Source organism: Pleurodeles waltl, chromosome 6, assembly GCF_031143425.1.
Source record: "Pleurodeles waltl isolate 20211129_DDA chromosome 6, aPleWal1.hap1.20221129, whole genome shotgun sequence".
Taxonomy (NCBI): Eukaryota; Metazoa; Chordata; class Amphibia; order Caudata; family Salamandridae; genus Pleurodeles; species Pleurodeles waltl.
Window position 1 is genome coordinate 604,640,929 of NC_090445.1, and position 104,319 is coordinate 604,745,247.

At 43.1% G+C, this 104,319-nt stretch overlaps 1 protein-coding gene across 1 annotated transcript; it reads left to right on the forward strand.

Annotated features, from left to right (window-relative positions):
• Nucleotides 1-9,006: 9,006 nt before the first annotated feature.
• Nucleotides 9,007-84,619, forward strand: SARS1 (seryl-tRNA synthetase 1). Its single transcript, XM_069238876.1, has 11 exons — nucleotides 9,007-9,358; nucleotides 15,637-15,707; nucleotides 30,310-30,390; nucleotides 32,310-32,468; nucleotides 40,527-40,670; nucleotides 41,148-41,303; nucleotides 49,676-49,897; nucleotides 55,237-55,366; nucleotides 59,802-59,959; nucleotides 77,170-77,299; nucleotides 83,859-84,619. The coding sequence occupies exons 1-11, from the start codon at nucleotides 9,094-9,096 to the stop codon at nucleotides 84,008-84,010; spliced, it is 1,668 nt and encodes a 555-aa protein (XP_069094977.1). The 5' UTR covers nucleotides 9,007-9,093; the 3' UTR covers nucleotides 84,011-84,619.
• The last annotated feature ends 19,700 nt before the right edge of the window (nucleotides 84,620-104,319 follow it).

The window sequence follows — 104,319 nt, forward strand, 5'->3', positions numbered from 1 at the left end:
ATGCCCTGCCCTTTATCTGATCCATATGCCCCTGCTGCTGTATTATGCCCCGCGCTTGTACTCTGGATTACCTGATGTAACCAGAGAAATTTGAAATGCAAATAGCAGCCTGTGGGAGACAAGGCAGAACAAGTAGTCCTTTTATCGAGGGGCAGTAATGCCTGCGCCTACTCTGTTCCTACCTGTTTTCAGATTGGTTTGAGTCAGGTGTGGTTCTGAACTCGTAATGTAAGCACAATTTTTAGGTGCTTTTTTATATGTAGACAATGGCATTAGAAGCACTTACATAAAAAGTGATTAGAAGGTTAACATCTGTTGACATGACCATTTCATCTGCAGCTGGAAATCGGTCAGCACTTCTTCCAGGATTGTGGCTCCTTTATGCATACCAAAATTGAGTTTGTACTGCAACAAGTGTATGTTTTCATTGTCATACATGTTTACTGTAACATGTTGTGTTCGCCAGATAAGCTTTACTTTTGGAGGTTTTTAATTGATTGATTTTATGAGGCATGTGAGCACTGAAATTAACGCTTATAATTATCTCATATATTTTTTATTTTGATTTAACATATAAAATGTATTAATATGGAAATTAACGTATGATTCACAATGTGCCTACTTGACTGGCCACCATAATTTACAGAGTTATTCACAAATAATGTATTATTATGTATTGAGAGTTTTATACGTTTAAAGTGCATTGCTCTATTATACTTTTGGCTGAATAATATGAACTTTATTTGTGCTAACTAAAAGGCCTCAAGTTAAGGCTAAAGCTGAATGTCTGCCAAGTACTGAAAGATGCAACATTAGAAAATGATCTCATATCTGCTGCATAACAAATTCCTTTGTTTGAGTCGCATACTTGTCTAAAACTTATATTAATGAATTGCATTTCTTTTGAGGAAATAGACATATCCTGAAAGTTTCTACATCTCTGTAACTGTTGTCTCGAAGCGTACTGGGAATGTGAGGAACAAAGAGCCTACTGATTATTAACAAAAGAATCTTCGATTTGATTCTTATTGTATCGACTGAATGTACGCAAATGGAGAAGAACCAATCATTAACATGTGAATGTCTATTCTAATATATCTCTGATATGTAGTAAAATTGTAATTGGATCATTTTTCCTCGCCGAATGCTTCTGACCAATGACAAGCGTGGGACAACTTCAACTTAACCTAATTGTTCTTAGAGTTCTCAGTCACTATTCCGGAGCCATTGCCATTGCTATTATTCCAAGATTCATTCATCTGTCACTTTGATACCTGCCAACTGTCTACTGACATGCTGATACTTTATTATTTTTAGTTTACTTTCCTAGTCCGTGCAGTGATGCTGGTGCTTACTTTCGCCCTCATTCCTTAGAACCTATAGCGCTTTAGTGCCTGCCTTAGATAATTAATTTGATGGTTTGGAGAACTTAGAGTCCCAATTCTGAACCATCCCCTTTTCCCAAATGTCTCTCTGTCCTGATGCTGATGTCCTCCTGATGATGTTATCATTGCTTGCTGATCCCTAAGGTATTATGTGTAGATTGTGCATTGTTGATTTGTCTTTTGTTTTCCAGGTACCAACTGCTGCTTTGATAGAGCCATAGCTAGATGTTTTCTAAATTCGTGTTATTAAAACTTTTGCATGAAGCCCAACATGCTAATGCTAATCTGAAGTTAGTGAGGCGTTTTCTCTATTCATTTGTCTTTGTCAATTAACTGACAACATTTAATTGCTGATCAAATGTACGTTATTACCATTGCTCAATTATTGTTACTATTAATTAGTCATATAGCTATTGGGGGCCTTTTTGTTACAGCCTTGGTAAAACTAAGATTCTTTAGGCGTTTCAGTCAACCTGTGTTGTTTCTATATCTGTATCATCAGGTTTTGAGACAAACTTAAGTGATCTTAGCATTGTTAATATAGGGAAATAAACATTTTAACTGATACTAAAAGGTGCAGTTATTCGTGGCCAAATGGGTCATGGTGTGTACAGTTACTGATTCTAATAAAATGATACCATTTAATTTGGTGATATTTGTGTGATGTTATGATCATCTTAAACGAGTCAAAAGGTCCATCGGCCTAAGGGCACAACTCCTTATTAGTTGCCATAACTAATAAGATAAGGCCAGATGCGCTCACCATCATAAACTTGTCAACCTATTGGCTTGTGAAGACTGATAAAGACCGATATTTAAGAAGGTGATCCTAAGTACCTGCCAAGTTTCCAGATTGCTGATATCCCACTTTTGTATGATTTAATTTGGCATGTGAGTGACATTCTACTGTCAAATGTGTGACACTTTGTGTTACTCAATCCTTTACCCACAGCAGTTCATCTCTTGTTGCATGACATTCTACAACACCAGATATCTGGATTAATCCATATTTAAACAATATTGTAATTACTTATGTCACTTGTGTATGCCATTCTTCAAGAATTCAAAACATTAAGAACGTTTGATGTAAGTGCATGCTTTCAATTTAAATTGTATTAATATACTGCTTACTATCACTATCTAGGTGTTGAAGGGATAGTTTTATAAAAGAAAAATGCTTTATGTACATTCTGGGTATTACCAAAATCTATATTTTGGAAGCACCATTTTATCTTATAGCTTTTTGTGCATTTTGTAGTAGTCTATATTATACTATATGTAATACAGGTTTTAAATAATAATAGTAACAGGCTCTGATCTCGTAGCACTACAAATACACAAGTCACTATTCTCCACTGCACCAGCGAAGATTTAATTCTGTTATGTAAGCCAAGCATGTATTCCTGAATCAGACTGCATGACCCAATGTGTAGAAATTGTATAGCTCTTCAATCCCTGATGGCTCAGCGCCCAGCGTAATATGCTACATGGCTACACACTTATAATGTCCCAAAAGCGAGACCTATTGACTACGCTTATGCTTTTTCTTTGGTGCCTTTAATAACTTGTAATAGTTAGTAGCAGAAGGGTGCATGACATCAACACAGGTAGTGTGTACTGGGACACTGACCACGTTTCGCTGTGGCTTTGCAGGTCGAAAATTGGTCAGAAACGTAAGGGTATTAAAGTTGTTATGAGGCAGACTGATGTGGTGATATATCCGGTTCAGAGATTGCTTGCCCTTTTGACGCACTGGAGGAGTGAGTTGTAAGTGGGTATTCTGTCATGCAGATAGTTCTCAGCTAACAGCCTCTCAGCTTTTAGTTATCATGAGGAAGGTGTTTGTGAGACATGGCATAAATGGTCAGCGATATGGTACACACTATTTTAGAATAGAACTGTTAACGCGTCCCTTTATGATATTTTATTACACAGCAGGACTCGTTTTAGGCCAATGAATCTTTTGACCCAGTTGAGAGACACCGTAGGACGAGATAGCTAATCAATATATAAATCAATACATCAATAATGTCATCAATATTTATCACGACAATGCATTTCACTTTAGTCAAAGTCATTAATCAATTCAAAAGACGCTACCATGACCTTGCAGCCATAAATAACCACACCTTGTTTTAGTAGAATTTTATGAGTTTTATTCCCTATTAGTTACAATCTAAGAGCAAATGCGTTAAACTCTACACCAAGAAACATAGCATAGTCACGATATGGCAACTTTGATAAGATTTCATTAAAGCGAGTATCAAAAACATCAGAACATAACACGGCGTGAACATAGATCAAGTTTAGCAGAGTGTCAGTATCACGTCAGTTCAACATAGCATAATGTCAGTTGTTTGTCTATTTGCGTCAGTTTTAGTGAACACCTGCCCTAACCACTAATTATCATTAGCATGTTGGGCTTCATGCAAAACAATTTAGAACACCAGTTTGGAAAACATCTAACTGTGGTCTCTGTCAAAAGCAAGCAGTTGGTACCTAGAAAGGAAAAGCAAACAGACAAATTACAAATGCATTGTCATAATTACCCTCCAAGGATTAGGTCAGCGCACAGGTTCAGTCTTCGTCTTCAGGACATCAGTCAAATCGCCATCAGTCAGAACTCAGCGCGGGGATAAAAAGGGCACTTCCCTCATAAGGAGGAAAAGTGTAAATGGACAAACAAAGGGCAAGGATGGGTTTTAATAAAACCTCAAGTCACCGAACAGAGTGACAGAGTTTCTGGATAAAATCAATAGCATTCCCTACCTAATTCTAAATGACTTCCCGTGACATGGGTTTTTATCCCTTTTCCGTAGTACATTCCCCCAAAATTCTATTGGGCATTTGTTATACCCCACTATCTTTAACCTATCAAATTAGCATTAGGTAATCCTAATCTTCACCCCATATTATTTTACAAGTCTTTGATTGGTCTTCGTAATTGACGTCTTCAGAGGTGGCACGTCCGGTGTGACTTCATCCCTTGCTAATTCTTTGCACATCTTTTGGTCAGCAGTTCCATTGTCTTCACCAGTTTGAATGACCTTGTACATTACATTAATCTACACTGTTTCATTTTATTTTAACATTTAGTCCATGGACAAAGAAAATATGCTTGAGAACGGATCTAACATGGTTACATTCATCTTCCAAGTTTGAAGAAAAAGAACAAACAGGGTCACAGCCCCTTGTGAGTCAGCACACTGAAAAATAGAAAAATGCATTTAATATGAGAGCCGGGCAGCTAAGCTTCGGCTCATGCTAACTTAAAGCCTATGAGGTTTTCAATACAGATTTAATAACGCAAATGTTAGTATACGTTCATTTGAACTTAACATAAACATTTTGGTCATCATTATTAGCGCGCGTATACATTGGTGGCCACTCATCGTGGTCACAATTCAAGTGCACGTTTAAGCAAAATTGCTATTATTATAGTTTCTATGCGGCATCATCACACCTTAATTCAGAAACATTTAATGTTAATATAGATTATATAAGCTACGCTCTCGCAGGAGCAGCAACTGAGGCATCTACGTTGGGGTTCACTTTGACAGAGATAATGCATTTGGGTAGATGGTTCGCTGATTGTTGTTTATGATATATAAGACAGGTTGAGCATTCTCAAAAGTAGTATTTAAACTTTTTCTTTTTGTCTATGTAGGTTGTGTCACGGGTCCTCATTTCGCAGTTTTGTCCATTTGGATCGTTGGCCACTCCTTCCTAATATGGGCAGTCAAGCAGGCTGCGAAGACACCCTTTGGAAAGAATTTGGTTTTTAGCTCTACTGAATTTTCCATTGAATGGTGTGGAAAACGGAGGGTGAGGTGGGGGATTGTTGCCATGTTTATCTGAGCTGGTGCATAATAGGCATTGTCCTGATGTTTGGGTAATTCACCTGGGGAAAAATGACTTAGTGCAGTTATCAGGATTAGGAAGTATCAAAATTATGAAACAAGATTTGTTAACTATTGCAAGTTCTGGTCTAATACATTACTTTTTTGGACCAAGTTAGTTCCTAGATGAGTTTGGAGAGGCGTAGTTAAGCATAGGGCAGTGGAGAAAGCTAGGAGGAAAGTTAATAATGGAAATGAGGCACTTTTGGCCAGGCAAAGGTTTTGGTGTGATACAACATGAAATAACAGAGGAAGAGTTTCATCTTTTTAGACATGATGGGGTACATTTGTCTTTAATGGGCAATGAGTATAACCTTTTTGAGTTGAGGGAGTCATTGGCTGATAAGTTAACGGTTCACTTATGGTGTTGACCATTTTTTTTCATGGCTGTTTGTTTGACAAGTCCTCTTAACTGTTTTACAGTGTTTTATGCACTGGGGCATGGTTCTTCAGCATTGTGGCTGCTGTTATGGCGACATGCAGCAAAAGGTTCTAGTACATAGAGGGACAGAAAAACACCTTGGTAGGGTTTTCATGGATGGCAGATAGTTACAGGGCTCAGGCACTGATCCCGAAGGGTGGGGTTTCTGCTTGGGGGGTCGGTCTTTGCACAGGGTGAGCATGGAAGCAAACTAGGGGTCAGGTTGGAAGGATGGAGAGTGTAAAGAAAGGGGTCATGCAAAAGGTTGAATTGTTTGCGTTGGGGAGATTCTTGGCAGGTTGGGGGGGTTTAAGGTTGGTGAGGGATAGTTTGTTCCATGTATTAGTGAAGTGGGGATTTCATGTTGGTAATGTTAAAGAAGTTCAACTGCTTACCTGTGCCAATAATGCATCCTTTTATTCTACTTGATGGTCCTGTTATTGTCCCTATTGGCCGATGTTGGCACATATGAGAGGCAGAGGTATAGGTATGCAGAGCGATAGAGAGGTTTAGATAGATAAATAGAATAGTCAAATGGAAAGTTCACTTTTCCAGGGGAGCCCTTAGATAGTGCAAGGCCTGGGCAATAGCCCACTTTGCCCATGCCTTAAAATGCGCTGTTTTAGCCTATAAAAATTACGAGAATTAATGTGCCCCAATGGAGACCCGTTTCAAAGTTATTTGTCAGCTAAGGCTGGGTAAAGCCTGCTCCACTTAAAGACACAAGTTTAATGTTCAATCTTTTTAACACGTTCATCTCTTCATATTCGTGACCTTCTGAAAATGTTTTGTAAACCACTTGCATGCATAATGGAACGTTGTAATCCATTGGATGCACAAGACCTATTGGCTTTGCCAATGTTTTTAGCCAGGTTGCAAATGGCTGAAAGTAAAGATCAAAAGCTTTATGACACAGCCAGTGTTTGCTGCATTGTAGCGTTTTTTTTTTTACTTGCAGCTATGCTGTACTGAAGCGAACACAGCTGTATAGTCCATATTATAACGTCCCTGTAGATCTATAGTCTGGGAGCTGCAAGCGGACTCCTGACCTTTGCATGAGGGCCTGTGTTCAAAACAGGCAAGCATTTATTTACACGTTAATTGACGTGAAAGAAAGCAAGTAACTAGGGTGTCCCGCACAGTTAACTTTTGGACCACCTTCATTTTTAAAGACATTCGGCAACAAATGTGTAAAATATGAAAAGGTCTCTTCAAACATTCCAAAAAGATATTTTATTTACATGCAGAACTGTTTCATCTCAGTAGTAGCACATCAGACTATTTCAGCGCAAGTATTTTTTAAGGAATAGTTTTAAACATGAATTTTTTAACTTTCATGCTTCCACCCACCCTGACAATGCCAATAGTGAACTAAGAGGCAAGTCATGGGATGGCCTGGGTTGCTATTCTACATAGCCAACATTTTACTAAAATCAAACGTTGGAGACGTCCTTATACAGTGCACATACTGAAGGTATGTATTTCAAGATTGTATTATATCTAATAATAAAGAAAAAGCATTGGCAAAGCCATAGGTTTTGCCTATGTGAACTCTATTGTCTATGTCAATATTGCAGATTACTATAATAAAGAAAGATGTTAAGTAACGGAAAGAGCTGCCGACTTGGGGAATCGGGTTCAAGTCTTTACGCCAGCTTAACATCCTGTGATCCTGGCCAAATCATGTAATCTTCCCAGTGCCATATAAAAATGTGCCTTTGTGCAATATAACTACTGCTCTTCTAGAGCGCTGAAATACATTATAGAACCTTTAATTGTCTTTTATAGAAGATGCCCGTACTGTGAAAAAAGGTGATCGGTTCACCTTTAGGGTGTGCCAGTGGCCTAGGTGAGGAGAAGAGGAAGCCGGCAAGGAAGGAAGTACATGAGTGGAGAGAGGAAGGATGAGGAAGCGCAGTGGTGGAGGAGGTGGCGCTCGCACTGCACCACAGAGAGGACTGTGACAGCAGATCATCACTAGGGAGCAGGAAGATATTGTCCATAGCTGGTTCCGAGTTAGAGGTAGTAGTAAAATATAGCAATAATCGGTGTTCAGTGGGCTTCCTAGAGCCTTTGGCCACTGTGCCACTGCACCTGTTGCAGCACTCAGATCATGGCCCTAGTGCCTGCAATGTAACTGCACTTCTGACTGCTTGTTTAGTAGTAAAATATAGCAATAATTGGTGTTCAGTGGGTTTCCTAGAGCTTTTGGACCCTGTGTCACTGCACCTGCTGCACCATTCAAATCATGGCCCTAGTGCCTGCAATGTAACTGAACTTGTGACTGCTAGTTTAGTAGTAAAATATCCACACAGTTGCAGATAGAATACACAATTATTGTGTAGTTAAACATGAACCCAAAATATTTCATAAAATGTGCCTTTAAACGTAACCAACCTTTCAAAAAGAGCTGTCACAGAGGCCATAAATAAATCATATGCTTTAAACATCAAAGTGAAAACCAAGCAGTGTTGAATTGTGTTACAATGTGGCTGACTTTTCCCTGTGAAGAGATCTTAGCCTATGCTTTGCACTGAATGGGCCATAAATGCCAATAGTGAACTTCAGGTCCTACAAATAAAAAGCAAATGTTTTGTGCAGTTGAAGGAGGAGATACCTTCTGAGATGGCTATATCTAAAATAAAATTTTAAAAAAGGTTCAAGCAGGCTCCATGGAGAAAGTACACTGTATTCCTTTTTCCTGTAAACACTCACTCTGAAGTCACCCAAAAGCAAAATAAATATCAGGCTCCCTGGAAGACACAGCTTGACATTTGGCCTTGGTCTTTCAATGTCCAGTAAATGAGATGAGATAAGATTTAAAGGCCTATTTATTACAGTAAAACAGTTTGTGGAAGTATACTGTATATGTGACATTAGCATGGGCAGGCAGGAACTCGGGCTGGGGTGAGTTAAGCAAATAAAACCAGCAAATAGAAACCCAGAAAACGTGAGTTACAAACCGCAAAGCACCTGGCAAGCAAGACTGCATCCCCAGGTCAACTTTCTGAAACTCTCCAAGATGCCTTTCACAAACCAGATGCGCTGCGTTGCAGCTGCGCTGTCCGGTAGGCTGTAACCTAAAACTGCAACAAAAAGATAAATCAAACAAAATGATTTGTAGGCTTTGTAATTGCTTGAGCTTTGTTGATGCGAGAAAGACAGAAAGAGATGCCTGTTACCTAAATAAATATGACAGCTCTAAAATATAACCTATATATAAATAGTGTGACATAGGAGTCACCGATAAGTATATGCAGATCTGTTACATCAAAAATCACCGTCGCGATTGTTTGCGCATGCTCATTACACCGCCCACGCAGCCTTCGCTGAAACCACTAAGGCCGCGCCCGGATGCCGGGTGTGTCTCTGCGCACGCGTCGCATTGATGCGGCGTGCTTGGTGGTGCGCATGCGTGTTACTTCCCTTCTCCCTGGTCACTTACTGCGGTGCCGGTAGGATTTTGACAAGGACTGAGCAGCGGCGTGAGATCGAGTCCCTGAGGAGTCGCGACAAGATGGTGCTGGACTTAGACCTCTTCCGTGCCGACAAAGGCGGAGACCCAGAGGCAGTGCGGGAAACCCAGCGCAAGCGATTCAAGGATCCGGGGCTCGTGGACCGACTGCTGCAGGCTGACGGGGCCTGGAGGCGGAGTGAGTACACGAGGGGGGCATGCAGGAGGCTGGAGGAGAGGGGCCAGATGGGGATGGAAATAGAGGTAGGCTGTGGAGGAGGGTAAGTGGGGAAACTGGAATAGGAAGGTGCATTGAGGGTGTGTACAAAGGTACGCGGGCTAAGGAGAAGTGGTCCCATGTACAGGAGGCGTATGATAGAGGTTTGTGTATGGGGGGGGGAGGGGTACAGTCATTTGGTGTGCAGGTAGGACGTGGGCGTGTTGAAAGGCAGGTATAATAAGGGATCTGTTCAAAAGAGACTTACAGCAAGGTAAAGAATTCTGAAGTAAATAAATGAGACCATGGCAAGAAGATGCCCCAATCCAGGTGGTCCTGGCAGGATTTCCTAACGGTATGTTTCCTGGGATGAAAGTGAAAGTATTAAGGCAAAGAAGGAACCATGTCTTCAAGAGACTGAATGTAAAGAAGTCAGCGTTTGTGTGAAATTCGTTTAGATAAGCTTGACAATAGTGGATCTGGAGTCAGGAGATGGAGTTCGAAAAGATGTATGTATTTAAATTAGAGGGGCAAGGGGCAATTGAAGATGGGGACTCTAGTTAAAGGGACTAGGGAGGAAGGAGCTTTGGCCAAAGGGGTATAAAGTGACCTGTCACTGGAGAAGATGAGGCAAGGGGTGGAGAAGATACCTGGAAGGCAGAGAGGCTGAGAAAGATAAAAGCTTGGCACAGGGAGTGTGGAGCTGTCCAGATATTGTGGTGGTGGCTGCCAGTGTTTAGTGTGAGTGAACGAGAATAGAGAACAGGTCCTTGTGGAGACTCTTGTTTGAAGTGGCTAGAGACCATTGGGTGTGGTGAAGTGTCCCAGGTTGCACTATCGGTTTCTGTGTCATATCAGTATGATCATGTCATGTCAGTGTGGCTCTCTCTGTATCAGGGGAATGCCTCTTCCTGTGTAGATGGGTGTGAGACCAATCTGGAACCTGCGCTCCGCGTCTCTCATTTGTGCCGGTGTACGTTCTAATTTTAATAAAAGTAGGGCCTCCGACTCCTGTTTCTGTGATATGGGCGTCAGCTCGCTTTTAGTGTTATAATTTTGACAATAGTCCGATTATAGCGCTGTGGCATCAAACCCTAATAGTTGCCCCTATTCTTTATTTGTGCTATAATCTGGCACACCCGTGTAGCAGTAACTGCGTGATCTCAGTCTGTGATATAGTGATGTCACAATGTCACTTGGAGTCTATCTGTTACAATCCACCGAGTCGTTTCCAACAATCCTTTCTCGTCCAACTGAAATAATTGTCTACTAGTTATCCAGAATAATTTGTAAAGGGACGTCCAGACTATTTTTCTTGGCTTCCACGAACTAGCACAGATCCTGCCGAAGTAGCAGGTCTGCCACAAGGACACACACATTTGCAAAAATAGTTTCAAAATAGCACTACTATTTCGTAATAACTGTTGTAGGCTTTATATCAATCATCTTATATTTAGGATTCTTTGCAACTCTCCTTGAAACGTGCCCAAAGCTTTCTTATAGATGCAGCCCTTAAGTACTCGGTTAACTATTTTTAACTTGGGGATTCACGAAAATGGGTATGCAAGTTTGTATGATTCAAATGAGAACTTTAATTTTGTTTAACTCCTTCCCGACGGTTACTGGGTCAGCGTTCCAGCATATATGCGGCTTCTTGTGCTGACGCGTGCTGTTGCGTCCTCAGACCGGGCAGTCTGATGCAATATTGCTGCAACCAGCAGAGGCTCATTCATACTGCCGAGCGCGGAGGCCGCGCCGTTCCTGTCCAACGAGTTTATCCCATAGCTTTCTTTTACCTGCAGTGAAATTATCTTTTTTTCCTGTAGGACGGCATTTAGACTTTACTTAGTGCCATATCCCATAATACTACTCGTCCCCCTCAACGTTCACACGCCCGAGTAGACTAAGCTGAAACAAGCATTGGCAAAGCCAGTGTGCCTGGTTTACATTTTTTGTCACGACACACCATTTAATAAAGCATTTGGTTGCGTAAAGCAAAACAAAAACTTTCTTTCTGTTTACGATACGTCTTTGTATCTACGCGCTGCTCTCCTGCACTACGGAAGGGCATGTATTATTACTTTAACCAGGATTACATTTTCACCTGGTTCCGCTTCTCGGAGGTTCCTGTATACTTTCAGATTCTCGAGTGACTGTCTATCTGAATTAATTCCGTTCTAACGCTACTTGGTAGTTGCATACATCCGCTTTGAAAAAGCCCCCTAAGTCAGAACGTGTCAGCTGTCTGCTTTTGTTGGAAATACAGTTAATCTTTATTGATGTTGGAAACGCAATTCGTCAATTGGATCGGTGATGTTTCATTAATAGATTGTACCTGCTTTGGGAAGCAGACCATCAACGAACTTCGTGGTGCTCCTGGGTGCATTTATACATTATAGTTTTGAGATCAATGTTAAAGTGTCACATATGACAGTGTAAGCGCTTCATAGGAGGTACAGTGATGCATCAGCCTGAAAGTGATACTCCTGGGACTGTAGTCAAAGCCCATTCTGTGCATATTTCAAGAATTGTTAAAGTGTATTTTGCAGACAGCTGTGCTGTCAATCCAGACCTAAACTTTTAAGCCTCCTTTTTGGCCGACTAGGAAATTGAAATTATATGAGCAAATAATCAAACATTTTTGTCAAATTTAATGAATCTACTGTAAATAATTCCTATTATGGAAAAATACTGCAGTCATGCTGTTTCATAAAAAGTGAAACTCAAATTTGTACTTTATTAGGAGCATTTCAAAGATACCCATCTGATGTTTATAATTTTACTGGCCCCATTAAAACCCATTTGACCTAGCTTTTAAATTTTTCCTCACCATTTGATTTTAAACGAAATTATATGGAAGGATTGAGGGACCATAGCATACACCACAGATGCAAAAGATGGCAAAGTTCTTCCCCATGTGCATGCACAGTTGGAAATCCATGAGGTTAATATTATCATAGGGCTTTTGTAGGTTTGTGAATCCCACGTCATGTGGGTGGGATCTATGATGCACAAGCACCGAAGATGATAGGGTTTGGTAACTTGTGGGTGTAGTCAGGTAATGACTGGTGGCTTTCCATGTCCTTCATTGAAATGTCAGGGATGTATGTGTGCCTATCGAAGAGGTTTGCTGTCTCCTTTGAAAATCTCTCAATACAGAGGTGATGATGCTTCCTGTGATCCCTACATCGTTATATTATTATTTCTGTGGTATATAAAGACTGAGCTTATGCACCAAAAGCTTTCCATTTGCAGCACACCTTGTACAGAAGACTCAAATAAAATATGTCTGTTCTAGATGATGTTTAATTTGATATGTTCTTATTCGTTCTGTTCATCACTATTAACTACAAACTCCAGGGAAAATGGTACATATTATTGTATTTTATTAGTATGATATCAAGCCACTTAGGCCATACAAACCCCACAACTCATAAAACAGCAATAAAAGATACAATACGCTTAAAATTAATTCAGATATCAGTAAAACAATTAATAATCATATACAGATCCATTCCTCTCAACCATGACAACACCGGGCTTAAAATAACACATTATGCAAAAAGCACAAAATGAGCAAATCCATTTGGAGATTCACCTTCCTAACTTTGCGTTGACCACCTAATACAATACTACCTGCCCACAGTCGACACTTTTTGTGCAAAAAGCAAATAACATTATACAATAAACCCATGCACAATTGTGCCATAAACATGAAATTCATTCAAATTTACGTATACTTCAAAAAGTGATTACTAGACCTACCCCATTCCTGGTCTCAGCCACGTGTAAAAGTCATCCCACCCAGAGCCCCAGTGTTAGCATTTATATATTATAGAAGCAAATTTGACACTTGTAAACATTAGACTTATAGAGGCAGATTGTGCGAGGAGCTTGAAATATGCAAATCCAAGGGAAAGGGAAAATGCTCCTTAATCTTCCCACCTAGATCCTCATAGGTAGCAATTATTTATTATAACAGCACATTTGACCATTATAAACATTATACTTATCGAAGCTGATTGTGCAAAGAGCATAAGATGTGCAAATCCGGTTAAAAAATCCTCCATAACATTAAAAGCTGGCGACCTAGTATAATGCTTGTATTCCCACGTTCAGCGATATTGTGCAAAAACAGCATTATCTTATTAAATCAGGTCATAATAGCTACCTTTTCAGATACCACAGATAAAAATGTTGTCATGGCCCGGCATATCAACTTGTTATACTGCAGAATTATCGTCTCCGATTCTCTAACACAGCGTACTTGTTATCTTCTGAAAACCGGTGATAGCATGCTTCTTCTTATGTTTATAAAGGAGTGACAAAAATATGGACCAATGACCGTGTTCACAGCTTACCCCTTATAAAGGAGGGGACTTGGCCCTGCCTGACCTTTAAGGCCCACCGCTTAACAGGTCTGCTCTTAATATCCTTCAAGTAGGGCTGTAACAGGCTCCTGTAAATTACTTCCCATAAATGCTGCTAGTTAATTCTTTTGCGAACATCAGCAACATTGCTATTACGCAAACACTCTTATTAATCCTTTTAGTGCTTGTTTCTGGTGAAGCACCAACATATTTAAGGGGGAAAACCTCAATGGCCTGTATGTTATTTGCCCATTGACCTAGGTCTTTTTCTTGTAGACGCAATTTTATTAAAAGCCTCAATGTCTCTTCTTTGGCTTTTAAGAGCCCTGTTTAATAGTTAAGCACTCAGTGTCTGTATTTGAATATTATGTCCGTAAGACCCAGCTCTAACTTCTAGATACTACTCACAGAACCCATGGGTAGTCCTTGCCATCTTTTTCACATGGTTGTTTCTATAATTTGGATGCACTTCACTTGCTTTTCTAGCAAAACCTCACAACCAGAGAGCAACAGAGAAACTATTTTTGCATTATGTGCCTCTTTCAGCCCTTCAACAGACTTTTGGTCCAAAAGCAGCATCTATTCTCTGCAGTGCACCTGCATTCAACTTGACACTAGATTCTTGCAATGAACCTTGAGCCCCAAAATCCAGGTTGTGTCCGAACAACAGGACTAAATATCTGTATTCCTTGACAACCTCCTGAACCCTGGAGGCTCCTTCTTGCCTTTAGACAGAACCATAATCTGCTATGTAGATCGAAAACAACAGCGGAGCCAAAATGCACCCGTGCCTCAACCCATTTGGGGGGAGGTGGGATACTGATCATTTGGGACAAAGCCCCATTGTCCCCTAGCTCTAGTCATGAACCCTCATGGAGCTAGACTATCAATTTCAAAAGACCCCCTTGGATATTTTTATTTGACCATCTTTTTCCATAAGAGGCATGCATTCCCTGTGTGGGACTGTAAATATTAATGTAAACGAAGAGTGAATGAAATAGCACTGACTTACAGCACACACCAGAGAGTAAACCCCCGTTCATTAATTGGAGGTAGAGGCACTTTTCAGCCTGGTGACCTGTTTTTTTGGTCTAAAACGTTGTCTGGTGATTGCCTTGCCATTCTTCTTCCTGGCAGTGGATGCTTCTTGCCAAACAGTTTTTTTTCCCACTGGCAAACTAATTGGAGACGTTGGCATTGGACACTGTGTTGCCCACTAATGAAATCACCCCGGTTGCTGCCTTGCAGCACCGTCTTGGGTCTTAGAGCCTCGGTGTCCAGGGAGTGTCTCATATAAGAGAATGAAAACTGGCACAAGGGACCTGCTTTTTCCATAACAATAACATAAATTTTCCTAAGCAGAGATCTTGATGTCTCATGCCTTAAGTCACATTTCAGGTGCAGCAAACTACAAATGTAAGAGGCATTTTTTCAGAGAGGTTTAAACACCGGATTCTTTTTTCCTGTAATAGAGCTTTCTTCTGAAAAGTTGCCTGTATTTTGAAAATATGTTTTTGCACAAGGATTCAGAAACGTTCATGTTAATCTAATATCCAGGGGAGACTTTTTTGTTAGTATGGTTTCTTTAACTGCCACTTTATTTTCGTATGGGACCTTGTAATTTGTGGAATCTCGTGTGCATCTGATCCTCATAAACACATTCTTCCATTTCTAATTGGCTTCTAGAACAAAAACTTAAAAGAAACTATGTCTTGACACAAAAAGTCTTCACCCCAAGGCTTTGTGGTCTATCTTACCCTGTAGCTCACAGTGGTGGAAATCACTTTTCCGTAGTAAAAACGTATACTCACTGTATGTTCATTAGTGCTTAGAGAGTGATTTCTGCTTTGTGGTTAAAACTCATTCTTTCACTTACTGTATTCCATGTAGGCAGATTCCAGGCAGACAATCTGAACAAACTGAAGAATCTGTGCAGCAAGACGATAGGGGAAAAAATGAAGGTAAATACATTTAAAGTTCTTAAACGTATCCTATAAAATTCAGTTTTTTAATGGTGCTGCAGTGTTCTGTTTCTTAGTTCTTCAAATAACGTGCACTGAAATGAGCCTTCAAAATACTAAATGTCTGAATCTGAGTGTGATCTTTTGGTTACATAATCTGCTCTGCAAATGAAGATATCTAACTGGCCTGCACAAAGATATGCAAGTGAATATGAAACTTTCGTAACTAGCTTGATCTGTGCAGGCAGTCTTTGAACCATGTTCCCCAGTGAGCGCCCCCAACTCTCAAGTGCCCATTTACCGCTCCATTAGCAGAAAGATTTTGGCAACCGTCTATGCAAGGCAGTGACTATGCTTATGTACCTTGTATACCTCATTACCTCAAGGAGAAACATACATTTTCACATCGAGTCAGAGAAAGGTAGCTTGCTAAATGATTTCTTTATTTAAAAATGAGCAATCTTTTAAATGTCTGTTATGTGCCTATACGATCTACATATAGAAGTGATGCTATAACAAATTCTGGTTTTGCCATCTCGATTGCTCTGAATATTCCAGTTTTCAGACTAATAAACATAGGTATCCGATATGGAAGCTGTAACTTTACCCACCGTTTGAATGTCATTACCCAATTATGTGAGAGCCCCCAATAGTGAAGGTGGCTGTGTGTTATGAAATAGTGTGGAAACCTTTTCCAAAACCAATGCCTTTTTAATGTTCCTCTTCCTTTGACCTCAAGGACCTTCCACCTTCTGGATTCCAAAGAGTATGCTCTTTCTCCTGTTGACATAGCTCTGAATTATTTATTTAAGTCTTCTCCTCTCATTTACTAGAGGCCAGGTCTGCCTCCTAAAGGTCCGAAACAGTTCCCCCTACTCCTATTCGCTCACATAAGTTTCACTACCGCCATCTCAGTTCAGTCACCAGGATCTTACCACACTGTTATCTCCCTGTTAGTATTTCAAATAAGTGTACAAAGTCTGCAGTGAACCATGACTGTCAGCTGTGAGTTCATTTCTGCTTTTCTACCATATCTTTTGCAAGCACAAGACTTTATGAAACTGCTTTCGCGCTCCTAGATCAGTTTGAATTAAGCAAGAAATGTTTTGTATGTTTTAAACAGACTTATCGCTACACCAAGCAAGTGCTCTGAGGTGATTGGGCTGCACGCTTCCAGAGTCTGTACATGAGCTTATCCTTATTATTAAATAGGAAAATATTCCAGAATTTTATATTTAAGGTAGCTTGGTCAGAGTCCATAAATAAGTTGTTGCTTAGCATTCAGATGCATTGTCTGGATGTCTCGTTTACTAATACCAGTGCTACTGTTATTGGAGCAGGATGCAATAGTACAAAGCAGTCTATAGATGCCGCTACCCCCTCACCAATAAGCCTGCAGGTACTGAACATGACCTGTTAGTGTAAGCTCTGTGCCAAGTATAAAAATAAGAGTGTCTTCCACCTGCAGGTGTAGTTCCCTCCAGGCATCCTACAGTTCCCGTTCCCTAGATCCTCTTTGCAGTATGTTTGTATTAGTTTCTTTGGATAGCCTGAGCTTCAGTTAAAAAAAAAAAAAAAAAAAAAAAAAAAAGTCTTCAGATCCGTACCACAAGAAAGGACCATTGTTCGATGATGTTTCTCTTCATAGTTTCAGCAACATCTAATCTGTAACTACTGGACTACACTGAGCAGGGGTGTGGAATTTATTAAAATATCTACTTGTCCAGGGGACAGGTTGCTTCTCAAATCTACTTGTCCTGTAAAAAGATCTACTTGTCCCTTTGGTGCCATGTAGTGTGGCGACAAATTATGGCAGCAATCTCATTATGTAAGAGCTCTGATAATAGCCTCTCTGATTATGCCAAGGCTACTACCGTAGTAGGGCTTGAATACTTGCAGTTTCAATCCCAACTGTAGCAGTTTCCTTATTTTGCCACCTTTCTGCAGATCTGCATACTGGGGCTGGAGGAAGCAGTAAGCAATAGTTCCAGGGCTAGAATGCCTTTGAGTCTGCAAACCTACTAACCTGCATGTTTTAAAGATTTTCACCAGCTTCTCTCTAATATTTTCCCATAATAAGAAAGGTTGGTCATTTACTCCTGACAATTGCAGAATTAGAACTTCTTCCAGGGTTGGGAAGAAAGTGGCCGGAGGGAAAATGAACTTGCAAATGCTCAATAGATTTTCACATGAGCAGATCTACACATGCATATTTTACCCATGCTAAAATACAGTTCACAAATATTTTATAGGGGTACGACATATACCATGGGTGCACTTTTGTGACTTTAAGAATTTGAGGCCACATGTAGGTAGGTTCAGATTTGCGACCCGCAAATTGCGAGTCAGAGTGACTCGCAATTTGCGAGTCGCAAATCGGAATGTAGGATGGTGTCCCTGACACCATCTGTGATTCGCAAGCGCTTCGCAAATGCCCACCTAGTGAATAATCATGAGGTGGGTCGCAATTTGCGACCCCCTTGCGAATAGCGGCCCTCACAGGGATGGTGGCCTGCTGGAGACAGCAGACCACCATGTCTGTGGCTGCTTCCTTAAAGGAAAACGAGATGCATTACAAAAACGAAAAATGAAACGTTTTTGTTTAATTTTTTCAGAGCAGGCAGTGGTCCTGCTCTGAATTTTTTTTTACAGTGACATTCACAATGGGGAAGGGGTCCCATGGGGACCCCTTCCCTTTTGCGAAAGTGTTAGCACCCATTTGAAATGGGTGCAAACTGCGATTGGTTTGCGCCCGCGGTCACAAAACAATCCTACATTGCACTGCGAGTCGCAATTAAGAAGGGAACACCCCTTCCTAATTGCGAGTCGCAAACCCGTTTTGCAATTCGGTAACCAGGGTACTGAATCGCAAAACTGGGTTTGTGCATCGCAATGTGCTTTTTGCACGTCGCAAGCAGCGACATGCAAAAAGCTACCTACATGTGGGTCTTGGTCCCTAATTAGGTCTGGTGTTAACAAAGACATTTTGTTTTTATTAAACTTCTATTTCTCTCTCTTTCGGCTGGCTTTACTGTGAGTGATCGCATTCTGCTCTTCCACAAGGAGCATATTGGCACACAAAGTAGTTTTGTTTAGTGTCAGGAACTACAGTGGCAATCATTGACCTAACGAAACTGGAGGGTGCCCCTTTGCAAAGAACATGGAGGAGCCCCCTCTCCAGACTCACTCAGGGCAGGTGCTGTGCTGAAGGGGCCCCCTGGAGGATGGCTGCGGGGCCTTTGTTATGCCACTGGTGGCAACGTGTGCTTTTAGAGTTCAAAAACTTTTTTTTTTTTTTTTGCCAGTGTTTGTTACAATGTTGAGGGCCTGGTAGCTCCCACAACAATAAAGTGTTACAAAAGCCATGTCAAAACAAGACACTCATTGATGAAACTAAAAAATATGTCAGACCAGTTGGCTTTGTCAGTGTTTGTTTATTTTCATGCTTCCCATATTCGTGTTGAAAATGGTTACACTGATTTTCCATTAGAAATATTTTTGGGAAATACTAGCATGCATCAACACATTTTTACTAAATGACACTTCATTTGCATCTAATCAGAGAGCATTCTGGGAGCATTATACTTAGCCTCATAGCCTAAACTTTTCAAACATGTGTATACACGTTTTTTTTTTTTTGTACTGGAACCAACGTCAGTAGTGAAGTGTGACCTTAAAACATTTATTTACAGCACTCACCCTAATAATGAAGGCTTTCAAATAATGAACCATAAATACAAGTTCGAACAGCTTTATCTTTTGGAAACACATTACCTCAACTGCAGAGAGTTCCACTCTCTGTAAACAGGCAGCCAAAGGGTTTGTGCTGCAGAGGGTTGGGCCTACTTGTCCCAAGGACAAAGTAAACATAAAAACTTGTTGCCCTTGACCCCAAACAAGATGTCCCGGGCGTCGGGCGTCGGGCGATAGGAATTCCACATCCCTGGACACTGGTCCAATCATTTTATGATTTTCTTCACCAGCTCAGCTACTTAGTGCTTCTGCTAGACCAGAAAGAACACCAATTGGGTAACAACTCAAAAATGGTTCTGAAACTACAAGAATTTGAACTCCGAACAAATCCACAAGGTTACTGTACTGTCTCCAGCTTAAAAAGGACAAATGGCACAGCAAATCAACAGTGATACACTTTTCCTAAAAGATCCTAACATTCTTTGACCAGGTCTTGCCACTTTAAAAGCCAGCTAAAAAACAGAAACATTTGAAAAAACAAATAATGTGACAATTAACTAAAACAACCAAGGAAACAATGGGTCTAAGAAACATAATGACTAAATAGGGACACCGTGACTTCTGTATAATCCACACAAAAGGCTAAAGAGAAAGAATTGACAGTTAACAGAGCCTCTTTTTTATTTGGTAAAAATAGTGCAGACATTAAAACCACAGAACTGAATTTTCAAAAGACAATTGGCCTGAGCCCCCATATTTGATGGACTCATCCATTGAATTATGTAGTGAAATTCAAATGTATTCAATTCCGAATGGTAGGCCCTTGAAAACACCATCATAAGTGCTTAAAATGAAAAAGCACTACTCATCCAAGATATTGATGAAGTAGACTCGCTGTCCATGAAACAACTAGTGTGAAGGAAGTCCTCAACATCACTTAAGTAGGACTGTTATTGCTGATCTTTGTCCTGCTTCCTGAACAAAGGCCTCAGCACACACAGTACCACCATATATAATGCCTGTCGCATAGTAAGACCTAGCCCAATTTTTCAAAATAAAAATACATCTCTGTTAAAGAAATCAAAAGCTCACCTTGGTTTATACGGGCTCCTAAAACGTCTTCTTTGTGCCTAAAAGTTTAGGAACATTTGTCACCAAATTCTTACAAGCCTATCTTTATGCAAACATTCTATTCAGTAACTAGCAAAATGCCCCCCTTGCATGTGCCAGAGCATGGCTATAGTGCACTTACTTACCAGCAGCAACCTTTTAATGGAGAGAGATAAACATTTACCAACCTACTTTAGTTTTCAAGACTTGAGTGCTGATTTTATTGTCTGTCACAGCATCTTTAAACAGAGGGGTAAAAAAACGGGGGTTTAAAAAACAAGTCTCTAGAATGGTTAAATATTCTTCCTCAGACTCATAAGTACAAATTGACCACTGTAAATCCATCACTTCAATGATTAACAAGGATTTCCGTATTCACTTTTGATACAACCCATTCATAACACTGGCTATATCTGCCTGTTAGCAGAAGCTAATAAATCTTAATGGCTTTTGTTCCACCTTTACTTAAACATCATACAAACCTTTTGGCACACTCAAAAATTAGATCTTACTGCAGGGAAAACAAGATCTAAAATCAGTGTAACAATACACTTAAGATCGGGAACTGGTAACCTCACCCGTGTTAGGAAAATGAAGGTTTCGAGGGAAAACACTCAACATTTGAAAATCATTACCACTTGGCAGGAGATTAACCGTGGCCTTAAAAAAATGTTTATGCTCCAATACATGTTTGGACTGGGGCAGCTGAAAATTCAGGCTGGGCTTTGCCATTTTGCAACAGCTCGTGAGGGTTCACTTTAAGTGAGCCTGGCTTACTCCAGAGAGGATAAATCACATATGATTAGCAAACTCGTACCCTTAAAAACATGAGCTGCCCCACTCAGGAAATATCTCTCCATGATATCAATTTACTTGGTAGATACGAAGACCCTTGTCAATAATTTGCGGCATGTTTCATTCATTGGGTCCTATCGCATCACGGTCATATTTCTATAGTCAGGATGGACTCCACCAACCCTGGGTGCTCTTTGTATAATCCAAAGGGATGCATGATATAGATGGAAGTAAGAATATAAAAAGATATATAAGGGTACCCTCAACAACAAAACAGATTTATTGGGATCTTAATTATCCGCCATATCCTTTAATCAACATGTTTGAGCCAGTCCTCTAATTTACTTTGAGTCAGTGGCTTTATCATGATTAACAGATCCCTTGCTATGTTGCCTAAAAGACGCTCTCTCTCACACACTTACACTGTCTTGTTCCGGTGATACATTATAGATGTTTCATGATGGATAGATCACACAGAAGAATGGAACAAACAGATTTAACATCCTCCTTAAGAGACATGTTTTTGATTGAAATATGCAAAAAGACATTGGGCATGCAGTAATACATCATGGTGTTCCACTGCAATCTGTGCTGAAAACCATTGCACTTGGTATGTTGACAGTACAATCCAAAGTCAGTAGACAGAACATACAGAGCACACTTTAGACAAAAGAGCCCAGGAGTGTTCCATGGTTTTTTACCAGTTCTTATCGCTGTATGAAATGTTATCCTAACTCTCCATATTGTCAGCCAAACTTAAGGGGATTTAAACATGGATTCACTTTCACCTCTTATTCACATAATTTGAAAAGACCCGAATCAGACTCATTCAGGTAACAGCACTCTTTAGAACCCTCACCACAAAAGCTCTGTCTCTCAGATTTTCTACCTCACGTTGTGTGAAGAGTCTCCCTGAACTCTGCTCAGTTTTTCTTCATTTCAACTTAGAAAAAAGCAGCAAAATGTCTGATATTTTAAAGAAAGGACTATTTAGATCCTGCAAATCTTGTGGGGAAAAGAGATTAAATGTGGACCACCCACATAAGGACTGCCTTTATTGCCTTTATTCTCATCACAAAGTCAATGATTGCAAAGTATGTAACACTTTTTCATCAAAGACACTGAAAGAAAGAGAAAGAAGACCTCTTTTCTTTTGTGGCTCCAAAAGGTCAAGTCACAAAAAGATACATCTTCAGGTGAGGAGAGCGACACTTCGCAAGAGGGAAAGGTCCCACGACCGGGGGACCTTTGAGGAAAGCAGGAAGGGCCAGAAGACCTCCCATCATTGGTCTCTGAAGGACATTCAAAAGAAGGAGAAAGCGCAAAAATTCTCCTAAAAAAAACTTCTTGCTCTGAGCCTGCTACACCAACCTCTTGTCCTTCAGACTGTCCAAAGACCTCTTCAGAACCGTCGTCAAGCTCTTGCATATCGACTGCGCTGTCGTTGATGACTACTACCATGACGGTTACCACTGTCGTCAACAAGACCATCAGCAGCTACTTCAGCCTTCGATGCTCCAGTTCCATTTACTAAGATTTCCTCGTCGGAGAAGACTATGACAACAGTGCCAATGTCGACGATGACACTACCGTCGACAAAACCATAGTCCTCTGCACCACCATCAACAAGAGCGTAGTCAATGGCACCACCATCAACGAGACCTTCATAGTCCATAACGCCGCCATTGATGATCATGACATCAACACATACCCATATTCCCTCGTCGACGTGGGTGGCGATGATAAAGGTTACAAAGACCTTCTTAAGGCCTCAAGATACCTCCACCAGTAAGGTTTCACCGTATCCTCCTAGCCACTTACTTGATCTGGAGGATTCAGAGGATGACGGTCTGTTTGGCCCCACACACATCCTATCTAAATTACAGGTGAAATATCAAGATGAGGAAGTGGAAGAATCCTAATATGGGCATTATTACAATGCACAAGCCAAACACTGGTATCTATACTATAAAGATTATCCAGAACGCCCTCTTACCCAACCAGAAGTGCAAGTATCAATGGTACATTGCTATGCTGCAGGACTACCGTAGAATGTTTCCAGAACCTTCGGAGGATCAACCACCATCACCTCCACCACCAACTGTCCCAGCATCACCATGGCCTAGTCCCCCACCACTGATGCCAAGAATGACGCCAGCTTCCACTATCTCAGCACTGCCAAGGTATGAGCCATCCTCATCGGAAGATGACAGGGAAGAGGGTGAGATTCACCATCATGTCCTCCCCATGATGAGTGGGATGACTATTTAATCACCACTCCACCGCGACTGGCACCACACCCCTAATATTCCCTCCCCCCTATTCTATCTATTCATTCTATCCCAATAATAGATCCCATTTGGGAAGAAGGTGTCAAACTGATGCAGACTCCAGTGACTGTATCAGCAGTGGCTCCACACATTGACTAAAAGCACAAGGCCCCCTGAGGATTCTCCCTTTTGCCTTACAGGACACCCCAAGGCAGATTCTGTAGTCTCACGCAGCACAATGATGCTCCAAGAATCCTTCTACTCTGATCTCTGCTCCACCTGATAGAGAAAGTAGGTGCCTAAATAACATCGGGAAGTGCTTCTCCACTATGTCTGCTATTACAGTTCATGCGGCCAATTCATTAGGCCGTTATGATAAGCAGATGTGGTAAGACATCGGAGCTCTGATGAATCTAGCGCCTGAAGACAGGAAGTACATAAAATATTACAAGAAGGGGAAGGCATATCTTCTGAAATAATCAACTGTGTGATGGATATTGCTTCCACTGGCTTCAGACAGCTGGCAGAAGTAGATGTTTACGGAGGCAAGTCTGGCTAAGATCTACATCGTTCAGGCCAGAAGTGCAATTGAAAATGCTCAACATGGCATACGATGGAGAGACACTATTTGGGAAACACATGGATGATGCCTTACTGGCCATCAAAACTGATACAGACACTGCAAAATCATTGGGCACTCTACAGTTCTGTAAATTTCCCTTTCGAGGAGCACACAGTAGAGTTTTCTCTACTTACAGAGGGGTTTACCAAAGTTTCCATCAATACCAACCCTTTTAATCACAGTATAGGCCACCTACCAACAGCAGTACCATCTACCACCATCAGCGGCCTACTGAAAGCGGCATGCACGACATGAGCAGCCCAACCAGTCCTCGGATGCTCCCCGTAAACAGTGACCTCGACCAGGTGCCACCTGCCATTGCATTATCTCAACCCCTGGGTGCAAACATCCTGAACTATCTTCACCAATGTCAGCAAATAACTACAGACAAGTGGGTACTAGACCGTGTCACCTGTAGTCATACCCTGGAATTTATACAATGACTGCCAAACATGCCACCAAAAGGTGTGCACCCCCCTCATCTTCTCTTACTGCGGAAAGAAGCTCTTGTCATGCTTGCCACGGAGACTATCGAACAAAAACCTTTTAACCAGAAGGTCACAGGTTTCTACTCTCATTTTTTTCCTTGTCAGAAAGAAATCAGAGTGGAGACCCATTCTGGACCTCAGAAAGCTTACACATTTTTGAGGAAGCAGTCTTCGGCATGGTCATTCTAACAGACATCCTGCTTCTTCTGAACCATGGGGATTAAATGATGACTCCCAATATGCAGGATGCATATTTCCACATTCCTATACACCTCACATCGCAAATACCTTCACTTCACCGTAGGTGGCACCCATTACCAGTTCAAAGTCCTTCCTTTCGTCATCAAATCAGCTCCCCACATTTTCACTAAATGCGTGGCCCCAGTTACAGCCATCCCCAGAGAGCGGAGACACCAGGTATTCCCCTACCTGAGCGACTAGCTGGTGAAAGCGCAAACACCTACGCAAACACCTACGCAAACATCCAGGGCAACACAGGATTGCATTGTACTGTTTCACAAATTGGCACTTACATGAAACTTTCAGAAGTCCTCTAGTGTTTCACAGCAAAACATAATGTTTCTATGTGCCACTCTAGATACCGAGAAGGACAATTAGTTTCTTTTCCGAGAAAGACAGCAAAAATGGACTCAACTGGCCCTCAATATCTCGCCCCCTCAATATCTCGCCAGAGAAAAGTCAGGTTCAGTACGTCTGTACAAGTTCTTGTTAGGGATGATGTCATCTGCAATAAATCTTGTTCTCTTAGCACGGCTGAAGACCTTTGCAAGAGGAGCTACAATTCCAGTGGAAACAGACAACAGGCTCTGAGATGGTGGTCTCACACTCCTCGCGTCTCCAGGGGTCTCACGTTTCTGCCCTTAGTACCAACTTCACCTTTTCAACAGACGCCTCTCTGGAAGGTTGGGGAAAACATCGCCAGGACCTACAGATTAAGGGAAAATTATCTACCTTTCAGAGGCCCATGCATGTAAACCGCCTGGAGCTCAAGGTGATATGTCTCACTCGGCTTTTTTACCTTGCATACAAGGATCTTCAGTGCTGGTGCATAAAGACTCAACTAGCATGCACTATATAAACAAACACGAAGGTAAAAGATCGCTGACTCTCCCTGAAAGCGCAGGACTTATGGCACCGGCTGACAACACACAACATCACTCTGAAGGCAGAGCATTTAGCAGGGGCAAACAATCCGTTGGTGGACAATCTCAGCAGATCCTTTCAGAGCTGCCACGAATGGCAACTGAACCAGAAGGAATTAAACAACATCTTTGGGGCAAACCAGAAATAGACTTTTTCGCTACAAACGAGAACAGCAAATGCCTGCTCTACACCAGTCAGCACCCACTCCCAGGATCATGGAGGAACACTTTTTTGATAAGGTCCGGGATATATAGGTACGCTTCTCTGCCCCTGACCACCCCACCCCCCTCTTTTTCCCCATAAAACCTAGAGTTCTCAACAAAATGAAAGCGGGGAGGTACCTCCTGGTCCTGATTGTTCACAGGTGGCCCAGACAGTTCTGGTTTTCAGAGCTCCTCCTGCTGTCGGAGTCCACACCTTTTTATTCCCAGACCAAGTAATGGCATCTTAACGTTGTTCTCTCCCAACTCGTCAAACCATCATTTGAACAGATTCACAAGGCAGATCTGAAATTCCTTACCTGGAAAGTAGCAAGGCTATTGGTGCAAGAAGAGTGAGTGAGATTCGGGCATTTCCGACCCAGGTTCCTTTTTTTTCCAGTTCAGGGACAATGGAGTTATTCTAAGGACTAATCCAAAATGTATTTCCATCACGCAATTTCACCTTAATGAGCCTATCATTTTACAAATGTTTTTCCCAAAACCGTCCGCTCCAGTAGAACAATCTCTACCTGCACTAGACATTAAGAGATATCTTGAGTTTTCCCTACACCGTACCAGACAGTTTCATAAAACTGATCAACTTTTGATTGCGTATGGACAGTCGAGACAAGCAATCATTGCACAAAGGATCTCTGCCACTATACAGTTTTCAGAGAAGATCTGTTGTGTTGGAAAATCTGAGAGACTGGAGCTTCTCTGGTAAGGGTTTCAAAGGGTGCTGTCACCTGATTGGCTGGACTTTGAGTCTTTTCAAATAATGTGAATAAGCTGTGAAAGTGAATGCATTTTAACATTGGTTGATACATAAAATGTATCTCTACTGCTATTTTATATTACTGTGGGAGTCCCGCTTCGATTGTGGGGAATGATTTAAGCATGAAAATCTAGGAAAGATACCGAAACTGGACAACTGTATTTACAGGTAAGTAACTCATTTTGTTGCACACATAATCTTAGTAAAATCATAAGTTCTTGCTAATGCCAGACCTGAAAAGGCCTGTTCCGTTTACTACTGTCATTTGCTACCACCACCTCCATTCCTCTCCACTAAATGAGGCATACACTTGGCCTATACCTATAGACCATAGAGCAACTACTCAGGGTTTCATAAAATATGTAAATGAGCACATTCTTTGCCGTGTGCTGAGGTGAAAATTTGAAAACTACAGACATGCTGCTAAGGCAGTCTGGAGCAAGTGTGCTTATTCGCCAGAGCCATGCAGAGGCCCATTGCAGTCCCAAAAGACAGTATTACTGTTATGTCAAATTTAATTAGCCAACAGAAAATTTACAAAGCTGTTCTTGTGATACTAATGGCTTTGACCCAAAACCTGGGACATCCACCACTTTACTGGGGATGCCCCACTCAGCCAAACTCTTAAGTAAGACCGCAAAAGACAGACATATGGAAGGATTTTGTAGTTTCAACTTTTCAAAATCACTGAGGTTGTGTCCGCAAAATGCCTTTTTCAAATGGAAGAACCTTTAACTTGTAAAATGCATTTGTACAACTCATAAATTCGTTTTTGTGACTCAAATGGTATCACAATTTGGAACGTACATAAAGGGGGAGTTCCTTCCAAATGTTTGCTATTTGGTATGCAATGTATCAACGGATAGCTACCTCAATTCCAGTTGCAAACCACTGATCAGTTATTTTAAAAGCGGTGGTAACTGATTCATTCATATCGGAGAAGAGGTCCCATGGGTCTATTCAAAATGTCACAGTCTGAGGGGAAGTAGCCAGTGGTCCAGGGTCCCACTGCCTGTCAACCCACCCAGCCCCCGCACCGGTGTCCCTAAATAGATTTTCTTTTCTTTTTTTTAAGTGACACAGGTTCCTTTTATTGAGCCTGGGCTCCTTCAGGAAAAATAAATACATTTTGGAATGCAAGTAAAGGAATGGTGGTCTGCTGTTTCCTTGCAGGCCACCATCCCCGTTGTTGTAGCCAATCACAGGTAGTTGCAGATCTCAACCTGTCTAATTAACATTCATTAGGCAAGTTGTTCTGTGCCCCCCCGCCCTCACCTGACAAATGGTGACTTTGCGACACACTTTATTAGTACATAGAATGGCAAAAGGACAGTGCAACCAGATTTTGAAAATGTACTCCTAGGACATCTGGTCCCAAGTTTTGCAAAACTGTGCCTCCAGGGAAGAGACTGTTTCTATTAATGAAACTTTTTCTTATTTTAGGCAATTTTATCAGTGGCTTTGTCTGCATGAAATGAAGACTTACTGGCTTATTCTCACAATACTTCCAAAATATCTTAGGTCTAGGTTTAAACGGTAGACTTCTCTCAGACGTGGATCTTTTCAATTTAGTAGAACAAATCTGGCAATTCTAAAGTTCCTTAGAATTCAGTCAGTAGGAAAGTTTTTGTCTTCCATAGATGAGATTTATGCAATTCTTTTTCATCTATAACGTTCTCATTCATTCGTTCTCATTCATTCGTTCTCATTGAAAAAGTGTCTCTTCCAATCTGTCTCACTTTTTCTTCATTTTGATGCTTTAGCATTCAAAAGTTCATGAGTCTGTAGCGCTGACGATCTTGTTTTTTCATTCCTTCAGAATTTCATGGTTTTTCTCATTTCTGTGCTTTATCTTCTGCCCTCCTTTCTGTCCTCTCTTCTATCCTACACCTCCTCATCCCGCCCCCATGTGCGGTGGGGGGTGAACACCAGGCGGAGCCCTGCGCCCTTGCATGGGCCTAAACACCACTCGTTTTGGACCTACGAAATTGGCAGTCTGTGAGGTGGCCTTGCTGGCAGAGGCAGCTTCAGTGTACATACACATTTGTTTGGGGAGCTCTGACAGCTCGAGAAGAGTAGCAGGGAGACCATATCTCCTTACATGGGTTTGCTTTGTTTACTGCAGGCAGACAGGCCACTCTCCAGGCCTGACTGTGTGTATGTGTGACATGGCCAGCACTGGCCATGTCATAGCATTTTTTATTTTTTATTTGTGGGGGTGAGTTTGGTAGAACAGAGGGAGAACACATGAGGGGGTGTATGGGGCAACAGGGAAGGAGGGTGTGGCAGAAAGAAAGTGGTATGGCGCAGCAATCGCTAGCCGTTTTTTTGTGCTTTTTTCTGTTTCGTTTATTGCATAATGAGGGTGTAACACACTGAGAGAGAGTAGTTGGAGGGTGGAAGGAGAAAACCAACATGACCAGGGGCTGGATGGAAAACAACAGCATGGACAGTGGGTCAGGTGGGAGAATGCAAAAGGGAGATTGCTAACATGGGTGACAAGCACACAAGAGAAACTGCTGGAAAAGCCATGCACACTAGGTGAGTGCCGGGACAGAAAGTAAAAAGTGGAGCCCAATAAGGAAGCAGTGGAAGGACACAAGTGCTGGGGTCATGCTCCAGGTGAGGGACAAAGATAGTAGAAATTAATGCAGGAAGCGCCAACTAATGAAAAGAAAGCAAATGAGAGACAATGAAACAAACCAATAGTAAGCAATAGACGGCTTTTATGTCCCCTCTCTGTAAGTAAGCAAACTGCCTCTTAGGTGACAGCATATGCACAGTTTTGGGGAAGAGCTAAAAAAACAAAGATCAACTAACATCTGTCTAACAGGCACTCAAGATACGCAACTGGCAATCTCACCCACATTAAACAGGGGCGCATTTGGAGTGCCAACTCCATTAGGGTGCCAACTATTAAATTGTTTACCACTTGACATATGACTAATATTGGGCTTAGAAAATAAAAGTAGGCCTTTAAACGTATACACGGTTACGAATTTCCTCCTCATGTAAGCTTGGCTCATTTTAAAAATAACATATCACATAGGTTTAGTGAACCCAGGCTCTGAAGAGCATGAACCACACCACCAATTGAACCCAGGCTCTGAAGAGCATGAACCACACCACCAATTAAATGTTTCTCTATGATATATATGCCTTTACTTGGATGACCCACACCAAGAATTTTGACATGTATCATCAATGGGAATTTTTTCAACACTAGCATCGTTTTATTGTCAGGATGAGTCACTGAGTGAAATATTTACAGTGCTACAAAATAAGACCATGGAAGTGAGCCCTGTCAAAACGCATAGTATTGTGTGGACGTTTTTATATTGGAGAATTCATGTGCTCATTTTTTTATTTTTTTATTTTGTCAAAATTGTTTAACATTGGCTACACCGCTTAACCTTTTTTTTTCCTAGGTAGATTCCACCTCATCTTTTTTTGGTATAATACTTATTTTGTATGTTATGATTTAGAAAAAAGAACCCGCTGGGGATGACGAGACCATCCCAGAAAATGCACAAAACCTTGATGACCTTACTGCAGAGATCCTTGCTGTAAGTCTTACTTGAATGCACCGTGACTGTTCACTGTTTGGCTTGCTTTACTTGCCATTTTTATAATTTGTTGTGCATTGTTTCTGTCACTTGCACCTAAAATTTGCAACCCGCTTTCTGGTGTAAGCTTGAAAGAATTAATAAATAAATAAGTTGAATTGACTATTAAAGTTGGATTTTGTGACTGCACCATCAGCATTTGACTTTAATTTGGATAGCAACGACTCTTGGAAATATCAGTTTAAAGAGTTGCCTGTTTTCTCCTATCCCATTCTTTAAGCTAACCAGATTTAATACTTTATGAATATATTGGAAGAAGTTTGTGGCAAAATAAGGAACATTCAAAGAGAAAGGCAGGGAAATGCATTCACCATGTTGGGTGGTGATCCTCCATCATATAATTAATGCACAAATGATTCGAGATTCCTGTAAATTTTGCATTTTGTTATATACACTTCTTAAAATCTTTTTTTTTTTTTTTTTTTTTGTTTTTTTTTTTTTTACGTTTTACCTTGGCTCACATTTGTATTTCCATAGAAGCACAATTTAACCAAAGACTTAGGACTGAAAAGTTTGATCCAACTTTGGATGTCTGTAAAAAACGTTTGTGTATTTAGAGTTCATCCCACCTGCTTTTTCATGGACACATTATGTGAAATCTAGTCAAATTCAGCAGTGGAACATTTTCAATGTTCATCTTTTCAATTTAGTTAGCGTAAATGACACATAGAAGAGATGAAACCAAGATTATTGCTTGCAAATCTGTTTATAACAGCACTATGGTTTTTTGTTTAGGTATAGTTGCTAGATGAGTCTTTGTAATTGCCCACTGTTGTCGCTCACACTCAAGAAACTATTCAGATTTGTGAAAGATATGTGCAGGCTATTTAATTGGTGAATAATTAGTGGATGTGTCCATCAGAATCATTACACAGTGTCCTGTGTGCATGTAGTACTACCTAGTTCCAAAGAATATATGCTCTCTCATTTCTGCTCTGTCCAGGTACTTTCTACATAATTCATTAGTAAGACTCTGGTTTAAGTATAACCATCTTTTTTCGTTTTCTCACGCAATTCCTGATCAGGGTCATGCATCCAGCTTTCCTGAAGCAGATAGTTTCTTTCAGTTTCTTTTCCTCACTCCTGTCGCTTTTAGTCTGTGTATTGTAGGAAGCCATCCTTCTTCCCGTTCCCACTTGCCTATTAGAAATGAAAATCTCTCTCTCCTTGCCAGTAGACTAACAATGGAGAATAGCTCACATAGGATTTATGGAGAGGAATCTCTTCATCTCTGTTTCCATGCGGTAGTTTTGGGGCAGAACTTATGCTGACCCCTCCCTTTTTCCTACCCCCTTGTATAAGGCATTTTCCTCTCAGCCACTTATAAATTATGGCCCTGTTCTTCTTCCTTCTGGGAAGCAGGACATTTTGACTATAAGGTGGGAATTTGAGCACCAAGAAAGAAGACCTTGTTTTTGGTGGCCGTCCTAGATCATCAGTCTCTATGACTTTGGCTGAATGTGCAGTGCATACTTGTGGTATGCGCAATACCCTGTTTGCAATCAAAATTGGGTTTCCCCCAGCTAACAGGCACCCAGACAAGTAAAACGAAATTGCCATTTAAAGCCCTCTTAGAAAGCATTGGCCTCTATTGTGCATGTGACAGTCAAACGTTCCAGATAACCTGGCTTTTTACCTCGTGCCTGGCAGAGGATTTTGAAAGGATAGAGGCAGTTGGAGGTTATCAACAGATCTTGGGTGTATGCCTTTGTTGATAATGTGCTTACATGGGGACTTAATTGTAATCTCTGATCCAGGCCTCTTGTGCATGTGTTCTGTGCAAGTCCTCTGATCAGCAGAGTTCTTGTCCTCCTTTAAACTAATTCTGGTGTAAAAGTTAATTATTTGATTTGTTGCAGGGTCTTACAGTAACGCAAATTAAGAGGCTGCGTGTTCTCATAGATGAGGCCATTGAGAAGGGTAATGCAGAGAGGATAAAATTGGAAGCTGATAGATTTGAAAATCTGCGCGAGATTGGAAACCTTCTCCATCCCTCCGTGCCCATTAGCAATGATGAGGTGAGTAGCTGAATTGCACTTTCTCAAATGTGTTCAAAGTTGGATGTGTTTTCTTAGGTGAGAGAAATGTCATTCCTCCTCGCCCTCTTACACTTTCTTCCCACTTTTTAATGTTCCAGTGAGTACTAGCTAAGTTTAACCTTTTGTCCCTGAAAGAATTGACATGGTTTTCAACGCCAGGCTGACTTTCACCTGTGTTTATGAACTTTCCTTCCAGATTCCTAATTAAGGAGACCAGGAGTATGACATATTTCTTACTGTGCTTCTGTTCGTAGGACATAAGCAGTAAGGAGGCGATTAGGAGGTCTGTGGGCTTAAAGCATACCGGACAGATAGAAATACAACAGAGTGAGGGGTGGAACAGACAGTGAGAAGGAAACAACAGATCAAGGAATACCACACATACTTTGGCGCTGCTGCAGTTATACTTTGTAAAAAATCAATTAGCATAGTTGTCCACTTAAAAGGCAAGCCTCACTTTTTCTTACTAAAAGTATTACAACTTTTGTAACCACATTTGATCGTAAATAAATAATGAGCCTGGTAGCAGCAAGTTCAAACTCTTGGTTAAGATACAGAGACTACTCATCAATTCTAATTTCTAAGCACACTAATTATGTGGAATAATTATATGCATTTAAAATAGGCTGACCAAGACCTATATATGTAAATCGGGCTTAACCATGATACATTTTCCCTAAGGAATCTTCTTTAGAGAATCGACCAGTTTGAGATACCTATCGAAATGTAGTTACTTTGATAAGGCTGAGATAAACAAGGATAGGCAGCGATATAAAATCTTGTTAAATATAAGAAACAAGGATTATGTCAAATTAATTGGTCCAGGACGTTGGACATAATTTGAGAGGGGAGAACAACCAATTATTTGTAAAGTAGTGGGCAGAGGGATGGGCCAAAATACTGTTAAACGTCCATGTTAATGTATACCCAAATCAACATAGAACATGCACATTGGATCCCTGCTTCACCCCACTATAATTAGCGAGGTCTAAAGACGACCTTCAGAGCTCCTCCCATTATATGTAAAATCTAATGTCGTTGTACAATCATTTTGGGGCTGAATTTTGCAGATGAAGAATTTGAAAGCAATAAGACGTTATATACACCAAAACAGACAACATAATACTAATGCATAGAACGCTTGTAGGTTTACAGCACAACCTCGGCCACTTGGAAGCTTGTTCAGTGACCTGTAGACTTAAGATTAATCCAGATAAGACCAAGATACGAACGTCACACAACTAGGTACCAGCAGAGACTGGTGAAGGAAGTTTCTATCAATATTTGGGCCTGTCATTTAAATGGAAGCAGAAAACTGTCTCTGTATGTCTGTAATTTGCCCCCACCCCAAATCGGAAGAAAATCTTTTTCTTTTAGTGACGGTATTGTAATTCGATCAAGTTTTTTTCTATCTAACGTCGATCTGAATTTCTGCGTTGGGACTTGACTAATCGCTCTTCGAGGTGTCTGCACCCATCTCGGGCCTACTCCTCCACGTAGTGTCAGGACATGCAGTGCTGATGGAACAAACTCCATTTCTTTTTTGTCCTTGATGTCATTCAAAATTCCCACAAATCGACCAACACCTGATGTTTAACTTGTGCCTCTCCGTGGACCAGAAAGAAGAAAACTGCGACGCCTGTCGGTCTTTCCGATCCAAAAAGACCCTCTGGGTCAGTTGGAGATGGCTTCGAAGACACCAGACGACACTCCTGGTATTTTTGGGGAAGAGGACGCCCAGGAAGAGATTGAACAGGGGGAGACCTTCTCCATAGAAGATTTGGAGTCAGATGTCCGAACCGACATAGAAAGCCAGCCTCTCGCCTCAGCATAACCTGTGAGTACATCAGCCCCACCCCCCATACAAAGACTTCAAAGAAGACTCACAAGCGGGTCGTTGGACCACCACTGCTTTCAGGCCATAGTACGATCCAAAAGACACCTTTCGATGCCCCGCCTTCCGACTCGGCACTGAAAATTGCCAAGACTAAGTCATTTTTGGCATCAACCTCCAGCTTGCCAGCATCCCACACGCCTCGAGTCGACCCTTCGATTCAAGCATTTCGGTGCCAACCAAGAAGCCTTCCACTTCGGCTGCAGAGCTGACAACTTCGGTTCGACACAAGGTTTCTACTCTGAAAACTTCAGAACTGAAGATTTAGCCTTCCAAAGTCTCCAGTCACTCATTGGAAGCAGCCTCACCAGTGAATCCCATTCTAGACTTAATGAACACTTGTCAGCGCCAGCTCCATAGCCAAAAAGGAACAGGAAGAATAATTGTTCCACCCCATTCCCCGATTCAATCAAGAGAAAATGTACTTTTCAAGAGGCCTTGGACACTGTTCCTCCACCTAAAAAGGTCTCCAAGGACAAGGCTCCAATTCAACACCAGCCTTCTCCTCCACACTCTCCTGTGCTTTGTTCTACCCCTCCACCACCTCCTCAATCCTCTTCACCTATTTCTGAACCACAATTTTCTCCAGAAGGTTCACCTCCACCTCAAGGAGATTATTTGGGGGACATGCCACAGGATATTGACCCATGGGATTCATACAATCCAGATCCCATTTTACAAAATGACCCTGATCTATATCCTGTACGCCCATCACCTCCTTAGGACTCAACTTCATATCAGCGGGTCAGATCACGGGCAGCTGCATATCACTAAGTACAAATGCACACTGACCCTATTGAAGAGGATTCCCTCTTTCATACACTCACTAACTCCATAAAAAAAAAACTACCAGGCATGCTTAGACATGCTGCCGACATTTTTAAAGAACCTGTTAGGTCAAGAGTTATCACCCCAGGGGTAGATAAAAAATATAAGGCAGCACCCACAGACCCTATATTTATTTGTTCACAAGTCTCTCCTGACTCAGTAGTCGTCAGCACAGAATGGAAACGTGCTAACAGCCGGAAATGCACCTTCCCCTTATAAGCAGAACAAAAAAACTGGATGCTGCAGGGGAAAATGTGGCTGCAAAAGCTGCCATTCATTGGCGTATTGCCAATTCCCAGGCACTTTGGCACGATACGACAGGGCCCACTTGGACGAAATGGAGGATCTTCAGTATCTCCCAGAGGAACATCATAAAAGGGAACAGGAGGTAGTTTCTGAGGGTCAAACCATTTCCAACAACTCCATCAGGTGTGCAGCTGATGCCACAGATAGGTCAGCACAAGGTATTAATACCAGCATTATTATCAGAAGACATGCTTGGCTGAGATGCTCAGCCTTCAAGCTAGAAATTCAGCAGGCAGTTCTTAACATGCTTTTCAACAGGGAACACATGTTTGATCATGAGGTCGACAACACCATGAAGAAAATCAAGAAGGCCTCGGACGTCAAAGGCTATGAGGCCCTACTCGCCATACCACAAAGGGATAATTTTCGTCACCCACAATTCAAGGCAGGATTCAAACCATCCTCTACTGAATCTTCCACCTCTCAAAGCAAGCAAGGCACCCATTTCTATAATAGAGGTTCCTACAGAGGTGCAAACAATAAAGGTAGGGTAAAGGCATCCATCTCTAGAATATTTATCTCCAGAATATCTACCTCCACCACATGCCAGTGACTACTTACAGCTTCCACTGATTCCCACTTCTCCAGTAGAGGGAAGACTAGTTAATTTCCACCCACAACGGTTCAATATCACCACAGCTCACTTTCATTCCACCAAACATTCCCCCTCGATTTCACAAACTCTCACAAGTCTATCTTACTCTTTTATAAGAAAAGGTACAATCCCTTCTTCTCAAAGGGGCCATAAAGCCAGTTCCCTTCTCACAGCAATGGTTAGGAGTATGTTCCTTATACCTCCACATACCAAAGAAGGATGTGTCATTAAGACCTATACTAGAACTCAGGCCGCTCAACCTGTATATTCTCTCAGAGCATTTCCATATGGTCACTCTTCAAGATGTCATTCCAACAAGGCGACTTCACGAAAGCTTTAGATCTGAAGGACGCATACTTTCACATTGCCATCCATCTAGCACACCGCAAATACCTCTGATTTGTCATTGCAGGAAAACCTTATCAGTTCAAGGTCTTACCATTCGGGGTCACAACCGCCCCCAAAGTCTTCACAAAATGTCTAGCAGTAGTCATAGCATACCTCAGACGACAACACATCCATGTCTTTCCCTACTTGGATGACTGGCTCATCAAAGCCGGGACCATCCAACAATGCCAGCGTGTTCATGCATGTTGATATTTATAATAAAAATATTCCTAATGGAAAATCACTGTAACCGTTTTCAACAAGATTATGGGAAGCATGAAAATAAACAAGCACTGGAAAAGCCAACCGATGTGAGATTTTTGGTTTTGTCAATGCATGTCTTGTTTTGACATGGCTTTTGTAACACTTTATTGTTGTAGGAGCTGCCAAGCCTTCACCATTGTAACAAACATTGGCAGAAAGGAAGAAAAAAAAGTTTTTTTATCTCAAAGCGCACATTGCCACCAGTGGCATAACAAAGGCCCTGCAGCCACCCCTCAAAACAGCACCTGCCCTGAGTGAGTCTGGGGGGGGTAAAGGGAGGGAACTCCAGTTTTGTTACACCACTGATTGCCACAGTAGTTCCTGGCACTGAACACAACTACTTTGTGTGCCAATATGCTCCTTATGGGAGAGCAGAATGTGATCACTCACAGTAAAGCCAGCCGATAGTGAGAAAAATAGAAGTTTAATAAAAACAAAATATCTTTGTTAACCCCAGACCTAATTAGGGACCCAATTGTTAAAGAAAGTCACAAAAGTGCACCCATGGTATACGTCTTTGAATTAGTGGCTTTCATGAATTCATAAGTGCGTACAGAAGTAGACCAGGAAATCGTACTCCTAGAAAATATTTGTGAACTGTATTTTAGCCCAAGAAAATATACATGTGCAGATTTGCTCGTTGGAAAATCTATTGAGTGTTTGAAAGCTCTCTTTCCCTCCAACCACTTTTGCCCCAACCGTGGAAGGACATCTACTTCTTCCATTTCCAGGAGTAAATTTCCAACCTTTCTCATTATGGGAAGAGATTAGAGAAGAACTGGTGAAAATCCTTAAAACATGCAGGTTAGTAGGTTTGCAGACTCACAGGCATTCCAACCCTAGAATTATTGCTTACTGCTTCCTCCAGCCCCAGGATGTAGATCTGCGGAAAGGTGGCAAAATTAGGGAATTTCTGTAGTGGGGATTGAAATTGCAAGTATTCAAGCCCTACTATAGTAGTAGCCCTGGCATAAACAGAGGGCCATTATTACAGCTCTTACATAATGCGATTGCTGCCATAATTTGTCACCGCTCTACATGGCACCAAAGGGCCAAGTAGATTTCTTTTACAGGACAAGTAGATTTAAGACGCAGCCTGTCCCATGGCCAAGTAGATATTTTATTAAATTCCACACCCCTGGTCACAGTGAGATTAATGATGCAGCTACTAGGGAATGATGGCATCCTGCATTGCCATTGTTCCCCATGCCAGACTACACATGCGTCCCTTACAGCAGTCTCTGTATTGCCAGTGGTCTCAGTCACAAGATCATCTCCAAGATCTAGTGTTTTTGGACCGCCAGATTTCGCTCTTCCCTCTGCAATGGTGGAATCCCACCGACCTCTCCAAGGGATGGCTCTTTCAGGTCCCTGTGCCACAAACCACTCTCACTACAGATGCATCACAGACAGTATGTGGAGCTCACCTCAATAACTTCACAATACAAGGTATATGTGATTCTCATTCAGCACGCTTCTCACATCAACTTCCTGGAGTTACAGGCAGTCTTCCTAGCAGTCAAAGCCTTTCTACCACAACTCTCCCACAAAGTGGTTCTAGTCCGTACAGACAACATGACAGCCATGTATTACCTGCAGAAACAGGGAGGGACACGTTCATCTGAATTGTCCCTTCTTGCTCAGACAATCTGGAAATGGGCAATTCACCATTGCTTTCACTTAGTGGCAGAGTTTCTACCAGGCATGGACAACCAGCTTTCAGACCACCTCAGCAGGATGAAGCAACAAGTCCGAGAATGGAAATCCACCTATAAGTAAGTCCTTCACCAGTACTTTCAAAGGTGGGGAACACCACAAATAAAGCTCTTCGTGACCACAAAAAATTCAAAATGCTAAAGCATCGCGTCACGATACCCACACCCTCAGCCCAAGGGCAATGCTCTTTGGATGGATTGGTCAGGGATATTTGCTTATGCTTTTCCACCCTCTCCCACTCATTCCGTCTGTAGTTCGCAAACTGAGACAAACCTCACTCACAATGATCCTTGTACTTCCAACATGGGCTCGTCAACCTTGGTTTACAACACTCTTGGATCTGTCTCTAGTTCGTCATGAGAAACTCATCATCAGGCCAAACCTTCTCACTCAAAGTCAAGGTCAGATCAGACATACAGACCCCAAAATAATCTTGCGATATGGTTCCTAGTCATAGAGTTTGGTTATTTGAATCTTCCCTCAGAATGTATGGAAATTCTTAGGGGGGCATGTAAACCTACAACTAGACAGTGTTTTGCAGCAAAATGGTAATGTTTTGTATGCTACTGACAACCTAAACGCATTGACCCACTCAAAGCCTCAATTCAAGACATTGTTATCTGCTGCATTTGCAAAAGGCAAACTTAGCATACTCATCTATTCGTCTCCATTTGGCAGCTATAGCTGCTTACCTCCAAAACAGACAACATATATCTTTGCTAATATCCCAGTTATCAAAACCTTCATGAAAGGCCTCGAGTCATTTCATCCAGGGTGTCCCGCAGTGCCTTAATGTTGCTTTTACTAGGCTCATGGGTCCACCCTTTGAGCCATGTGCATACCTGTCCTTTCTCTCATGGAAGGTGGCTTTTCTAATAGCTATCACTTCCCTAAGACGTGTAAGTGAACTCCAGGTTCTAACTTTAGAAGAACTATTGTTCTAGTTACAGAGAGATAGGGTAGTTCTTCGAACAAACCCAAAGTTCCTTCTAAAAGTAGTTTTACCATTCCAGTTAGTCAATCAATTGAGTTACCTGTCTTTTTCCCACAGCCAGACTCAGTTGCAGAGGGAGCTCTTCACACACTAAATGTTAAAAGGGCTCTTATGTATTACATTGACAGAACCAAACAGTTTAGGAAATCCAAACAACTTTTTGCAGCATTTTCAATGCCTCATAGAGGTAACCCAATATCAAAAAATGGCATAGCCAGAAGGATAGTCAAATGTGTTAAAACTTGCTATGTCAAAGCCAAAACACAGTTACCTATTACTCCCAGAGGACATGTGTAAAGCTGCTACTTTGTCTACACCACATACATATACTAAACAGTATCGAGAAGATGTTCTAGCATGTCAATAAGCTAATGCTGGCCAAGCAGTGCTCAGGGCACCTTTTCAAGCAACGCCAACTCCTACAGGCTATCCACTGCTTACTGGTGGGGGTGGGGGTGGGGGTGGGGGTGGGGGTGGGGGAGGCTTTATTATTTTGATTTTCTGCCATGATCTGTTGATTGTTCATGGACTCACTTGGTCATTTTTATGTTCCCTGTCTTAAACCGTAACATTATACCTCAGTACATCTTACTGTTGACAGCCAGAGGCATTCCGCTGTCCATACATTGCTTGAGCTTTAGTGTGATTTTCCACATTTGTCACCACCATCCTTGTGTTCTAAACAATATTTTTCCCTCTTTGTATGCTATGATCAGGAAGAGTAATGTGTGTTTTATTGTTCAGAAACTTTAGATAACATTATTTTGCAAAGATGCCTCACTGGCTAGAGTGTTTTCACTGGGAAGCATATTAGAGTACGTTTTTGCACTTAATATGCTCATAGTCCTTAAAATGATCTGATATTAGATGACTGCATTGCTCGATTGTTGAAAAGCTGTTGTGCAACTGATACGAATATCATAATATATAGTGCTGGAAATGCATCTGATTATATTTTAATTTTATGGTTTCCAGTAAGCGTGAAGATACAAGGGCAGAACTCTTTATGCCATATTCCTGTCTTTTTCATTCCATTTTGTCTTCTGCGTATAGGATAACGATAACAGGGTGGAGAGGACCTGGGGTGATTGCAGCGTGCGTAAGAAGTACTCTCATGTTGACCTTGTGGTAATGGTTGATGGTTATGAAGGAGAAAAAGGAGCTATTGTGGCCGGGAGTCGAGGCTACTTCCTGAAGGTGAGTGGGTTTCCCTAGGCCCAAGACAAATGCTGTCCCAGCCTTCTCCCAGTATCTCGCCTTTGATCCTTTAATGAATTCAGCAGTGTGAAGCAAACAGCAGCATATCTTTTAACTGACTTGTGGATGTGGCATCACATGGAAACCATGAAGGCTTTTGTTTTGAGTCACAAGAACACCCCACAAAGTTTGATGCTTTCGCTTCACCATTGACTATTAATAATAAGCAGTATGTATTTCCCGGCATACACTAGTTTGAAAAAATGTATTGCCATTTACTTAAGTCCTGTCGTATTCAGCGGGCATGCTCCTAAATGTTTTAACTGTTATGAAAATATCATTGGATTTTTTTGCCCTGCCCCCAAGCTACAATTTAGAACAGTTTACTGTTGAGAGAATGCAGTTTATTCTAAGAGATCATTTTGCTGTTTGCTGGTAATGTTTTAGTCTGATAGTTCCTCTTTTCTTGTCTTGCAGGGTGTCCTGGTTTTCTTGGAGCAGGCCTTAATAAATTATGCTCTGCAGACTCTGGGCAGCAAGGGTTATACCCCGATCTACACTCCTTTCTTCATGAGAAAGGAAGTGATGCAGGAGGTCGCGCAGCTCAGCCAGTTTGATGAGGAACTGTATAAGGTATGAAAAGGGAAAACAGGACCTTCTATGGAAAGGCAAATGTGTTGGTAAAAACAAAATGACAATGATTTATTCAGACCACTCGGCTTCCAAAACTTTCTTTCATTTGCCAGGGGCAGAATATTTACTATGCACCCGCCTATGAATCACCTACCAATGCTGCAGATAAAATCCTACCACTGAGCTAATTCTCTATGTTGTTTTAACACTGCCTTAGGGGTCCTGTAGGGAGGAGGATAGGTGCATACCCAGTTCTGATCTTGGTAACATGCTGAAAGAATTTGCATCGGTTGATCTGTTTGTCAGTTTTTGTTGCTTTCATTTTATTTACTACGGACCGTCTTCCAGGCTGGGGTGTTACTCTTCTAGGCAAATCATTCTGTGGACAAACTTTTATAGGGTTATAAATGTATGCTTCCACCAATAAAGGAACCACTGTTGGAGTGCATTCCTGTTGACAGGCTTAGCATTTAGGCAATTTTTGAAAGATTACTGCTTTAATAGCTAGCATGTATTACTTTTAGCATTACAGTCCCATTAACTTTTGTTCAGGTAGGCCAGTGTATCATGAAACACTTTCCTTCGTTCTTAAATAGTCTTATTCACGTTTAAAAACATTTCTTTCTTAATATGTTTTCCTAGTCGTTCTATCTTTCGGACTAAAGAAAAGGTTTAATGTAACCTCACCTGAAGTTATATCACGACTATGTCTTGGGGGGGTGGGGGGGGTTGTACCAGTGGGAGAAGCTACTAAATATCCCAGAGAGGGAGGGATCTGTGTTCTTCAGGGTGTACATAAACATGAAATACTGTTCTTTGCATGATACACGTCCTTTGCAACAGGCATATTAACCATCTGTGATACGCCTGAGTCAAAACTGCCACTACACAAAACTCCCATCTCTCTCCAGCAAGTACATTAATCACTAGAGTTATCTTAATGCTTTTATTTTTGCCTGAAAGCCGCTGGATGTACAAGGAAGGTTGCAGTGCTTTTAGAACTGCTGGAAAGGAAGTAAGACGTATATAAAATCCATGTGTTTGTCAGAGGCCCCAGTTGGAGAAGTGCCTTCCTGTTGGCCCGGGCCTGTGGACCCCTGGTAATATGTCACAGACCCCTGGGCGTCTGCGGACCACAGGTTGAGAACCACTATTCTAGAATATTTCAGTAATAGAAGCACCTATTTAGTATTCTGCTGTTAAAACCATTTCTGTTGGCCGCTTGCACCCCATGTTTCCCATACATATAATACAAGTATGTTGAACTGTTCCAAATATCCTTCTCATAAGTGAGGAACACTCTGGTGGGGGGAAAACTTAAATTGTTGTTGAGGTCGGCCCATACTGTTTTTGCTAGCTAAAGTGTATGCATGTTTTGATGTCTTCCAGTAGGTGGAGCCATGTCCCTATTATTAGTAAGCAGTAATTTTGAATGGCAGAAAATGCTGCCCTCTGGGCAAAAAACTAGGAATACCCTATTATTAGCATTTGCGTTGGTAACATGTATGTCTAGATCTTCAGTGGAAAGCATTGGCAAATCAAATGGGTTTCACTTTCATTTGCTAACACATGCAGATACAAGCAGGGTCAAATGAGCTCGTACTACTTGTGCAGTGTCTCTGTGTAGCTCGCCACTTTCTCTGCCTCCGAATGCCATTGCCCTATATTTTATTATAAAAGCAGCAGCAGCAATTCAAACTTATTTACCAAAAAAACAGCAGCACTACCAGCTTCAAGCTCGCCCATGAAAAAACAGGGCTCAGACACAATCAAAAAAATAGATATGTTGCTCAGTGATGGGCACAAATGGCCTTTTCTCATTTCTCCGTGCCTTTGTTTGCATGCATTATAGCACGTTAAAGCCAGACATGTTGACTTTGCCAGTGCTTGTTGTCAGTATGTTCAATGTGTCTAGGTTTTACCATTTCTGTCATCGGTTTAGCATGCAGAGGGTGGATTTAGTTAAGGATTTTGAAAGAAAAGAAAATGTGACCTGATCAATACAAATTTAGAGGGCTAGAAATTTGTGTATGGCATGAATATTAATGTGGGTAGGAAAGATAGTTTTTAGTAGGTTTCAGTTCTATTGTAAGGGTAAGGAGGGATCTGTTGGTGTCTACCTCTTTTTCTCAGTTGAGTTTGAAATTTCTCAGGAAAATGTGATCAGAGGCAGAGATGTATCGATGCAGTGGAGAATAGTGACGTGTATTTTTAGTGCCACAAGGTCACAGCCTGTGACAGAAAGCACTGTGAATATTGAAGGCATTATTTTATACTTGCATTACACACAGTATAAGATAGGCAACTACAAAAACGGTTTCAGGTAAAACGGTGCTTCCATATGTAAGTAAAAGCAGAGCATATGCAATAAAAACATTTTAAATAGCTGTCTCTTCAACAGCTCTAGGTGAAGTAATCACTATGTAAATACAATTACAATTAAAAACACACTTCACAGCGCAGTTGTTAACTCTTTGCAACACCACTCAAAAAGAATAAATGTTTATCATCACAAAGGTTCACATGGTTAGGTCAAGTAAAGCCAGTACCGGCACCAAAGCTTCCTTCACATGTGCAGATTAACTCGTAGCGCACATTTAATTCAGGAAGCAGGCCCCCTGGCACAAAGGTGTCTCTAGCTGTCTGTGCGGGCTTCGTTTCACAGGAGGCTCAGTGAACCAAAGTTCAGCTGAAGCATTTTAACAATGGGACGAAATGAGGCTGGGGCAATGTGCGCCCCATGCCCAGGACTCCACTGCCCCCTCGGGGGGTCGCACCCCACAGATTGAAGACCTCTGCTCTAGACAGTCACACAAAGGGAACTGAGGTGTGCCCTGCATATCTTGATGGCTCTTCCTGGGCTAGAGTGGTGAGAGGAGCTGACACGTGCACCTGAATAGGGCTGTGCCTGTCCTTTCACAACAGTCTCCAGCCCTCTGGAGTGTGTCTGAGACCAGGGCAGGAAAGGCATGGTCTTGTGCACTACAAAGACTTTACTTTGGAGTTTGCCTACTTCAAAGGTAGGAATGGGTATAAGTACTGGACCTCTGACCCCACAAAGTGAGAATCCTTTCGGACTGAGCACCTTCTGCCAGGAAGAAGAGCTGGATGCTGTAGGAGGGACTGCAACTCTGCCTGTTACTTTGTTGTGCTGGCATGCTGCTTTTGTCCTAGAAGTGAAAGGACTGGACTTTGCTTTCTACATCCTGCTTCCACAAGTTATCCAAGGACTTGGACTGAGCTTGCCTCCTGTTAAGAAGTCTCAGGGGCATCAAAGACCTCATCTGCCAGCACCTGGGCTGTCTTGCTGAGAGTCCTGACTTACTAAGCAATGCCAAATCCAGTCCCTGGGCCCTTGGAAGTAAGCTTTGGTGCAACCACGAACAAACTAAGCACAGTTACTTTGTTACCAGCGCCACTGCCTGCACCGGATTTATGGTCCCAGTTGAGTGCAACAACCGAGACCTGCAGCACCTCTGAAGTTCCCCCACATCGTGGGTCCCGAGTGCGGTGTCACCGACATCCATGACACCGATTCTGATTCTGCCGCAGCACCTGTGGGCCTGTGGTGTGATCGCGCCACCGCAAAGTCGATGCTTCACATCTTGCCCTGCTGGATTCATCAACCCTACCTTGTCTTAAGGAACAGACGCCTTGCCACCAACTCCACATCTCCTCCCCTGCAAACATTAGGAACCAACGCCTCACCTCTCCTGCCTACCAGTCAGGAACCAACGCCTCACCTCCCCGACTCGGCAACGTCTTTGTTTCCTCATCTTTTTCCAAGGTACTACACCTGGGGTCCGTGGGACTCAGTGACTGGCCCGCACTCCTTTGTGAGTGGCATTGGATTGTTGGGAATTACTCTGAGGTGCTGTGATAGCCCCCGTTGGAGCTAATTTGTTTCTAAGCACTATACTAGATTTAATCTGTCAAAATTTGGATCTTTACTTGTTTATGTTGCATTTTTGTCGTTTTGGTCTTGTTTTGCTAAGATAAATATTGGATATTTTCTAAACTAGTGTGTAGTGCTTTCACCATGTTACTGTGGGTGTATGTGTACAAATACTTTACAGATTGCCTCTGAGATAAGCCTTGCTACTCGTGCCAAGCTGCCACTGGGGTGAGCAGGGGTTTTCTGAGCTGTGTGACTCCCTTGCCCTGACTAGAGTGAGGGTCCCTACTTGGACAGGGTGAAAAGCACTGCCAACTAGAGATCATCTTTCTAACAGTATGTGTGTATCTGATAACAAACTCTGGAGATTGTGGTAGTAACATGTGCAGTGATGTCTGCTGTCAAAGAATTCAGGTGTGTGGGGACATTAGAGGTAATATTCTTTAATTAAATGGCACTCCTACACCTCACTCTGAAACATGAAATGAAAGGGCCTTGGCTCACTGCGTGACTAGTGCTTTTCTAATATCTGGAATCTCACATGCAGCAAAGCTGTTGAGAGAATGGCAGTGTGCATGTGGCCCGCACTAAGGAGCGAAGGTGTCACCCACTGTGGCTGCACTCTAACTCCAACGCGGATTCTCTCTATTTGTGAGACACAGCCTGTTATAATGAGGTCACCTGAAGAGAAGTTAGAGTTGAGCTTAGCCAGGGTGTTTAGGGTTTGAATGATCCTGCCATCACTCTGCTGTTTGCTGTTTTTTTTTTTTCATTTTGCGGTGTCCTGCATAACTACAGCAGACATCTTGGGATCATTCTCCTTTCGTTCAGTTCACTGTATAAAATTAAAGCCTTGTTTACTGCCCTTGGATAAACATGTTCCTTCCTCATCCTATATAAGGCAGTTTATGTTTTTTTGGGATCTGGTGATTACTGGGCTAACCAAATTATCTCTTTTGCTATTATACAGTTTTGCGTAGCATTCACTTGGACATATATATGTACTCAGCAAACTGGTATTATGAATATTGATCACCTCATAGATTGAAATTGTTATAAGGAAATTAAGAGCAACTGCCATAGACAAAAGGAAAAAAGACTGAAATCAAAATTCCCTTTAACTACTATTCAAGCTTTAAATTTGAACACTGCCAGTTAGTATGCTTAAAACAAACTTATCCACCTACACAGAGCTTTCCCCAATAGAGACTTCTGAGAACCAGGTGCCTCTTGATGCTAATACAAGTAATATCACTTGAGTGAGTTAAAACTGAAAGAGCTGGTTTTATGCTTTTAATATGTGAGTAAGTACAGCAGTCTAGAATTTCCTTGTCCTTGAATTCGATCATTATAGAAGATTACATTTTATCTGAAAATAAAGAAAAGTTTTCAACACACAGATGTCCCTTCTTAATATGGGAAAAAGGTGTTTCTTAATAGCACTCAACTTCATTTGGAGCATATCATGAATTTGGATACTGACCCATCGGCATCCCCATTGTGATGGGGAGAGCAAAATAATATCTGTATGAGAGAACAGGAGTCATTTTCCATGGCAGTGCACATTTTATATACCGTACTGTGCTTTATTCTTATAGTGATGGAGAAATCCATTAGAGGTTGTGACTGCATATCTGACTCATTGACAGGTATATTGCAAACACTTGTTGCTTCTAAGTCACCTATAATGCAACCTTTATAGTCATCTGCTGATGGAAATAGGTCTGATGCCTAGTCCCAAACTGCATTACCTCGTATATCAAAGGTGGTTTTAGGCGCTCGAGTGGAGAGGATGCAGCTGTGTTAGCATCACAGGTACTCATTACACTTTGCCGACTTCTAGGTGTGATTTGGTGCTACATGCAGATATATATCAATTCTAAGAGGATGGGCAGATCCTTTTTGTTGAAGTTGTTTCATTCCATTTCAAAACTTCCTTTGTTGTCCATTGGGGGACATGCTCTAGTTCATCAGTTAAAATAATCATATGACCATGGCCTTATTATGGCCACATGAGTTGTATATTGAATTTGTATTGCAACTGAGCTCATACTTCACAGTTCAAAAGGAATTTCAGTTACATGGTCGTAATCTAAGCTACAATCCCAACAGAGTGGTACATCAACTCTTTGTACCCTCTCCCCAGTCTAGGAGATCTTGAATATGTACCTTTCCCTCAGACTTTTGTAGGCATGGGCATTAATTAGGCATGGGTGGAGATCCCTTCTATTTACCCCGCTAGTTAGATGAACATCTAAGTTCAACATTAACTGGGTCATTTATGAAAAGGCTTAAGTACTAGTACCAGATTCCATTTTGAATGTTCAGTGCTTTTTCCGTTTGCAGGCTAAGCTCTATTTTACTTACTTGATTGTTATGGCAGATCTAGTTGAACAGCGGGCAAGGCTCACGTCCCCACTATTCACAGCTGCAACTTCTCTCATCACGAGCCTCAGCAGCTACCTCTTTTTGAAACAGTGAAGCAGGTCCTGTGTGGCAGCACTGCTTGGTTGGCAGTTGCTTCATCTTCAGCAGCAATGCAGATCTTCTCTAACATCAGCAGCACTATTTCTCAGACCCATTACAGGTTGCCAAATTACATTGTAGTGCTTGTCTTTGCAAAGTCTTGATGTAGTTCACGCAGAAATAGCACAGAGCCAGGTGACCCTCTCACAGCATGGGTCTTCCCTGGTCTTCCCTGGTTTTGCTCTCTGGGACAGTCATCTTTCTCTGGCTGTTTCTCCCGCCGGATACCCCTGGGCATCTGTTTCCGTACAGCCTCTCTCCTTCTTCAATACTAGCAGACTCCTTCATTCTCTCAACAGGCAGGATTCTAGTCACTCGACAGTCTCAGCTCCTGAAACAGAAAGTGCAGACCTCAGGTGATGCCCCCTTGTGTCCGGGAGACTGGCTGTCAGGCAGACACCAGCAGCACTCACACAGCAGTTCCACCAGGGGCACTCCCTTCCTTGGACATCAAGGACTTGGAACTGGAGGAGCATGAGTTGGTTTTGGGTCCTGCTTTTTTCACACATTTTATGACGAGGTTTGGAACCACTGTCTCATACTGCAGAACCGTTTTGGAACAGTTCTTCTTTCAGGCATCTTTCTTAGAGTGATGCTTCCCACAGCTGGTAGCACAGGGGCTGGCTCCAAACTGAATCACCCACAACACAGGCACATCAACATGTTTGGATTATGTACCTTACTGTCATTAGCCTCTCTGATACAGTAATCAGAAAGACAAATGGGCCGGCCTGACCTGAACTTTTCCTCACCAGGCACAACAGAAACTGGAATTTGGCCCCTCACCTCAACAATCTACCAAATAGTAGTGATTGGAACTAATCAGCAGCCCCTTGCTAACAAGACCTTGTGGAATTTCTAACAGTAGCTCTGTCTCCATCCCCCTCTCTTCAGTGTCTGGATCCCAGCCATCCAGCCACAGCAGTGAAGGCAATTCCTTCTTGTGCTGTGCCAAAGTGCATCTAAAATGGACCTTCTGGCTTTATTACTTTAACTAGCTCATGCACAGAGTTCTACGGCTGTACCTGTGCTCCATGCAACCAGCATACGCACCTGACTTACAGGCAGAATGTCAGCACAAGGTTCTGCACATTCACATAACAGTAGATCCTTACAGACGAGAGGTATGTAAGTTGCACTCTTAGTGACACATAAAAATGGTGTGGGCAAACTATCAATTTCAAAAACATGGTATACTCCCACCCCCCTCTTCCTATGCTATTCCCTGGACAGAGACAGTAGTACTCATTCCACTTCAAGGGTACCCTTGCTGCGCCCCTCCAACTGACAGGTTAGGCCAAGACCTCACATAGTACGGGACAGGCCTAGGACTCTGTGCTTATGCTTAGATGAGCATGACAGTATGATATGTTCTCTGGGGAATCCCTCATCCCCTGCGCCAATCGCAGGGGTCGGATATTTAACCTCCAGGCACAAGAACTAATCAGTGTGCCAATTCAAATTATAAATCCAACTGGACTGTAATCCATACACAACCCACTGAGAAATACTGTGTAGGAAGTGCACTTGTGGAATGCAAATGGTCCACTTTACCTGATGTGTGCCCCATTGATTACAAGGGCCAGTCTCCTAACTTTTAAGCTGATTTTGCAGCTGCTTTGGATCTCTTAGATGATTTGTGTATCTCCATGAATATGTGATAGGGAATCTTCACTGATTAGGCTACTGTTACTGCGAGCCTAGGTTTACTGAATGTTATTTCTTAGCTCCTGGACACCTGCTGGTAATTGTGTTATTTACAAATACTTTAAATATAATAAATACAGTGATAATGTGGTCTAAATCCGAGGTGCTCTTTATTTTACGGTCTGCTTTAAAAAATAGTCTTGCATTTTGATTTCTGATTTACTTTAGCTTGTCCAAAGATTTTATTCAAGTAACTTTAGTTGCATCTTGTCCTGAACCAGTTCCTTTTCCCTGTGTCTTACAGGTGATTGGAAAAGGTAGTGAGAAATCAGAGGACAGTTCAGTTGATGAAAAATACCTGATTGCAACTTCAGAGCAGCCAATTGCAGCCCTGCACCGAGACGAGTGGCTGAAACCAGAGGACCTGCCCATTCGCTATGCTGGTATTTCAACTTGTTTCCGCCAGGAGGTCGGTTCTCATGGCCGAGACACCAGAGGCATCTTCCGGGTGCATCAGTTTGAAAAGGTAAGGGGAGCCAATTCGATCTAGTATCTCGGGATGCTTCTGGTATGTGGAAAAGCAGAATGTTCTTTATGATAAAGTCACTTATGTTATATTTGTAAATTTAAAGTACCTTATGTCATCTCAAAGAAGTACAACAGGGCAGGGGAGAGAAAATGAGGAAACAAGAATGAGGCAGGAGCTTTGCAAATTGAATGATCTTCCCCAAAATGTTTATATCCGACTAGACAGAAAAGTGTTGTGTTCTGTGAGTAGCCTCTCTTTTGCATCTGTCCAAATGGAGGAAGCAGGATGACGGAGTAGGGGGTACTTTAAGGGAAGGATGTTGAAATCAAGAGTACCCAAGTGAGGAACCTTGTATGCTTTATATTTTTATGCTGTGATAGTGTAGTATAGTGAATAGTTCATTTTAACTCTTTGTGTGGCCGAATAACACTTTGAAAACCAAAAAACCAACAATAGCATTTCCTCTGCATTATTTGCTAAGTGTGTTCATTTAACTGAGTCCTGCATTTGAATTGATCAGAATAAAGTGTGGGTATGGTCGTAGAGAATGCTTTTTGAATACAATTAGTTTCCTCCATTGTTTACTTGCCAGGCCTTTAAAGTAGTTTGGAAGCAGCCTAATGACTTCAAGTATTTTGGAAATGGGGATGGTACTGCAGCAGAGATCTAGCAATCTGCACCTTTCTGTTTCATACCAATCTGCATTTCAGTAATTGAGTCAGTGCAAATACCCTCCCACCTGTAGTCACAAGATATGTTTCTCAATTCATTCACTTTGCCATTATCCTTAGTTGACTGCTCTTTCAGTATTTTCAACAGCTTGTAGTGTTTGAGCTGTTCTGTATTTCAGGAGTTAGTGGATTAAATATACACTGTGTACAATGATTGCTGTACTTGCTTTGATCAATCCAAGCTGTCATTGAGCTTTGGATAACAACAATATCTGTTTTAAACATTAGGAATGTATACTGGGTATTTTTCAAAATCCTACACGTCCTCTTTTTGTCTGGATGTTGACTGCAAATCTGTGCAGTTACTTGTGTTGAATTTATTTATAGAGCCCTACAAACCAGGAAACTGTTTGAAGGCACCATTTGGTTACAATGTGTGGCTTGACATGCAAATGCTCCTTGGTACAAAGCTGCACGCTAGTTAAGTCATTGACCTCATTAGCTGGCATTAAGCGTTGTCTACGAGTTAGCATCTACAACAGAGCTTCCCTAATAAGAACCACAACCCACTTTTTAGAACAACAAACTTTTGTGACCCACCTAACTTGAATGGACAGGAGGTGGGCAGTTATTTTAATGTAGCTAAAGCATTGTGTGACAGCACACTTTAATTTACAGACTGCACTTTTTCTGCTGAAATGACTACTAAATTTGCAGAGGCATTGTTTTACTGATAAAACTATATCACGCACCAGTAGTGTGTGGAAATTGGTTTTCAATGAATCGTTATCCTTTGGGCATCACCAAGTAAAGTGTCTTGATTTGTTTTGATCCAATTAAAGTCTTTGCTTCCATCACACTTCAGAATTACAAATAAATGTGCTTTATTTTTGCTTTCCCAACTGCTGAATGTGTACAGTCCATTTGCAGGTGTTACAGATGTGGTCTCCAGTTGGCAGTGCATTGCACCCTGTCCAAGTAGATGCCCTCATTCTAGTCAGGGAGCCACACAGCTAAGATAACCCTTGCTCGCCCCCTTGGTAGCTTGGCACGAGCAGTCAGACTTAGCTCAGAGGCAGTATTTGTGTGTGTGTGTGTGTGTGTGTGTGTGTATACACACACACACACACACACACACACCCATAAATGTACTAGTTTAGAAAAATAGCCATTATTTATCTGAGTAAAACAAGACCGAAATGACAAAAATCCAACATACACAAGCAAAGATATGAATTTTTAAAGATTAAATGCAGTATGGTGCTTAGAAACACATTAGCTCCAACTGGGGCTATCACAACATCTTGACGGAGTCGTTTCCAGTAGTCTGAGGCTATTCGCCAGGGAGTGCAGGCCAGTCATGGAGTCACACGGACCTCAGGTACAGTACCTTGGGAAAAGAGGAAGCAAAGATGTTGCATGGAGTTGGGCAGGTGCGGTGTCCGTTCCTTACTGCTACCGGGGCGGTGAGGCATTGGTTCCTTACTGCTAGGCAGGGGAGGTGAGGAGTCTGTTCCTTACGGTTTCAGGGGAGGTGATGCGGTGTCGGTGGAGAGTTATCATTTCCTTGTGACAAGGTGGGGTTGATGAATCCAGCAGGTCAAGATGCGAGGCATCGACTTCAGTGGTGTCACGATCACACCACAGGGCCACGGGTGCTGCGCAGAGTCAGAACTGGGTGCCATGGATGTCAGTGACACCACACTCTGAACTCACGCTGTGGCGGGACTTCAGAGGTGCTGCGGTGGAGTCTGGCCTGCGGCGTCAGTAGCGGTGTTGCACTTAGTGGGGACTATGGCTCCAGTGCATGCAGCGGCACGGAGTCGGACAGCGGCACCAGTTCCAAAGCCACTTGAAGTTGATGTGCTTGGTTTCTTCTTGGTTGCACCAGAACTCACTCCCAAGGACCTAGGTACTGGATTTAGCACCACCTGGCAAGTCAGGACTCTGCAAGAGAGCCCAGGTACTGGCAGGTGAAGTCTTTGATGTCCCTGAGACTTCTTAACAAGAGACAAGCTCAGTCCAAGCTCTTGGAGAACTTTCAAAAGCAGGATGTAGAAAAAAAGTCCAGTCCTTTCACTCCCAGGACAGAAGCAGCAAGCCAGCACAATAAGGCAACAGACAGAGTGGCATTCCCTCCTACAGCATCCAACTCTTCTTCGTGGCAGAATATCCCCAGTCAAAAACGATTCTAACTATGTTGTGTCAGAGGTCCAGTACTTATTCCCATTTCGGTCTTTGAAGTAGGCATACTTCTATGAGGAATTTTTGTAGTGCACAAGACCCTGCCTTTCCCTGCCCTGGCAAAAGGCAAACTCCAGAGGGTTGGAGACTGCTTTATGGCAGGACAGGCACAGCCCTAGTCAGGTGCAAGTGTCAGCTCCTCCCACCGCTCTAGCTCAGGAAGACCCATCAGGAAATGCAGGGCACACCTGAACTCCACTTTGTGTGACCGTCTAGTGTGAGTTCAAAAAACAGCCCAACTGTCATCCTGGCCCAGACGTGTATTCCACAGACAGTCAGAGGCACAGAATAGTTAAGCAAGAAAATGATAAATAATAAAAATGGCATGTTCAAACTCACAGTTCAAAAACCAACTTCACCAAAAGATGTATTTTAAATTGTGAGTTTAGAGATCCAAAACTCCTTATCTCTCAATGGGAACTTATACTCAAAAGATATTTTAAGGCAATCCCCATGTTACCGTAAGGGAGAGATAGGCCTTGGAACAGATAAAACCGAAATTAGTAGTATTTCACTATCAGGACATGTAACACGCACCAGTACATTTTCTACCTTTTAAATACACTGCACTGTGCCCATGGGGCTGCTTTGGGCCTACCTTACGGGTGACTTACAGGTAATAAAAATGAAGGTTTGGGCCTGGCAAATGGGTGCACTTGCCAGGTCGAAATGGCAGTTCAAAACTGCACACAGACAATGCAAAGGCAGGCCTGAGACATGTTTGCAGGGAGTGGCACAATTAATGCTGCAGACACACTAGTAGCATTTGATTTACAGGCTCTGGGCACACCTGGTGCATTATACTAGGGACTTACTAGTAAATCAAATATGCCAATCTAGGAGAAAACAATCATTAATACAATTTAGACAGAGAGCATATGCACTTTAGTGGTAAAGTGGCCTGAGTCCAGCAAAAATGAAATGCAGCATCCAGTCAAAAACAGGAGATCAGAAGCAAAACGTTTGGGGATGACTCTGCAAAAAGGTCAATTTCCCACTACAGGTATTTTCGAATTTTTGTGTGTTTCAAAAAATGACATCTTACAGCCTTTCCTTTCATACTCTCTGTACCTCAGAAAGACTGTCACATAATTCACTTTACTTTTCTTTCACTGACTGCAAAATGAGAGACGTTTGTAATGACCAATCGCCATGTTAAAAAAAACATAAGCAGCAATTTGTCAGAAGACATAGCCTGAAATTTGACCTCCGTCTTTAAATCTCAGCAAATGGCACAAGATAAATACAGAATTTAAAGACCTCTTTATTGCATTGACTTTAACGACCCTCAAAAAAAAAGGCTTGCAACAGACATTTTGAGAAACCTCGACCTAGGATGTAATTGTTCATGTCCTTTTCAGCATTTCAGTTTTAAGGTATTGGATAAACACATAGTGCAGAAAAGTGTGGTGTCCTGTAGAGATCCCTAATCTACATTGGTGATAGAAAACAACACATTGGAGCATTACATATATATAAGGTCCTGGAGAAACGCCCCTTGACAGGTTGGTTGGGATGTTAAAATGGCACAAAGCATGTAGACCAGACAATAGGGCAAACAAATAACTAATGTTCAAGTGGTCCACACCTGTTTCTACCCTTGCTATAGATCACCAATACAGACTAAAAGGATCATGTCATGTTCATGTCTAGGCTATTTTAATAACACCCATCACAACCACTACCCGCTATCATTACTGACTGATTCACTACCAGTCACTAGGGGCAGGAAAAAGATCTTCGCTAATGAGCCTCTGCCACTGATTTGTGAGCTACAACTCTGAACAAATAACTTAGATTGTTTAATAATGTTTTTATTTCAAGGCAGAACTATGAAAATTATTGTTTACGATTAATCCGAAGACTGACTTTTTACTTGTTCCTTTTGGGTTTCTTTTGCATTGCTGATCTAGTGCAAGCTACTTGTTTTCCAGACTAGCATTTCCCAAGGTCCTCTTCACAATAAGAGTAGGTGAAGCATTGTGGATCTATGAGAAAGTCTTTCTTTAACTTTTTGCATTCATGGAATGTCCTCAGGACAAACTTAATAACTTAGCCTCCTTTTGCAAGACCTTTAAACACTGGGTTTAAGTGAAACAAATGTTGCATACGCTTCAATCTAAAACAACGTAAACATCTAGGAATCATTTTGGATGTTGTAAAGATTCAGACTATTTAAATTTCTGTAAGGCTGAAATCATTGCATTCTTAAAGGGCCAAATGTGCTAAAAAATATGTTTTAAAACACTGTGTAGTACGGTGGTTTTTGGCTACTAATTACTTGCTCGAGAGTAAGCCTTTATTGCAGCCACAGTAATGGTTTATCACAGTAATATGTTCATCCTATTAGTGTTGTCTCTTGTGATCTGTGACCAGTCTTCAGAAAATAGTGATATGAATAATGTTCTTCTGTCTCCTCAGATAGAACAGTTTATCTATGCATCACCCCACGATAACAAGTCTTGGGAACTTTTCGATGAGATGATTGGCACAGCAGAGGAGTTCTACCAGTCCCTTGGCATCCCTTACCGTATTGTTAATATTGTCTCAGGTATGTAACATAAAGGATACCTCTTGCTTCTTTTCATAAAGTGGAACCTACCTCAAGCTTCCATGTAGCACAGTGGTTCTTAACTTTTTAACTTCAGTGAACCCCCACATAATCATTACTGGAAACCCCAATGAATCATTATTGGAATCCGGGGACCCCCTTTGGGTCTAACTGGAAGCCAGGGACACCTGACATTAAGGCCATTCATTGTCCATACTGTAGTCTGTTTGCTGCATTTCCACTGATTCAAAACATTAATCTTAAGTTACTAAGTGAATTTTTAGCCGCCAATTTCAAGTTAAATACACTTTGTTAATCTGCTCATATTATTCAATTTTGTAAGCAGTTGCGGACCCCATAAGTAGGCTTGACTGACTCCCAGGAGTCCCCAGACCACTGGTTAAGAACCACTGCTCTAACCTATTTGCAACACCAGAAGCAATGTTGTGGAAAACAGCTCAGTTTTATTTGTTTAGATTGTTGACCTGTTTCTTGTGTATGCCCTTGAATGGAAAAACACTTGGTGTGCCTCAAGAGGGTTTGACTGATAAAATGTCGAACAAGATCAAATGCCTTGTGGTTACTTTTCAAATTATGTGAGGGATCTGGTGCCAGACATGTACATATTGCAGTTAGTCATGTTCTGTCAGCCCGATTCTCCAAAGTAGCAGTAATTGCTTCGTATGAGAGACATGATGTGCTCCTATACATGTATATATTTTAGGGACTCCAGCTTTTGACTTACTAAGAGGTAATGAAGAAAACATTAAAGCAACGTTAAAGCAAAACACAACCCCTATTGTCAATCAAGCCATTTAATTCAGTTAGCAAAATGACTTAGAGATGTAAATGCCTGCTAGAATTACTTACATAGACATGGTTTATAATATAGTTGATCATCATTGCTACCAAAGCTGTACTCACCAGACTGATGATCTTGATCAACCTTTCTAACATTTTTTCTACCCTTCTCAGATGTTGAAAACTAGCTAAAATTGTCTGTCTCAAAAAAACTGTTGGCTTTCACTAATTTCACATCATAAATTCAGAAAAAGAAATTGAAATAAGAGAACTAAAGTACAAAAAAAGTTCTTGCTTAGTGTGCAACTTTTTAAGGCCTTTGATTTTCCTGCACCTAAATCTATTTCTAGATTTGTGTTTGGGGCACCCTGAGCAGTACACCTGAGTACACTAACAAATGGGCTCTCCCCAGCTCAGGTGCGAACTCTGGTAGCTCACACCTGCACCGAGGAGAGTACATTAGTAAAATGCATGGTTGCGGTGTGGAACCATGGGTCCATCTTAATATAGATACTATGGTTTGAACAAAATACATTAGTAAAATACGTGGTTGCTGTTTGAAACCATGCCTCCATATACTATGGTTTGAACAAAATGTTTTGAGTAGGGGCACTATGACAAGGCTGCCATGTGTGTCAGTGAGAGCTTGGTCCTTGAGGATGCATGAACGTGTGCATATCAATGGAATATATGTACAGGTGACTGAGAGAATATGTCATATGTACACGTGGCATAGAACCTACCTACCTTTCGCCATATGTGGCACAGTTACATAAATAACACAAACATACAACCATTTTTCTTTTTAATTGGAGAAATGTAAAGGACAGAAAAATGTTCAGCGAAAATGTCAGAATATGGAACATTTTTCTACACTGTAAATTTCTCCAACTTAAAATAACTGCTGTATTTTTCAAATATAAATGGGGCACAATGTCAAGAAAAAAAACTGAAGAGTTAACTTGGTTAATATGGATTCCATAAAACTCATCATTTAAATGTTCTCCCATTTCCAAGTGTCGCATTTACAAACATCAGGCATTTTGTTCCCAGTGGCCTGTGGACATGGTGCCATTTTTATAATCGAAGCATACATTTGATTAAATGGAAGGACTTTAAAGTGAAGAAACATGCTTCATAAAACGTTAAGACTTCAGCAGTGGATACATTTTAATTGGAGAAAGTCAAGCTTCATAGAAAAAGTTTTCTTCACTTTAAATTTGTCCATTTAAAAAATTACTATTTTTTCAGTTATAAATATGGCAGTGACTACTGCCCACTGGGAGCAAAAGGCCTGCTGCTTGTAAATGTGACAATTTGAAATGGGAGAAAATTAAAGTGAAGTGCTTATCATTAAGGTAACGTTTAATTGTAATATTCACCTATTCAAAAGCATTCATAGACATCATTTTGTTCTCACACTCCATTATTGAGTTGAGAAGGACATTTATGTAAGAGTTAATACTATAGTGTTTCAGTTCTTTACCTCTGTGCCCCAGCCTGGCCTGTAAATCTGACTGAGAACTGCTTGTTATCAGGCTCTGCTATCTGCTGCTTGATGATGGTAATGTAAAGTAAACACAGCCTTCTCAACGTATGTAAATATGTATGACCTTGTGCTTTGCTTATTAAAAAATTAACTCAGGGTGAGCTACTCAGAAGGTGTCTGGAAGCTACTCGTAGCTCACGATTGACTGGTTGGAGCCACCTGGTCCACCAGCGAGATCTGTACTATGATAGGCTCTGCACAGGCATCTGTGGCCTGTACGATAATGCCAAAGTGCCCTGTGATACAGGAAGCGGAATGCCTTTGACACCCTATAGCACTTACTGTAATACTGCTACTCTTTAACACTGTGTCCACTAACCTAACAGTACCTAAAACTTCATATTGCAGACTAGCTCTTAGCTGTGCGGCATTTAAGTCTCTGTTGTCCAGCATGGTCTTCCCCTTTCCTCAGTCTGATGTTTTGAGGGATTTTAATAATATCACACTTTCTAGGGTACCTATTTCCCCTCCGCCACAGTCCACTTGGGTCAAAATGTTCTAAAAGGGAAAGGATTTTATTCACATATTACTTGAAGATTTTAGACCATGCGAGTCAGAAAAATGTTTGCAGTATTTTCTTCAAGAAAATTAAGACCATTAGGTTAATAAATATACCGTTAGTTAGAAACCAACATCACAAGCCCAAGACTTTCACGTTGTTACATTAGTGGAGAAGAGAGAAAATGTCCATTTTCTCACTTTTCAATGGTTAATCAAACGCAGGGGCAGTCCAGTAACCACCTAGAACCAGGGGCTTATGAGCAATAAAAGAAACCAGGGTTCCAGATTGCTGCTAAAATGAAGGTTACCAAATAACAAGAAAGATATCAGTAACAGAAGAAACAGAAATATATATTTTTTTAAACTGCTTCAATAATGAGCTCAAGTTACCGCAGTGCTAGGGACTTAGGAACGTGTATTTTAGGTATAATAAAATGGCGTCAATTGAACAATATTCAATCAACAGAGTATATGAATTTGTACAAAGAATGGGCTTTTGATGGTCAGACACCAATACAACTCGTGGATATTGTTCTTATAGCCTGAAATGTCAGCAGCGTTTCGACCCAGAGTGGTTGGCAGGTCATCAGCACATCAAAAAATAACGCATAAGTGCAGAAATGCAAGATACGGTCCGGGAGAAAAAGCTGTACTAAAAAATGGACGGGTGCCAAATGGCACGACTTGTGAAACTAGAAGGACCCAAACAAATCAGGAACCCTAGACTGCACGCACGTCCTTTAGGGCAGCCGCATTAGCATGCGTCTGAGCATCCAGCACCTCTTGCTGTTCAATTTAACAGGTGCTTTAAAAAAAAAAGAAAGTCACCCATTATATGTAGCACTTCGATACGTAAAGTGCCAGCATCTCCTTTTCAAGGAGAAGTTAATATCATCTTTACCGCTTTTGAGAAATATTCTGCACATACCGACCCCTAATAACGGAGCCCATACAGAAATGTAATATATTGTTGTTAGAGCTTATGGGACTACCACGAGTTCCCAGTACCAAACATGATTTATGGTTTTTATCCCCGAATTAGACTTATGCTCACTATATTGATTATCCCTTTTGTAGGAAACAAAACCTCTCAGCACAAACCCGCCACTCGTAGTGGTGTCACTTCAGACTTTAATGTTGGCATGCTTCTAACAGATACGTCTGACATAGACACAGGAAAAAGAGCGGTTATTAGTATCTTAGTTCGTGAAATGGCAATCTCTTATTAGGGCCTTTATTCACCTATTTTTTCTAAAAGGAAAGGGCAGTTTCCCGCTAAATAAGTATAGATCTTGTACAAAATACTACCCACTCCTCTGCCATTCTGAAGACCATTGGCCTCTGAAGTCATTTATTCCAGGCAAAAGTCATTTAAGACTTATCCGGTCTGTTTAACAGCCACATATATACGGTTAGCTTTATGGCTCATAAAACCAAAGCGCATATGCGACCTTGTTCACTAGGCATGTCATTGGAGAAGGGGGGCGGTGTTTTAAGAGCAGCAGAAAGGCCATGACCTGACACCAGTGGCAAATGAGCTTCCCATGCCTGGGCCTCACTTGCTTCTCTCTGCTGACATTGCAGGTTCGCTGAATCACGCTGCTAGCAAGAAGCTGGACCTGGAGGCCTGGTTCCCAGGCTCGTCTGCATACCGAGAACTTGTCTCCTGCTCGAACTGCACAGATTACCAGGCTCGGCGGCTACGGATCCGGTACGGACAGACCAAGAAGATGATGGACAAGGTCGGTATCTCTGAACAAGTGTGGGTATTGTTTCCTGGCTGGAGATGGCTCTGCATACTTTTCAGCAGTAAAGTAAAAAGTCATATTTTTCAATAATTTTACTTGAAGGTGTTAATTATCAGAACAAAAAATTAATACTCAGTGAATGATATGAACATTCTTAAAACAAATATAATGGGAGACATTCAGTCAAAACTTGAATTCATCAGTATTGGAAGCAGTATCAAGCAAGAGAGTGCTCACCTCTTAAATGTACCGTTGTATTGTCGCAGAGCGATGATAGTGGTGCTATTCAGATTGGATTTATAACAAACAGTAGAACTACGATTCCCTACTAGAGTCTGTTAGTGATCGCCGTATTTCATGAATATTAGCTATTCACTTATTGTTCAGTTTTCAAAAGTTTTAACATTGCATATTAAAATAGCAAAGTTAAGTAGGATTGTGCTTTATGTTATTAGTTTAATTTATTCAACAAAATCATACAGGCTCCCTTTATGAAGTGAATAAAAAACGTAAGAAATGATTATCGCGTCTTGGCTCACAGTAATTGGAACAACATAGCTGAGCCCCATCTACGAATAAGACATGCAAAAGTACACTGTTCCACACGTGCAATAATGGCCTAGGAAACCTGAGGTATCAGGAGCAAGAGCCCTCAAGCATCACAATGGATGACTAGCATCATCATCGGGAAATGCTCCTCGCCAGGCCGGCGCTGCAACGCCTGACGGGCTCCCCGAGGGGGGGCACTCAGCCGTACTGTTCTGATAGTGACTGGTGGGTTCAAACTATCCAGACTGATATGCCTACATTCAGGCACCAGCACACGAAAGGAGAGAACAGACAAAATATTAAAATTGGTTATTCATCGCAAAATATCTCATTTTAATCAATACACTAGGATGAAGACCAAGATTAAAACCAAGAGGAAAGTAATAAATTGAGTGTTGATGCTCAATTACTCTCTAAGAGCAACAAACTGCGGGGGACTATAATTGTAATAGTACCCCTAAACCAGGGTCGTCCTGTTTCGTGTTGTGCGGTCCTCACGGATCCAATGACGCTTCATCAGGACCAATAACTAAAGACATTAATCAAATTCTTCTCCAAATCCATCTACGAATGCCATGCAGAAATAATGTCATTCGTGACAACCATTTTATGAAATGAAACGTAGAGAAGTTGTCAAATATTCCAAATATTTTTAAACCACAAAATAATTAAATCTGAATAAAAGAGAGAGAACAGCAATTCTTGTCTTATTTTATAACGGATTCCCACCTGGTGAGAATTTTCCTCCTCAAAACACGAATGTGATGAAAACATCATATTGCCTTTCAAATGGAAAGACATTGCAGAAACATTTATATGCTTAAAAAATATAGCCATTAAGCCCAGTATTTGAGGAATTTTGAAGTTCACTCTAGGTTCATGTTCATGCACCTAATGTCCAATAGCAGACATATAGGACATACCACATGGTTTGACAAGTATGTTTTTGTGGAGTTTTAGTTAGTGCAGATAAGACCCGCTAGGTGTCAGAGTGTGCTCCTTAACGAATTTTGCAATAAACGGTTTTATTCATTTAAATTGCATTTTCTTGAGAACAGCATTTGGGTTACAAATTATAATAAAACAGGGTTTTCAAGTAGGGCAGTCCATGTAAAGTTCCCATATTGTCCCTTTTATTCCTGGCACACGATGCAAAGGGGCCAGCTTGTTGAGGTCATGATAGTACAGGTCAACAACAGTGCTATGCGGGATTCAGACATGTAACCTGCCCATGTGCTATGCTGGAATGCCCATCGCTGTGGAGCCACCCCTTTTCCTGAACATTAATGGGAGAAACTAAAGGCAGAACGTTTTTTCAAGTAAATAGTCCTCTCATATACAACTTCTTAGTACTTCTTCACTCTTTATTGTCCTTTTTTTAATGGAAATCCCTCACTTCATATGTTGATATAAAAATACACAGTTGATAGAGTTTTTTGGCATACTAACAGCTACATGTTTTTCAGAGCACCCAGTTTCTTAAGGCTTAGATTATCCACATTAGAAACGAGCACTAGCCGTAATCTGGATGTTTTTTCTTTTCTTTTTTAGTTATCTTTCGAGTTGGACAAATAAAGAAAAAAACATGAAAAAATGTCATTTGTTTTGTGTTTTCTTTTTTTTTTTAACCATGTGAGGGGATACAATATCTGGATTGTGGAAAGCTACACAAGGGCACGGGTGAGAGTGGAAGTATCATGAGGGTCCAGGTGGGGGAAGCATGTGAGGGGTTCTAGTAGAGGACAGTAAAATGTCATATGCAGAGCAAAGAGGAGCGTGGGGGGTAACAAACGGGGCGAAGGAATGTGACGTTGAACTGGCGCGGAGAACACGTGCGAGAAACGCAGTGCTGGAGGAACTGCGTGAGAAGCACACGCAAACACATGCACAAAAAGAAGTAGTGGTGCTTGAAAAGCAGGTAGTGGACGGACGCAAGTTATGCACCCTTGCTCCAGGGAGGGTCAAATACAAGAAGGGAAGTAAAGCCTACATAGACAAACAAATAAGAAGCAAGCAAATGAGATTAACAATACAGCCAACCAATAGTAAGCAATGAGCTGGCTCTAAGTCCACTGTAAGTTAACAATCCATCTCTTCACAGACGGCGCATGCACTGCCTAGTAGGCAAAACCTAAAAATGGCCTATTCCTATTAAAATTCATACAAGGGTGCTGTAATTTTGATGCACAGTGCTTGTGGAAGCAGGCACCAAGAAACATCATTGCACGTAAAATGAATCCCCTAATGAATCTGTCCCCTTCTAGAAGAATTTGCAGGACGTTTGAAATGAATATTGAGCTTGATGGGTCAGACGATTGCCAAATGTAATGCAGACTTGTCAAATTGTCCTAAAGTTTTTAGCAACTGCATAGTTGCGTATTCTTGATATATAAATAGAAGCTTCTACACATACGTCTCTTTGTGGCGGATACTTTGAATAAATAAAGGTCACTCTGTAGAGCTACAATTGTGGGGGAAACCTCAAAAACATTTATGTGTTAATTGCATATCAGCTCTATCATGTATTGATGGATTTAAAAATCCATGAATTGGTGATTGATATGCTGTTGAAAAAACGAACAGATCAAGGTTATAATCTTAATTTAAAATGTATTTTTTATCACCACAATGAAGGAAAGACTTCCATTTCCATTTTTAAATTCAAAAGGGGAGCAGCCTTTGTATTCTTCTTTGGATTTTGGGCAAATGGAACAGTTGAATGGCAGAGCCTGGTCTCCACTTACAAATGCTGCCTTGCAGGAACAGGTTTAGTTTTTCATTGGTATGCAGTCCTGTGATGTGTATGGATAGCATGAATGCCAAGGAGGTTGCCATAACACTCCTTTTATTTGCATTTTGGTTGCAACATGTTACGTAGTTCATTTCCTCTTACAGGATTTTTTTTATTTATTTTTATGTGAGAGGCTGAGTATAGGCGTATTGGGTGTGAACGTAAGTAATATCGCCTCAGTGATGTTAGCCAGGATGGCTGCCTAGTGAGTTTTGTACAAGGAGTGGTCTAGCAGTTTATTGTTGGTTTTGCATGTTTTGGATAAGAAAGACGGCAATGCTTCTTGTGCGGACAAACAGGTGGTGCAATAACGTCATGACGCCGGTGGGCTTTAGGGGACCACTAGGTCTGGCAAAAGAAGAGGGGGGGCTAGTAGGTCCATTAAATGAAGGAAGACTTGAACGTCAAGGGAATAAAAGGAGGCCAGCAAGTACAGTAACTTTGATTCACAAAAGGCAACTGTTTCCTTTTTTGGGGATTCCAAGTGTTGAACTCCAAACTGAGCTTCTCCCTTGGAAGCCACTGTGGGTAGGTAAAATGCTGCAGCTATGAACTCCTTCAATGCACATCTGGATTTGCCACTGTTGTAGAGTTTTCTTGTGTGTCACCCCCTGCCCCACCCCCCATCGAGCTTCTGTGCTTAAAACCAGAGAAATGATGGTGCAAGGCTCAATGAGGGAGTGCTTCCTCCCCAATAAAGTTAAGAGGCAACACGAATGGTGGGGATGGGGAGGCAACCCAAGTGACCAGACCCTGTAGCACCTCTGTAAGTCCCTAGAAAATGGTACCTCTAGTATCTAGGGCCTAGGTACTAAAGAGGGTCCCTGAGAGCTGCAGCATAGCTTGTGCCACTCTAAGGGACCACGCACCAATGGAGACTGCCACTGCAGGCTGTGTGACAAGGTCCTCCAAAAAGTAAAAACCCGACATGGCTCACACTCGTTTGGCATGTCCCGTAAACTGCTTGTAATATTTGTAAGTCACCCCTACAGCAGGCCTAACAGCCCTAAGGCAGAGTGCATTATATTACAGGTGTTGGAATATCTACATGAGCACATATGACCCTACTATGTCTTTGTTGATTTTTAGACATGGTAAGTGAACAGTGAAGCCATTCATAATACATGTGCTGGACAGTGGTCAATAGGAGTTCTCCAGCGCCATGATGTCTTCACTGAAAATAGGTATGTTTAGTATCAAACATCTCATAGTGATAAATCCTCACTGATTTCAATGATGGAGTTATTAATAGATGCACCCAGAGGGCACCTTAGAAGTGTTCCCAGAAAACCTACCAACTGCTGGTGGGCTAACTGGCTAGTGCTAGTCAGCCTGCCACCAACATACAAGAATCTGAACCCCCAGGGTGAGAGTCTTTGCTGTCTGGAGAACAGAAACAAAGCTGCTCTGGCAGTGGTGTTATACACACATCCCAACAGGATGACCTGTAAATCTGCATTCCACTTCCTTGCCCCCCTTCCGAACCAGTTGGCACCCGGACAGGCAGGAAAAAAAAGCTATGCAAGAGGCGTGTTGCATTTGCAGGCTGGACGCACCCTTAGATTGACCAACCTGAGTGAACACAGCCTTAGGATTTCCACCATATTGTGTGTGGTGGAATTAGGAATTTTGAGACAGGGTGATGCCCAGTCCCAAATGAAGTGGTCATCTGGGTTGTAGTGATCCTCAGGCTAAGTAGCCCATTTGCTTCTACCCCTCACTCCCCTTAACACTCACTAAATTTAGTATTTAGTGGGCCCCTGATACCAAAAACAAAACAGATCTTTGCTGGACACAAATGAAGGAGTAAACAGAAAGCCTGCTGAACTGAGGAGCATGATGGACTTGGCACCAACCCTTCCAGCCTTGGTGCACCCGACCCTTGTGGAGCAACGGACCTCTCCTGCTGTTGCAGCCTCCAAGAAACCAGGCCAGTGCTTCACCAATCGCTAAGAACTCCCATGGAGATGGAGCTGCTTCCCTGCATCCACAGGCAACCAAAGAACTGTGAGGACCCGGTACCGCCAAAATCCGACGCCAGATATCACCACTGCATCGGAGCTGCCTAGCCCACCTTGAGTTTGCCCACTGTTGACTTCTTGATGGCGCTTGCAGCCTGTCTGCAGGACCCCCTCAACTGTGACCACCTCTCCTGACAGAGACCGGACGGTCCTCTGCACCCCGACAGAATAGAAAAGGATCACTGGTGTCCCTATGTCCCCCAGGCTCGTGAGATCCGAGCCTACTTGTTGGTTGCTGAGTGGTCCCCTGTCCACGCCTACAGCCTGTTTCTGTGGGCCCCCTCTACTGCAGCTGCCACCGTTGACGGAACGCAACGGTCCAAACCACCTAGGTATCCGACCATCCTGGAGCAAGAACTGGACTACTGGTGTCTGTACGTCCCCAGCATCGCAAGAACTGAACCCCCTTGGTGGTTGACCCGGACTGGACCCTGCACTATATGACCAGACCTATCTCCATTGACTTGCATGGGGCACCCAGGCTGAACTGCACCCAGCTGCCACAGTGTCGCCTGAGCTGACCTGTTAGTGTGCCCTCTACTCACCTTAAGTCCAGAAGATTGGTCCTGTAAGTTCCTCTGAAGTATCTGTTTGCTGTGTATGTTTTCTCTCCCATAACAGCTCCCTGCTTGCGGGACCAATGTTTTCATCTGTTTCCCTGCACACATATTTGCATGCATGAGAACAGATGAAAACTCTTCTTTCTGCAAGTAGGAGCTGTTTGACAGCTTCTGCTTCAAGAAAGCGGACTTATGTTTGAGTTTGCTTGGTGGGAGCTGTTAGCTCCACGAAGGGGGCACGCTGCCCCCTCCAATGTTGTATTTGCCCAGGGAGGTGGTGGTCGCTGGGGCAAGGGGTCCTCAATGGACCTGCTTCATTCTTTTATTTTAGCTCCAGTGATGCCGGGGAGGGGTGCACCACCCCCTTACACATTTAATTTAATATTTGCTCCAGAGAGGTGGCGGTCCTTGGGGCTCTAGGGAGGCAAGAGGACCTCCCCGTATTAAAACAATCTTTTGCCCCAAAGTGGTGGTGGTCCCTGGGGCTGTGGAGGGCATAAGGCCTCCCTGCATACAGATTTAATTTATCCCCGGGGAGATGGTGGTCCCCAGGGCTCTGAGGGAGGCCATAGGGCCTCCTGCATACAGATTTAATTTAGCCCTGGGGAGACGAAGGTTACATTAAAACATTGTTTTTCCCCGGGGAGGTGACGGTCCCCGGGGCTACCTGCATTATTCTTTATGATCACCCCAGGGAGGTGGCGGCCCCCAGGGCAAATAGAAGCCCTTGAGGTGGGGGGGGGGGGCACATGCACCCTTCTTTTTAAAGCACCCAGTGCTCCGGGAACCTGGCCCACCCGGGGGCTAATTAAAAGATATGGGTGGGAAACCACCCTTTTTTTTCCAGAACATTGGAAATATCTGGATTTTTCTGCTGTAAAAAAAAAAAAAAATAGAAATATATAAGTTTTAGCCTTCTGGAGACCCAGCACCAGAACTAAGGAGTCTGGGTTTCCCTACCCTGGCTTCTTTTCTTTTTTTTTTTTTTTTTTCTGGGACTCGGCTGAAGCGCAGTCCCAAGATGGCTGCCAACACTTTCTTGTTGAAGTGTTGGTACCCAATCAGCTATCAACACAGGGACAGTTGAATCTGAAGAGGATCCGCGTTCCTAGATATCTATATTTTTTGCCCTCTTAATATTTCCTGAACCACTGAATACATTTAGACCAAATCACAAAAAGCATGCTTTCTGGACTAAGAGTTAGCCTTCTGCCACATTTGGTGTAATTCTGTCCAGCGGTTCAGGTTGTAGTCATCTGTTCAAATTGCACATGGGAAAATGAATGGAGATAATGTGTTTTAGGACTGTCGATTCTGCTGTATCAAAGAGCGCGTCAGCTACAGATGGCAATCAAGTCAACCGAACAAACTCCCAACATTTTCAGTGAGGAACAGGCGTGGACTGCAGTTTCCATCGCAGACTCTGACTCCGCTGGGGACAGCCAAGTGATTCCAGCGCACAGTACGTGAGTACAACAGCCCTTTCCCATCACCAAAAACCATCCCAAAAAAAAAATCAGCACAACTGGTCTTGCGTCCACTGCTTGCCGGCCATGGTCGGATCCGAAAGTTACATCTCAATGGCCAGCCCCTGGGTTCGGCATCAAAAAAGACAAAAATGCATTCAACATCAACCGAACAGACTGCCACGCCTGTTTCGGGATCGACTCAAAGTGTAGGCTTCCACTTCGGACCCGAAGCATTAGTCTTCCACCTCAGAGCGGAAACACCCAAGCTCCTCTTCAGAGCTGAAAAAACTTCCATCTACTTCGGAGTCAACATTTTCGGCCCGATTAAAGCAGCCAGTCACCAAGCTTTCGGAGATCAAAACTGTGGGAAAGAAATATGCTCCATCTGTAGAAGAATCAACAGACTTTAGGCCCATACTTAAAGTGATGGACCATAAACAACTAAAAATCCATATCCATAAGGATATTGGAAAGGTTATTGTCTCTCCTCCTATAACCAAAAGGAAACTATCTTTCCAAAAGACGTTGGAAGCTGGGCCTTCACCTGTCAAAATCTTCAAACACAAGGAGAAACTAAAGGCAGTACATCAGCCTTCACCACCACATTCCCCTTTGCTTCCCACTTCTCCACCATCTGATACTCCACCACCTTCACCTACACACTTTTCTATGCCATCCCCTGTCTCTTCACATGGGGATTACCTGGGTGACAATACTTGTATTGTAGACTCATGGGATTTGTATGACCCAGACCCTATCCCACCTTCTAACGATCCTGATGTATATCCCACTCGGCCGTCTCCGCTTGAAGACACCACGGCCTATAAGCAGCGAAATACCACAGTGTGCAGCTGCACTCAAAGAGGATTATTTTTTATTTAACACACTATCCTCTAGACACAGAGTACCAATGCCTACCAGTGCTTCCAGGCATGCTAAAACATGCTGTTGACATTTATAAAGAGCCAGTAAAGGCTAGGGTACTGACACCAAGAGTGGACAAAAAATATATAGTTGCACCATCAGATCCAGTCGTCATCACTGAGCAATTGCCACCTGATTCTATTGTTGAGTGCAGCAAGAAAGAGGGCAAATAGTCAGTCCACTGGGGATGCTCCTCCCTCCGATAAGGAAAGAAGGAAATTTGATGCAGGCAAAAGAGTGGCAACTCAAGCTGCAAATCAATGGAGAATTGCCAACTATCAGGCTCTTTTAGCCAGGTTCGATAGGGCCCATTGAGACAAGATGCAGGAGTTCCTGCAATATCTCCCACAGGAACACCAATAAAAGGGCACAGCAGGTAGTTGCAGAAGGACAGGCTATCTCCAACAACAGCAGCAGATTATATCCGCCCTAGATGCAGCAGACACCGCAGCTAGGGGTATAAACACTAGCGTAATAAAAAGGCATGCTTGGTTGCGATGCTCAGGATTCAAAACTGAGATACAACAAGCGGTCCTTAATATGCCGTTTAACCAACAGCAGTTATTTCCTTTACAACAGCACATCGCAAATACTTAAGGTTTGTGATAGCAGGCAAGACTCATCCCAAGTGTCCCTTCTAGCACAGACAATTTGGAAATGGGCAATTCACAATCGCATTCAACTACTAGCTGAGTATATCACAAGGTTACACAACCAACTAGCGGACCTCTTAAGCAGGAGCAGCAACAAATACACAAATGGGAGAGTTGCCCACAAGTAATTCAACAGTACTTTCACATGTAGGGAACACCAGACACAGATTTTTTTGCATCAAGCGAAAACGCAAAGTGTCCAATCTTCGCATCCAGGTACCCACACCCTCGATCCAAGGGCAATGTTCTATGGATCATTTGGTCAGGGATGTTTGCTTACGCTTTTCCCCCTCTCCCACTAATTCCATTTCTGGTCAACAAAATTTGTCACACCTCCCTCACTATTATATTCATCACTCCCACATGGGCACATCAACATTGGTACACAACACTATTGGATCTATCTGTAGCACCACATCACAAGCTCCCAAACAGACCAAACATACTGACTCAAAACAAAGGTCAAATCAGGCACCCCAATCCCAGTATACTCAACCTGGCGATTTGGCTCCTGAGGTCATAGTTTGGATATCTACAGCTTCCATCAGAGTGTATGGACATTCTAAAGGAAGCACGTAAACCTACAACCAGACAGTGCTATGCAGCTAAATGGAAACGTTTTGTATATTACTGTCAACCCAAATTGATCCACTTAAAGCATAAGTACAGGATAGTGTCTGTTATTTGCTTCACTTACAAATAGCTAATCTTGCATACTCATCTGTTAAAATTCATTTAACTGCAATATCAGCTTACCTCCAAAACAGACAGCATACTTCTCTGTTTAGAATTCCTGTCATAAAAGGTTTTATGAAAGGCCTTAAAAGAGTTATTCCACCTAGAGTACCACCAGCTCCTGCCTGGAATTTTAACATTGTGCTCACAAGGCTTATGGGTCCACCATTTGAACCCATGCATTCTTGCACTCTTCAGTTTCTCTCATGTAAGGTTGCTTTCCTAGTAGTAATTACTTTTTTCAAGTATTCACTTTAAAAGAACCTTTCTTCCAAATTCACAAACATAAAATAGTACTTAGGACATACCCAAAGTGGTTTCACTGTTTCACATCCTTGATTCCGCAGTCAGATTCAGTTGCTGAAAGAGCTCTTAACACTCTTGATGTCAGAGGAGCCTCATGTAACACATAGACAGAACAAAAGATTTCAGAAAATCTATACAACTTTTTGTAGCTTTTCAGCAACCTCATAAGGGTTAGCTAGATGGATAGTAAAGTGTATTCAAACATCCTATCTTAAAGTTAAGACAGCTATTAGTAACTCCCAAAGCACATTCTAGAAGAAAGAAAGGAGCTTCCGTGGCATTCTTAGGAAACATACCAATGGCAGATATATGCAAATCATCTACATGGTGCACACCGCACACATTTACTAAGCACTACTGTGTGGTCTGTTATCTCGCCAACAAGCAAACGTTGGTCAAGCAGTGCTTAAAACATTATTTCAAGCTACTCCAATTCCTACAGGCTAGCCACTGCTTACTTTAGGAGGAGACTGCTTTTCAGTCTATGCAAAGCAAGTGGACATCTGTACCTGGCATGTAGTGCTGCAGATTCACATGCACCCTCCCTCCTCTCCGGAAGCCTATAGCCATTGCAGTACTTTCTTTATGTATATACATTGCATGGACATCTTCTTTTCTTACTACATGTATGTACATAGACATTTCTTCAGTCCTTACTTAACCCTCCTGCGGTAAAACAATCTAACAAAGGACTCGATGCCCATGCGTACTATCACCAAGAGGAGGAGTCACTCGATCTCGTGACTCGAAAAAGCTACTTTGAAGAAAAACAACTTGTAACACTCCGAGCCCAACACTAGATGGCGGACTTATGCAAAGCATGTGAATCTGCAGCACTACATGCCACGAACAGATGTCCACTGGGTAAGTGACATTTTCCATATATAACAAATTTGAATGGTCATGAAGAAACCAGTCTGTAATCTGCTACTTGGGGCAGGTGGCCTTTAAAAAGGGAGAATTTATGAAAAGAAAAATCTTCCTCTAGATTTGTGCAGCCATTGTAGGTGTAGATCATCTTTGAAACTTATCTTCTGTGAATTATGGGTGAAGATCCATGGGGAAATATTGTGGCAGGGCCTCCTGACTAGACATGTGCCTGGCTACCGCCTTCAGAGACCACACCACTCCTAAGCAAAGGAGCTTGGGTGCACCCTTAAATGCAGTTGTAAGGGGAAGCTGTAAAACTAGGGACAAAATAAAAACATGGTCTTCAAATGGGTCAACGGATGCAATGTGGAATCAGCAGCCTCTGGAGGGAAAGTTTGAACTTCCACGAAAAAAAGAGCTATATGTTGCTAACTATATTGGGGTGCGTTGGGGAGTGAGCATGTTCATCTGCAGGAAGAGCTGACTTTCGAGGGAGGGAGGGCAAAACACACCTTTTTGGTTAAGTGTGAATGGAGTATAATTGCGCATTTGGCTTGTTGTACAAGTTCTCTTATTTAAATAACTTTGTAGGATATCTGTTTTGACGTATACAAACAATTGCACCAGCTGCTGTGTATTATGCACTTTCTGACGTATGTGCAAGTATTCTGTGAGAAGGGGTGAGGTGTATGACAAAAGAAGCACTCGCGGAAGAGAGATGAAAATCAAATACTTCAATGGAGTACTGGAAGAAAAAGGAAAAAGGGGGCCTTAATTGTAAGCAGTGGAAGGATACCGCTTATCCAGTCAGAAAACCCTTAAAACAGCTGTGCTTCAAGGGGGAGCCAAATACAAGAAGATGAAGGAAAGCTATCAAACTAGAAGCAAGCAAATAAGATTGACATGCAAGCCAAGCAATAAATACCAGTGGCCTGACCCAAATCACACTCTTGGATATTGTGCACAATAGGTCTTTTTACAACAGACAATGTAACAGTCACTTTGTGTCCATGGTTCATACCGTGCTGACAATCTCAGGGCTCAGTTTTGATCTAGGTGTAAGCGGTGAAATTGTCAGTATATTAATTGTAAGACCTGAAGCTGTTTTGAAGTTGACATTTTCAGTGCCAAGCATAGAGGTGAGTGTTATTTTTAGGTCTCATCTACCAGACAGCTTTTCGCTGTCAGATAGGCAAACGTTTATTGTGGACTGTACCAAAAACCTACAGTGGTCTTTGAGTCAACCCATTGCTTATTGGTTGCCTTTGCTGCACTCGTATTTTTCTGCTTTCTATTCAGTAGCTTCCCTTGTCTATTCTTTGTCCCTCCCATTCTCTTTATTCCTTCCCTCGAACATAGCCTTTTTGCCATTGTTTTGATTGTATGATTGGTATCCCTCCGCTCCCCACATTTAGGGACTACTTTTTCTTTCAGAACTTAATGAGAGTGCTTTTGCTTTCCAGCTCTCTCCTTTTTGTGCTGGTTCCTTACTACCAAGCATCTACCCAGCCACCCACCCCTGGGCCGCTCCATATTGCTCCCTCATTTCTCCCAACAGCTCTTCCATTAGTTTCCTCACCCCTCTCTGACTTTTATTTATTTATTTTATGGGAGTCTTCCCCACCTCAGCCTTAGGTGTCTGCATATATCTCTTCCCCTCCCTCCCTTTTGCATCCCAAACAATCCTTGATCCTCCCACTAGCTCCCATTGACACCCCTTCTTGAGCCATCGGGGATCGTCTAATAAAATAAAAAAATGAACTTGTCATTTCATAGGTGGGTACATCAGACCTGCCAACTCGCACGGTGTCACAGTGCTTCACACGATATTGCTACACTTTACATGGTGATCAGCCAATATCACACGATGGTAGAGAAAACAGTTGGAAACTACTGTACAATAGTGGGTTTTTAGCTGTTTTGGGAAGATCTGAGCCTCTGATTTTCCATTAACGGGCATGAAAACACCTGAGGACATCGACTGTCGTATCCTTAGCAAGCTTTTGTTAATTTTTTTGTGTTTTTAGAGAACACGGGAAATGAGGGAGCAGAAGTACCCCTTAGAGGCATCTCTTGGCACTAGGTTCCATTTCTTCCAAGGCACCCTCCCCTGACAGTGAAATGTTTTACTAAGTTGCCAGGTCTGGCGTAGATGCACCGCGATCCATGTCCATGCATAATTGGTCATGCCTGCATGCACCTACGGAATGATCCGGCTGCGTCATTGGTAAACAGCATTGGCAAAGCCAGTGAGTACAAAGGATAAGACCAATTGACCTGTTTGCTTTGCCAATGATTACTTTTGTTTGCTATCAGTCACATGTACCTGCATGCAAGAAAAACATAACTGACTGCATGAACTATCCCGGAAGTTATCGTATGTTAGGTACCAAGGCACTTTATTTTATGTGACTTAGCCATGTACTTCTTTGGGCCTGTGAAATAAATGTTTTGAGTTAAAAACCTATCCTGATATGTTGTTTTACGGCACTAAAGATAATGGAGATCTCCAATTACTTAATATCCATCACAGCACACAGGGTCTAGAGCAGCATCTCTGTATCCACCAGAGATGCCCCAACCTTCTCCAGTTTAGGAAAAAGTTGAAGCCTCACGTCTTTAAAGAACACTCCATCACAATGCATTATTCATCCTTTCCAGCTTCCTCTCCTATTACTCGTTGTCTTTATGCTTGTCTTTGACCATGTACAGTGCTCCACTGACTTTTGGCTAATTTCATGCTATAGAAATACCGTATACATACATAACTCATGACAGGGTGTGTAGCTTATTCACAAAACCACAGAAATTCAGCAGTTACAGTTACATTTTTCTGAAGTAACTATAAATTGTGGCTTAAGGTAAGTATAACTCGTGCTGTCGCCGTGCACTGCTAGTTACCCCACATACTACATCACTCATGACACCTTCTATAACCTAATTCATGATATCACTGCAACATCTGCAGTGAAATAATTGAGAAAACTGGGCATGGGGAGGGCGCAACTTAAGTTATCTTAGGGCACACAAGTTATAGTTTCTTGAGTTAACTGTAACCGCTGAAATTCTGTGGTTTTGTGTGTGACATCTGAACCGAACTGTAACAAACCTTAGATTTTTCAGTGAAAATATATTCCTCCCCTTCCTAGTAGGGTTTTTTTTTTATCTTTCTCGTTGATATTGGCCCCAAAAACTGGGATTCTGTACATGCTGCTTACATTTGGCTTTAGTAAGTGCACCATGTATTGTTGGCAGTTCTAAATCTCTGATACTTATAAGGCCTTGTCATCTGATAAACCCCTAAACATCTAGATGGAATTTACCACATTTCACTGAGGAACTGGCTTGTGTTAACGTGGAAGGATGGATCAATAGCAAAAGAGCCCCTTTAATTTTATCAAGTTACTCAGTTAGTACACGTTAATAGGATTAATTGGAATCAAGTTTTGTCCTTTATTGACAGTGGAACTGAAACTCTCATAAGGTCCTGTGTCCTCAGTCACCCGTTTTGAAAGGGTAACCTGTGGCGCTACACTTGGACTTTATAGTGACAGGCGACCTTTTCACTCCTGCCAGTATTGTGAAAAGGCATTTCATCCTTGGTGCCACCTTGAATATGTTTGGCACACAGGGGATTGATCAGACCCCTAAGTGTAATTGGGAGTCGAAAGGCTTCTTGCCAAATCTCTTGTTTCGGAGGTTGAGGATAATACTTCTAAAAATAGAGTTTTGTAGCATTACATAACCGATCAGCTTGAGAATGGGGTGAAGGCGGGGCTTTTCTTAGTGCCCTGACATGCAAAATAAAGTCAATTGGAGCCTCGATATTAAAAAACACAATTTCACTTTATTTATTAATCACAAAACTGCTGTATACCTCTCACTGTTGACCTGATTACACACCTTGGGCAATCAGAGCATTGATACGTTACACATTTTGAAAGTTACATTTTATGGAAATATTGTTCACATCTCTTTACGGATTAAAAAAAGAACATTAAAGGTGACAGCCATTTGAGCTCCCATCAGCTTTCTGTAATCGGTACTCCTAGGAAAGAAACTCCAATGATAATGTTTAATTTGAAAAGGCAGTCCCCAAAAACATCTTAGACTGAGCAGTCTAAGTTGTCATAATTTTATTATTATTGTTAGTGTTGTCATCGTTATTACCGTTATTATGACCGTTTTAGAATTTTCTCGCATTGGGGGTGTAGTCAGATATAAGAGTAAATGAAAGCTCACATAAATGTCTGACGGCTTCATAAAACTTCTAGTCAGTTCTGTCCACATAGAGATGCCAGTTTCTCTTCTTAGAATTATGATAGGAGCAAGTTACTGACCTGCAACAATAATACCGCAACTAATATCGGTCAGAGCTTTATTTGATTTGTGTTATTCAACCACTTAGTAATTTATTTTGAAATTGTGCATAGTATATTTATATTTAAAGAATAAATGTTGTCTCTCTGTCATGGGTGTGTCTGCAGTGATACTGTTTGTCCTTGAGTGGAAACTCGCGAAGCCTCTGCACCGACTTCATGCTTTTTTTTGTTGTCCTGTTCAGTCCGAACCAGCAGAACTGAAGTAATCAAAGAAAATTACACATTAGAAACTACGTAAGAGATATCAGAAAGCCAAGCTTTGTTGGGGGAGTAGGGTGGGAGGGAGAGATTGAGGTTCAAAGGATTTAGTAGAATGTCTTCTATTTTATTCCAAAGTTAATGGGAAGTTCTGCAATTGGAGCCAAGTTTTTGAAAAAAGAATTGCCTCTTGTGCTAAAATGTGTCCCTTCGATCAACAATGAGCATAGCCAGTGCTTGCCTCTTGACCATGATGACACCCGGCGTGCATCTTCCTGGAAAATTCTGCCCAAAAACTTGCAGATCATGCAAAGTCAAAACCTTCGCTCAAATACGCTCTTACGAGTGTGCATCAGTCAAGGGTGATGCCTTAAGTGAGCTATTGAAACAGGATAATCTGCAAGAATGGAGAAAAACTCAAATCTCAGGATACGCTATTTTGGACAAATCAGTTTAAGGCGCAGTATAAACTTTGCTGTTTGTGAAGACACCATCTACAGGCACAAGAAGTATAAAGGGTGGAAAGACTTGCTGTCATCCAGAGGGCACAAGAGTGTTTGTCACTAAAGCATCCACACTGTAAAATGCTTGCCGGTCAGAATCCTAGTACAGCCACGTCCTTTTATTAGTCTCCTTTCCTTCCAGATATTTCCATACGTCAATATACTTGCCAAAGGTTCCTCCCAGCAGCCTCTACTTCTCTGCGGACTGATGTGTTCTTTTACCTTGTGAATCATTATACATTCTGCTTCCTACATACCCCTATCCAAGAGTACTGTGAGACTTCCACAAGACAGTGATATACAGTGCTTTGCAAAACCCCGATATAAACTGAAATAAACCGAAAGCTATACATTTTACCTGAGGGCAATGATTTTCTTAACCTAGATGGACACTGACATGAGAACTGCTCCAAAAGAGACTGAAGGTGCACCACTTCAGGTCCCAAACTCGCTAGGACGAGCATTACTGGGGCCCAAGACCATTTTCAGCACTTGGTTAGTTCCTTGCACGTTTCTTGCTTTGCAGGCAACGGTATATATGTACATAGATACAGGTATCATGCTTGATAATGTTTTAGTTTGGAAAGCGACTAAACTCTGGCATTGTAAAATTGCCCTCTGCAATCTTCCTTCTTAAAAATGAGCGGCGCACTTCTTCCTCTGTTCTAGGTATGCACGGCAAAGCTTGGTTCATAGGCATCTTGGCCATGTCAATAATGCAATATCTTGGTTTAACCCAGAAGAAGGTTCATGCCATTGCCTTTGAGAGGGTCGCGTGAACTGTCATGCGTTCCTAAATAGGTTTCGGAAACAAAAACGCAAAGCACATTTGAGAAATTGCATTTTAAAACCCAAGTTACCTTCCTCTGACTACCGGGAGGGCGTCATTATTTTATAGCTCTGCACTACAGCAGTTACTGGTTTAAGAAACCTTTGTTTAACTTCACAAAACCTTCCTGCTTGACCCATTGAAACAATGATTTTGTTTTCTCTTTCATAGCTTTACTGTTGGTTGATCAGATGTTTCAACAGGATCAATAATTAAAAATAGAATGTATGGTGGAAGTATGCAGTAGTCTGATGTGTGTTGTTACCACTTTAGCATGCAAGAAATGTTAGTTGGTAGAATCGTGTATTGGACATACTTGGTCCTAGTTCAGTTTTACAGCGCCATTCAAAGTTCTAGATCTAATGTTAAACCTAGCACCCAATCCTGGCAGACCCTAATTGTGTTCTTCTACAGGTGGACTTTGTGCATATGTTGAACGCCACCATGTGTGCCACAACGCGAGCAATTTGTGCCATCCTGGAGAACTACCAGACGGACGATGGCATTGTGGTTCCAGAGAAACTGCGGCACTTCATGCCACCCGGTGAGCAGCCTGCCCGCTGTGTCATGTATTGCCATGTGTACCATGACACTGCAAAAGGAGGGAAGATTATGGAGGCAGTTGGAGGAGAGAAGACTTGGAGGTGCTAAATACCAAGTTCTGTGTCTTATTGGAGGCTCAGACTTTAAGTCTGTTTTGTACCTTTTGGGTTTCCTTTGTAATAGTTAAACTTGAAATTCGACTGGAAAGACCGTCCCTAGACACTCTCTGATCTGCTTTTCATTATTTGTTTGGTATATTTTTCAGGTACAAGCCTTGTTATGTAAATCTATAGGCACCATGCTATCGCAGTGTCCATTTTTGTGCCCCACACCAGTCACTGTTGAGCTGCAGCTGTCTCAAAATTATATGTTCAATGGCATCTGTCGCTGTAGATACGCATGTTCTGCAATAGCTCGCCATCTGGTGTTGGGCCGGAGTGTTACAAGTTGTTTTTCTTCGAAGAAGTCTTTCGAGTCACGGGACCGAGTGACTCCTCCTTTTGTCTCCATTGCGCATGGGCGTCGACTCCATCTTCGATTGTTTTTTTTCCGCCATCGGGTTCGGACGTGTTCCTGTCGCTCCGAGTTTCGGAACGGAAAATTAGCTAATTTCGGAAGATTTTCGTCGGTATTGTTGCGTTCGGGATCGGCGTACTTAGATTCCACACCGCATCGAAGATCGAAGAGCTCCGGTGCCCTTCGGGGTAGTTTTTCGATCCTCCGTCGGGGCCTGGTCGGCCCGACCGCGTGCTGAAGAACGCCGATGGAACGGACCCCGTTCCGTTTCTGCCCCAAATGCCACAATAAATACCCCTACACAGACCAACACTTGGTCTGCAACCTGTGCCTGTCACCTGAGCACAGCGAAGACACCTGCGAGGCCTGTCGTGCGTTCCGGTCCCGAAAAACACTCCGAGACCGTCGAGCCAGAAGACTTCAGATGGCGTCCGCACCGACAGCCCAACGGGAGTTCGAGGAACAGGAAGAGGAAGGTACCTTCTCGATCCAAGACTCAGACTCCGAAGGATTCGACGATACACAAACCGTGAGTAAGACGTCGAAAACCACACAGAGAAACATTTACAAGGCCCAGGGGACGCCACTGCCATCCGGCCATGGCTCCACCCATAAATTCGGTGACCGACCGTCGGCACCGAAAAAGGCCCAAACAGTGCCGAGATCGTCCGACTCCGGTCGAGACACCGGCACGCAGCCTTCTCGGGACCGAGAAAGTGCTGGAGACAAGCCTCGACACCGAGATGCCGGTGTGGACACGGCTCGACGCCGAGACAGCGGCACCGAAACAGATCGACGCCGAGAGGTTTCGGCCCCGAAAAAGAAAAAAGTCACCTCGGAGCCGAAAAAACACGCAGACAGGGTTTCGATGCCGAAACAAACTGCAAGCGACCCAGCTTCAGGCTCTTATACAGAAGAGCACTCGCTAACCTCCCAAATGCAGAAGCATAGGTTTGAGGAAGAGCTACAAGCAACTGATGTGGACCATACGCAAAAGCGTATCTTCATACAGCAGGGGACAGGAAAAATAAGCACCCTTCCCCCCATTAGGAGAAAGAGAAGGTTGGAGTTCCAGACTGAACAGACACCACAACCAAAAGTGGTGAAAAGAGTTACCCCACCACCCTCTCCTCCGCCCGTGATTAACGTCTCACCAGCACAAACTCCATCACACTCCCCAGCTCACACCACCATGAGCCAGGGTGACCAAGATCAGGACGCATGGGACCTATACGACGCCCCAGTGTCAGATAACAGTCCGGAGGCATACCCTACGAAGCCATCTCCACCAGAAGACAGCACCGCGTATTCTCAAGTGGTGGCTAGAGCAGCACAATTTCACAACGTAAGCCTCCACTCAGAACAGGTCGAGGATGATTTTTTATTCAACACACTCTCCTCCACCCACAGCTCATACCAAAGCCTGCCTATGCTCCCTGGTATGCTCCGGCACGCAAAAGACATCTTTAAGGAGCCGGTCAAAAGTAGGGCAATCACACCAAGGGTGGAAAAAAAGTATAAGGCGCCTCCTACAGACCCGGTTTTCATCACTACACAGCTGCCACCAGACTCTGTCGTTGTAGGAGCAGCTAGGAAAAGGGCCAACTCTCACACATCTGGAGATGCACCACCCCCAGATAAGGAAAGCCGCAAGTTCGATGCAGCTGGTAAAAGAGTCGCAGCACAAGCTGCAAACCAGTGGCGCATCGCGAACTCCCAGGCACTACTTGCGCGCTATGACAGAGCCCACTGGGACGAGATGCAACATCTCATTGAACATCTGCCCAAGGACTTACAAAATAGGGCAAAACAAGTGGTTGAGGAGGGACAGGCCATTTCCAACAACCAGATCCGCTCCTCCATGGACGCTGCAGATACAGCTGCACGGACAATTAATACATCTGTAACTATCAGAAGGCATGCATGGCTCCGAACGTCTGGATTTAAACCAGAGATTCAACAAGCAGTTCTCAATATGCCTTTTAATGAAAAAGAACTGTTCGGTCCAGAAGTGGACACAGCGATTGAGAAACTCAAAAAAGATACGGACACTGCCAAAGCCATGGGCGCACTCTACTCCCCGCAGAGCAGAGGGAATTACAGCACATTCCGTAAAACGCCCTTTCGAGGGGGGTTTCGGGGTCAAAGCACACAAGCCAGCACCTCACAAGCCACACCGTCCAGTTACCAGGGACAGTATAGAGGAGGTTTTCGGGGACAATATAGAGGAGGGCAATTCCCTAGAAATAGAGGAAGATTTCAAAGCCCCAAAACCCATGCTACTAAACAGTGACTCACATGTCACTCACCCCCTCCACACAACACCAGTGGGGGGAAGAATAGGTCATTATTACAAAGCATGGGAGGAAATCACTACAGACACTTGGGTTCTAGCAATTATCCAACATGGTTATTGCATAGAATTTCTACAATTCCCTCCAAACATACCACCAAAAGCACAAAATTTAACAACACACCATTCCAATCTCCTGGAGATAGAAGTGCAGGCACTATTGCAAAAGAATGCAATCGAATTAGTGCCAAACACACAAATAAACACAGGAGTTTACTCACTGTACTTTCTGATACCAAAGAAGGACAAAACGCTGAGACCAATCCTAGACCTCAGAGTAGTGAACACTTTCATCAAATCAGACCACTTCCACATGGTCACGCTACAAAAAGTATTGCCATTGCTAAAACTACACGACTACATGGCAACTTTAGACCTCAAGGATGCTTATTTCCATATACCAATACACCCATCGCACAGGAAATACCTAAGGTTTGTATTCAAAGGAATACATTACCAATTCAAGGTACTGCCTTTCGGATTAACAACCGCACCAAGAGTCTTTACCAAATGTCTAGCGGTAGTCGCTGCACACATAAGAAGGCAGCAAATACATGTGTTCCCATATTTGGACGACTGGCTAATCAAGGCCCATTCGTTCATACAGTGCTCAAATCACACAAATCAGATCATACAAACCCTCTTCAAACTCGGGTTCACCGTCAACTTTACAAAATCCAACATTCTGCCGCGCAAGGTACAACAATACCTAGGAGCCATAATAGACACATCAAAGGGAGTAGCCACTCCAAGTCCACAAAGAATTCTAAATTTCAACACCATCATACAACGCATGTATCCAACACAAAAGATACAGGCAAAGATGGTATTACAACTCCTAGGCATGATGTCTTCATGCATAGCCATTGTCCCAAACGCAAGACTGCACATGAGGCCCTTACAACAATGCCTAGCATCACAGTGGTCTCAAGCACAGGGTCACCTTCTAGATCTGGTGTTAATAGACCGCCAAACTTACCTCTCGCTTCTGTGGTGGAACAACATAAATTTAAACAAGGGGCGGCCTTTCCAAGACCCAGTGCCACAATACGTAATAACAACAGATGCTTCCATGACAGGGTGGGGAGCACACCTCGATCAACACAGCATACAAGGACAATGGAACGTACATCAAACAAAACTGCATATCAATCACCTAGAACTTCTAGCAGTTTTTCAAGCACTAAAAGCTTTCCAACCAATAATAGTTCACAAATACATTCTCGTCAAAACAGACAACATGACAACAATGTATTATCTAAACAAGCAGGGGGGGACGCACTCCACGCAGTTAAGCCTGCTAGCACAAAAGATTTGGCATTGGGCAATTCACAACCAAATTCGCCTAATAGCACAGTTTATGCCAGGGATCCAAAATCAACTCGCAGACAATCTCTCTCGAGATCACCAACAGGTCCACGAATGGGAAATTCACCCCCAAATTCTGAACACTTATTTCAAACTCTGGGGAACACCTCAGATAGACTTGTTTGCGACAAGGGAGAACGCAAAATGCCAAAACTTCGCATCCAGATACCCACACGAACAATCCCAAGGCAATGCCCTATGGATGAACTGGTCAGGGATATTTGCTTACGCTTTTCCTCCTCTCCCTCTCCTTCCTTACCTGGTAAACAAACTCAGTCAAAGCAAACTCAAACTCATATTGATAGCACCAACTTGGGCAAGGCAACCCTGGTACACAACGCTGCTAGACCTATCAGTGGTACCCTGCATCAAATTGCCCAACAGGCCAGATCTGTTGACACAGCACAACCAAAAGATCAGACACCCAGATCCAGCATCGCTGAATCTAGCAATCTGGCTCCTGAAATCCTAGAATTCGGGCACTTACAACTTACCCAAGAATGTATGGAAGTCATAAAACAAGCCAGAAGGCCATCCACCAGGCACTGCTATGCAAGTAAATGGAAGAGGTTTGTTTGCTACTGCCATATTAATCAAATACAACCATTACACACAACTCCAGAACATGTAGTGGGTTACTTGCTTCACTTACAAAAATCTAACCTAGCTTTCTCTTCCATTAAAATACACCTTGCAGCAATATCTGCATACCTGCAGACTACCTATTCAACTTCCCTATATAAGATACCAGTCATTAAAGCATTCATGGAGGGCCTTAGGAGAATTATACCACCAAGAACACCACCTGTTCCTTCATGGAACCTAAATGTTGTCCTAACTAGACTTATGGGTCCACCTTTTGAACCCATGCACTCCTGCGACATACAGTTCCTAACCTGGAAGGTGGCATTTCTCATCGCCATTACTTCCTTAAGAAGAGTAAGCGAGATTCAGGTGTTTACAATACAGGAACCTTTTATACAACTACACAAAAATAAAGTCGTCCTAAGGACCAATCCTAAATTTTTGCCAAAGGTTATTTCACCGTTCCATCTAAATCAAACAGTGGAACTTCCAGTGTTCTTTCCACAGCCAGATACCGTAGCTGAAAGGGCACTACATACATTAGATGTCAAAAGAGCATTGATGTATTACATTGACAGAACAAAAAACATCAGAAAGACTAAACAACTCTTTATTGCATTTCAAAAACCTCATGCAGGAAACCCAATTTCAAAACAAGGTATAGCCAGATGGATAGTTAAATGCATCCAAATCTGCTACCTTAAAGCTAAACGACAGCTGCCCATTACACCAAGGGCACACTCAACCAGAAAGAAAGGTGCTACCATGGCCTTTCTAGGAAACATCCCAATGCAAGAAATATGTAAGGCAGCCACATGGTCTACGCCTCACACATTCACCAAGCACTACTGTGTAGACGTGTTATCCGCACAACAAGCCACAGTAGGTCAAGCCGTATTAAGAACATTATTTCAGACTACTTCCACTCCTACAGGCTGATCCACTGCTTTTTGGGGAAATAACTGCTTACTAGTCTATGCAGAACATGCGTATCTACAGCGACAGATGCCATCGAACTGAAAATGTCACTTACCCAGTGTACATCTGTTCGTGGCATCAGTCGCAGTAGATTCGCATGTGCCCACCCGCCTCCCCGGGAGCCTGTAGCAGTTTAGAAGTTACCTTCAATTATTTATATATGTATCATCTCAACCTTAAATAGGTGCATACTTAGTCACTCCATTGCATGGGCACTATTACTACAATTCAACTCCTACCTCACCCTCTGCGGGGAAAAACAATCGAAGATGGAGTCGACGCCCATGCGCAATGGAGACAAAAGGAGGAGTCACTCGGTCCCGTGACTCGAAAGACTTCTTCGAAGAAAAACAACTTGTAACACTCCGGCCCAACACCAGATGGCGAGCTATTGCAGAACATGCGAATCTACTGCGACTGATGCCACGAACAGATGTACACTGGGTAAGTGACATTTTCATTATGACGTAGATTGACACAGTATCTCTTTACCGACTATTTCAGTACATGATGGATACCACTTATCCTGATTGTAGTTGGTGGTACAGTTGGTCTTTGGTATGGCATCACAGCACTTCTTAGTTCTCTAGAGATGACTTCCCAGGTGGTTCCAAGGCTTCCCACCCAGACCAAAATCTGATTTGTTTTATGGAGATGCGTGTTGTCCCCATTTCCCTCTCTAGTCTTTTTAGTTTCTATTTCTGATTTATCGCTTATACAACTGCATCACTGTATTAACTCTTTTATACTTTTTTCCTAGGAATGAAAGAGTTAATTAAGTTTGTGAAACCTGCACCTATTGATGTGGAGATTTCGAAAAAACAGAAGAAGCAACAAGAAGGAACCAAAAAGAAACCTAGTGCTGCGGTGTTGGAAGATCAAATGCAGAACATGGAAGTAAATGACGCTTAAATGGAGCCTCTCTAGGCTACAGCTGCTTCTCTGCCGTCCCGCTCCTCCTAAATTATTATGACCAGTGATCTACCCTGGAGGCGTGTGTTTCTTTATGTGTAAAAAGGAGCACCTCATCCCGCGAGCTCTCATCTCTTCTTCTTGACCAATAATGTGCACAGCGCCTAGTATGCCTTGAGAGCGAGCAAGTACTGGAGATTGTGGACCCTGTCCTTACACTTGACCCCTTTTCAGATTATGGAGACGAGTCGTCACCACCTGAAATAGTATGACATTTTATTCACTGGTATGGCCACTGTCGCTAATGATATGTCGTTTCTGGTCATGTATAGTTTCTGATTCCACCCCTATGCAATCCTACTTCTGTTTCAGATGTCAAAAAATGCCATCTTGTACCAAACTCTGGGAAGAGAGTGGGAGTCCTTCGAAAGTGCTTGTCTGGCTGCTCCCAGCAATGTTGGTTAACCTTGGTAAAACAGAAATGAGTTGAGGTGTAATTTGATTTTATATAAATCCTGTATCGCAAACTATTATTCTAGGCATGGACCTACAACTTTTATTATTGGTGACTGAGACCACTATTCAATAAAGCAACATTGTAATGTCAAATCTGAGTGCACATTTTGTGTATTTGTGTGTACATTTGCGCAGTGGAAGTGTTTTCCATATTGAATATTATATATCAGTGATATTTTGTCAGCATTCCCCCTTAAAATGCAGAGAAATGTCAAACAAAAACACGGTCATAAAAGAAATCCATACAACGATCATCCAATCAGAAGTGGTTTAAAACGTTTTCATATTCTGACGTACGTTTACATATTCTGACGTAGCTAATATCATCAGCAATGGCATACTGAACATGCTGAAATTCTTCTGTCAGGAAAAATTTAGCTTCACCTGCAAAAAACGAATTTCGTTCAATGCACACTTTATTCACAAAGTTTAAAAACAGGAGCTTACAGGACTGACCTTTGTTAGCATATCTATGTTCCACAGCGTGCATGATACAAGTTGCATTGCTACTGTCTTATCACAGTTTGGTGGAAATTCTGTGTAATCTAAAATTTATTAACAGTCCAAATCTGTATGCCATAAACAATGATGCAGTTTATCTTGACAAAGACTTTAGATTTGTTGTGACACGGGACACAGTTTACACACAGATTGAAAACACCTGCACACCCCGGGAGTGTTTAGGACAAAAGAAAAAAGTAGTTTCCTGAAAGTGAGCAGTTGAGACACCAGTAAATTGGTAATGCTCTGTGGAGCTGACAGACACAAGATGGGGAAGAAGGCTAACCATTAAATAAGAAGCAGGCAAATGAGTGATATTAAAGCCAACCAATGGTAAGCAGTGGGCAGGCTGCAAGTCCCTCTTAGTTCGTGAGAAGCCCACAATATGTAGAGTGCAGCCAAACAGCTGTGCTGCCTGCTAGGCTCTATCTAAAAAGGATAATCAGATGAGTCAGTAGATAACTGAACATAAATGATGAGAAGGCAAGGGAAGGATAAAAAAACGGACAGTAAGGTGCCTTGAAGGGATAGGGAATCGGAGTTCTTTCCCCATGTGACATCAATGCTTTAGAAATAAGAGAATCTGCCAAACAAGTAAAGATGAACTTCTGCGATGGAACAGGGTATAAGAGTGAAAATGACACGAAGTCATAAGGTATGTGCCAGTACGTTGGGTGAGCCCCTAACTCCCAAGAAGCAGAGCCATGAGTGAGTTATAACCATTTGCACACTCTGCAACTGCTTTAACCACCATATTTTACGCTTTGTGTCTGTCTACATGGTTTTTGACATTGCTAGGGCATCTCTGAGGTAAAAAGTGTGACTGGTATTTCCTTGTTGGGGTAGAACAGGGGTTAATTTTGCATATAAGTGGTCCCTTGTGTGTGCAGTAAGCAAACTAACTGTGTACTGCAGTGAGCCCTAGAAAAAGTACGAGTGGCTGAGATCAAATCGAGAATTTCACTCACTTATTTGTTTGTTCCAGTGAGATGCTGAAGTGTGACAGGTTTCCCAGACACGAGACTTGTTTTGCTATACCAAAGGTCTCAAGCAACAGATCACTGATGAGGCATAAAAAGTCTGAAAATGGTCTGGGGTGTTCTCTGTGTTATTCTGCATTTGGTCTTGTATAGATTCAAATGCTTGAATCATTCCCCATCGTGAAGCTAGGAGTTCCAGATTTTTTAGCCGCTTTAATTCGCTTGGCAAATAGTACAAGTCAAGCGCACTATCTTTGTATCTTTGATCCCAGAGCAGGGATCCACTTAAGAGAGGTACCACTAGAAACGGGGCATTACCCCCTTCCAGCGGCACTGCTCCTACTTGATGTCAACGGCTCATCTAGTGCACATGAGGTAAACAAGCATTTACAATGCATCGGGTCTCGCGTTTGCTCGTGTTAGAGCCGATCGCGTTGTAAACTCCTAACCCGACTTTTCACCTATCGGGCAAAAGTGCATTTATGCACGTAACCCGAAAAAGTGAAATCAAGTAGGTAAAGCGCTCGACTTCTGCCAAGCGAGATCGGGCTCGTAAATTAGTTTTAAAAAAAAGTCCACCAGCCGGATGGAAAACAGCGAGCCTCGCATGTTTTCTGTACTTGGTCGCTGCGCTCGAGGAGGGCTAGCCACCGGAAAAGGCATGACCTATGCGTGCCTTCGACTAATGAAAGCAAGCTGATTTAATTAGGGAAGCCCACGAACCAATAAAAAGCACTGACGTGAAGTTGACAGGGCTCGAAGCCCTTTTCTAAATACTAAAGAGTCTCCCTGCTATACGCATGCGCGAGCGCATGCAAAGCAGGCTCGACCCTAAAAAAGGGGGAAATACCCTAAATCTTCCTGTTAGAGGGAGCTTGGGGATAGAAGGCCCGCTAGATGCCAAAGGAGAAATAAATATGAAAGAAGGGGTGTGGACAGCCCTCTAGCATCGGGTCATAGGCTGTGCCCACCCGAAAAAGGCCCCAACAGTCTGAGGGGCGGAGGTTTACCTGGTGCGAGGAAAAGAAAATTGGGGACAATGCCAAGGCAACTCAAAGTCCGGTTTTATCCATGTCGCAAGCTGTAGGCCCAGCTTCACAAGGGAGGTTACTGTTATTTTGGTAGAAGGGTGGGAACCACTGGGTGAGAGGAATTCTGTGTATTTGCACAGGTTCTGGAGTTTTCCTCTATAGAAATATGCAAAAATATGTGATTTTTAGCCACGTTTGGGGTGTGCATAGCATTCTGGGTATGAAAACGTCATGGGATCAATGGAAATCACACTACCCTGGACCCTCCTGAGTATCTAGGTTTCAGAAATATCTTGGTTTGTTAGGTTTTGTGGAGTGGCGGTGAGCTGGTTTCAAATACCACAGCTAACTACATAGCCCAAATGGGGCAATTTTCATGGCAAAAATGTGATGTTTCCAAGTCTCGTTTTGGGGCTTATGTTATGGGTGGTAGTCCCATCCTTAGAGGTGGGGCAATGTTTTTTATCAGGAGAAGTGTGAGAACGCTGGGTGATATACATTTTGTGGATCCTCACAAATTCTGAAACTTTGCCTCACAGAAATTTGAACAAAATGCATCATTTTAGCCAAAGTTTCAGGTTTGCAGGGCATTACGTGTAAAAAAAAAAAAAAAAAAAACTTCGTGGGATTCATGCAGGTGACACCACCCTGGACTCTCCTGGGAGTTTAATTTTTAGAAATGTCTAGTTTTAGTAGATTTCTCTGGATGGAGGCTGAGTCTGGGCACAAATACTGCAGCTACCAACATCTCCAAAATGAGTCAATTTGCAAGGCAATTTTTTTTTATTTCTCTACATTGCATTTTTATGCCTTTTCTGTCTTGGGCGATAGGCACATCCACACAAGTAACCCGTTTTATTGGAGAAGTGTGGCAATTATTATCAGCAATGTAATTTCTCTCCATTTTTGGAACCAATGTGCAAGAAAGAAATCATTTTGAAAAATACCCCCTGAATCATATGTTAGTATGGGTAACCCTAGATTACCCTAGTTAGTACAAATAACTACTATTCCTAAACTAAGTATTTTGGGCATCTTGGGCACATTTAAAAACATGCATAGGTTTCCTTTATTTACACTTTTATTCATTAGGCTTTACCATATGAATTGCTGCATGGTTGTAACACAATGAAATATCGTTATAGGCTGCAGCTTACTTGTTGACTCTGTTATTCCGCCGTCTAGTGTTTGGGTCCGGAATTTCTTCTATTCCACTAAATATTTTAGCCTTTTTGTTTCTACTTTTGTTTGGTGGGCGTCAACGGAACCTCAATTTGGTGTCTCCTTGTGACATCGTCATACTCCCTCCGGATGTTCTCACCTTAGGTCACCATCTTCAGATTCTTTTTTTCCACTGTTGGGTCTGGATGTTAGGTAGAGACGTCTCCAATTGAAGGAAGAACTTAGAAGAATTTACAGGAAAGCAAATGAAAACTTAAGTAAGAGAACTCAACATTATCAACAAGGGTCGGCCTAAAAACAAAGGGAGAGCGCATATTTATTTTATCTACCTTGTCGGACTGCAGAGAATGCCCGGATAGGGCCTCCCTCGCGTGGCATAATAAAGAAGACACTATTACAGTTCTGCAAGAATTGCCATCACTGATATACTCAAAAAGACAAGCATTGGTGTGCAATCTTTGCCTTTCTGTCGACCACCGGAGCAAAGATTGTAATGCCTGCTCAGTGTTTGCCCTGAAGATGCTGAGGGTGAGAAAGAAGCAAAGGATGGTACATCACTCCTTACATGACCAAAAGATTGCACCAGCCTTTCGAGCTTTGGGCCTTTCCAGCGACATTGATGAAAATGTAGAAGAAGGAGCTGAAGAGGAAACTTTGAAGGGTAATCAGGAGATCATTGAGGTCAAGGAGGAGGTGCCAAAGAAGAGCTGAAAGGAGGCAAAGGCACAAGAGTCGAAGACGTCAGACTCAAGAGTACAAAAGCGAGCCTCAATATTGAAATGCTCCTCGTCTACAGACATGCCCTCACAAAAGGGAGTCCCACAGAGCCCTCGAGGTGGTCTTCGGGGGAGAAACAACCCAGAAAAAACATGTATGGTCGAAAGGCGCAAGGGCAACAGATGCTTTGTCGTTGAAAGACCATGCTTCACAAACGGGTCAGCAAAGCTCCCAGTCAGAATAGACGTCGAAAGAACTCTTGATGTGGAAAAGAAAACACTCATCGGCCAGTCCAGTTGAGCCGCCTGTTGAGATCGAAAACAAGAAGAGACTCGAGGCTGAAATGTCCGCTTTGATCCAAAAGAAAGAAGAGTTTGATGAAAGCCTGAAGGCATATAGAATCCCACTGAAACCTTCAATGACCAAGGAGTGTCCTGAGGTTGAAGTCGAAGAAATTCAACCCCCTCACACACCTGAACCTCAAGTGGAAGAGGAGGAATTCTTCTACGAGGAAGAAGAGGAACAGGAAATGTTTCAGCCTTCAGAATGAGAATATATGGAAACTCAGTAGGGTATTCTCCTGAAGAGGATGTAGAGTCTTATCCATCCAAACCCTCACCCCCAGGTGATATTGGCATTTATAACATTTTAATAAAAAATGCAGCAGACCGGTTTAACGTACATTTGGAAGAGGATAAGCCATAGTCATGTTTCTTCTGAGAAACGCTGCGGCCAAGTCAGACAAGGAATCAATATCTGCCTATGCTTCCACGTATTCTGGATCAGGACAGGGGAGCATTTAAAGATCCAGGTACTTGCATAGCAGTCACACCCATGGCAGAGAAGAAATACAAGTTTTCTTCAAAAGGGTCAACTTACATCAACTGTATGCAGACTCAATAATAACTTCAACTACTAGGAAAAGGGCACATATCCCTTCAATCAGATAAAGAGAGTAAAATAATGGACCTCATGGGTTGGAGGATGGAAAGGAGTGCAGCAAACCAGTGACGTATTGCCAATTCTAATTCCTTGCCCAATAGAGACACCACCAACATTGGGAGGAAATAGGAGAATTAATTAAACATCTCCCATAGCAATACAAGAAGAGGGCAGAACTTTGGTGGAAAATGGAAAAAATATAGCGAATACAAGCTTGAAATATGCACTGAATGCAACAGACACACCTAGTCTCCAGCTAATGATGGGGCTTACTTTAAGACACCACTCATAGCTGAGAATTTCAGGTTTCAACCCACAGGTCCAAGCACACATAGTAAACACCTATTTTCAATGGACAACAGTTATTCTGGAAATCTGTTGATAAAAGCCTAAATCAACTAAAAAAGGACAGCAAAACCGCAAAGTCCATGGGCGCATTACAGTTTCAAGGAGGAATATGGATATCTTTCTCAGCAAGAAGACCAGGCTCCAGGGGTAGCTTCCAGCCAGTGAGTTCACATCAAGGCTTAAACAGTGGCACATAGCCCCCCCCCCCCTCTTACAACAAGGCTGGCAATACCAGCAACAAGGAAGAAGTTATTTTTGAGGAAGAGCCAGGGGAAGAAGACAACCAGCTAGAGGAGGTACAACCCCTGCTAACAAATGACTGCGCTGCAGCTGAGACAACATCACATATACCAATTGTGAAAGAAAACATCAAAAAATCCGAATACCATCACAACACACCAGTGGGTGGAAGATTGCATATTGTCTCCAGGAGTGGAGGAACATTACGTCAAACAAATGGGTTTTAAACCCAATACAATTCGGTTATTGCATATAATTTTAATACCCACCATCAAGGGGTCCAGGGAAAAAGAACCATTTAAAGGAGGAAACAAATGAACTTCTCAATGAGGTCAAAGAATTGTTACTCAAACAAGAAATATAATTTGTACCTAATTGTAAGGAAATGCCTCCTTGGCATGGTTACTCCCTGACTTTTTGCCTTTGCTGATGCTAAGTTTTGATTTGAAAGTGTGCTGAGGCCTGCTAACCAGGCCCCAGCACCAGTGTTCTTTCCCTAACCTGTACTTTTGTTTCCACAATTGGCACACCCTGGCATCCAGGTACGTCCCTTGTAACTGGTACCCCTGGTACCAAGGGCCCTGATGCCAGGGAAGGTCTCTAAGGGCTGCAGCATATCTTATGCCACCCTGGGGACCCCTCACTCAGCACAGACACCCTGCTTGTCCGCTTGTGTGTACTGGTGGGAATAAAAAGACTAAGTCGACATGGCACTCCCCTCAGGGTGCCATGCCAACCTCACACTGCCTACAGGTACAGATAAGTCACCCCTCCTGCAGGCCTTACAGCCCTAAGGCAGGGTGCACTATACCATAGGTGAGGGCATAAGTGCATGAGCACTATGCCCCCACAGTGTCTAAGCAAAACCTTAGACATTGTAAGTGCAGGGTAGCCATAAGAGTATATGGTCTGGGGGTCTGTCATGCACGAACTCCACAGCACCATAATGGCTACACTGAAAACTGTGAAGTTTGGTATCAAACTTCTCAGCACAATAAATGCACACTGATGCCAGTGTGCATTTTATTGTAACATACACCTCAGAGGGCACCTTAGAGGTGCCCCCGAAACCTCAACCGACTACACGTGTAGGCTGACTGGTTTTAGCAGCCTGCCACACTCCAGACATGTTGCTGGCCACATGGGGAGAGTGCCTTTGTCACTCTGTGGCTAGTAACAAAGCCTGTACTGGGTGGAGATGCTTATCACCTCCCCCTGCAGGAACTGTAACACCTGGCGGTGAGCCTCAAAGGCTCACCCCCTTTGTTACAGCACCCCAGGGCATTCCAGCTAGTGGAGTTGCCCGCCCGCTCCGCCACGGCCCCACGTTTGGCGGCAAGGCCGGAGGAGATAATGAGAAAAACAAGGAGGAGTCACTGGCCAGTCAGGACAGCCCCTAAGGCAACCTGAGCTGAGGTGACTCTGACTTTTAGAAATCCTCCACCTTGCAGATGGAGGATTCCCCCAATAGGGATAGGAATGTGCCCCCCTCCCCTCTGGAGGAGGCACAAAGAGGGTGTAGCCACCCTCAGAGCTCGTAGCCATTGGCTACTAACCCCCAGACCTAAACACACCCCTAAATTTAGTATTTAGGGGCTCCCCAGAACCTAGGAACTCGTATTCCTGCAACCTAAGAAGAAGAGGACTGCTAAGCTGAAAAACCCTGCAGAGAAGACTGAGACACCAAGTGCTTTGGCCCCAGCTCTACCGGCCTGTCTCCCCCCTTCTAAAGACACTGCTCCAGCGACGCTTTCCACAGGGACCAGCGACCTCTGAAGCCTCAGAGGACTGCCCTGCATCTAGAAGGACCAAGAACTCCTGAGGACAGCGGCTCTGTTCACCAAAGACTGCAACTTTGCAACAAAGATGCAACTTTGAAACAACTTGCGTTTCCCGCCGGAAGCGTGAGACTTGACACTCTGCACCCGACGCCCCCGGCTCGACTTGCGGAGAACAACCACTTCAGGGAGGACTCCCCGGCGACTAGGAGACCGTGAGTAGCCAGAGTTGATCCCCCTGAGCACCCACAGCGACGCTTGCAAAGGGAATCCCTAGGCTCCCCCTGACCGCGACTGCCTGCTTCAAAGACCCGACGCCTGGTAAAGACTCTGCACCCGCAGCCCCCAGGACCTGAAGGATCCGACCTCCAGTCCAGGAGCGACCCCCAGGTGGCCCTCTCCCTTGCCCAGGTGGTGGCTACCCCGAGGAGCACCCCCCCCCCCCTTGCCTGCCTGCATCGCTGAAGGGACCCCTTGGTCTCCCATTGCTTTCTATTGAAAACCCGACGCTTGTTTGCACACTGCACCCGGCCGCCCCCGTGCCGCTGAGGGTGTACTTTCTGTGTGGACTTGTGTCCCCCCCGGTGCCCTACAAAACCCCCCTGGTCTGCCCTCCGAAGACGCGGGTACTTACCTGCTGTCAGACTGGAACCGGGGCACCCCCTTCTCCATTGAGGCCTATGCGTTTTGGGCACCACTTTGACCTCTGCAACTGACCGGCCCTGAGCTGCTGGTGTGGTAACTTTGGGGTTGCTCTGAACCCCCAACGGTGGGCTACCTTGGACCCAAACTTGAACCCTGTAGGTGGTTTACTTACCTGCAAAAACTAACAAACTCTTACTCCCCCCAGGAACTGTTGAAAATTGCACTGTCTAGTTTTAAAATAGCTATATGTGATTTATGTGAAAACTGTATATGCTATTTTGCTAATTCAAAATTCCTAAAGTACCTACCTGCAATACCTTTCATTTGAAGTATTACATGTAAATCTTCAACCTGTGGTTCTTAAAATAAACTAAGAAAATATATTTTTCTATACAAAAACCTATTGGCCTAGAATTGTTTGAGTGTGTGTTCCTCATTTATTGCCTGGGTGTGTACAACAAATGCTTAACACTACTCCTTTGATAAGCCTACTGCTCGACTACACTACCACAAAATAGAGAATTAGAATTATCTCTTTTTGCCACTATCTTACCTCTAAGGGGAACCCTTGGACTCTGTGCATACTATTCCTTACTTTGAAATAGTGCATACAGAGCCAACTTCCTACATTGGTGGATCAGCGGTGGGGTACAAGACTTTGCATTTGCTGGACTACTCAGCCAATACCTGATCACACGACTAAATTCCAAAAATTGTCATTAGAAACTGATTTTTGAAATTTGAGCTATTTTTATAAATTTTTTAAAAGTCCTGCTAGGGCCTTGTGTTAGTCCCTGTTAGCATTTCTTTTAGAGCTTAAAAATGTTGTGAAAGTTTGAATTAAGTTCTAGAGATAGTTTTAGATTCTTAAAAAGTATTCCAACTTTTAGAAACATAATGTCTACTGCAGAAGAGAGAGTGATGGAACTCGACCTCACACCTTACCTCCATCTTAGAATGAGGGAGCTAAGGTCTCTCTGCAAACTAAAAAATATTAAAGCTGGCATAAACCCTTCCAAAGTAAAGCTCCAGGAGCTGCTGGCAGAGTTTGCCAAAGCCAACCCCTCTGAGGATGACCTCGCAGAGGATGAAGCTAGTGAATTGGAGGAGAATCCCCCCCTCCAGTCCTAATTAGGGAGATCAGGGCCCCTCAAGCCCTGTCTCCAAATATGATAGTCAGAGATGCTGTTTCCCTCACAGGAGGGTCCAGCACCTCTGTAATCACTGAGGATAGCCTCAGTGAAGATGACCTCCTGTTAGCCAGGATGGCCAAAAGATTGGCTTTAGAGAGACAGCTCCTAGCCATAGAAGAGATTGGTTTTGGTCCCATCCATGGTGGAAGCAACATAAATAGGGTCAGAAATTCTCCTGACATGTTGAAAATCCCTAAAGGGATTGTAACTAAATATGAAGATGGTGATGTCATCACCAAATGGTACACAGCTTTTGAGAGGGCTTGTGCAACCAGAAAAGTAAACAGATCTCACTGGGGTGCTCTCCTTTGGGAAATGTTCAATGGAAAGTGTAGGGATAGACTCCTCATACTCTCTGGAAAAGATGCAGAATCCTATGACCTCATGAAGGCTACCCTGATTGAGGGCTTTGGATTCTCCACTGAGGAGTATAGAATTAGGTTCAGGGGGGCTCAAAAATCCTCGAGCCAGACCTGGGTTGATTTTGTGGACTACTCAGTGAAAACACTGGATGGTTGGATTCAAGGCAGTGGTGTAAATGATTATGATGGGCTGTACAATTTATTTGTGAAAGAACACCTATTGAGTAATTGTTCAAATGATAAACTGCATCAGCATCTGGTAGACCTAGGACCAATTTCTCCCCAAGAATTGGGAAAGAAGGTGGACCATTGGGTCAAGACTAGGGTGACCAAGACTTCCACAGGGGGTGACCAAAAGAAAGGGGTCACAAAGCCTCCCCAGGGGAAGAGTGTTGAGACATCCAAAGGGAAAAATAGTAAAGAGTCTTCTACAGGCCCCCAAAAACCTGCACAGGAGGGTGGGCCCAGAGTCTCTTCACAATCCAATTTTGGGTACAAGGGTAAAATCTTTGATCCCAAAAAGGCCTGGTGTCGTAGCTGTAATTAGCCTGGACACCAAACTGGGGACAAGGCCTGTCCCAAGAAAGGTTACACTTCAAACTCTACTCCAGCTAACACTGGAATGGCCAGTCTCCAAGTGGGATCAACAGTGTGCCCAGAGCAAATCAGGTGTCACACTGAAGCTACATTAGTCTCTGAGGGTGGGGTGGATTTAGCCACACTGGCTGCCTGGCCTCCTAATATGCAAAAATACAGGCAGCAGCTCTTAATGGGACAAGTGTAGAAGGCCTGAGGGATACAGGTGCCAGTGTCACCATGGTGACAGAGAAACTGGTTTCCCCTGGTCAATACCTGGCTGGACAAACTTATCCAGTCACCAACTCTGACAATCAGACTAAAGTACATCCCATGGCTATGGTGACTATAGATTGGGGAGGGGTCAATGGCCTGAAACAGGTGGTGGTCTACTCAAATATCCCTGTAGACTGTTTGCTTGGAAATGACCTGGAGTCCTCAGCATGAGCTGAGGTAGAACTGAAAACCCATGCAGCCATGCTGGGTATCCCTGAACTGGTGTGTGTCAAGTCAAGGGCACAGTGCAAGGCTCAGGGTGAAAAAGTAGTGCTGGAGCCTGGAAAAAGGGCCCAACCTACCAAGAGAAAAGGAAAGACAACTGGGAAACCAGTTGCAATACAACCAGAAAAAGAGAACCTCTCTTCCCAGGAAGAAGTTCTGCCCTCTGAGGGAACTGAGCCTATGGAGTTAGGACCTTATCAGGTTGAGCTCTTAGGCACAGGGGGACCCTCAAGGGAACAGTTGTGTAAGGGGCAAGAAACCTGTCCCTCTCTTGAAGGCCTTTGGCAGCAAGCTGCTGAAGAGTCCAATGGAAAGAAAACAGGAACACATAGGGTCTATTGGGAAGATGGACTCCTTTACACTGAGGCAAGAGATCCCAAACCTGGTGCCACTAGGAGAGTGGTAGTGCCTCAGGAGTTTAGAGAGTTCATACTGACCTTAGCCCATGATATTCCTCTTGCTGGGCATTTGGGACAGACCAAGACGTGGGAGAGATTAGTCAACCACTTCTATTGGCCCAACATGTCCCAGAAGGTCAAGGAGTTTTGTGTCTCCTGTGCCACCTGTCAAGCCAGTGGTAAGACAGGTGGACACCCAAAGGCCCCCCTCATTCCACTTCCAGTGGTGGGGGTCCCCTTTGAAAGAGTGGGTGTGGACATAGTGGGTCCACTTGAACCTCCCACGGCCTCAGGGAACCTATACATACTAGTAGTAGTGGATCATGCTACTAGATACCCTGAAGCAATTCCCCTTAGGTCAACTACTGCCCCTGCAGTAGCCAAGGCACTCATTGGTATCTTTACTAGAGTGGGTTTTTCCTAAGGAGGTGGTGTCTGACAGAGGTACCAACTTCATGTCAGCATACCTGAAACACATGTGGAATGAGTGTGGGGTGACTTACAAATTCACCACACCATACCATCCACAAACCAATGGTCTTGTTGAGAGATTCAACAAAACATTCAAAGGCATGATCATGGGGCTCCCTGAAAAACTCAAAAGAAGATGGGATGTCCTCTTGCCATGTCTGCTCTTCGCTTACAGGTAGGTGCCTCAGAAGGGAGTAGGGGTTTCACCCTTTGAACTTCTGTTTGGCCACCCTGTAAGGGGACCACTAGCTCTTGTGAAAGAAGGCTGGAAGAGACCTCTTCATGAGCCTAAGCAAGATATAGTGGACTATGTACTTGGCCTACGTTCAAGGATGGCAGAGTACATGGAAAAGGCAAGCAAAAACCTTGAGGCCAGCCAACAGCTCCAGAAGTTTTGGTATGACCAAAAGGCTGCAATGGTTGAATTTCAACCAGGGCAGAAAGTCTGGGTTTTGGAGCCTGTGGCTCCCAGGGCACTTCAGGACAGATGGAGTGGCCCTTACCCAGTGCTAGAAAAGAAGAGTCAGGTCACCTACCTGGTGGACCTAGGCACTAGCAGGACCCCCAAGAGGGTGATCCATGTGAACTGCATTAAGCTCTTCCATGACAGGGCTGATGTGAATCTGTTGATGGTAACAGATGAGGACCAGGAAGCTGAGAGTGAACCTCTCCCTGATCTCCTCACCACAAACCCTAAAGATGGCTTAGTTGATGGAGTGATCTATTCAGACACCCTCTCTGGCCAACAGCAGTCTGACTGTAGGAAGGTGCTGCAACAGTTTGCTGAGCTCTTTTCCCTAACCCCTGGTCAGACACACCTGTGTACCCATGATGTGGAAACAGGAGACAGCATGCCTGTCAAAAACAACATTTTCAGACAGTCTGACCAAGTTAAGGAAAGCATCAAAGTGGAAGTCCACAAGATGCTGGAATTGGGAGTCATTGAGCACTCTGACAGCCCCTGGGCTAGCCCAGTGGTCTTAGTCCCCAAACCTCACACCAAAGATGGAAAGAGAGAGATGAGGTTTTGTGTGGACTACAGAGGACTTAATTCTGTCACCAAGACAGATGCCCATCCCATTCCAAGGGCTGATGAACTGATTGACAAATTGGGTGCTGCCAAATTCTTAAGTACCTTTGACTTAACAGCAGGGTACTGGCATATCAAAATGGCACCAGGAGAAAAAGAAAAGACCGCATTCTCCACACCTGATGGGCATTATCAGTTTACTGTTATGCACTTTGGTTTAAAGAATGCCCCTGCCACCTTCCAAAGGTTGGTGAATCAAGTCCTTGCTGGCTTGGAGTCTTAGTGCAGCTTATCTTGACGATATTGCGGTCTTTAGCTCCAGCTGGCAGGATCACCTGGTCCACCTAAAGAAGGTTTTGAAGGCTCTGCAATCAGCAGGCCTCTCTATCAAGGCATCCAAATGCCAGATAGGGCAGGGAACTGTGGTTTACTTGGGTCACCTTGTAGGAGGAGGCCAAGTTCAGCCACTCCACCCTAAGATCCAGACTATTCTGGACTGGGCAGCTCCAAAAACCCAGACCCAGGTCAGGGCATTCCTTGGCTTGACTGGGTATTACAGGAGGTTTGTGAAGGGATATGGACCCATAGTGACAGCCCTCACAGAACTTACCTCCAAGAAAATGCCCAAGAAGGTAAACTGGACTGTAGAATGCCAACAGGCCTTTGACACCCTGAAACAAGCAATGTGCACAGCACCAGTTCTAAAAGCTCCAGATTACTCCAAGCAGTTCATTGTGCAGACAGATGCCTCTGAACATGGGATAGGGGCAGTTTTGTCCCAAACAAATGATGATGGCCTTGACTAGCCTGTTGCTTTCATTAGCAGGAGGTTACTCCCCAGGGAGCAGCGTTGGAGTGCCATTGAGAGGGAGGCCTTTGCTGTGGTTTGGTCCCTGAAGAAGCTGAGACCATACCTCTTCGGTACTCACTTTGTAGTTCAAACTGACCACAGACCTCTCAGATGGCTGATGCAAATTAAAGGTGAAAATCCAAAACTGTTGAGGTGGTCCATCTCCCTACAGGGAATGGACTTTATAGTGGAACACATACCTGGGACTGCCAATGCCAATGCAGATGGCCTTTCCAGGTTCTTCCACTTAGAAAATGAAGACTCTCTTGGGAAAGGTTAGTCTCCTCCTCTTTCGTTTGGGGGGGGGTGTTGTGTAAGGAAATGCCTCCTTGGCATGGTTACCCCCTGACTTTTTGCCTTTGCTGATGCTAAGTTTTGATTTGAAAGTTTGCTGAGGCCTGCTAACCAGGCCCCAGCACCAGTGTTCTTTCCCTAACCTGTACTTTTGTTTCCACAATTGGCGCACCCTGGCATCCAGGTAAGTCCCTTGTAACTGGTACCCCTGGTACCAAGGGCCCTGATGCCATGGAAGGTCTATAAGGGCTGCAGCATATCTTATGCCACCCTGGGGACCCCTCACTCAGCACAGACACCCTGCTTGTCAGCTTGTGTGTACTGGTGGGGATAAAAAGACTAAGTCGACATGGCACTCCCCTCAGGGTGCCATGCCAACCTCACACTGCCTATGCAGTATAGATAAGTCACCCCTCTAGCAGGCCTTACAGCCCTAAGGCAGGGTGCACTATACCATAGGTGAGGGCATAAGTGCATGAGCACTATGCCCCTACAGTGTCTAAGCAAAACCTTAGACATTGTAAGTGCAGGGTAGCCATAAGAGTATATAGTCTGGGAGTCTGTCATGCACGAACTCCACAGCACCACAATGGCTACACTGAAAACTGAAGTTTGGTATCAAACTTCTCAGCACAATAAATGCACACTGATGCCAGTGTGCATTTTATTCTAACATACACCCCAGAGGGCACCTTAGAGGTGCCCCCTGAAACCTCAACGACTACCCGTGTAGGCTGACTGGTTTTAGCAGCCTGCCACACTCCAGACATGTTGCTGGCCACATGGGGAGAGTGCCTTTGTCACTCTGTGGCTAGTAACAAAGCCTGTATGGAGATGCTTATCACCTCCCCCTGCAGGAACTGTAACACCTGGCGGTGAGCCTCAAAGGCTCACCCCCTTTGTTACAGCACCCCAGGGCATTCCAGCTAGTGGAGTTGCCCGCCCCCTCCGGCCACGGCCCCACTTTTGGCGGCAAGGCCGGAGGAGATAATGTGAAAAACAAGGAGGAGTCACTGGCCAGTCAGGACAGCCCCTAAGGCAACCTGAGCTGAGGTGACTCTGACTTTTAGAAATCCTCCATCTTGCAGATGGAGGATTCCCCCAATAGGGATAGGAATGTGCCCCCTCCCCTCGGGAAGAGGCACAAAGAGGGTGTAGCCACCCTCAGGTCTAGTAGCCATTGGCTACTAACCCCCAAGACCTAAACACACCCCTAAATTTAGTATTTAGGGGCTCCCCAGAACCTAGGAACTCAGATTCCTGCAACCTAAGAAGAAGAGGACTGCTAAGCTGAAAAACCCTGCAGAGAAGACGGAGACACCAACTGCTTTGGCCCCAGCTCTACCGGCCTGTCTCCCCCCTTCTAAAGACACTGCTCCAGCGACGCTTTCCACAGGGACCAGCGACCTCTGAAGCCTCAGAGGACTGCCCTGCATCTAGAAGGACCAAGAACTCCCGAGGACAGCAGCTCTGTTCACCAAAGACTGCAACTTTGCAACAAAGAAGCAACTTTGAAACAACTGGCATTTCCCGCCGGAAGCATGAGACTTGACACTCTGCACCCGACGCCCCCGGCTCGACTTGCAGAGAACAACCACTTCAGGGAGGACTCCCCGGCGACTAGGAGACCGTGAGTAGCCAGAGTTGACCCCCCTGAGACCCCACAGCGACGCCTGCAGAGGGAATCCCGAGGCTCCCCCTGACCACGACTGCCTGCTTCAAAGACCCGACGCCTGGTAAAGACTCTGCACCCGCCGCCCCCAGGACCTGAAGGATCCGACCTCTAGTGCAGGAGCGACCCCCAGGTGGCCCTCTCCCTTGCCCAGGTGGTGGCTACCCCGAGGAGCCCCCCCCCTTGCCTGCCTGCATCGCTGAAGAGACCCCTTGGTCTCCCATTGCTTTCTATTGAAAACCTGACGCTTGTTTGCACACTGCACCCGGCCACCCCTGTGCGGCTGAGGGTGTACTTTCTGTGTGGACTTGTGTCCCCCCCGGTGCCCTACAAAACCCCCCTGGTCTGCCCTCCGAAGACGCGGGTACTTAACTGCTGGCAGACTGGAACCGGGGCACCCCCTTCTACATTGAAGCCTAAGTGTTTTGGGCACCACTTTGACCTCTGCACCTGACCGGCCCTGAGCTGCTGGTGTGGTAACTTTGGGGTTGCTCTGAACCCCCAACGGTGGGCTACCTTGGACCCAAACGTGAACCCCGTAGGTGGTTTACTTACCTGCAAAAACTAACAAACTCTTACTCCCCCCAGGAACTGTTGAAAATTGCACTGTCTAGTTTTAAAATAGCTATATGTGATTTATGTGAAAACTGTATATGCTATTTTGCTAATTCAAAGTTCCTAAAGTACCTCCCTACAATACCTTTCATTTGAAGTATTACATGTAAATCTTGAACCTGTGGTTCTTAAAATAAACTAAGAAAATATATTTTTCTATACAAAAACCTATTGGCCTGGAATTGTCTCTGAGTGTGTGTTCCTCATTTATTGCCTGGGTGTGTACAACAAATGCTTAACACTACTCCTTTGATAAACCTACTGCTCGACCACACTACCACAAAATAGAGCATTAGAATTATCTCTTTTTGCCACTATCTTACCTCTAAGGGGAACCCTTGGACTCTGTGCATACTATGCCTTACTTTGAAATAGTGCATACAGAGCCAGAGAAAATAACAAAGGAAATTATTCAAAAACAATTCTGATACCAATGTTAGACGTATCACTGCGCCTCATCCTAGATCTCAGGTTTATCAACAGGTCTTTAAATATACAAAAGTTCAAGATGACTACTCATCAAGAAGGTATTCCACAATTGCAAAAGGGATATTATATGGTAAGTATAGATTTGAATGATGCTTATTTGTGTGTTCCAATAAATGCAAAGCACAAGAAGATCTGTGGTAAACAAATATTATTGATTCAAAGTGCTGGCCTTCTGAATAGAATCAGCATCAAGAGTATTCACAAAGTGCCTAGCAGCACATCTCAGGAGAATGGGTATGTATATATATGCATACCTTGACACCTGCTTAGTAAGAGCACACTCCTACCAAAAATTAAAACAAGACATTATAATGGTAATGAAAACACAGTACACTCAAGGTTTCTCATTACTGCTGGGCCTTCTCTCCCCCCCGTCCTCCACAGTGCTGAGCCCCTTTTGGCTATTTGGAGTAGTTTACGCTTAGGCCTTCATAACTTTTTGGCCACATAGGCGATGCATGCCAAATTTGCGTCCTTTTTTTCCAACATCCTAGTGATTCTAAAGGGACCCAGAGTTTGTGGGTTCCCCTGGAGGAGACCAAGAAATTAGCCAAAATACAGCTACAATTTCATTTTTTTCAGTAAAACGGGAAAAAAGGGCTGCAAAAGAAAGCATGTGTTTTTGTCCCTGAAAATGGCATCAACAAAGGGTTTGCGGTGCTAAACTCACCAGCTTCCCAACACAATTTTGGCATTTTACTGGAACATACCCCATTTTTACTATTTTTTGTGCTTTTAGCCTCCTTCCAATTAGTGACGGAAATGGGTGTGAATCCAATGCTGGATCCCAGACAGCTAAACATTTTTGAAAAGTAGATAAAATTCTGAATTCAACAAGGGGTCATTAGTGTAGATCCTTCAAGGTTTTCCTACAGAAAGTAACAGCTAAAATAAAAAATAAAAATATTGAAATTGAGGTGAAAAAAGAGCCATTTCTGACCACGTTTTCTTCTATAACTTTTTCCAGCTATGGTAGTTTTTTTAAAGCATTATATCATTATGTCTGCTGGACTCTTCTGGTGGTAGGGATATATATGGCTTGTAGGTTCATCAAAAACCCTAGGTACCCAGAGCCAATAAATGAGCTGCACCTTGCAATGGGTTTTCATTGTATATCGGGAATACAGCAATTCATGTGGTGAACTATAAAGAGTCAAAAATAGGTATCAAGGAAACCTTTGTATTTCCAAAATGGGCCCAGAATAAGGTGTTGAGAAGCAGTGGTTATTTGCACATCTCTGAATTCCCGAGTCCCCATACTAGCATGTGAATTACAGGGCATTTTTCAAATAAACTTCTTTTTTACACACTGTCTTACATTTGAAATGAAATAATGTAGAGAAAGATAAGGGGTAAAAACACTTCTTCTTCTGTTCTGTGTTCCACCAAGTGCCAAGTCTCCCGATAAAAATGGCATCTCACTGTGTGGGTAGGCCTACTGCCCACAACAGGAAACGCAACATGGAGACATCACATTTTTACGTTGAAATCTGACGTGTTTCTTGGAAAGTGCCTAGCTGTGAATTTTGGCCTCTCAGCCGGCACCTAAGGGAACCCTACCAAACCTGGACATTTTTTAAAACTAGACACCTAGGGGAATCCAGGATGGGGTGACTTGTGGGGCTCTCACCAGGTTCTGTTACACAGAATACTTTGCAAACCTAAAAATTTGACGAAAAAACACTTTTCCCTCAGATTTTGGTGCTGTAAAGTTCTGGAATCTGAGAGGAGCCACAAACTTCCTTCCAACCAGCATTCCACCAAGTCTCCTGATTACAAATGGTACCTCACTTGTGTGAGTAGGCCTAGTGCCCGCAACAGGAAATGCCCCAAAACACAAAGTGGACACATCACATTTTCTCAAAGAAAACTGACCTGTTTTTTTGCAAAGTGCCTAATAGTGGATTTTGGCCTCCAGCTCAGTCGGCACCTAGGGAAACCTAGCAAACCTATACATTTTTGGAAACTAGACACCTAGGGGAATTCAGAATGGGGTGAATTGGGCTCACACCAGGTTCTGTTACCCAGAATTGTTTGCAAATCTCAAAATTTGGCCCAAAAAACACCTTTTCCTCACATTTCCATGATGGAAAGTTCTAAAATCTGAGAGGAGCCAGAGAATTCCTTCCACCCAGTATTCCCCCAAATCTCCCGATAAAAATGGCACCTCACTTGTGTGGGTAGGCCTAGTGCCCGTGTCAGGAATGGATCACACAATTATCAATGTTAGTCCTTACATGAGGGCAACTGTTGACCCTGAGGTGATCAATTCCTGGCGCAGGCACTAGATACAGGCATTCAAGTGGGGTAGAATTTTTATCAGGACAGGTGGGGAAACACTAGGTGGTAGGAATTTTGTGGATCCCAGCATATTCCTGCATTTTCTGTGACAGAAATGCAAGAACAAATTGAGTTTTTATTCAACATTGCACCTTTGCAGGGTATTCTGAGGAAGAAATCTTTGGGGAATCCACACCTCAGTGGACTCCCCTGGGTGTCTAGTTTCCAGAAATGTCTGGGTTTGGTAGGTTTCCCTATATGGCCTCCGATCCCGGGACCAAAAACGCAGGTGCCTGCCTTACAAAACCAGGTTGTTTTGTGATAGATAATTTTGATGTCTCCACAGTACGATTTGGGCGGTGGAATTTGGGGCTGAACTAAATTGGGGATCTCACAAGAGAGCACTTGCTGTGCTTGCCATCACATGCACCTGCTCTCTGGGTTTGGCTAACCCACTATTGACCCGCTGTCCCAATGGGGGATTAAATTAAATAAAAAGATCCTCCGGCACGACGTACCAGAGTATTTTTCAACCCCCGTCCCTGGTGTCGACTACTGGTTGTGACCCAAACCAGGGAGGCACTCATGGGGTTAAATATAAAGAAATCACCAGATCCAGAGTAGGTGAAGATATTGTTGGGAGCAAGACTAAACTCAAATAAAGGGAAAACATTTCCCAACCAGAAGAGAACTCAATC

Coding starts and splice junctions, on each gene's coding strand:
- SARS1 (XM_069238876.1), top strand. CDS start 9,094: ATGCGGCGTGCTTGGTGGTGCGCATGCGTGTTACTTCCCTTCTCCCTG. Junction 9,359..15,636: donor TGACGGGGCCTGGAGGCGGA/GTGAGTACACGA, acceptor TATTCCATGTAG/GCAGATTCCAGGCAGACAAT. Junction 49,898..55,236: donor GGGTGCATCAGTTTGAAAAG/GTAAGGGGAGCC, acceptor CTGTCTCCTCAG/ATAGAACAGTTTATCTATGC.